Genomic DNA, 116,318 nt, shown 5'->3' with positions numbered 1-116,318 from the left:
GAGCCAGGAGGTTGTTAAGAGTGTGTTGGCGGGGTCTGGGGGGCGCATGGGAAAGAGTTTTGCAACAGCAGCTGCAGAGAAAGGCTTAACTTTCTTTGCTTGGTTTCAGTGCTAGTAGCTAGTAGTAGTAGTACCTGGAATGTGACCTCTTGGAGCTCCATAAAGTTTAAAAGCTGCTCTGTGACTTCGTTCTGGCATGCCCCGTTCTCCTTTCGGTCCCTCTTCTTGCTGTCCCACCACTCCTTCAATTCCTGTTTCTCAGTGGTGGAATGCATCATGACCTCATACAGAAAGTCCTCGTTAGTTCTTCACGGCCACTTTCTAATTCTGCGCAGCCATTCAGTCAGTGATGATAAAGAGGGAGGCTGGGCTCCCAAGGTCACATCTGTGAAGCCAAAATGCAACATTTTACAGAAGCAGTATTGTTTGCAACACACAGACCACTGATTCAGTGATTTAAAACACAGCCACTATTCACATACCTGTCACTAACTGGCTGACCCCAGGCAAGCACACGTGAGCCACAAGACTCCCAAAATGGTGAGTAGCCGCAGGAGATGGGGAAATCAGTGTTCCAGGACCGTACTGTACGCTGGGCACATGGCTCTTGGGGAGAGCCAGTACTGTAGGAGGGGGCCTTATAATCATTCCTGTCCCCACATTTTCCACAGGCTGTGTTCATTATGGAAGATATCTCACTGCTGAGGGTGAGCAGAGAATCAAGGGAGGGTCTTCTCCAAGACCTCAGCTTCCGCCTTGGCCCTTATGCGGCTCACCTGTGTGCAACAATGATTCCCCCCTCCCCCCGCAGTGATGGCAGAGTGGCATGGGAAAGTTACCCTTAATGAGGCAAGAATCTGCACCAGCGGATTGCCCAATATCTCCATGAGAGTTTCCTGGAGATCTCTGAGGCAGATTCCCATTAAATGAGGGAGTCAATCAACACCCTGTTCTGCTGCTCAGATAGGCATGTGGTGTAATGACCACATATCATACAGACACAAGCCTGCTTTCTGCAACCCTCCTGCCCTCAACAACTCGCTTCAGCGATTCCCAAAATCAAAGCCACTTACCAGGGGCCTCCTCTCCTGTTTGCGCTTTGCCAAGCTCTGACCGCTGTTATTTTATTAATAAAGCTTTAAAATTTAGTCACTTGGTGTGCTCCTTCGTCTCCTCCCCTAACGATCCTGCTGCCTCAGCCTGATCACCTGACACCTCAGGCAGATTGGTAACAGCAATCTGTCACACTCTCCGAGCTTTTGAAAATCCCTCTCTTGGGGCCCAATCCTGAGATGGGTCTAGTTCAGGGGTGGGCCAGCCCAGAAGTTCCCACCGGGGAGCAGGGTTGGGAGCTTTCCCTGCTCCAGTGCTTCAGCTGGGGAGCGGGGTCAGAGGCTTGCCTTGCTTTGCTCTGCTCTGTGCATGCAGCAGCTCTGCACGGCTCCTGGAAGCAGGGGCAGCCCAGGGGCTCCGCACACTGCCCCTGCCCCAAGCACTTGCTCTGCAGCTCCCATTGGCCAGGAACCACCAGGAGATGCTTCAGGTAAACGCCACCTGGATCCTGCACCCCTGAGCCCCCCTGCGCCCCTGAGCCCCCGAGCCCCCCTGCGCCCCTGAGCCCCCCTGCGCCAGCCCTGATTGCCCTCCACACCCTTTGATCCCAGCCTGGAGCACCCTCCTGTACCCCAAACCCCTCATCCCCAGCCCCACCCCAGAGTCTGCACCTCCAGCTGGAGCCCTCATCCCCCCCATGTGCCCCAATCCTCTGCCCCAGCTGGCCCTCCATACAATTTCCATACCGACATGTGGCCCTCAGGCCAAAAAGTTTGCCCACCCCGGTCTAGTCGTATTAATAATGGTTATTCAAAGGGGTAGATGGCTGTAGTCCTCAGCATTTTAAGTTCAAAATTCAGTTAACATTAATTTAGGTAAGTTCAGACTTTAGTTCATTCAGCTTTTCTTCCTCTCTGTTTTTCTGCCCCCTCACTCCTACCACATCAGCCCTATTCAGGTTTTGAGAGAGAGTTGCTAATACTTCACACATCTGGGGGCCTTCACATATAAAACTGTGGCTGAAAATGCAGTTCGGGAAATGAGGGGGGTCCTGTAAGATGTTGCCGCAAACATATGAGGACTGAAATTTGACTCTAGTTTTGCATTAAATCTTTGAGCTCAAATATTAAATATCCATGAATAATGCCAGTGTTGGCTTCACACATTTAGGACTGGTTTACACTAAAGCTGTAACTCGACCGAAGTTACTCTTCTTCAGTTATGTAAGTGAAGTCGACGAAACGTAGGTTGACTTACTGTGGTGTCTACACCGTGCTATGTCAATGGAAGATGCTCTCCTGCCAACTTACCTTATGCTTCTTGGGGAGCTGGAGTACAGACATTGATGGGAGAGCACTCTGCCATCGACTTAGCGGGTCTTCACCAGGCCCATTAAATTGACATTGCTGCATCGATCGCAGCAGTGCTGATTTAGCCATAAACGTAGACAAGCTGTTAGTTCCCTTTGAAGAAATACAGTGAGATTCTCCACAATGGGCAGGGGATATTAAATCCCAGTGAGCTGCCATCTAAGCACATCAATATTGCAACCATGCTGTTTTTTTGTTTGAGTTTCCCTTGTTTCTTGCTCTCCTGTCCTGTGCTGGGGAGATTGCTGCCCAGCCTTCCGCTTATAAAATGTGCAGATGACATCAAGCTGGGAGGAGCTGCAAGCACTTCAGAGGACAGGATTAAAATTCAAAAGGATTTTGAGAAAGCAGAGAATTAGTCTGAAATTGACAAGATGAAATTCAATAAAGACAAGTGCAAAGTACGTCACTTAAGAAGGAAAAAAAATCAATGCATAGCTACAAAATGGGGAATAACTGGCTAGGCAGTAATTCTGCAGAAAAGGATATGGGGGTTGTAGTGGATCATAAATTGAATATGAGGCCAACAATGTAATGCAGTTGTAATATCATTTTGGGACGTATTAACAGGACTGTCATTTGTAAGGCAAGGGAGGTAATTGTCCCACTCCACTCAGCACTTGTGAGAACTCAGCTGGAGTACTTGGCTCAGTTTTGGGTGCCACCCTTTAAGAAAAATGTGAACAAATTAGACAGTGTCCAAGGGAGAGAAACAAAAATGACAGAAAAAAGTGGGTATATTTTGGCTTGAGAAAAAGATGACTCAAAAAGGGGGCCCTAATAATAGTCTCCAAATACATTAAGGGCTGTTAAAAAGAGGATAGTGATCAATTGTTCTCCCTGACTGTTGAAGTTAGGACAAGAAGTTATTGGAGATTTAGATTAGATATCAGGAACAACTTTCTAGCTCTAAAGATAGGTAAGTACTGGAATAGGTCACCAAGGGATGTTATAGAATTCCCATCACTGGATATTTTTACGAGCAGATTAGACAAACACCTGTCAGGGATGGCATAGGTATGTTTGGTCCTGCCCCAGCACAGGGGGCCATAGGTACTGGAACTAGGGGTGCTGTGGGTGCGACAGCAACCCCTGGCTTGAAGTGGTTTCCATCGTATACAAGATTTACAGTTTGGCTCAATGGCTCCCAGCACCCCCCCTACACAAATTGTTCCAGTGGCCCTGCAGGCGGCTGGACTAAATGATCACTTGAGGTCCCTTCCAGCCCTATATTTTTATGATTCTGTGATTCATTATAACCCTGTCAGTTTTAAGATAGATACAAGAGAAAAAAAGACTTGGATATCCTCTTAATTTATTCTTGACAATACTTTCAAGCACTGAATAATAATGCTGTAATTCAGACTTTATATTCACAGGTATTACAGAGTTTTGGATCCTCTGGATAATCTGGCTTCTGCTGAAACATTTAGAAAACACTGTCTGTTTTTTCCCTCTTACGGTTAAGCTTGCATTTTAAATTTAGAGCAACAGAAAAATATCCTGTTTATTGTCAAATGCTGGTTTCCAGCCATGACTTGAGTAACAGCAGCTTGAAGGAAATGGTTTGCAACCTTTCAGCAAGAGGTTAAAAATTTACAGAGGGGTTTTAAACTTTATTATTACTACTATTGCTTACAGATAAAATAGCTGCATGAATGATAGCCTGACCTTGAGCAATTCAGAGGTTTAAAAAAAGAAAGCAGTAAGGCAAACACAAAAATCCTTTTGATCTGAGATGCTTTCTGGGATGACGGAGTACAGAAATTCCACATCTGCTTATTTCTGTCTGCATGTAATATGCCCTTCTCCAGGGAATCGGCACATAATCGCAGCCACAGACAATGACATTCCTACTGTTTGTTCATCCATTTCTGATGAGAACTGAAGAGAACTGGAGTTAAGTATGTAGCCTGTAGGTGGTGCTCCTATATCAATGTACTCTGGGAATAGCAGTGCTTCAGTTCCTGCTGGACACAGCTCACTTTCTTATCCTCTGCACACAGAGACATCTGGGAATATAGAACCACTCTCCTTATTTTCACACTTTGCGTTAACTGGAGCACTCCTCATAAACTGAAATATTGTCTCTGTGGAAGACAATGTTAATGAGACTTTTGTTCTGAGTTGTAGCATTGACTGTGTGGGGCTTGTGGCATAAATTTGCTTGTGAATTCATCCTGATTAGGCTTTACTGCCCCTAAAGCAGGGGTCAGCAACCTATGGCATGCGTGCCAAAGACGGCATGGGAGCCGATTTTTAATGGCATGCTGCTGCCTGCCGGGTCCCAGCTGCCAGCCCCGCTCAGCCCGCTGCCAAACCCAGGCCTCTGCCCTGATCCCTGCACCCCTCCCACACACCCCAGCCCCCTGCCCTGATCCCTGCACCCTCCTCACACGCCCCCAGCCCCCTGCCCTGACTCCTGCACCCTCCTCACACGCCCCCAGCCCCCCCACACCCCTGCACCCCCTAAACATACCCAGCCCCCCCATACCCCATGTCCTGACTTTTGCACCCCCCACATTCCCATCCCCACCCCTTGCACCAAATGGGAGCTGCCCAGATAAGCACTCCACCCCCAAACCTCCTGCCCCAACCCTGAGCCCCTTCCCTCATTCTAGCTCCTGGCCAGACCTTACACCCCAACCCCCAGCCTGCTCCTTCACCCCCAGCCCTGTGTTCAGTGCATTCCCACCCTCAGCTCAGTGCAGAGAGAGAGAGAGAGGAAGAGAATGGGCTAGAACCAGGCAGAAGGTAGGTACCCACTCTATGTGGGCAGGGCTGGGATCCCAGACCGGCAGCGGGCTGAGTGGGGCCAACAGCTGGGATCCTGGCTGGCAGGAGCCGGCGGATGGAATCCCAGACCGGCAGCGGGCTGAGCCGCTCAGCTCACTGTTGGTCTGGGGTTCTGGCTGCCAGACTCTTGCCAGCCGGGGTCCCAGCCGCAGGCCCTGCTCAGCCCGCTGCCGGCCTAGGTAACACTGGAATGCGTTACCTAGGAAGGTGGTAGAATCTCCTTCCTTAGAAGTTTTTAAGGTCAGGCTTGACAAAGCCCTGGCTGGGATGATTTAATTGGGGATTGGTCCTGCTTTGAGCAGGGGGTTGGACTAGATGACCTTCTGGGGTCCCTTCCAACCCTGATATTCTATGATTCTAACGGAACCCCAGGCTGGCAGCAGGCTGAATGGGCCGGCGACATAAGTTCAGCATTTTAATTTAATTTTAAATGAAGCTTCTTAAACATTTTGAAAACCTTGTTTACTTTACATATGACAATAGTTTAGTTATATAATATATAGACTTCTAGAGAGAGACCTTCTAAAACATGTTAAAATGTATTACTGGTACGCGAAACCTTAAATTAAAGTGAATAAATGGAGACTTGGCACACCACTTCTGAAAGGTTGCCGACCCCTGCCCTAGAGGGTGATACATACTTTGTAGCTTCTATAGGCAGAGCTCATAGGACATACCCAGAACTCCTTGTGTCCCTCCATTCCTCCCACACACTCCCTGCGTGCTACCCTCCCATCCCCCTCTATTTCAGGGACTCCCTGCAAGCCCCTCACCTTCTCCCTCCCTTGCCAAGGGCTCTGTGTGCTCCCTAGTTCCTCCTTCTACTTCATACCAGAGGTGCTCCATACCCACTACCACCCATAGCAGGCTGTCCCTTCTCCCTCTAGGCCAGGGGCTCTTTGTGCCCTCCCATTCTCACTTCACACACCCCACCAGAGTCTCCCACTCTTCCCCTCAGGGGCTATGTGTTTCCCCCTCTTTTTCCCTCTGTACCAGGGGTGCCTATTGCCTCCATGCCAGGGTCCCCCATTTTTCTCCTCATGCCAGGGGCTCTGTATGCCCCCCGTCCCACTTTACCCACCATTTTAAATTCTATTGGGAGGATAAACTCAACTGGGCAGGAAATGCTCTGCAGGGCACAGGGGTCAGAGGACAGGGGACTACAGTATACAAGTAGAAACTCACTGTTCAAACCCTGGCATGTTGTTATTACTAAATAAAACACCCAGTAAAAAAAATACCAGGCTAAGTCAGCACTGATCTCTTTGAGACTGGATTCCCAATAGGTTTGGACAAGAATGAAGAATGTTATTGGGCTTTTTTATTCCTAGATAGCACCTATAATGAGAAGTAGCCAAGAGTTGTACTACGGTATTCAAACCTATAGAATCCAACTGTCAATGAGCAAAATCAATAGTGTCCCACCCTCTTATGCCAACTGATTTAAAACAGCCAACAACAATTCAGCAGTGTCCAGGGAAAAGCTTGAGCATGGTCTGACACTTGTCATTCTCTGGCTCAGCTGAACAGTCAGGAGAGCAAGTTTCAAAAGCAGGAGCCTTACACTGAAAATATCATGCTGCCAGCCATGGACAGTTGAGACGCATGAAATGACAGCGGAGAAGCCTCAGCAGATGTCACACAGCATGGCAGGACGCATGTGAGGCTTTAGTGATTGTCACTAGCACCTTGACTTGTACCTGAACTGAGAAGCCAGTCACGCGAGACACCATAGCACCGAAGTTATTTTCTGGAATACCCCATGTAACGGAGGCACCAGGGCGATGCTCTGGAACTACTCCATATGAAGCCAGTCAGGACTCTGGGGGAGCCTCCTCTCTTTGAGCATACTGTCTCCAGGGTAAGAAGCTTACACAGCTTCAACCTTCCTGGGTCTGACCTCAGAGCATTCAGCATCTCCTTCCACACCATGCGTTCCTGGGGAAGCCAGAGGGCCCTGCACCCCAACTCTGCAGTCAGCAGTGACTCTCAGCCAGCCGGTAAAACAGAAGGTTTATTAGTTGACAGGAACACAGCATAGAACAGAACTTGTTAGCACAGAAATCAGTGACTTTCAGCCAAGTCCATCTTGGGAGGAGGGGAGCCCAGAGCCAGAGCTCTGGTCGTCCCCCTGCACCCCAAGCCAGAGGAGATTGACTCACTTCCAGCTGCCTGGCCCCTGCCCTACCCGTTGCTCCTCCTCCAGCCTTTGTCTCGCTTCCCAGGCCAAAAGTCACCTGGTCGTATCCCTCTCCTGGGTCTCAGGTTACGAGGGGGCAGCCATAGCATCCGTGCAGGCAGCTAGAGCAGCCCCCAAAAAGTCACACATCCTTATTCCCACCACCTAGACATTGGTGCAATACTCAGGGAAACTGAGGCACACACAGCATTCATGCAAAACCGTAAGACTCACATGCCACAAAACAAAGGAAAATACCCATTTTGTCACACTTCACTACAATCTGCTTCCATAGCGGTGAAACGTGTCAATGAAGTGATTGTCATAATGCTGTTGTTATAATATAATTTAATATAATGAATATATAAATTATCATGTCTTTAAGCTATTGCACTTACTGTAACCTGATATGAAATCTTGTTCTGGGCCAAATGACACTGTGATTGTGACAGCTGTCAGTCAAGGAGACTTCTATTCACAACAGCCTTATTTACATGACTGGACAACTCTAGTGGGGAGCAGAGTTCAAATAAGCAATTGGCAGCAAATATTTATAAAGAACAAATCTCGCCGGACAGATTTGATTGTTTTTTACGATAGAATTAGAAAATGAGTGACAGAAGGCAATGGAACAGATGTAATAGACCCAGTTTGTAGTCAAGTATTTGACAGAGTGTCTCATGAAGTCTGACTTGGGAAAATAACTCAAAATGGCTTGGAAATGAACGCTGCCTTCTGAACTGATAATGGGTGGAAAGACCAAAGATAAAGAGTTACAATATAGAGCAATGCATTGACTTTTTTGCAGGGGGTAGGAATTTGTTCAGCCTGCTCCTGTGTAATATCTCCATGACTGACCTGGAAAAGGACTAAATGTTCACAAATGACTGTAAACAAGGTGTGTACCCCACTGAGGACAGAGAAATAATAAAAAGACACCAAAGGAGAGCAGAATAATAGCAGGGATTCTGAACCACCAGCTGTTTCCATAAGGGGGAAGAAGGGGACTGGAAAAGGACTTTCACTTGAGCACTGTATTGATACTGTAAGTCTTCACTTACAGATGTGGTAGCCTAAAGAAGGAATTACAACAGCATTATGTAGTTCCTAGACACTGTTTAGCTGTGAATATCCATGCATAAAGTAAACAGTTGCTTCTGAGGGAGAGAGCTGCCATTTTACAAAATACTGTCCTAGCCCTTTAAAATTCCTTCTGACGTGATGGAAGTGTGTTTTTTTTTTCCAAACAGGAACTCAGCATTGTTCCATGAAGTTCATACAACAGCCCAGGGCAGGAAATGCTTTGCAGGGCAGGAGGAATTTTAAAGAGCTAAGACAGGACTACATTATATAACTAGAAACATGCTATTCAGACCCTACACATTTATTATTACTAATTAAAAAATAAAATAAAAAAAATTAGAAGTCTAATTCAACATTGACCACTTTGGGAATGGAGTGAGTTTCCTCTGTTGCGGAAACTCATATGAGCTTCCTGAAAATTAGCCAAGACTCACAGAATGTTGGAATGGTACACCACCCACACCTGTAAAGTAAGGGGCATGCATAGGAATTGACAATCCACAGCTTTTGGAGGGGCATGTTTTGTGGCCCTGGGACAGAGCTGACTCTCCCCATAGCAGCCCTAGGCTGGAGGAGTTCTGTGCCCCCGCCGATTATTTGGGGGGACGTGCCCCTGCTTGCCCCACCTTTCGCATGCCCCTGTGTAAAGTAAAAACTTTCTCTGCCACAAGACACCATAAGAATGGTTTGCTTATTCATATTATTCTTTCTTAGACAAACATCAGGGTTAATTGTGCTCATCTCAGTGCTGCATGGCTCCCAGACTATGAATTCTATTATTTTCATATGTAAAATGTATCCTCTTAGGTTACCCAGGATGGATTTTCTTTATGATGCATTTTGCCTGTTCCTTTCCAGAACAGTCAAGATGTAACACAGTTTCTACAACATATATATATATATATATATATGGTGAAAGCACACATATCTTTGTGCAATTTAGATGGGATGTTTTATTCACAGAACTATGCATATGGAGCCAAGGGTAGCATTTTCAAAGGTGCCTAAGGCATTGTCTACACTGGGTGTGGCGTGTAGGATAGATGTAGCTACACACCACAGGCTGCCTCAATGCTGTGGCGTGTAGCTAAAAGTGTTAGCGAAAGGCTCTGAGAGCTCCCCTCTGCCAGAGCCTTTTCCCACTGCTGTAGTCTTTCCCTGTGGCGGGGAAAGGCTACAGCAGTAGGGAGCTAAGATGTCCTAATATTCTGGAATGTCTTTCCTCAACTCACCTAAGCAATGCCTCACCACCTACACGGCTATTTATACCCATGCTAAGAAGGGCGTGTGCAGTGCATGTACTCACACCCCGCCATCAGTGAATGTGCGGTATAGACACCAAAAGGGGGATTTGGGAGATTGTCACTTTTGAAAATGACCTTAGGCTTCTAAATCTTAAGGGCTTGTCAACATGGTATCATAGTGTTCTCTACAGGGCTGTTAACTGTATGTGTTGCACTCTAACTGCCCTGTGGAGACCCTGCTGGCATGAACCTAAAGGTACCCAGTTTGCGCTGATGTCATCCCTTTTCAAGCAGGACTACATTAACATGCACCAGGTGCCTCTTGGTTTGTGCCAGCAGAGTCTAAACGGGGCAGTTAGAGTGCAACATGTTAGAGCACTCTACGCCCCTGTAGAGTAACCTGCAGTGCTGTGTAGACAAGCCCTAAGGTGCTTTGGAAATGGTACCAAAAGATTCTTTGCAAGTTTCTATATCAGACAGAACCCTCCTCCCAATGGCTTCTATTTTAAACCATCATGGTAGAACTTATTTCCTCAGAAAGTCTACATAGACCTCCGAAGGAAGGACCTGGGTTTGTCCCCTGGCTCCCTAGCCCACTTTATCCATAGCTACTTGGTCCCTCTGGGCCCCACACTTCCCCCGTACGTAAGAGAGATCCAAGCCTTTAACTCTACCCTGACACTGTTCTTATCATCCCACTATTTTCCATATGCCCCAACACAGCTCTAGTTTTGTTGCTCTTCTCCCCTATCTGAGAAAGCTCTGGGCCCCCCGCATCCCTTCCAACCCGCCTCCCCCAGCTCCACTTTTTTTAAATCTCCCAAACACAAGTGAATTTATCTATACAATAACTCTGAGAAATAAGGAACTAGAGTTATCACCATTTTATAGAGAGGAGACTGAGGCACAGAGGTGAAAGCCAAAGATAGCAGCCACATCAAAAGTTCTAGTTAAAGTGACATACCCAAGATCACACAGGAGAGCTGCAGCAAAGCCAAGGATAGAACCCAGTTCTCCTTGCTCCTAGTCCTTTATATTAGCCATGTGACTATTCTTTGTTTTCCCCTTATAGTGACCTCCTCATTCAACTATTTTCAGGGGGATCCTGGACCTTGCTTTTTCTCTGCCTGTAGGCAAAAAAGCATTGTAAGAATATTGATTTTTTAAAATTAGGACATACTTTGAAGAGTCATATCTCAAATAAACCTTGATCAAATAGAATAAAATATGCACCACAAATTCTACTCCAATCCCTGAACTGACACACTAATTTCCAAGCCTACCTGACCACACAGATTGATTTTAAAGAGGGTGCAAAATTCATATTTAAATAAAAACCATCCTGCAAACTAAACTGTGGTACATCTGTTGCTGGCCAATAATTAAAGAGCATGCTTTTTCATGCCATTTTTTCTTATTATTTTCCTTTCCACATTTTCCCCTTAATTTGAGTAAAACTCAGTAATTATACAAATAAGGAGCAATATTAAATAAAGATGTCACAGGAATGTTAGCAAAAAGCTAAACTTCATTTTCTGGTACCACTCACCATACATGGGTCAGGACTACAACAGTTAATACCCTTTCACATGAGAGGGGTCACTGACAGTATTTATCATTACAGTAAATAATGACAGATTCTGTTGTTACCATATTATTCCTATTTGCATTAAATCATATTTATTGCTTTCAGCTGCTCTCTCCCAATCTCTAAAAACATGTGTCAAGCATGAATAAAATAGTGAACACAGCACATTAACCTTGCCATTGGCTTGTGATCTGTTACTATACATTGAGTATAATGAGATATTACATTAGTAATTATTATTTGTATTGCAGTAGCACCTAGCACCCCCAGTCATGGACCAGGACCCCATTGTGCTAGGCGCTGTAGAGACACAGGCTGAAAAGGCAGTGTCCGCCTCAAAGAGCTTACAATCATAATATAACATATCCCAGATCTTCTGAGGTATGTAGGTGCTTAAGTCCCATGAGAGTTAGCAGCTTCAATTCTTTCAGGGCCTGGGGTCATATGCATAACACCACATCATGATGGTTTCTTAATCTGTATCACAAGTAGTGCAGGCTGAGCAGTGAAAGGGTCAGATAAACATTCAGACAGAAGCATGCTTTGTTATAGGGTGTATAGACCATGGCTCAGCTTTGACGAGGAGAGGGTCAGAGAAACCAGTCCTTGAGCACAAAGGAGTTACAGGTGTCTTGCTTCACTGCAGGGATTGCAGAAAAACTACTACTGAATGGGGATGAGCCCAGGTGATGATGATTCCTGTATCAGGAAGCAGGAATCTGTATAAGAAGGGAGATCCAGTAGTGAATCAGTTTCTGATTAAGCTGAGCTAAAAGGATGGTACAGACTTGCTTTGTAGATACCTTGCACCTTTTGCTTGTTTGCTTTGCTAGTAAATGGACACTGAGAAGCTGTCTATTTGGAATTATATTTTGGCCACAGGAGGCCTGATTTGAGCCTGCAGCTTCTGGGCAGTGAGCATGAGCCCTCCGTTTCCGCTGTAGATAGACAGCGGGTTGCCTAGCCTATAATATGCTTAATGCATACTCTTTCAGGATCTTTAATCATGTCTTCTTGCACCTGCTCTTACTTGATTTTCCTTCTATCTTCTGACAGATGCTTGATTCTGTTCCAACTGACCTACATTTCCTTCTTCAGGCCTTTGGCTGTGTCCTGCATATTTTTCAAAGGTCTACAACACTCCCATCACATGCTGAGCAGGCTTAGGAGTCTCTAAAGGCTTGACATAAGGGTTTCCAATTGCCCCAGAAATTCTTGCTGCAATCAGTCACAATGATAGCACGTTTTTACAACAGGTCCTAAGTATAACATAGGCCATCTGTTTACTACGGTAGCAATGCAGGAGGGAAAAAATAAGACTGGTAACTGTGTTCCTGAAGAAAGGTATCCATGCTAATAGCTGAAAATACTTTGAACCCTCAGAAACAGAACAAATAATGTTTTGAGGTTGTAAGGCACAGGCCAGGCCTGTGACTCGTAACTACACAATTCAAAGAAGAGGGAATGCTGGTTCAGTGGAGGATAGATAAATGGAATTACATGCAAAGTCAGGTTGCTTGTTTTCTGGGGGTCTAGTGAAAAAGAGTCTTGGATAAATAAAACAGTATTATGGAGCATTACCTCCTTCAAGACTGGGCCCTTAGTGGAATTTTGGTCTAAGTACATGTTTACAAAAATATTATAGCTATGAGATTGTGGTTGCATAATCCTCTGAGGAACACAAATACCATCCTAAGGGCTTGTCTACATGTACACAGGTGTAGCTGCACCGCTATAGTGCTTTAGTGAAGACGCTACTACACCGATGGGAGAGCTTCTCCTGTGAGCATAGTTAATCCACCTCTGCAAGAGGCGGCAGCTATGTCAATGGGAGAAGTGTTTTTACAATTATTAATACGATATTGGGATCTGAACAAATCATGACAAAGGGTTAGGATGAGATCACAAAGTCACTTTCACTTACAACCTAATTTAGGATTTGAACCTGCCAACTTTGCTTTTTTATGTAGTTTTTTTAAAAAAGATGCACCAGGCAATGAAATACATTTGCCTTATTTCTTTTAATTGCTATGTTGTACTTTTTAAATCCTATACTGAAGATTACTGTGTACTGAGACCTAACTGTTGGACACCTATATAAACACTGTAGCTTTGTGGGCCTGCAATTAAAATCTGAGCTTCAGTTTTGATTACAATCTTAGATCTTACAATCTTAAATCTTACAATCTCTGATTTCACTCAGGTGAAAATTATTGTTGAATAATGTTACCAGACAACACTACTACCACTAGAATTGTGCGGAAAAAATATCTCTCTTTGGGCAAAGCTGCTGAGATTTACCCTATTGTTTCTTTTTGAAGTACGGTGAACAATTCACTTAATCCAGCTGGTTGCATCAGTTTCATTATAAGTAATAATCAGTCTGTCAGCAATTATAACATGTGTGCATCTCACCAGGGGAATTTTACTTCAATGGAAGAAGGATTAGACATTGGCAGAGGAACAGAAGTCTTGATTACCTATAACTAAAGTCAAGAGAATATAATAGAAGACTGGCCCAGTCAGAATGAGGAAAAGGAGCAGGTGTTAATACAGATGAGATTAATCCACTTTTTACTATTCTGCCAGAAAACAAAATGAAAATACTATGTCTCACAATGAATGCAGATTAAAATAATTTGATAACACAATAAGATAACCAGATCAGGCAATCAAATAATAAAAGCTATCATAAAATATTTTGCAGTGTTTCTAAATCTTTTAACATTCTAGTTAATGTTAATTTTTCAACTGTTAGGTAATTCTAAATAGAAAAATCCATTTTATAGCCCTAATGCTATTAATTAAAGCATAACTAAATAATACCATTAATTAGTAATAAATACTGTTAGTAATATTACACAATTTTATATAGGTATATGCATAATTACATCTGTGACCCTTTGAAATAGACCAATTAACATGGTGTGAGGGCACGTGGGTAAAGATCTGTGGAAAGACAATGAAAGCAAGCTCCCATCCAGATGTGCTGATAAGATCTCATGGCAAGATATGCAAGCTAAGCTCCTCATTAAAATCAGTGGAAGCAGGGCCAGCTCTAGTTTTTTTGCCGCCCCAAGCAAAAAAAATTTTGGCTTCCCCCTCCCCCCCCCTTTTTTTTGGCTTTTACACACGTTTTCACTTTGCAATGGTTTTGGGTTTTTTTGACTGTTTAAAATTTTAAAAAAAATGAAAACAGAGAATTTGTAGTTAGTGAAATAAAACAAATTTCCTACTAGTGTACTCATTTAATTTTAACAAAATCACAATTACAAACAATTTGGGTTCAACTACACACTGTAATGAAAAACGTTAATGTCTTCCGGTGCACCCAGTTTCTCATAAATTAAAAGAACTATAATTGAGTAATATTTGACATGTTTCAAATCTGATAAAATTTCATTACGCATGCCATTAGAAATTAATTGTATTATCATGTTTTGAAAATGAGATTTTTACCCAAATAATGGGTGTAAATCTCTCCATCTTTCACTCTTTATACATGCTTAGCCATAACACTATCAAATTTTGCCAATAACTCAACCAATTTCAAGAAATTTCCATTGTTATTCTCATATAAAATATCCGAGGATCCACAGAATGCGAGGCACTGTTCGGCTAGGAAATTAATGATTGCCAGTAAACGTTCCAACACAGCTTGACAATGTAGAATTTCTGAATTTAGTAGACGTTGCTGTACCGCATTGATTGTTGTACTGGAACATAATCTGTATGACAGCTCAATCCAATTTGTCAACAAGCGTAAATGATTTTTTGATGTTTCATGTTCTTTCAAATGCTGATGCAAATTTCGCCAGTCATTAAAACCTGCAGTTGCCAGAAGAATGTCCGAGTTACAGAACAGTTTGCAGCAAAACCAAAAACTACATCTTTGGTCTGTGAATACACTAACCACGATCTATTAATTTGTTCCCCATTTTTCATTTTTTCTTCATACTGGATGGCATAAATCGACAATTCGACTCATTAAGTGGATATTCAAATGTAGGATCTAGTTTTGAAGGACCTTTTTTCACAATAATCATTAGCATTGCATCAGTAATGATTGTCGGCCATGTACTTGGATCCGATCCTATGTCAGTCTCTCCACCTTCCAATAATTGTTCTTCAGTTTTAGATTTGGATAACAGTTCTTCGTTTCTGGACTCTTCAGCTGAAGAAGTAAATCTTTGGATAGATTATGATTGTCCGTCTTTATCAGTTAGCGAAGATAATCTTTGGTCGGATTGTTGTTCATCTTTATCAGTTGATAAAGATAATCTTTGGTCTTCATTGATGGTCTTCATTGATGGTCTTCATCAGTTGATGAGAAAAGGAGTACTTGTGGCACCTTAGAGACTAACCAATTTATTTGAGCATGAGCTTTCGTGAGCTACAGCTCACTTCATCAGATGTTTCATTTTTGAGAGCTCATTCTTAATCTTTCCCTGTTTGCTGTAGAGGATCTTGATCAGGTGATTCCGCAGTTTCTTTGAGAGCGTGAGGCACAAGCTGTCAGCATAGTCTGTGTGGTATGTAGATTGTAATGGATTTTTTACCTTCAGTCCTTTTGGTACGATGTCCATCTGTTTGCATTTGGAAAGGAAGATGATGTCTGTCTGTATCTGTACAAGTTTTTTCATGCAGTTGATAGATTTCCACTCCATACGGCTAAATGCAGTGCCTTGCATAATGACAGGTTTCAGAGGAACAGCCGTGTTAGTCTGTATTCGCAAAAAGAAAAGGAGTACTTGTGGCACCTTAGAGACTAACCAATTTATTTGAGCATGAGCTTTCGTGAGCTACAGCTCACTTCATCAGATGTTGAAGTGAGCTGTAGCTCACGAAAGCTCATGCTCAAATAAATTGGTTAGTCTCTAAGGTGCCACAAGTACTCCTTTTCTTTTTGCGAATACAGACTAACACGGCTGTTCCTCTGAAACCTATCAGTTGATGAATAATCACTTTCAATGCATTGCTTAGAGCTTTCTCCTTGAGTGTCCACTTTTTAAAAATACTTATTTGAAGTACGAGATTCTGTTTCTAATTCTTTTTGCCGTTTCTCTCTTTGTTGCCGGTAGGCAGCACCGGAAAGTCGTTTTCATTTTTGTCCCGGCATTTTAGCCCTATAACCACTGGCACTGACGTGACACAGAAATTGGCATGAATGGTGCTGATAGGGTGGCACAAGTAATCGTGATTCCTGATTTAATTAATCAATAACTGTTAACGTTTACACATTTATGCACATTCACATTATGAGTGACCGTGTCACAACATGACATGATATTTTTCACGTCATGCTCCTATCGCACTACTGGAGATTGTTTTGATCTTCATGTATTATTTTTTTTTGTACATTGGTGGATTTTTCCGAAAAAAAAAGGATAGCCGGAATGCCGCCCCTGGAAATGGGCCACCCCAAGCATGTGCTTGCTTTGCTGGTGCCTAGAGCCAGTCCTGAGTGGGAGTGATGCACCTAAATAGGGTTAAGGGTCTGAGGCACAAACCTTGTGCTGTCTCTGTACTGAGATAAAACTGAAAAATGCTGAGATAAAACGTTCGTGGCCAGAAAATCCTCTCTCACCTGTAAACATGTCTGACCATATCACAGGGTGGCACTGGCCTGTTAAGAGGGCAGAGGCTAGTGAACTTGTGACTCATCAGCTCACTTAGTCCAAGTGGTCTTAAAAGAGGGCACCCGAGCCCTAGAAGGGAGGGAGCCCTGGTGCCCAATCAGGAAAAGAGCAGGTGAGAGCTGCCTGAGTGAGACAAGATTTTGGCAGGTGAGTGCTGCCAGAGATCAGAGGACTGTGGGAGGTCCTTGCTGGAAGCTGTAGGCGGTTCCTGGGAGAAGGCTAAAGGCAAGAGCGCACCAGGAGAAGTTTGCTGCTCCCCAAGCTTAACCTTCCCCAGCAGAGAGCCAGGGCTGGAGAGGGCTGAAGGCTCAGAGCAGTAAAGGAAGATGTCTGCTGGCTCTCTGAGCAGGAGGCAGAGGGCTGGAGAGGCTAACAGAGAGATGGCTGCTCCCCTGGTGGTGATGCCCTCCCAGCAGAGGAACTGTAGGGATTCCTGCTAGAAAGAGGGGGTTACACTCCAGCTGTCCTGGCAATAGGGCAGGAGAGGAATGAAGAACTACCCAGGTGTGGAAGAAGTTGCTGGAGTGTGGCATATGCTATGTCAATCGGCTAGATGAGGGAGGGTTTTAAGGACATTATATGTGAGAAATGGGCTCTGACTGGGACTCCTGTTATGGATTATTTGAACTATATTATGGTAATAAATTGGCCCCCAAGGAGGGTTTAGAGAGTCAAGAACACATGTGTGGAATTAGGGGGATACTGAAGGAGGACCTGATCCATTACGGCTGTCTTATGACAGCCCATAATCAAAACAATCAGCCTAATAAAGAATGTTACTCTGAGCCCTAAAAATTATGGCATCACATAGAAGGATAATTGTACCATCTACCATGATACATTACACAAACACAAATATTAATCCTTACTCTCCAAACCCTACAAAAGGACATAATATGATCCCATGTGTCCTTTGGCACTGCAAACATTTACAAGACACTCAGGGACATTTTTCTACTCAAAATGATGTTAATGGGTGTTTAATAAGTACCTACTTTGACCATTGTACAGGTGCTTGTTTAGGACGTACTTCATAATAGTGTCTCCCGACACAGCCAGGCAGATGGTGAAAGCGGCATGGCTGTACTGCAGTTGGGAGAGACCTCTCAGTCTGGTTAGATGTCAGAGTAGCAGTCGTGTTAGTCTGTATTCGCAAAAAGAAAAGGAGGACTTGTGACACCTTAGAGACTAACCAATTTATCTGAGCATGAGCTTTCGTGAGCTACAGCTCACTTCATCGGATGCATCGGATGCTTATGCTCAAATAAATTTGGCAGTCTGGTTAGAAAGACTCATCTGGCAGGGCTTGAGCTAGCACATGAAAAATAGTGGTGTAGACGTTGCAGCTCTGGCAGAGACTCGGGCTAGCTGCCCCAGCTCAGATGCAGAGAGTCAGGTGAGCTTGAGACTTGAGAGCCCGAGCTGCCACTCTAACTGCAACATCCACACTGCTATTTTTAGTGCGCTAGCTTGAGATGAGCAAGTGAGAGTCTGTTTGCCTGGACTGGGAGGCACCCTCACAGTTGCAGTGTAGACATTATTACGTTGCTTCCCATAGGGCTTTACCACCCAACTTTCATTTCTAGAGGCAGAGATGATTCCAATGAACTGTGCACGGAGTTGCACACTTTTCCTTGTCAGGATCTTCCCGAATAGTATGCGATACTGGCCAGCAAATGGGGTAGCGTAACATGATTTATAACCTGCTTCTATGGTTATAAGTCAACCCTAGTGTGTTTGCAGCTCAGGAGATCCCTATATGGGCCACTGACCATTGATACTTATTAGAAGTGGGTGTAGCCATGAACATGACTGAGAACACGTTCATCATACAACATACAGCTACCACGACACATTCTACATCCAGATCAATGTAATAGTCTTCCACTAGCTCTCCTCAGACATCACAGATCCTCATCTCCCATATGTCTAGGTCTTCTCTTCCACCTCACTGTGTGGGGTTTTATTGATATTATCTCTTGTAACAGTGAGCCAGTAGTTACTTTTAGACACAGCAAGCCACGGCATTATTAGAGATTACAACAATGACAGGAGACTGGAGTAGCAGGAGATGATACACCAGGACAGCAGGTCACTACATTGTATGATTTCGCCAATTTATCATATTAGATTTACTTTTCTTTACCTACAGTACATTACTTTTACTGGGCAATCAATCCCAGATATATTAGAGGCAAACAATAATTACTGTTCTAATGAGTTCAGGGTATTTGAAATCACTAGATAATATTCAAAAGGCCATTTCTTCCTGCCATGGTCTCTAATTTAAATAAGTTTACAGAGCTACTTTTGAGCACAAAACTTCACATACCATAAGGGAAAAATAAAAGCTTCCAAAACATGAAACTGCACAAACATAGTGTTTTTTTTAAATACTGTAAAAACTTAGATAAATGCTAAGGCTTGTATAGCTGTGAATTCAGAAGACTCGACTGCTCATGTGAAATGTATATAATGGAAATATAGCAAGAGTTACAACATTTCTTTGCTAGAAACCCAGATGGTTCAGATTAGTCACGCGCATGTTTATTCTACCTTGTAGTACTTAACTACCCATCGAGTTCTGGACTCCTGCAGTTTTTTGCCCAAAAGAAAATGAAAGTGTCTATTCCGGTAAATTCTTCCACTGCATTACACCTGTTGTGACCTAACAAATCAGCTTATCAAAACAGTGATTTCAAAACAACAGTTAAGAACACACAGTCTGAACCTGACAACCAAAATTACACTGCACAGTATGAGCAGAATTACTGGACTTACCAATGAGCGATGTGACAAAATCAGTCCACTGAATACCCCGCCTTCTAAGGGTAACTTCTGACATGTTGGTTGTATGACTCCCATTGAAGTCCATGAGAGATGTTTTATTCCAGAGAACCTCAGACATCTAGCTGAAATCTCACTGTAATGGGAGACTAAAGGGACAACAGCAAAACCACCACACTTAGACAGTGAGGGTCCATAGCGCCGAATGTCCTTGGCACATTGTACAGCTCTACTCACGGTATCATTGTAAGGAGAGTGATCACTTTACATAAGCTATTACCAGCAGGAGAGTGGGGTGGGGGGAGAAAAACCTTTTGTAGTGATAATCACCCATTTTTTCATGGTTTGTGTGTATAAAAACATCTTCTGTACTTTCCACAGTATGCATCCGATGAAGTGAGCTGTAGCTCACGAAAGCTTATGCTCAAATAAATTGGTTAGTCTCTAAGGTGCCACAAGTCCTCCTTTTCTTTTTGCAAATACAGACTAACATGGCTGTTACTCTGACACCTGTCACAGTATCAGAGGCTCCACAGGTTTATTACAGGTCAGGTGCAACTAGATTAATCATGCATGATTGTGTTGCTGTTGCCAGTCCGTAGCTGGGCAATGTCCCCTCCTGACAACAAGTCCGATCTTCAGGGCTCCACATGCAAGGACTTTGTCTCCAAGGTGGGCTATCTGACCAAAAAGTGCCAGCCCAAGGTGACCAGTGATTTGATTTCAATCTTCTCAAGGCCAGTTCTCAATAATACACAGAGGTGACAGTAAGCCGGACAAGAGCCCGTGAGCTGTACCTGGGTGGATCGGCTTCCCCAGGTGGCAATTTAAAGGGCCTGGGGCTCCCAGGAGCACCCCGAACCCTTTAAATTGCAGTCCGAACCCTGGGGAAGCGGTGGCGGGGCTCAGGTGGTGATTTAAAGGGCCTGGGGGTCCTGCCGCAGCTACCGACCCGGGCTCTTTCGATAGCCGCCAGAGCGGCAGGAGGGCTCCGGGGACAATTTAAAGAGTCTGGGGCTCTGGAAGCTGCTACCATCCTTTAAATAGTTCCCGAAGAGCTCCGGAGTACCGGTAAGTCCTTTAAGTAACTTTCACCCCTGATAATAAAATCAAACCAATTTATGCCCAGTAGTCACTATGACCAATGCATATGAAATGCCTCCAGTCTTCGGATGTCTTGTTCAAGCAACATTCATATTTCAGATCCATATAAGAGGATTCGAAGTACACAGGTTTGATAAATCCATACTTTTATATATCATTTCCTTTTTTTTTTCTCTCCGGACACTATGCAGATCCTTCATAGCTGATGTTGCAAAATGATTCTCCTTAGGATGTCTGTCTGGCTGTACCTATTGGATAGATGAAATCACCCACTACTCCCACCATTTGTCTGGCAGCATAGATGTCTTCTATCACAACTTTTGTGCCAACACTCTGGATCTTTGTTCTTGCCCAAGAAACCCTTAGCCCAAGGGCAGCTGCCATGTGCTTCTAGTGTGTCTTCAAGGTTGTTTGTCTCATCACTGAAGAGGACAACATCATCCACATAATGCAGGTCAAGTAAATGAAATTGAACTGATACTTACACCCGTATTTGTGGAAATATGTTCAAGAAGCCAATCCTTTCCAGGGCAGAATAAGACTGGGGGAAGGACGCAAACCTACTTTACTCTGGATCTAGTGTAAAACCTGCCAGACCTGTGTCCCCTCCCCACAATCGCACCCATGCCCCTGACATCTTGAATTAATCTTATGAGGGATGTCGGGAACAGAACATACTTTCACTTGAGTCGTATTGGTCAATGTCTGTATGCAATGGCAAGTGGTGCTTTAGCAATACCTAAGTTAAATATGTTGATTTTTATTGAAGATAGGGAGAAGATCTGATTTAAGATCTGATTTTAAATGTAAACTCTGCAACATAATTTTGCAGTAAGCAAGGAGACAGATGGCTGATCCTGCCTGCACTGTAGAAAAATGTTAAGAAAAAAACAACAAAAACACTTTGCAAGTTAGGGTTATATTGTTTCAAGAAAAGCAGGATTTAAAAATTAAGGACAGTAATGTGAAGGCAAAATTATATGTTTGGAAAGACCAGATCTCATTCTATTCGACATTGGTGAGGCCTCATCTGGAGTACTGTGTCCAGTTTGGGGCCCCACACTTCAAGAAGGATGTGGATAAATTGGAGAGAGTCCAGCGAAGGGCAACAAAAATGATTAGGGGGCTGGAACACATGACTTATGAGGAGAGGCTGAGGGAGCTGGGATTGTTTAGCCTGCAGAAGAGAAGAATGAGGGGGGATTTGATAGCTGCTTTCAACTACCTGAAAGGGGGTTCCAAAGAGGATGGCTCTAGACTGTTCTCAGTGGTAGCAGATGACAGAACGAGGAGTAATGGTCTCAAGTTGCAGTGGGGGAGGTTTAGATTGGATATTAGGAAAAACTTTTTCACTAAGAGGGTGGTGAAACACTGGAATGCGTTACCTAGGGAGGTGGTAGAATCTCCTTCCTTAGAGGTTTTTAAGGTCAGGCTTGACAAAGCCCTGGCTGGGATGATTTAACTGGGAATTGGTCCTGCTTCGAGCAGGGGGTTGGACTAGATGACCTTCTGGGGTCCCTTCCAACCCTGATATTCTATGATTCTATGATTCATCATAAAGGTAAGACAAAGAAAAGGCCCTAATGGACTTTGAAACCCGAGTCCTGAATTTTTAAGCTACAGTACAGCCAGTAAATAAAAACATGCTTATTTGGTTTCAGCTTTATTTTTTTCAGATGAGGGTTCTCTTTATTACAGCTCAGTTTAAGGGAGGGTACAAAGAAAAGTCAACAAGAAGACTAATTTGTGAGTGTAGAGCGTAGTTAAAGACTATAAAGAAAGACTAGCTCTTAAAAGGAAGGTAAACAGAGTATTCAATGGAAAGAAGTCGGCCCACCCCTCCCTTCCCCTCCCCGCTCTTTAGAGGTTGGAGCCCCGGCGGCGGCTCGCGGGTGAAGCAGTGCGGGGTCTGCGGGCGGGCGCGCGCTCACCTGCCCTTTGCAGCCTGACTCAGCTCCCCAGCCCCGTCGCGCCCCCGCGCTGCCATCGGCGGGCGGGGCCGGGAGCGCCGCTGTCAGACTCCGGCCGGCAGCGAGGCAGGCGCGAGCGGCAGCTGCTCCGGGAGCCGAGGCAGAGCCATGAGCGAGAAATGCGACGTGATCGTTGTTGGGGGCGGCATCTCAGGTCAGTGCGGCCCCCCGCTCCTGACACGCACCGCGGGGGGGTCCCAGCCTGCCCGCCCCCTTTGCGCGCCCGGGGTAGCTGGGGAGCAGGGCGGCTAAACCCGTCCCTGTCTGCCCTGGCCGCGGGGGAGGCAGGTGCCGTTTGCAGCAGCCTGTGGCTGGGAGTCTGCTCTCCCCGAGGCCAGCCCTGCAGGGAGAGCTGGGGCAGGGGGCAGGAAACTCTGCTTCCGTCGGTGTCACCGCGGGGCCGCCTCAGCGCGGTGCGGGGCTGGACACTGCCTCTTCCAGCCGCTCCTCTCGGACGAGCTGACATTTGTCAGCTGGAGGAGCCGCTGCCTTCATCCCCACGGCTCTGGCCTAGCGCCGCTCCACAAGTGCGGGGGTGGGGTGGGTTTTCAATGCTTGGTAGTAGGACCCCTTGTTTAATGGCCCAACACACACCTTAGTACACACAAACTCATTACCCAAACGAATGCTCTCGAACTTAGCTGGTTATATGCACATCATCTGAGCGCCCAAACCAGCGACAAGCCCTTTCTTCATAGCTCAGCTCTTTCCATGGACTAAATAGTGCCCTTTGCACAGAAACAAACCCCACTGTGTAGGAATTGCATTTCTGACACTGGAAAGGCTTATTATTCAGGTAGGCTAGGAAAAAAACAAGCAGGGAAATCTGTCACCAAATGTTTTCTTGTCACAGGTGCATGCTGCAGCAGTGCATTCTGTCAGCAAACCGAGAATACTTCTTACAGTTTATCACTGATTAGCTCACTAGAGCTGAGTTAATGGAAATAATACTTTTTGCAAGAACTAATACCGGTGTAACTAAGAGTATCATAGAATCATAGAATATCAGGGTTGGAAGGGACCCCTGAAGGTCATCTAGTCCAACCCCCTGCTCGAAGCAGGACCAATTCCCAGTTAAATCATCCCAGCCAGGGCTTTGTCAAGCCTGACCTTAAAAACCTCTAAGGAAGGAGATTCTACCACCTCCCTAGGTAACGCATTCCAGTGTTTCACCACCCTCTTAGTGAAAAAGTTTTTCCTAATATCCAATCTAAACCTCCCCCACTGCAACTTGAGACCATTACTCCTCGTTCTGTCATCTGCTACCATTGAGAACAGTCTAGAGCCATCCTCTTTGGAACCCCCTTTCAGGTAGTTGAAAGCAGCTATCAAATCCCCCCTCATTCTTCTCTTCTGCAGGCTAAACAATCCCAGCTCCCTCAGCCTCTCCTCATAAGTCATGTGTTCTAGACCCCTAATCATTTTTGTTGCCCTTCGCTGGACTCTCTCCAATTTATCCACATCCTTCTTGTAGTGTGGGGCCCAAAACTGGACACAGTACTCCAGATGAGGCCTCACCAATGTTGAATAGAGGGGAACGATCACGTCCCTCGATCTGCTCGCTATGCCCCTACTTATACATCCCAAAATGCCATTGGCCTTCTTGGCAACAAGGGCACACTGCTGACTCATATCCAGCTTCTCGTCCACTGTCACCCCTAGGTCCTTTTCCGCAGAACTGCTGCCTAGCCATTCGGTCCCTAGTCTGTAGCGGTGCATTGGGTTCTTCCGTCCTAAGTGCAGGACCCTGCACTTATCCTTATTGAACCTCATCAGATTTCTTTTGGCCCAATCCTCCAATTTGTCTAGGTCCTTCTGTATCCTATCCCTCCCCTCCAGCGTATCGACCACTCCTCCCAGTTTAGTATCATCCGCAAATTTGCTGAGAGTGCAATCCACACCATCCTCCAGATCATTTATGAAGATATTGAACAAAACCGGCCCCAGGACCGACCCTTGGGGCACTCCACTTGATACCGGCTGCCAACTAGACATGGAGCCATTGATCACTACCCGTTGAGCCCGACAATCTAGCCAGCTTTCTACCCACCTTATAGTGCATTCATCCAGCCCATACTTCCTTAACTTGCTGACAAGAATACTGTGGGAGACTGTGTCAAAAGCTTTGCTAAAGTCAAGAAACAATACATCCACTGCTTTCCCTTCATCCACAGAACCAGTAATCTCATCATAAAAGGCGATTAGATTAGTCAGGCATGACCTTCCCTTGGTGAATCCATGCTGGCTGTTCCTGATCACCTTCCTCTCAGGCAAGTGCTTCAGGATTGATTCTTTGAGGACCTGCTCCATGATTTTTCCAGGGACTGAGGTGAGGCTGACTGGCCTGTAGTTCCCAGGATCCTCCTTCTTCCCTTTTTTAAAGATTGGCACTACATTAGCCTTTTTCCAGTCATCCGGGACTTCCCCGGTTCGCCACGAGTTTTCAAAGATAATGGCCAATGGCTCTGCAATCACAGCCGCCAATTCCTTCAGCACTCTCGGATGCAACTCGTCTGGCCCCATGGACTTGTGCACATCCAGCTTTTCTAAATAGTCCCTAACCACCTCTATCTCCACAGAGGGCTGGCCATCTCTTCCCCATTTTGTGATGCCCAGCGCAGCAGTCTGGGAGCTGACCTTGTTCGTGAAGACAGAGGCAAAAAAAGCATTGAGTACATTAGCTTTTTCCACATGCTCTGTCACGAGGTTGCCTCCCTCATTCAGTAAGGGGCCCACACTTTCCTTGGCTTTCTTCTTGTTGCCAACATACCTGAAGAAACTCTTCTTGTTACTCTTGACATCTCTCGCTAGCTGCAGCTCCAGGTGAGATTTGGCCCTCCTGATTTCATTCCTACATGCCCGAGCAATATTTTTATACTCTTCCCTGGTCATATGTCCAACCTTACACTTCTTGTAAGCTTCTTTTTTATGTTTAAGATCCGCTAGGATTTCACTATTAAGCCAAGCTGGTCGCCTGCCATATTTACTATTCTTTCGACTCATCGGGATGGTTTGTCCCTGTAACCTCAACAGGGATTCCTTGAAATACAGCCAGCTCTCCTGGACTCCTTTCCCCTTCAAGTTAGTCCCCCAGGGGATCCTGGCCATCCGTTCCCTGAGGGAGTCGAAGTCTGCTTTCCTGAAGTCCAGGGTCCGTATCCTGCTGCTTACCTTTCTTCCCTGCGTCAGGATCCTGAACTCAACCAACTCATGGTCACTGCCTCCCAGATTCCCATCCACTTTTGCTTCCCCCACTAATTCTACCCGGTTTGTGAGCAGCAGGTCAAGAAAAGCGCCCCCCCTAGTTGGCTCCTCTAGCACTTGCACCAGGAAATTGTCCCCTACGCTTTCCAAAAACTTCCTGGATTGTCTATGCACCGCTGTATTGCTCTCCCAGCAGATATCAGGAAAATTAAAGTCACCCATGAGAATCAGGGCATGCGATCTAGTAGCTTCCGTGAGTTGCTGGAAGAAAGCCTCATCTACCTCATCCCCCTGGTCCGGTGGTCTATAGCAGACTCCCACCACTACATCACTCTTGTTGCACACACTTCTAAACTTAATCCAGAGACACTCAGGTTTTTCTACAGTTTCGTACCGGAGCTCTGAGCAGTCATACTGCTCCCTTACATACAGTGCTACTCCCCCACCTTTTCTGCCCTGCCTGTCCTTCCTGAACAGTTTATATCCATCCATGACAGTACTCCAGTCATGTGAGTTATCCCACCAAGTCTCTGTTATTTCAATCACGTCATAGTTCCTTGACATCACCAGGACCTCCAGTTCTCCCTGCTTGTTTCCAAGGCTTTGTGCATTCGTATATAAGCACTTGAGATAACCTGTTGATCGCCCCTCATTCCCAGTATGAGGCAGGAGCCCTCCCCTCACAGACATTCCTGCCTGTGCTTCCTCCCGGTATCCCGCTTTCCCACTTACCTCAGGGCTTTGGCCTCCTTCCCCCGGTGAACCTAGTTTAAAGCCCTCCTCACTAGGTTAGCCAGCCTGCTGGCAAAGATGCTCTTCCCTCTCTTCGTAAGATGGAGCCCGTCTCTGCCCAGCACTCCTCCTTCATGGAACACCATCCCATGGTCAAAGAATCCAAAGCCTTCTCTCCGACACCACCTGCGTAGCCATTCGTTGACTTCCACGATTCGACGGTCCCTACCCAGGCCTTTTCCTTCCACGGGGAGGATGGACGAGAACACCACTTGCGCCTCCAACTCCTTTATCCTTCTTCCCAGAGCCACGTAGTCCGCAGTGATCTGCTCAAGGTCATTCTTGGCAGTATCATTGGTGCCCACGTGGAGAAGCAGGAAGGGGTAGCGATCCGAGGGCTTGATGAGTCTTGGCAGTCTCTCCGTCACAACGCGAATCTTAGCCCCCGGCAAGCAGCAGACTTCTCGGTTTTCCCGGTCAGGGCGGCAGATGCTCACTTCCTTCATGAAAGAAGTAGAAGATTCACTGCTCACTTCCTTCATGAAAGAAGTAGAAGATTCACTGCCCCTGAAATGTGGCTTGGGTTGAGGGTGAAGCATGGGTGAAGGGAGGGGATTGCTTCTAGGTTTGCTCTGTTTCAGAGTAACAGCTGTGTTAGTCTGTATTCGCAAAAAGAAAAGGAGTACTTGTGGCACCTTAGAGACTAACCAATTTATTTGAGCATAAGGTTTGCTCTGTTACTGAATTTCAGTTAATACTGCATTAAAAAGGAAATGGAGCATCCATGAGTGAGATGATGATGATGTCTAATATAGGGGCTAATCTGGTATTTATGCAGCTTTTAGTCAAGCACACTCTCACTGCAGTTGATGTAAGAGTAAAGTCCTAGCAAGGCCAGAAGGATTGAGAGATCTGCTCTGCCACCGGTTTCATAATCAAATTGTTTCTTAACCCTATTATCAAGTTCTGGTTACATTTTGAATCAAAATAGCACTCTCCTGTGGTCACACTCTGTACAACTCAATAAATACTTGAGAGCCGCCCTGAAAACCACATAGCACTTATTTCTACAAGCTGTCTAGGGATGGTGACCATCAACTATTCTACCCTCTACCTTCCCACCCCTTCCAGGACTGCATGCTAGTGCTTCCTCATGGCTCTCTAATGTGCTACATACATTTTATTTCAGACATTACCTATGCATTTTTCTAAAAGCAGCTGATGGATGCCCCTATTATCAAGTTGATTGAAGAGGATTGGAGAGCTGTAGGCATGGATCTTATGGATTAATGAAAAATCCATGAAAAAAAACTGAAGTTGAAAGTAGAGATGGACAAACTAGCTCTTATGAAATACAGAGCTGGCTCAAAGCTTCTCTTGTTTTCTGAGTCAGACACTTCAGAAGTTAATATGTGGCTCGTTGTATAGGCACCAACTTCAGGGCTGGAGCTACAGGCGCCAACTTTCCAGTGTGCCGGGGGTTGCTCACTGCTCAACCCCTGGCTCTGCCACAGGCCCTGCCCCCAGTCCACCCCTTCCCGCCCCCTCCCCTGAGCCGGCCCTGCCCTCGCTCACCTTCCCCTGAGCCTCCTGCATGCCACGAAACAACTGATCAGGTGCGGGGAGGGAGGGGGAGGCACTGATCTGTGGGGCTGCTGGTGGGCGGGAGATGCCGGGGGGGGGAGCTGATGGGGGGCTGCTGACATATTACTGTGGCTCTTTGGCAATGTACATTGGTAAATTCTGGCTCCTTCTCAGGTTCAGGTTGGCCACCCCTGACATACACTATTGCTGCCTTCTTTGTTTGTTTTACTACCCAATCATGCTTTTGTTGCACATGCAAAACTCCCATGTTGTCCACGGAAGTTTTACCTACACAAGGAACGCAGGATTTGTCTCTCATCCACTGATTTCAGTATTGTTGTGAGGGAGCGCAAGTCAGACGGTGCTAATTTTGAAACTTCTGGGATTTTACCTGTTTGGAGGAGGAAGAGGGGTGGGAGGAGTGAAAGGGAAAGTGAAAATGTGAATTGAAAGCGCTGAAAATGGGCTAAATTATTTTAAGATATTCTAAGCATTTGTCCAGAAAAGCCACTCATAGTCCCATTAAAATCAATCGGCTTCCTCATGTGTTGAAAGTTAAGCCCATGCTTAAGTCCTCAAATCAACCAGAAACTTAATCCATAACTAGGAACAAATAAATAAATCCATGCACTTTTCACAAAGCAAATGACAAAATCTAACTTTTTGCATGACATTTTTATTTCTACTATTTGCTTTTTATATCTTACCCACTTAGGATTTTTTTAACCATCATATTTAAGGCGTGTAATTTACAAATTGGGCTTCTTCCATATGCAGTGTCAGTTTCAGAGGCCTTCCTAAGTAGTGTTCAATTAACTTAAAAGTATCTATTTGTGCAGACTAGTTTTTATGGCACTTGTTACTAGATTCACTGACAAAATTATCCAAAACCAGTTCTGTGGTGACTAAATTTTATTAATTATTAAAAGTTCCAAATACTTGATATGTCTGCAGTTTTCTGTTAGTTGATTTTTTTAAACTGTCAGCAAAAAAGAAACCACTAGTATTTTGGAAACTAAGAATGATTCTGAGAATTTGGCTAATTTTTTTAACTCATACATTATTTCACACTGAAAGGCTATTATAGTAAATGTTACTGTAGTTTCCGATCATGTCTTCTAAATGAAACAGATTTCAGTTGCATGTTTTTAGACAGCATCAGTACTATGGGTCCCTTCTGCTTAATGAGTGGAGTCAGAGAGTTCGGCACGACATAAATAGGTATTTTTTTATATAACCTTGTTTTTTCATTGTTGCCATGGGAACATTTGTGTGGAATTCCTGTACAGCTTCTGTAATAAATTCTGAAAAAATGGCCAAAACCCAGGCAGAGACGAGGTGGTTTATGCTGTTCAAGCAATGGCTTTATTCTTTGCTACCTGCAGATGGAAGTGAATAACGGGGGTTGCAAGGAATCACTTTGCTTTGTCATTGTAAGGATTAAGTCAGCACCTGTCCAAAACATTTTACCTTCCCTTGGCCTAATAATGCTAGTCCTGCGCTCCAAGAGATGTTAGCAAAATAACACATCCACAAAGAAAGTGGAACCAAGCAAGATATTAAACACCTCCACTCGCTCATTTATCTTCAGTTATTTCCTACCAGCCATCCTCCACCTGGGAGTTGTCTATCTAGTTTTTAAAATCCTTGGGGCAGTGACCTTGTATTTATACTTGTTTGGGAAGCACCGACCGTACGTTTGAATGATAAAATAATAGTTACGTCTCCATGCTCCTGGTGAGAACACCAAGTAGAGTGTAGGTGACAGTTGCTGTGTGGTTGTGTTGGTTCCACTGGGAAATGGAACAGATCAACTTTAATGCAAGTCATATTACTGAGTCCAGATTTGTCCCCAGTCCAGATTGGATGGGTCATTCCTCCACAAAGCGTCATGCCTTCACGCTACAGGAATATCAGTCAAGTCTCTTGTTCTTCAGTTTTTTCATGTCTTCTGGGTGACCAGATAGCAACTGTGAAAAATCGGGACGGGGGTGGGGAGTAATAGGAGCCTATATAAGAAAAAGACCCCAAAATTGGGACTATCCCTATAAAATCAGGACATCTGGTCACGCTATTCTGTGAGACAGGCATCGTTAGACCCCCTGAGGCAAAATGCTCAGGAAATGGTCAGTAAAAGTTTGAACTATCCTTGATTTAGCAGTTACAGAAACCAGCAAAAAAGAAGGCAAAATACAGGTGGAAATGCATCATTTGCAGTGCTAATCTAGCAATATGAGCAAACATACAAAACAGATTCCTTCCAACGATGTTTGTTATTTAGATGCATACAAATGCTTTAAAAGTATGCCTATCCATAGTGCTCTGGCCACCCTTGACAAGCAGCTCCATCCATTGTGGCCTCTTTACATCCAGATTTAGATAGGAGATTTTCAACCTTTAGGGATGGAAAGGATCTATTAGATCTTTGCCAGTTTCTTTGCCAGTTTCTTATCATTCAGAGCCATCACAGTCAGTGTCCTCTTAGTAAGGTGAGGAGACTCCAACCCAAGCTGCTACTCCCCCAGTTTAATCATTTTTAGGCTCTTTTAGTATAGAAGTTTGTTGAAAAACAAAGAATAAAATTTAACAGTTTGATGATTCAGCTCCTAACTCAGTAATGAAAATCTGCTCTTCTCCATATCCTTCAGGTATAAGTACAGTGCAGTGGGGAGCAACCCTCCCAGCCAGGGTTGACAGACTTGCACTAGCTCTGCCTGAGCTACTGCATTACAAAGAACAGCACAATGTGGTGGCACAGGTGGTGGCTTGGGCTAGCCACCCAAGTCCAAGCCTGCCTGACACCCTGGGTCTGAGTTCGGGTGGCTAGCCTGGGCCACCGCCTGGGCCACAATGTCCACGCTGCTATTTTTAGTGTGCTAGTTTGAGCGAAACTAGCTTGAGTCTGTCTTCCTGAGCTGGGAGGCTCGTTCCCAACTGTAGTGTGGACATACCCTTAGAGGCTAAAGAACCCATTGTTGTGGCTTGTTTGAAGATTTCAGGTCATCTCGTAATGCAATTATTAAGCCAACTAAGGAAGCAGAGGAACAGGAAGCATTAGCTCTCTTCCTGTGGGAAGAAGTAACAACCGAAATGCTATGGTTGTTCATCCTGTAGTTTTTAAGGGTCAGATTCTATTCTGAGGGTAGAACTTCTGCCGAAGTCACTGGAGTTTCTGTGCACGGAGTGACTGAAGAAATGGGCTCTAGTCAGGAAGAAACTCTCCTGATTTAAAAATGTCCTTGTGAAAGCACCAGGCCGTACATTATATAATGCCATTTGATGCTAAACAAAAATTTAGCACGGGATGTGTAAGAAAGCTTAAAATCTCTTGGCAATAGATTTGTCTTTTACTTTAGAATCAGCTGTTTGCTCCTGAAGAGATTCCTAGACAGAAAGATGGAGACAACTATGAAAAAAGAGGGGGAGGGATAGCTCAGTGGTTTAAGCATTGGCCTGCTAAATCCAGGCTTGTGAGTTCAATCCTTGAGGGGGCCATTTGGGATCTGGGGCAAAAATTGGGGATTGGTCCTGCTTTGAGCAGGGGGTTGGACTAGATGACCTCCTGAGGTCCCTTCCAACCCTGATATTCTATGAAAAGCAATGGGGCTCCCACCATACCAGCTGAGAGCCTTAATTTATGTGATACCAGTGGCAATAGCTACTTTACATGGATTTTTGGGAATCTCTTCAGAGTGTAACAGTTTCTCTAAATTTCCCAGTTGTGTTTTCAGAACAGCCTGCCTTTGCCATCTCTTGCTGTTCAGATTGGCTTTAAGAATGAAATGTAGGTGGTTTCTTGGCTTTAAAAGAGGCTGTGTTAAAAGAGACAATAAATCTTTAAGCTAACGTCATGGCAGAGGCATCTTTTCTTTCTCAGCATGAGAAACCTGACATGTCCACTTTGTTTAAACCAAAATCTACTGGAAGAAAAAAAAAATCCAACCGAAATTTTGGCTCTATAAAATAATTCTAGATATTTAGAGCATGATGATACCATGAGACTATCCTCCTCTTTCTCCTAAGATTTGTTTACTGTTTATATGATGCTTGAATGCATTGCATACTTGCTATAGCTCTCACTATATCTATGAGCCAATAAAAATATACTTTATGAAAGCAGGTCAGATGTAGTAGAGGTAATATATGATGATGATCATCCCATTTCTCAGAAGACCTCAGTAGAGGACAACCTGTCACTGTTCAAGGATAAACTGGTGTATGTTTCAGTGGGACTATAGGTGATCAAAGCTTATTTACCTCTTTTGTCCTGGAAGTAATTTAGACTTTCCTGATATCCCAGTTAGCGGGGGGCGGGACGATGACAATTTTTGTCATAATTAAATATCTTTGAGAGCAGTATTAACGTAAGTATCTCCAAAGTTTTTTAAATTATACGATATTTATGCCAGATATTTCACTGTTTAAAAATATTAGGGTGGATGAAACAACCTTAAATGGGTGAAGCAGTCCCTGTGAGTGTAGTCCTTCAGAATGTCAATTAGTCCCTCAGAATGCCAATTATGTCTGCTCTAATACCCATTGATCCAGGGAGTTTCTAGCATCATTAGATTTAATGGTCCTCTACATTCACATTCCCGCTGCTCTCTTTCATCAAAGGTTCTTTTTTTTGTCCCCAATTACCTTCATTTTCACTATAAAGTAAAATGAGACTAAATATCTGGAACCTGACATTTGGCCTCTCGATGGTTCCTTGTATATTCACAAATATGATGATAGTAACCAGCAATAAACCTTGTATGGCAAACAGGTCTATTATAGTTTCAGAGTAACAGCCGTGTTAGTCTGTCTTTGCAAAAAGAAAAGGAGTACTTGTGGCACCTTAGAGACTAACCAATTTATTTGAGCATGAGCTTTCGTGAGCTACAGCTCACTTCATCGGATGCATGAAGTGAACTGTATGTTGTATCAGGATGGTTTGGTAACCAATGCACATGTCAAACAGGCAAAATGTCTGGGCCTGTTTCAATCAATGGGCCTGACAGTGGATTTTGAAAAAGTCTTCCACTATAATTGCAAAAGATGTAATGTCTGGAGGCTCAGATAGATGCATCAGCAGGAAAAGCTTTTACATTATCATGATCATGAGAAAGCATTCAGAATATACAACATTATTAGCAAACAATGTTCATTGACTCTGCACATAGAAATAACTTCATTTATGATATATTTGGCATCTATGTACTATGGTGATTGTCACTTTAAAAAAAAAGATAGAAGACCTTCTCTTTGTATGAAGAATTCACTGGTGACTCTTTTGGATACACATACTGGAAGAATCCACATCTTTTGTCTATAGTGACTGATGCCAGTGTTATGGACTGCAAAAGTGCATAAAGGTAGAGAGATTACATATGTGAATTTTCCAAGAAGGCTTCACATCATCAGCCTGCTTAGGCTAAAAGCTATTAATCAGTCTCACTTCACTTTCAAGGATCAGATAATAGAACATTTTATTAAGAATGGACAGCTCATCAGTGGTGTCTAACATTTTATGAAATAGTGGATGAAGCACTATGTGGAATAATCATTCACTGACAGTGGGATAGATTAGATGACATAATAATTTTTAAATCTCTGTGGTTTTATGCTACTGTGTGGCAGAAAGACCTTCCATTTATCAGGTTTAAAGCACCTGTCTGCATTTTTACGTATGCTTGACTAGCCAAGTCAACATTACTAATCTGATCCAGATTTGCTAACAGAGCAGGATGGATGGATTTAAATCAATCACCAATTTTAATTGTGATTTAAATAAGCAAGCAGGAAACATTGATATCAACAGTTGCTTTTAATGTTGTTTTGCATCTGCACTTTTTACTAATGTTCCTAAAGAAAGGTTCATTCTCTTTGGTTGGTATAATCATTAAAACATGTTTAATTGCAACTCAATTTAGCCTTTACACTATATTTGGCACTTCTTTTTGCTTACCAAGAAGTTACATTATATCTATACACATTTATTTAAGGAATTATATTGTCTAATATACATTTTATTCAGAGTCAGAATTTTTACATTTCTTACTAAGTTAGAAAATGGTGACTGTTACATTTCTTATTCATTAGATTTTTTTAAATTACTTTGGATTTTTGTCAAGCTGCATTTGGATGGAAATTGGCATTCAACTAAAAATGGAGAAAAACAGCATTTTAAAATTGTTTTCTATTAGTTAAATAAAGCTAGCTTAAATGTGTTGGATCATTGAGAAAAATGTTTATCATAATAGATTTTGCATTTAAAATTAACTGATTTATTAAACAAAGGAAGTATTAATTGTAGTTGGTGAATCGATGGATTGTTTCTGGTCACCATGGGCCAGATTTTCAGAGGTTTTTGGGTGCCTAAAGATGTAGATGCCTAGTGGGATTTTTAAAAACACCTAGGCAGGGTAGGTGCCTAATTCTCATTGATTTCAGTGGGAGTAACTGATTTTTATCCACATTGAACAGAGGTCATGTGGGTTCAGTAAGATCTCTGGTGGGCCATGTGGTCTTTATATCCAATTTCTCCCTTTCCTTCATCCCAATATCTACTCACCACTACAAAGTTAGTATCTCAGTGTACCTATGGTTTTTATACCATATACTCAACTTGTTACCCTTTGGACAACAGTCTCATTCAAATCCAGTCAAGAACTAACCAGTAATATTTATTCACGAGGTTATAAGGACACTGATCACTAGACAGAGTTTAGTTTTAATATTTTCTGAAAGGACATTTTCCTTACGCAGCAAGATAGCTTGCAACATGGTACTCTAATATAATATTAAAGACACAGGGTGAAATCCTTGCCATATTGAAGTCAATGGGAGCTTTGCCATTAGCTTCAATGGAAGAGGATTTCACCCACGGTGTAGAACAGTGGTCTCCAAACTTTTGATCGCGCACCCCTATCAGTAAAAATTTTTTAAGCATGCACCCCCAATATATGTATTTATGTATAAATTATAAACATGTACTACTGTACTACTATCTTATGTACATTATAAAGCATACACAAAAAATAGAAATTAAAAAATGATGAGATAAAGATGAAATAAAATATTTTTTTAAAAATATTGTTTATTAACAGTACAAAAAACCTTTTTGCTCTCACTAAATATTATTGTTAATAATAATATTTTTAATGAGAGCAGTGTGGTTGACTATGGTTTATTATTTTTGAAAATCTTGGTTTAACACTTTGTGATACAGCCGGCGCTCAGGGTGGGGTGCGGGGTCTGGGAGGGTGCTCAGGGCTGGGGCAGGCAGGAGGTGCAGAGCACTTACCTGGGGCAGCTCCTATTTGGTGCAGGGGGTGTGCAGGGGGCTCTGCACAGCGCAGCACCACCCCGATGGCCACGATTCTGGGATCTGCCCCCGCCCCCCCGCAGGCAGGGACACCCGGAACGCAGGGGCTTGAGGGACTTCAGGGCCCCGGCCTGCAGCTCTAAAGCCCTGCGAGCCCGGGCCGGAGGACTCAGGGGGAGCCGCGCAGCCAGCGGCCGGAGGGAAGCGGCGCTTCTCTCCAGCCGGCTTTGAAGGGGAAAGCGCCGCTTCTTTCCGGCCGCTGGCTGCGCGGCTGCCCCTGCTCCTCCGCGGGCCGGAGGACTCAGGACCGCCCCCCTTTCTCGCCCCCCCCCCCCCGCCGGTCCCTCCGGCAGTGCTCCTCCTGCCGCGCCGCCCAATCCATCCTCTTGTGTGCCCCCCACTTTGGAGACCACTGGTGTAGAAGCATAAACGTCTGCATCTTTCTAATGACCTACACTGTTTTAAATAACACTTTTAACTGGGTCTCTGCTCTGCAGTAGGCAACTATGTATTAAAAATGTGTATGTATACATACACTGAGCATGTGCTGCAAAACTGGGGAAAGCTAAAACCCACATATTGGGAAAGTTATCAGTTAGCCTTCAGACTATAAAAGGGCAAAGGTAAGCAAGATGCTTTCCAAATTCTAGAGCTGAGTTTTCTTAGAAAGTCAGGTTGGGCAGAGGAAAGACTGTCTCAACTTTGTCTTAAAGTTCAGCTCGTTATTTATTTAAGACACAAATTGCAACCCTAATTTTATTTCAGTAGATTTTTCAGACTCTCTGATTCAGCTCTAATTCTGGGATTTGATATTGAAGGTCTCCATTTGATCAAATGGTCAGCAAGTTTGGATTCTCAGTAAAACTGCCTTTATTATGGCATGTCTGTGCACAAACATCTTGCATATTTGCAGCTAGTCATTCGAAATTCTAATTGTATCAGAGCTGAACTATTCTAAACGTTTTGGGGATTTTTTTGGGGGGGGGGGGGGGGTTTCAGAGATAGAGGTAAATAGTAACAAATCTGAATGCTATGTTTCCAGTGAGGTACATGTAAAGGCAATTTACTTTGCCATCTTGGGCACAATTGAGTTGCAACATGGTCCTGTTTCCCTTTCAACTTTCTTTCTCCTCTCTGTTTTCTCTTTTTCTCTTCTCTTAGTTATTATCAAAACTGCAAAAGTCAAGAGGTCACCAACAGATCCAATTCTGTGCCTCTGGGAACACTGATCTCTCTTTAATTTCTGGTTACAGCAAAAGCAACAATAATGCTAGGGACATACTTTTCCCTGTGCAGCTATCAACCCCACTCTTAGCTCCCAGCCACTTAAGCACTGTGGTTCTTTATGATGTCTTCTCGTTGCGTACAGTTTTAAGGGATTGCCTTGTTGTTATGACAGCTGCAGACACCAAGTGCCATATTTTATTATTATGATTATTATTTATATCTGGATTGTAGTAAAGTCTAGAGTTCCTAGTCGAGGTAAGGGCTCCATTTTGCTAGGCACTGTACAAACACATAGTAAAAGGTTCTATTCTACCCTTGCTAGGATTGCCAAAACAGATCTTGTTAGTTTGATAGTCCCCAAGATACAGTTGGTAAGTGGATAGGATGCAGTCCAAAGAGTGGAATTGTGGCCAGAAGCTGAAGTGGCTTGTTTGTTGTGCACATATAGAAAAGAAAACCTGAGCACTGCAGGTTCATACTGCAATGATGTCTCAGCAGAAATAAGCTGACAATACTTTTGGTACAATAAACCATTCAGGAGTTAGCTAAGGATGTGTTTGCATAATTTCAAGCATGAGGTAATGATGGACTTGTCACATCTTCAGGGTAACTGCACCTCTCCCTTGCTCCATGATACCCCCTTAGGTCTCAAGCCTCCAGCCATCATCACCTCTCTATAGGCAGAGTCCTGTGACTCTCCTTCCAGGTGGGAGGTTTGCAGCCTCCCTTTTATTCACTCTGATTATCCCAACAGATCTGAACTAGCTCAGCACTTGCAGTATCATTCTCTCTCTCAAAGGTTAAGACAGTGGTTTACCAGAGACCAAATATCCTTACACAGGGCACAGTAGATTTATTTTGGGACAAAAGCATTATGCAGAAAAACATACGATAAAACAATAAAACGTCTAACTGCATGCTAAGCTTACCAAAGGTCCTCCCCTCTTCCGCATGGAAACACTAGCAAATTCAGTCCTTCACACCCTTCAGCAGGGTTTGCTTCCTCTCCCCTTTGGTCAAAGGGGAATGTCAGTTGGATGAAAATGAGGGCCTCTTGGTGAGTTTAAGCTGATACTTTATACCAAAAATCTTTCTGTGGTCCCTGTGTCTCTTGAACCAGTCTGAAGTAGCATATGCAGTTCATCCCAGGGGCTAGTATTTCTTTGGAGTTGGCTACCTGTCCTATGGTCTGCAGTAATTACCCCTCTCCTCCACTGATTTTAGTTCCTGGAAGGAGCTTGATAACCTTTCCCAAGCAGACAGCATACAACACCTGGCAAACAGAGATACAGATAATATTTACAAAATTTTTACATTAGTCCCAAAGCTAAGCCTGTGTTCATCATATCTGGCTTAGGATTTGCGAGTGGTTTCATCATAAGGTCAAAGTTTCTTCTTATAAAACTATCAGAGTTTAGTTAAGCTGGGTGGTATTAGTCAAATTCCCATTGTCTGTTGTAGTAAAGCTGATAGCTGTAATTTAATATCTCTATTACTTAAAGACAAGGTAGTGGTATTGTCCTTGTTGCCGGTTCCCTGTGTTATAAGAATACATTTGTCCTAGTATTTCATCATAGTTTTATAGTAGTTACTGTACTGAACTTTGATTTTAATGGCAAAATTCCATGTTGTGTACAAAACCATTACTCAGTAACGTTACAGAACTTAAAAGTGGGCTTGACAGATGTGAGACATTGGAAGCATGGAAATTTCAAAGACTATTATTTTGAGATGTGCCAGACACTAGGGGCACATGCAATATTCATGGACTCTTGTATCAGTAAGTATTATACATGTCTTTGTTTTCCCGGCTCATCAGGTGGGTTTCCTGTGGAATCTGGAATAAATAGGGGGTGACTAATGAAAAGTCCCATTGCTGATTATGCAGCTACCCAGCCTTTGAAGTTTTATCCCTGGGGAAAGGGGCATTGACTGGTTTTACCTGTTTTAAGAGCCTGGGGATCAAAGGCCCAAAAGTTTATAAAGTGTCAGCCCCAGCTGACTCCAAGATGGGTCTTCATTTGATCCACAAATTGACACGAAACTTTAACAAAGAGGGTAAAACCCTGTTGGAGGGGGTTAAAGGATTTCAGAAACTTGCCAGGGTCTCCCTGTGGAAGATGGGTGACACCTGATAGGCTTAGCATTTGTGTAGACTGTTTATTTTATTATTGTAATGTTTTTGTCCAAAATATATGTTTTGTGCTTTGTAAAAGCTAGCTGGTCACTGGTAACCCTGTCATAGCCCCTGGGTGTTGGAGGTGGGGGCAGAACTGCAGGCACTGGACTCAGGTCCGATCTCAGTGGGATACGCACAGTGAATCGCACAGGGACTGCAACCCTAAAATTCTGGTATGGAGCGGGAGGGAGAGGAATGCAGGTACCTGCCCACAGAAAGGTGAAGTCTGGAGGCCTGAGGCCTAAAGGGGCACCTTTGAGCAGACCATGGAAGGGGCAGAGGTGTAGTTAACTCCAGAACTGTTGACAGTATGTGAAAAGTTTCCTTCAAATTTACGTTGCACAGAATGTATCCTGGTGCACTCACAAGCACACAGTTAAGTTATTTGTATTGTCAGTGAGGATGTGCAGTGTGTGCTGATAATGATCTAGCTGTGCTGCTAAACTGATCATACAGTGTATTGTGCTTCCTTTGGAGTAAAGTGGATTTTCATGTGGTGTAGACTTTTGTGCAAAACCAATAAAAAGCCAAATAGCCCTGAGGCCAGTGGGATTGTTGAGTAAGGACTGAAGGATTTAGACCTTTGTGATTTAAACTGTGAACATAAAGGATTATTTTAAATAAATTGTCCAAATTTTTGTACTTCAGTGGTCACAGACCATGTTGCCCCAGATCTGAAGCATTTGTGTGGGAATTCTGCATGTGGCTCAGTGGAATGTAGCAGATTTAGCTGGGCCACTTGTAAAGACATCCTAATGTCTAGAAGTTATGGTTGAGATTTTAAAAGAGCCTAAGGGAGTTAGGGCCCAAATCTTATTCACTGGAATTTTGGTGCCTTAATCTCTTAGCCCATGTCTCGATTAGGAGTGCTTTACTGGTATAAGAATGCTATTATACGATACCAGCAGAGCGCTCCTAGTGTGCATGCAGGTACACTGGCAAAGCTGTGCTTTGTAATGCTTTAGTAAAACTACCCCCCACAAGAGAGACAAAGTACACTGGTAAAAGAACAGCATTGCTAATTTAACTGTGTGTGCCCTAGGGGCCTCTGCTGGCACAGCTATATCAGTTGGGGATCACATCTCTTCCCATCCCTGACTAACGTAGCTATGCTTGCAGGTGGCTGCAGTGTAGACATAGGATGTGGTTCTTTTGACAAATTGAAAACATTTGGCAAGACAGCTCAGGTAGTCCCATATATCTTCACAAAGGCAGTACAAGCCTTTTTTGTGATGTCAGTTCAGACAGCTTGCTTGATAATAACGTTAGTGTGTAGTCCCTGCAAAAATTGTGTTTGCTCAACAAAATTGTATCATGACTGTTTGACACAGAATGCACTGAAGGGCAGGAAAAAAAAGACATGGCCTCAATAGTACTTGGTTGTCCAGAACCTGAAATCTAGCTGAGTAACCAGAAAAGGAACTTCTGAAGCCATGAAGGACCATTGTAAAGAAACAGACATGTTATCACTGGTGAAATAGAGGCAAAGAATGACAAACCACTTCATCATTATCTAGTTACTATTTGTAACTGTTACATGTGGCTACCCACACCTTTGATGTTCTGACCTTCAACTTTGGCATGTATAAGGATGTTGCTTCTCAGGGTATGTCTACGCTGCAAGTAAAGGTGTGACTGTAGCATGGTGTTAGCTTTGATCTAGAAAGCACAGGTAACTGTAGCAGTGATGACATGGTGGTGCGAGTCAGCAACTTGAGTACATTCCCAAGGTACCCAATGGGCTTGTATTCAGGCAGCTAGCCTGTGTTGAAACCCATGCCGCCATGTCTTCACTATTGTTGTTACCCATGCTTGTAAGATTAAAGCTAGCATAAGTATGTCTACCCATGCGAGAATTGCATCTCCACTTGGACTGTAGATCATAGAAATCATAGAATCATAGAGTTGGAAGGGACCTCGAGAGTCCAGTCCCCTGCACTCAAGGCAGGACTAAGTATTATCTGGACCATCCCTGACAAATGTTTGTCCAACCTGCTCTTCAAAATTCCCAATGATGGAGATTCCACAACCTCCCTAGACAATTTGATCCAGTGCTTAACCACCCTGACAGTTAAGACGTTTTTCCTAATGTCCAACCTAAACTGCCGTTGCTGCAATTTAAGCCCATTGCTTCTTGTCCTATCCTCAGAGGTTAAGAAGAACAATTTTTCTCCCTCCTCCTTGTAACAACCTTTTATGTACTTGACATGTACCCATAGAGGCTGCAGTAGAGGCCAGCAGCAAAGGGCTTAAGAAACCTGCAGTGCATTTGACCCCCAGCTCTCTTCTTGAGAGAAGGGGTGTGATCTAGTAGTTTGAGCTCAGAAATGGGGGACAGCAATTCCTGATTTTCTAATCATAGCTGGACACTGCTTGCCTCTGTGGCTTTGGGCAACTTATTGATACTGTCTACCTCAGCCACCTGATTTGAAAAACAGACATGTGATGGAGGGCTGAGAGATGGAGCTTGAGCCAGCACTCTGGTCACTTTTAGCACCAATTAGGTCCTGTCCAGTTCATTCCCCTCCCACCCCCCGCACCTCACAGAAAAGGCCTAAGCAATCAGGGGTGTGCCTGATTACTAGGACAGCCTTGGGTTAGGAAGTTAATGTGCTAATTATCCCATTAACTGGCAAGTGATTTTAAAAGAGCACTGGAAGGAAGGGCTCAGGGAGGGAAAGAAGGAGTGAGAAAGGCTAGGGTAAAGGAAGATCTTTGTACGGAGGGCTCTCTTTCCACTCTTCTTTCTGGCAAAAGGGGATGATGATTGTATGAGACTGTAATAGAATTGCTGCATGGGAGTGTAAGAGAGTCGTGGTTGGTTATAACACTAATACACACCAGTGGTTACAAACCGGAGGCATCAGAGCCATTTGTTCAGGATGTCAGGAGTGGAGGGCCAACACCCTGTCACAAGGTATAACTTTGGTGAATATTTTTGATGTCTGATTCTCCCCTGCCTTTTGCCACGTGTGATATTTAATACTTGGGCAAAGTGGCTGGAAAAAGCAAACATTCTGATGAGGGAATACTTTGCACCCACTTTGCACAGTATAACAATGATTATGAATGATTGATTGCTATTTGATGATTCATGTTCTTATAATTGGGCAAAAAGTTCTGATAAGTTTTAACCAACTCGAACCCTTCTGCTCATAATACAAATAATGTATTTCTTCCTCTGCTAGACAAACTTCTTCCGTTATGTTGTTTAGCTCCTACCTTGTAATTCAGTTGGGAGAGAGGAAAAAAGATGTCTTTGTAACCTCCTTGTCAGCCGGATGCTCTTTATATGCTGTTTAGACCATTGAGATCAAACATTGAATGCAGTCTGTTTAGTCCACCACACACTGTGACAGCTGATCAAACAGGTAGTTCATGCTGTACATTCTGACTACATAGCTTGCATATAAACCATATGTTATGTTTGGTTTGGGGTAGGTAGCTGGTTGGAACACATTAAATATTGAAGCAAGATACCTCTTTTGTACATTGGACTCATTTTGTAAAGCAGAATAAACTAACAATTTAACTGGTGACTTAATCAGTGGGGTATGGTACATATTGGATGTAAATGAAGCGGGAAAGGTGTATAAATAGTGTTGGTTTACACGTTTCTGTTAGTTGCTTCTCCTGCTACATCCTATCTACTCCCTTGCTTTTGCACACCAATACCAAATTGATGCAAACTATGCTGTAACAGGTTTGATTCCATCTTTTATCCAGGGGGCTCCACCTGAGCTTTGCTGGCTGACAGGTCTGTTTTTGGAATGATCAGTTTTAAGACACAAAGCCCTATCTCAGCTAGGGAGCAACTCATCCCCACTTCTACATCAAAAACCTCTCCTCTTCTGAAGTAAACACTGTTTAATTGTGTAAATGCATTCCCCACCCAAAACACCTCTATGTTTTTCCCCATGATCCTGTGTGAGAGTGGGAAAAACTCACCAACAAAATTAATCAAACCGTAACTTTATCTACCTTTAAATCCCTCTTTAAAATTAATCTCATAGGTGATGCTTTCAGAAAACTACTCTCTGACAATGACATGGCAGGTGGCAAGCTACGACTAATGCTAGCACATGCCTGTGGAACTCCTTGGCAGAGGATGTTGTGAAGGCGAAGACCATAACAGGGTTCAAAAAAGAACTAGATAAATTAATGGAGGACAGGTGCATCAATGGCTATTAGCCAGGATGGGCAGGGATGGTGTCCATAGCCTCTGTTTGCCAGAAGCTGGGAATGGGCGACAGGGAATGGATCACTTGATAATTACCTGTTCTGTTCATTCCCTTTAGGGCACCTGGCATTGGCCGGTGTCGGAAGACAGGATACTGGGCTAGATGGACCTTTGGTCTGACCCAGTATGGCTGTTCTTATGTAATGCTCATTGTGCTAAAATATGCTTGTTTTACTGACACCTCATCTGCCACTTCTCTTCCCTCCACCCTCTCATTTGTTTGTTTCATCCACCTGTTCTGTTCTGATGCAGCCTAGATTGTGAGCTATTAGGAGGAGGGATTGTCTCTCTTTTTTAAATAGGTGCTTGTAGGGTTCCTAGCAAAACAGGGTCCTGGTTGGAGCCCTCAGGCAGTACTACTGCTAGTACAAATGCATCTTGTTTCCCCAATAGATCCTTGGGGCTCTGTTCATGAGATCTAAATAGAGAGCATTCAAACCCCATTGGTGTTGGTTTTTTTTTTTTTTTTTTTTTTACCCCAGTAGAACCTACAACCGATTGTGTTTGAAAAAACTGAAAATAAAAATATTCTCCTGACGCCTTGAAGGCCCAGTTTTAGCCATTGAAAATTTGCACCTGAAAATAGAAAACACAGTGGAACCAATAGGAAGCCTTTACTTCACTATGGGGCACTCCCAGAGTAACTAGATGGTCCAGTTCTGCCCTCAGCTACCACCGCCTTGATTTTGAAGGGAATTGTACCCATGTAACTGGAATGAAACTGTACCCTAAGCCCTGATCTGGACATGTGTGCATGGTTGCATCATGTAGAGACTCACTGAAGTTAATGGAGCTCCTCACAGGTGTAGTGAACTGCTTGCACACCACAATTTGCAGGATTAGGGCCTAAGATACTATAGCTGTACTTAAAACTGTCCAGGTTCCATATAACCTAGCAGATACCGTGCTTGGAACAAATTCAACTGGAATAAGTTCAATGACAGCTCTTATCTTTTCTTTTCAATACTGCAGTCTGTGCAGTATATGAATTGCATAAAAAGTATTGTACTAGGAGAAAGGTCATTGATAACTATGGGCCAGATTCTATAACCCTGTCTCATGTTAAGCAATATTAACTCACAGAAGTACTCCCATTGAGGTCAATGGAAGGGTTATAGGATCAGGTCTGCTCTGGAGCAGACTCAGTATATGCACTAGTCTGAAATGTCAGGAAAAAACAAATTGCGCTTGCATATCCCAAGAAGAAATTCTTTATCCCTGTACAAATATTTTAAACAAACAAGCATATTGACAGTCTACGCACCTTAGAGTTTCTGAAATTGTCACTTCTTGGAAGCGCTCATGTTGTTACACAGTGATATTCATCTTAATGGCATTCAAAACTGCATCCAGTGCATGCACCATAGCGATCAAAAGTATTGCTCTACTTCTACAAAGCTATTTCCTGCAGAGAAGTTTGTCTGCCCTAACATTTTCTCGGGTGACTTTGACTGTAGTAACTGCCTGCTAAAGCCATTGCACTGCGCCTGCGGGAGGTTGCCGTGAACTGCGCCATCCCCAGTACTGACAGCCAGTTGCGACCTGATGTGGTAGTCACCAACGAGGCCCAGAAAAAGATCACCTTGTCGATGTCACGGTCTCCTTTGAGAACAGGACCCTGGCCTTCCGTGAAGCCCAAGCTTGTAAGCTGGAAAAATATGCCCCCCCTGGCCGACACCCTGAGAGTGAAGGGCTACGAGGTGCAGATGGATGCCCTGATCGTCGGAGCCCTGGGCGCCTGGGACCCCTGCAACGAGTGTGTGCTGTGGACCTGTGGGATCGGTCGATGCTATGCACGGCTCATACGGCACCTCATGGTCTCAGACACCATCTGATGGTCCAGGGACATCTACATCGAACATATCACCGGCCACCGACAGTACCAGGAGGTGTCAGCGGAATGACATTGTGCATCAACTATGAGAAAGGGACCGAGAGACTTTTTCCATTGGACCATATGAACTGGAACCATAAACTCAGTGAACATTAAATCTCCCCAAATGAGCGTGTAACCCTTCTGCCCGTCAGAGTTGGCAGCAACAAGGGCCGGGTTCAATATCTAGGGGTTCCATTCCAATAACACAATGCAAACCGGCTCGAGCCCCCACCCAGTGACCTGGGACAAATATATACCACCCCCGCTGGGCGCCTCCAAGAGGCAATACTTCCCCTCTCGCAAGCACATAGTCTGAGTGTAGCAAAAGCCTTTTAATAACAGAGAGAAACAATGTGGCATTATGTTGGGGAAACACCACCAACAGGATTCATAACACAACCCGTGAGCAAAAAAAAAAAACCCACCCCAGGCAAATTGGGGCATGCCCTTTTCCCTTTGGTTCTTGAGTCCAGCAACCCCAAATCACCCAAAGTCCCAAAAGTCCAATGCCCCAAAAGTCTCTGTCCCTGGTCAGGGCAGCCCCAGAGTTCGAAAGTTTATCTGCGGAGCTTTACCTCCCAACCTGGGTGGAAATGGGACGGGGGTAAGAGGCACCTTACATGATCTGAAGCTGACCGCCCCATAGCTCCATAGCGGTGCTCCGCTCCGCCAGCCGCCCCACAAACTCCTTCGCTCAGCTGCACTCCGCTCCGCCAGCCGCCCCACGAACTCCTTCGCTCAGCTGCGCTCCGCTCCGCCAGCCGCCCCACGAACTCCTTCGCTCAGCTCCACGGCCCACAAGCAGCTCCTGCCATCCACACACTGCTCCGCGTCGAACTGCTTCACCAGCCATCCCGCAAACTGCTCCACAATATATGTTCAGGCTCCCCCACTACTTAACACAACACTCAGTGATTTCAGCTTGTAGTAGGGGAGCCCCAGTGCTGGTGCACTGTCAGCCCAAAGTGAGCTCAGCAGCCTATAACTAGACTTCTAATGAAATCAAAATTAGCTCTGATATTCCACAGTGGAGAGAGGAGGAAGTGCAATTAGCATGTAAGGCCCTCACCAAGGGGCCTATGCCACCAAGTATTAATACTTGTCCCCAGCCTCTCTCCATTCACACAGTTTCGGAACCCATGACCCTTGCCTAGCGAGTGCTACTTAGTTGATGGTGAATCCCTCCATCATAACAAAAGGCCACGTACAGTTCCAAGCACAGTTCCCATAATCAGGGTAATAACAATTTATTCTTCCTGCCCCAATAACAGAGACACTGGGGATCCCACAGCAGCCAAAGTGACCATTTGGGCAGCTATGGTCTCATTCTAGGCGTGGTGGGTGTGCCTATGCAAATGAGATCGGCCCCTTTGAAGTTCTTTTCCACAACTTGCCACACCTCACCACCAGATGTCAGGGTGGAGCTCATCCTGACACTGCTTACAAGCGTAAATTCATCCTCATCATCGTATCCACTCATTATACTCCACACCTGAACATAGCCATTATATGAACAACATACCCTCATATCTCAATGTCTGTTCTTTGATCCGTTAACCTTTTACCCCCAATCGGGGATATTGCAGATTATGTATTCCTTACACCACCTGATCCTAAACTGAACTTTGCACCCCTTGATAATCTATATGTTATTCCCTGATAACCAGAAACTTCTATGCTTAAACTCTGTACTGTTTTCTTTTTATTTTATCATCTTAATAAAATTATTAAATCTAACCGCTAACCTCTAAGGTATTTAATATAATGCAGATTTCCTGAAGAATTAAGGCTAACAAGCTAGCTAACATGGACCTCTTCTATTTAATTGAACCATCATATAAAATGCCATGGTGAAAGGACTGTCCTCTTCCTGAAAGCTTATGTATTATGTATGTGTTAGTTCAATAAATGGCATCAGATAGTTCATGGCTTCTCAGCCTCATAAGTATCCAGGCCATGCTGTAGCACATCATAGAAGTTCTCAATAGCATCCTGGCTGAGAGCGTACCTCCATGATTGCACTTTTGAGCAATACTGTCACCTAGAAATGCAGGAGCAACTTGGATGTTGAAATGTCACCAAGATGCAAGCCTCTCTCTTCAGGGGTAAAAGGTGGGACTATCTATTATGTCCTCATTTGCCTTAGCCACATCACTGTCGTGTGAACCGATTTTCAGCCAGTTAACTCTCCTCCATCACTGTTGCTTGTGTACAGATCACAGTGTGTCTACTGAAAACATAATGCACACTTGTCATCTTCTTTGAAAGAGCAAAAAACCTCAACCTTTCAGTAAAGTCTATAAAAATTAAAAAATGCTTGCATAACCCACCTCTCCCATCAAATTGAAACTGGGCCAAGGTTAGGGCTTTAAAAACGAATATATGATCTTGCCAGTGATGGTGTCACAAGCCATTATTTCCAAGAAAACATTTCTGTTGACTAACAGTGAGCAAGCACAGAGGTAAAGGTGGTCAGTGCCAGGTTCAATCTCTCAGTTGCTGAGTGGTAATCAGGTTGTGTTCATTAGAGCAGTCAGCAACATAAAAACAATATTATTAAATACCAGTTTCTAGCACAGTAATGCAATAAAGACGATCTGGGGCATTGCAAAGAAAAACAAAACATGGGAAATTGCTGCTTAGCTGTGAACAAAAGATGAGTGTCCTCTCCACTTCTCTGCCCTAAGGTCTGTTGCTTTCAGTCTTGTAGTCAGCTGCACCATATATCATGCTTCTGAGATTAAACTTGGAGGGTGTTTTAAAAAAAATGCTAAAAAGTAGGTCAGGGAGCCAAAAGTGTAACCAGACAGGCTTTGTATTTTAATTTTAGAGTAATGAGGTCTGAACAAAAGCTAACATATTGTCCATTAACAGAGCTAGTTTTTGTAGCCTGTGAAATTGGCATAGGGGGTTGGTTCCCCTGATTCATGGAGCCGTGACTGTTTTTCCCACCACCCCCACTTCGCCTCTTTGGGGTATGTTCTTCTTTCTTTCCCTCTGTGCTTTCCATAGAACCTTGTAATTGTCTCAACCAAAAATACATGGATTCTCCTTGGAAGTTCTTCTGAAGTGTTAAGATAGCTGTATTGCATTATGCTCTGCAACTTCAATTTTAATCAAATTAATGTATTCATATTGCATTTATTGACTCTGTTGTCTGCTGTTAGCTCCAGACTGAGAAGTAGAGCATCAGAGATTATAGATAGTGACTATTGTGGTGAAGAAGTGTAGTCCTCATTGCAGTTTATTTCCCCGCGTGCTCTCCTCCCTCTCCCCAGCAGTGTTGACAACCCCAAATATGAGATTTACCATAAAATTAGGATTTTTTTCTGAAAGCTTCAGCTCTTGAAGTCGGTTGATTTTGTGGGAATGTCAGCTTTCATTTGAAAAAAGAAAGTAAATTTCTAGCCCTCTTGACTATAGAAAATAACATGAAAATGTGACTGCTACAGCTCAGAAACCACAAGGCGAACAAAAAGAGCCCCAAATGTATTATTTTAAAATCTCATGCTTTTAAGTGAGTCTCGTGGTTTAGTGGGGCTTGACTTGTGATTTTTTTTAATACTTGGGGTAGGCAATGCCTCTCTACTTTCCTTAGCCATCTCAGTTAATCTCCCTGGATTTAACCAGTAATTGTATGAAGGAGATGCATTCATTATGCCATTTCTCCGCTCTTCCTCCCCCAAGTTTTGTGAAGCTTTCAGTTACATTACTCAAATTCTCTCCTACTCTTGAAAGGATGTACAGGTCCAATAGACTGAGTTTGTCATGCCACTTTCTAAGTGTGTTTTGTGCTAAAGGCTCATACTGAGTTTGTTTCATGGCATGGAGCGCACCTGAAATTCTGAGCCTCAAAGTATTTGTTTTTTTCAGTACTGATTTAATTCTGGCTACTCTGTCAGCAGCCTCCAAAGTAAGTGAGAATCTGTTATCTCACATCCTAGCATATAGTAGATTAGAAATAGTTTGAGAATGAAGTAGGAATCCACAGGTAACATGGTAGATGTTTCTTGGTTTCAAGTAGACTGATGTTATTCCTCTCTCCTTCTCCAACAAGTGGTAATGGTTCTAACATAATCAAACCTGTTTTTCCTTGTGTAGTTGCCTGGCAAATGCATTGCATAACAAAATAAAGAGAAGTGAAATGATGCGGGTAAAGTTGAACATAATAAAGCAGGCATTACCTGTAGTTTTCCATTTTAAAGTTTAAGAGAATTATGAAACAGAATTCTCACAGGTGTGTTGCCTGAGATTGTAGCGATAATCCTCTGATTATTGTAGTTCTTTATAATGACTGGATTAAGCAGCAGATATTCAATTCTTGTAATTATATTTGTTTTACTTAAAAATACTTCAGTGAAAGGCTTCTCTAGTCTTGGACCCTAAGATATGTCCAGATCAACTATTTTCCTCTCACAACAGAGAGAGGGGAGAGGGAAAGAGAAAGCCAGACCTCCTCACTTTTTATTGTACGATACGTTGAACTGTTTTTTACTTGTTTTAAGGTATACTGAGGTAGATCATGGAGATTAGTTATAGGCTCCTTGGGGTAGCTCAGGGAAGACATGTCATGTAGGGAGCTGTAATTTTCTTTAGCCAGCTTTGTTGTATTCTTGGGGGCAGCAGCTTTAGGAAGAAATCACTTGAGACACAGAGAGCTGTGAGCCATGAAAGCAGCCATTTATTTTCCACACACTGAACTAACCAAACCAGCCAAAACTGGCTGGGCTATCCCCTAATAATCGAACTCAGTTGCCATAGCAACAAGGTGCTATTACCATGACAACCAAATACACAACATATTCCTCCCCCTTTAATAAGAACATCCCCTAAATAAAACAAACACTAAACTAGAGAAGGATGGTAGACTGCCTCCATTTCTGGATAACCCCTGGGGACTATGTTGCCCCATAATCATGGGTTTGCCTTAGCTAAAGATCCAGCCATTGAGGAGGTCTTCTGTCTCTAGGTGGATTATGGCGAACTTCTGGTGTTGCTGCACCCGAAAGTACCTTGGGCGCAGGCCTGACAACGGGCTCAGGGTTCATAGCGCAAACAGGTGAGGAGGTGGTATCAGCTTGTTCCAGGCAAGGGCGTATCTCAGCTGCCGGCAGTAATGGAGGAGAACAGTCAGGAACAGGCGATTCTTGATTCGATGTCTCACCAGAAGAGGTGAAGTCAGACAACTCAACTGAAGACGTGTCCTGAGGACTGGCGTGACCTGGCAACAGCTGATCTACATGTCGCTGCCAGATGAGATTCTCTGCAGTCTTGACTGTGTAGGAAACAGGTCTTGTTTGAGCGATGATCATGGCAGAGACCCATTTAGTTCCAGAAGTATAATTCCGAGCCAAAACTGGCTGTCCCGAGCTAAAGGTTCGGTCTTTTGCTCTGGGTGCACGTCTGATGACTTGCTATTGCTGCTGACGTTGCACAGTTTGTCTGCATTCAGAAGGTTTCAGCAGATCAAAGCAAGTGCGCAGCTGTCATCCCATCATTAGAAAGGCCAGGGATGCCTTGGTTGTTGCATGAGGTGTGTTTCTGTAGGAAAATAAGAAGGTGTCCAGACGCTTTTGAATGAATTGGTGTTCCCTTGCTGATTTCAAAGCTTGTTTCATTGTCTGTACAAATCTTTCAGCTAATCCATTGGTGGATGGATGATATGGTGCTGAAGTGATGTGGTGTATCCCATTTGCCTTCATAAAATTTTGAAACTCCTGAGAGATGAACTGCAGTCCGTTGTCGCTCACAAGTTGTTCTGGCAGACCGAAACGACTAAAGAGTCCCCGTAGTTGTTGGATAGTACTCTCTGCAGTAGTGGACTGCATTATAGAGACTTCTGGCCATTTAGAATGGGCATCCACCACCACCAAGAACATGCTTCCTTCAAGGGGGCCAGCAAGGTCAACATGAATACGTTGCCACGGGTTTTCAGGCCAGTGCCATGGGTGTAGGGGCACGCACGGGGGTGCATTCCTGACACCCTGACATGACATACAAGCTCTTGCTTTCTCTTCAATAGCACTGTTCAATCCAGGCCACCAAAAATAGCTTCATGCAATTTCCTTCATGCGCACTATTCCACAGTGACCAGAATGTAGCTGTTCTAACATCTGTGATCTCAGTGGTGGTGGGATAATGACATATCTTCCCCACAACAAACAACCAGATCGGATCAATAACTCCGTCCTCCTGGACATGTAGGTAACAAGGTCGGGTGAGACTGGAGAAGTTCATCGAGATTTTCCATGCATCACCAGGTCCATGACTTGGGACAATACTGGGTCAACGTGAGTTGCCTTCTTTATCTGAGTAGCAGTGATGGGTGTATTCTCTGTGTTCAAAGTAGAAGATTTCCTTTTGGGCAGTATCTTGATGTTTGACTGGCAAAGGCAACCTTGAGAGACCATCTGCATTGCCGTGCAGAGTGGATTTCCGATATTTGATTTCATATGTGTGCACTGAAAGTAACAATGCCCAACATTGCATTCAACTAGCAGCTAATGGGGGAATGCCTGCGTAGGGTCCAAAAATTGACGTCAGAGGTCGATGGTCTGTAAGAAGAGTAAACTTCCGCCCAAACAGGTACTGATGAAACTTCCGAATTCCAAAAATGATTCCCAATGCCTCACGTTTGATTTGGACATAGTTAGTTTCTGCTTTGCTTAGAGTGTGTGAAGCAAAAGCAATAGGTCTCTCTTCTCCCGAAGGCATAATGTGTGATACGACTGCACCCACTCCATAAGGGGAGGCATCACAGGCCAATTGTAAGGGTAAGGATGGATCAAAGTGCATTAGAACTTCAGAATTTAGCAATGCATCTTTAGCTTTGTTAAATGCAACATTACAGGCTTCAGTCCACTTCCAGGTCTTGTTCTACTCAAGGAGTTCGTGAAGTGGTTTTAGCAGTGCGGCTAACTGTGAGATGAACTTTCCATGGAGACTGTAATATCAACAGCCTTCTGTAAGGTAAGCTGAGCCTCTGTCAATAGGCGCTTCCGTATAGCTTCACTGTACAGGCCACACACTAACCTGTCACACAGGGCATCATTTAACATCTCCTTAAATTCACAGTGTTCTGCTAGCCTTTATAAAGTTGCTACAAATTGTACAACTGTTTCATCTTCTTTTCGGTCTCTTTTGTGGAACCTATATCTTTCAGCAATTACCAGTGGTCTTGGGGGAAAATGGGACCCCAGGATTTCCACAATGTCACTGTAAGATTTGGTCTCTGGCTTAACAGGGTGTAGTAAGCTGCGTAGCAAGGAGTAGGTTTTAGCCCCCACAACAGTTAGGAATATTGGCACCTTCTTCTCTGCTGTAATGTCATTTGCAATAACAAAAAGCTCAAAATGCTCAGTATACACATGCCATTGCACTATTTTCTCTTCAAAAGGTCCCAGTGGCCCTGTAAGTGTAGCCATGGTTTTAGTTTCAGGTTTCACAGTCAGTGCCAACAAGCCAGTTCTCACCCCCCCTTCCAACAGCTAAAAGATTTTGGTAGGGTTTTTTTTTTTTTTCTACCTTGACTTCTACTTCCTTCTGTTGCTGGGGCAGCACAGGGATCCCACCCTCGTCGCCACTTTGTTGTATCCTTGGGGGCAGCAGTTTTAGGAAGAAATCACTTGAGACACAGAGAGCTGTGAGCCATGAAAGCAGTCATTTATTTTCCACACACTGAACTGACCAAACCAGCCAAAACTGGCTGGGCTATCCCCTAATAATCGAACTCAGTTGCCATAGCAACAACAAGGTGCTATTACTATGACAACCAAATACACAACCAGCTTGTTCCCCTGCCCAGAGATCAGCGGTAAATAGAGTAGCTCTGCTGCACGGGTTTTACCATCTTCACCAGTAGAACCCTAGCCTGTGCATCAGTGGGAGTGATATCTGGGGTGAGGTCTTTGAAAGCACTAGCTCCTTTGAGAGGATTTCCTCAATTTACCTTTACAAACATTATGATAGGTTTTTGGTTTTACTGTTATCAATACCTGTTGTGTGTACAGTACCGGGACTAGCCCTTGGAAGCAGTGTGAAAACTGTCAGGGTTTTCTTTGCTGGATTCCTAGATTTTTTTTCTTTTTCCCAATTGTAATCTTTGCTGTTTATTCATAAAATCCATACTTCTTTTTTATTTAGGGGAGGAAAAGATCTAGGGAGATCCAACTGCAGAGATCTATGCATCTATGTATGATGAGCTTCCGGTGATTTAAGGGAATAGTACAGGACAAGTATGACCAGTGCATTTTCCTCACCCTCAACATGCCATTTTAGATTGGCCTGGGAAGTTGTTAAAGATGCATTTGATGTTTATTACCTTTGGCTGGTATTTATGAGGCAATAAGAACATCTGATTGACTGGCATTTATTCTTTCTCCTGTTATTGTGGTTCTTATTTATTAATCATAAAGAAGTACGGGCTGGATGAATGCACTATAAGGTGGGTAGAAAGTTGGCTAGATTGTCGGGCTCAACGGCTAGTGATCAATGGCTCCATGTCTAGTTGGCAGCCGGTGTCAAGTGGAGTGCCCCAGGGGTTGGTCCTGGGGCCGGTTTTGTTCAATATCTTCATAAATGATCTGGAGGATGGTTTGGATTGCACTCTCAGCAAATTTGCGGATGATACTAAACTGGGAGGAGTGGTAGATACGCTGGAGGGCAGGGATAGAATACAGAGGGACCTAGACAAATTGGAGGATTGGGCCAAAAGAAATCTGATGAGGTTCAATAAGGATAAGTGCAGGGTCCTGCACTTAGGACGGAAGAACCCAATGCACAGCTACAGACTAGGGACCGAATGGCTAGGCAGCAGTTCTGCGGAAAAGGACCTAGGGGTGACAGTGGACGAGAAGCTGGATATGGGTCAGCAGTGTGCCCTTGTTGCCAAGAAGGCCAATGGCATTTTGGGATGTATAAGTAGGGGCATAGTGAGCAGATCGAGGGACGTGATCGTCCCCCTCTATTGGACATTGGTGGGGCCTCATCTGGAGTACTGTGTCCAGTTTTGGTCCCCACACTACAAGAAGGATGTGGATAAATTGGAGAGAGTCCAGCGAGGGGCAACAAAAATGATTAGGGGTCTGGAACACATGACTTATGAGGAGAGGCTGAGGGAACTGGGATTGTTTAGTCTGCAGAAGAGAAGAATGAGGGGGGATTTGATAGCTGCTTTCAACTACCTGAGAGGTGGTTCCAGAGAGGATGGTTCTAGACTATTCTCAGTGGTAGAAGAGGACAGGACAAGGAGTAATGGTCTCAAGTTGCAGTGGGGGAGGTTTAGGTTGGATATTAGGAAAAACTTTTTCACTAGGAGGGTGGTGAAACACTGGAATATGTTACCTAGGGAGGTGGTGGAATCTCCTTCCTTAGAAGTTTTTAAGGTCAGGCTTGACAAAGACCTGGCTGGGATGATTTAATTGGGGATTGGTCCTGCTTTTGAGCAGGGGGTTGGACTAGATGACCTCCTGAGGTCCCTTCCAACCCTGATATTCTATGATTCATGTTTATTACAGTTGTGCTTGAGGGTCAACCAAGAACAGGATCTCATTGTGCGAGGCACTGTACAAACTCAGAGTAGCAGACAGTTCCTGCCCCAAAGAGCTTCAAATCTAAATAGACAAGACAGAACACAAGGTGGGGGAAGGGGTAGAACATACAAGCAGAGTAAACTCTGTGGTGGCAGCAAATAACATGCTAGTTCCTCTTTTGGGCGGCGGGGTTACTTAAGGCTGGGTCAGCTAAAGGGAAGGAAGAGGGGACATTAAAGGGAAAGGAGTGAGGGGACAAGAAGGAAGAGGGGCATGTGTGGAGTGAAGCTGAATTGAAGAGACTTTGGGGGAGGGTTGAAGTAAGGACAGAGAAAGTCCAATCATAACTGTAGAAAGTTCTCCAAATGTCCAGAGTTCCAGAGAGTCCTCCTTTGGCTGCTTCTGCTCCTACTGGCTGGAATCTCTGGCTGGCTTCTTGCTGCAGATTTCCCCCCAGCACCCATGGCAGGAAGCAGGGGCAGCACTACTTAGGTCCCAGAAGAAGTAAAACTGAGGAATTTGTTGATAATTTTCAAGTTACAGACATTAGAGATTGTTTACCTTAGAAAGGAGACTGATGATAGGACATGATAAAATAAAGAAAGGTATAAAGAAGATAGATCAGGAACGCTAAATATTAGAGATCAGGGTGAGACCTAATGTGGGAGCCAGATTATCCTACATTCTCTGAAGCATCTTGTACTGGCCACAGCCAGAGACAGAACAGTGGATTAGATGGACCACTGGTATGATCCAGTCTTGCAGTTCCTATGTTCCTATTAATTAACGACCATGAAAATGCTAAATCTTTAGAAGACTGTGTGAGAGACAGAAGGGAAAGATGATCTTGTGGCTAAGGTATTGGACTGGAATTTGAGAAATGTGGCTTCTGTTGCCACCTCTAATAGGCACACTTTGCATGGTGAACGGCAAATCACTTAATCTTTCTTTGCCTTACTTCCCCATCTATGACATGGGGATGATAATCCGTCATCATTTTGTCTGTTTAGATTGTAAAATCTTCAAGGGAGGGCCTGTCTCTGTGTAGTGCCTAGCACAACGGGGCCCTGATCTTGGGTGTGGCCTCTAGGTGTTACTGTTGTGTGTGTGTGTGTGTGTGTGTGTGGCCTTCACGCCATGAAAAGATTACTGATTCCAGAAAACACACTTACCTGGAAGAATTGACTGTTGAAAAAACAACTCTCACATTAAAAACTTGTGGTATGGATATTACTGGAAGGAATGGAAGGAGATTATCATATTCCTGAAATCCTTGTGCTGTTGGAAGAAGAGGAGAGCCAAGGGAAGGACTGTGGGGTTGATGTCCCAAACCTCAAAGGTCTGTCGAGTATCAGAGAAGAAGGATGGGCAAGTGGTTAAGGCAGTAGTCTGGGACTCTGGAGACAGGGGTTCAAGTTTCTGCTCTGTGACTGTGGGCTAGTCACTTAGGCTCTGTGTGCTTTAGTTCCCCATCTTACAGATAGAGATACTAACACTTCCTTACCTCGCAAGGGATTTGTGAGGATAAATACCTTACAGCTTGTGCCATGCTCAGGTAATATGACAATGGGAGCCATCAAAGAGCTTAAAATAGAATCCATGGTCCTCCTCCATGTTTCAGAACTCCCCCATCTTGTGGGCTGCTATGGCAAATGAAATCTTGGTAGCCGAAGAGCTGATGTTGATGGACACAAGGGCTTCATGCAGGTGGCCTTGTTTTCCTGTGGATTCCCTGATAATCCTCAGGATCTGAAGAGATAATCCACTGTTTGGTCTGTGGGGGAAGAATGTGTGCATGTTGACCCCTCTTCAAATTATTTATCAAAGTGTCCCTGTAGGAAGATATTTTTGCTTCCCCCAGGAACCCATTTCCATGTGATTTTCTGCAGAAAGAGATAAATGAACCTGAAGAGAGATTTTAAAAAATGATCCATTTACTCCTTCATAGACAATGGTAGTATGCTGCAGAGTTGTTGAGCTTAGTTTGAGGGAGAAGGAAAGTCATGACTGACCTGTTGTATGCAGCTTTAACAATCCAAGGAACAACAATAGGCTTTCCTCAATACACAGAAACTATACGGAAATGCCGTAAATATCATTTAGAAAGTACTGGAGGTTCAACTTATCCTGTGTTTTGCAATACAATTCTCATAGGAATACTAAGGTTTAAAATTGAAAGAGTTTTACAATCCTAATGAAATGTATACTGGCTCTGGATAAAGTTGGATCTGAGCTCTAAAATTTGGATCCACTTTAGAACACCCCAAAGTTCAGGTGTGCTTGTCTCTGGGGCTTCTTTTTATCTCAGACAGAGTGGGGGGCAGTGGAAAAATTTGAATCAGATCTGAGTTTGGATTCTGCATTGGACAAAGTTTGAACCTATCTCTATGCTTTGAACAACTGACAAAAGATCACCACTTTTGTTGTCTCACTTGTCAGTCTTATTTGTCTTATTTTAAGGAAGCTGGTAGGAGGAGTCTGAGGCTTCAGATAAGACCTGTCCTCTTTGCTTCTTTATTGTGTGTATTAATTTTCTAGGTATTGATCCTCATGGAGGAATCAGAGTTAAGGCTACTGCATTACCATGGCAGCACTCAGTATGTCTTTTTCATTATGTGAATTGGATGTAGAAAAACTCTTTTCTTTTGAACTAAGCAAGTCTGTAATGGAAGCTGCACTAAATTATTGTCCTCTGAATTGGTGAAAAAAGATAGCTGGTGCTTTTTTTCTTAGGTGAAATCTGCACTGTTCCTTACATAACAATGAGTGTGTAGAAATCTCTCTGGAAAAAATACCATTTTAATATAAAATATCCTGCAGAAGAAATCTGAACAATAAGGGCATTAGTCATATTTTTAGACACGTTCCTTTATGTTGATCTGTTTGTCTAAACTCTAAAATCTTAGGCAAAGTTAAAGGGATGGCGTTTTGTTTGCAATCCAAGAAAAAATGACAGGTAAACCAGCAGCTGTGCTGAAATGTGTACAGTTCTGAACAGCTAACAAGATTTCACATCACATAAGAGATTTTTTCCTGGACTTTGCTTTATGGAGTCAATACTTGCTCACTCTGTTCATAGGAGTTTAAAAAATAACCCCTGAGTCCACACAAAAGGTAAAATTCTGAATTTGGTCCAGAAACAGGGTTACCGTTTGTATGTTTTCCCCATTGCAACTCTTATTGCATTTTAAAACAGCTTTCTCACATCCCCCCCCCCCCCCAAAATGTAGCTAACAAAATGATGCCATGTTAATTTATTTCGAAGTTATATCATTGTCCCCAACCCTTTGGCTGTATGTGTATCGTTTAGGTTCTAAGTTCTCTGGGCAAAAGATTGTCTCTTCATTCAGCATTATCATTATTAATAAAATCTGGGTAATTATATTTACCTTCTTTTGTAAAGTGCTTTGAAATCTATTAATGAAAAGTGATATATAAGAGCTAGGTATAATTATTATTTATTACAGTGGCATCTAGCGGCTCCCATCATGGATTTGGGTCGTGTTGTGCTAGATGCTGTACAGACACATGACAAAAAGATGATTCCTGCCCCAAAGAACTTAGAATCTATGTATGAGATGAGAGACAACAGGGTGGATGCAACAAGTAGCTGGGGAGAGAGCAGAAGACAACAACAGACAATACTGACAATACATCAGCATGATAAGCAGATTAAGCCCCATTCCTAATTGGAGCCTTTGGATGCTATTGTAATATAAATGATTAATAATATCATTGATTCTTGTTTTGGCAGATTTAATAATGGTCTGTTATGATGGACACTGCATTTTTCAGAGCTCCAATCTGTTTGTTTCCAGAAGGATCTTTAGACCGTAAAAACAACGAGGTGTCTGGTGGCACCAGACCCACCGTGTTGTTTTTGTGGATACAGACTAACCCGTCTGCCCCTCTGATACTAGGCCTGTATAAACTTGACTCCATCCATTTTACCTGGCGGGTTTAAAAAAAAAGACAACACTTTCAGAAATTAAAGAACAGAATTAGAGAATAAAATGCTTTCCCCCCCTGCAGAGAACTGCACATGTATGTGTGTTCCGTGTACAACAAAATGACTGTTTCTCTCATTTTTACCCAGCTAGAGCTGCCTTTCAGAGGGGCTAAGCTCACTCTGCCCAGTTGAAGCCACTGGGAGCTGAAGGTGCTTGGAACATGTGAAAATGTGACCACTATCTTATTTTATATACACCTTTAGTTGCCTTTTGGGATTTTTTCCCCCCCTTACAAGCTCTTTATAGTCAAAATTCATGACACCTCTTACTAAATGGCTGGGGGTGTTGACTACTGACTGTCTAGAAGCCATGCAGGCTACAGAATCCACTGTGCGGAGTTGTTCAGTGTTGTTTCTCATTTGTCCTTTAGGTCTGTCAGCAGCCAAGTTGCTGACTGAGTCAGGGCTGAGTGTTGTGGTGTTGGAAGCCCGTGACAGAGTTGGAGGAAGAACTTTCACTGCAAGGGTAATTATCCCCACACATATTATCTAAATTATTGCACTGATTATTTGAGCAGAGCCTCCTGCATACTGAAGAACCCCTCATGAGGGTAGAATTCCAGGGCAGTGGCAGGTAGGGAAGTCCTTGACAGTGCAGAACCAGGGGTGAGAAAAAGTATGGGGTTTCTGTGGCGACAGAATTTTCCAGGATATTTGCAGGTTCTGGGGTTATCACACCTCCCCTCCCACCTGTTCCGCATGGAAGGAAAAGATGACTATGTATGTAGCAAAATATCCCCTTGGAGAGATGCTCTGGAGAAATGTCTCTGAAGAGAACCAATGCAGAGTTTTCACCTCTGTGGCTTCCTCTTGCAGGTTTTTTCCTGGTCAGGGGCAGAGGGCAGGGAATCTGGCCTCAAATACTCAATTAACATAAATAGTTCCTCTGGATTACATTGTTTATCTCATGATTGATTGCAAAGGGCTTATCTTCCTTCTTTTGTTTTTTTTGGGAAACCAGAATGAGCAAGTCCAGTATGTGGACCTTGGAGGAGCATACGTGGGGCCAACACAAAATCGCATCCTGCGGTTGTCTAAGGAGCTAGGAATAGAGACATATAAAGTGAATGAAGCAGAACATCTTATTCACCATGTCAAGGTAAGATAGAATGCATCTCTAAACCACACCAACGTTGATCGGTGTAGATTGTTGTTAGTTGCTTTTTTTTTATTTCTGTGGGGATGTCACCAGTTTAGAAGTAGGTTTCAGAGTAACAGCCGTGTTAGTCTGTATTCGCAAAAAGAAAAGGAATACTTGTGGCATCTTAGAGACTAACCAATTTATTTGAGCATAAGCTTTCGTGAGCTACAGCTCACTTCATCGGATGCATACTGTGGAAACTGCAGAAGACATTATATACACAGAGACCATGAAACAATACCTCCTCCCACCCCACTCTCCTGCTGGTAATAACTTATCTAAAGTGATCACTCTCCTTACAATGTGTATGATAATCAAGTTGGGCCATTTCCAGTACAAATCCAGGTTTTCTCACCCTCCGCGCCCCCCCCACCCCCCACACAAACTCACTCTCCTGCTGGTAATAGCCCATCCAAAGTGACCACTCTCCCTACAATGTGCATGATAATCAAGATGGGCCATTTCCAGCACAAATCCAGGTTTTCTCACCCCCCCCCAACTCATTCTCCTGCTGGTAATAGCCCATCCAAAGTGACCACTCTCCCTACAATGTGCATGATAATCAAGGTGGGCCATTTCCAGCATAAATCCAAGTTTAACCAGAACGTCTGGGGGGGGGTAGGAAAAAACAAGGGGAAATAGGCTACCTTGCATAATGACTTAGCCACTCCCAGTCTCTATTTAAGCCTAAATTAATAGTATCCAATTTGCAAATGAATTCCAATTCAGCAGTTTCTCGCTGGAGTCTGGATTTGAAGTTTTTTTTGTTGTAAGATAGTGACCTTCATGTCTGTAATTGCGTGACCAGAGAGATTGAAGCGTTCTCCAACTGGTTTATGAATGTTATAATTCTTGACATCTGATTTGTGTCCATTTATTCTTTTACGTAGAGACTGTCCAGTTTGACCAATGTACATGGCAGAGGGGCATTGCTGGCACAGGATGGCATATATCACATTGGTGGATGTGCAGGTGAACGAGCCTCTGATAGTGTGGCTGATGTTATTAGGCCCTGTGATGGTGTCCCCTGAATAGATATGTGGGCACAGTTGGCAACGGGCTTTGTTGCAAGGATAGGTTCCTGAGTTAGTGGTTCTGTTGTGTGGTATGTGGTTGTTGGTGAGTATTTGCTTCAGGTTGGGGGGCTGTCTGTAGACAAGGACTGGCCTGCCTCCCAAGATTTGTGAGAGTGTTGGGTCATCCTTCAGAATAGGTTGTAGATCCTTAATAATGCGTTGGAGGGGTTTTAGTTGGGGGCTGAAGGTGACGGCTAGTGGCGTTCTGTTATTTTCTTTGTTAGGCCTGTCCTGTAGTAGGTGACTTCTGGGAACTCTTCTGGCTCTATCAATCTGTTTCTTCACTTCCGCAGGTGGGTATTGTAGTTGTAAGAATGCTTGATAGAGATCTTGTAGGTGTTTGTCTCTGTCTGAGGGGTTGGAGCAAATGCGGTTGTATTGCAGAGCTTGGCTGTAGATGATGGATCGTGTGGTGTGGTCAGGGTGAAAGCTGGAGGCATGTAGGTAGGGATAGCGGTCAGTAGGTTTCCGGTATAGGGTGGTGGTTATGTGACCATTGTTTATTAGCACTGTAGTGTCCAGGAAGTGGATCTCTTGTGTGGACTGGACCAGGCTGAGGTTGACGGTGGGATGGAAATTGTTGAAATCATGGTGGAATTCCTCAAGGGCTTCTTTTCCATGGGTCCAGATGATGAAGATGTCATCAATATAGCGCAAGTAGAGTAGGGGCGTTAGGGGACGGGAGCTGAGGAAGCGTTGTTCTAAATCAGCCATAAAAATGTTGGCATACTATGGGGCCATGCGGGTGCCGCTGATTTGAAGGTATACATTGTCCCCAAATGTAAAATAGTTATGGGTAAGGACAAACTCACAAAGTTCAGCCACCAGGTTAGCTGTGACATTATCGGAGATAGTGTTCTTGACGGCTTGTAGTCCATCTTTGTGTGGAATGTTGGTGTAGAGGGCTTCTACATCCATAGTGGCCAGTATGGTGTTATCAGGAAGATCACCGATGGATTGTAGTTTCCTCAGGAAGTCAGTGGTGTCTCGAAGGTAGCTGGGAGTGCTGGTAGCGTAGGGCCTGAGGAGGGAGTCTACATAGCCAGACAATCCTGCTGTCAGGGTGCCAATGCCTGAGATGATGGGGCGCCCAGGATTTCCAGGTTTATGGATCTTGGGTAGTAGATAGGATATCCCAGGTCAGGGTTCCAGGGGTGTGTCTGTGCGGATTTGATCTTGTGCTTTTTCAGGAAGTTTCTTGAGCAAATGCTGTAGTTGCTTTTGGTAACTCTCAGTGGGATCATAGGGTAATGGCTTGTAGAAAGTGGTGTTGGAGAGCTGCCGAGCAGCCTTTTGTTCATATTCCGACCTATTCATGATGACAACAGCACCTCCTTTGTCAGCCTTTTTGATTATGATGTCAGAGTTGTTTCTGAGGCTGTGGATGGCATTGTGTTCTGCACGTCTGAGCTTATGGGGCAAGTGATGCTGTTTTTCCACAATTTCAGCCCGTGCACATTGGCGGATGCACTCTATGTAGAAGTCCAGTCTGCTGTTTTGACCTTCAGGAGGAGTCCACCTAGAATCCTTCTTTTTGTAATGTTGGTAGGGAGGCCTCTGTGGATTAGTATGTTGTTCAGAGGTATTTTGGAAATATTCTTTGAGTCGGAGACGTCGAAAATAGGATTCTAGGTCACCACAGAACTGTATCATGTTCGTGGGGGTGGAGGGGCAGAAGGAGAGGCCCCGAGATAGGACAGCTGCTTCTGCTGGGCTGAGAGTATAGTTGGACAGGTAAACAATATTGCTGGGTGGGTTGAGGGAACCATTGCTGTGGCCCCTTGTAGCATGTAGTAGTTTAGAAGTACTATCTCCTGTATTGCCTCTTAAAAAAAAAAAAAATTGGTAGCAAAGTACTATAAACATGTCCTGCTAATTAACCCACTTACGAAGTTTTAAGTAACGATTTGTGCTTACATATCGTGCCTTCAATTAAAAGATCTCAAAATGGGTCAAACTCTAAAGTCAACTTTTTTGACAGTGATCACTGACTCCAGGTGACTTTTTTTTTTTTTTTTTTTTGGTGCACTGCTTGAGCTGCCTGGGGCCTGACTTTCAGAAGTGCTGAACACTCACAACTGCCGCTGAAGTTAGGAGAAGCTGTGGATGCTCAGCACTCATGAAAATCAGGCCCAAGGTGTCTCAAGTTGGGCACAACTAAGACAGTGGCCACTTCAGAAAATTTTGGACTAAGAATTAAACATTACGAGTCAAATATTAGGCCAGTTTTACCAATGGGGGAACTATAATACAGAGTAGGTAATGCTCTGATCTCACGAGGTGCTGAGTGCCCTGGGACTTGAGGGTGCTCAAAAGCTTGTGCAACCAGGTTCCAAATGACTTGTCCAAGATCTGAAACAAGACATCTGTGTGGCAGATCTGGTAAAAGCACAGCTTTTCTGAGTCCTTGTCCTATGCTCTGACCCAAAAGAGCATCCTTCCACCTGTTAAACATGGAACCATGGTGCATCTTCCCAGAGGAGAGACTTTCCAAGTTTTGCAGCTGCTCCTGTGGAAATGAGCTTCAAATTTAATGTTACGCACATGAGTAAAACACTGTGAAAAGCTATTGTTATATGCTCTTGTGAACAGGTGAAATGTGTCAGCCAGTCAAGTTTCAGGATTTCTGATGCTAATCAAACTTTAAACAAAAATTCAAGGGACTTAAGCAGTAACTGCAACAAAAGATCTGCACTCATAGATTTTTCTCAACTGTTTTTCCTCCTTGATTCTTATGAAAAATAAGCCTGTTCTCAAAGCCAGTGATGCAGCTTTTTATGCTGACGCTGAACAGTTGTTACTGCTGAATTAGCATCCATGAGACCATAGGACAGAATGTACATAATGAATCTTTTATATTATAAGAAGAATAAAATTGATGAGATATCAAATGCTGTATTGGGCTAAATAATTTTTTCTTTAAAAGTAAATGTTTTTATTTCACCATGATTATTTTTTTCCATTCACCTCTACATTTATCCAGCAATGGGAGAATATTGTTATAATATTATTGTCACAGAGCCACAGGGCTGCACCTGCCACTGGTCTTTAAACAGTTTTTCTGGAAGTGTCTCTCTCTTGGTGATAGGCCCCGGGCTTCCACTTTTCTCAAGGAAGGGCCCTGTGATTCTGCTACTTTGAGATTGGGTCTGTGGCTTCAGCACCTCTGTGTCTCACTGTGGCTTTTTCAGCAGATCTAAAGTAGCTTGGAACCCTGTGGGAGACTTTCCCTCCCTTGGAGGTATGCAACCAGCAGATATTTTCGGTGACACAGGACGACCTTTTCAAAACAAGCCATTATTAATTAGAAAACAGGAGTATGATATTTAGGCGCGTTGGATCAAGAAAGTAAATCAAAGCCAAAATGACAGGTTTCAGAGTAACAGCCGTGTTAGTCTGTATTCGCAAAAAGAAAAGGAGTACTTGTGGCACCTTAGAGACTAACCAATTTATTTGACACAAGTACTCCTTTTCTTTTTGCAAAGCCAAAATGTATAAGTCTTGCCTGACTTGGTGGTTGATCGTTGTTTAGTTTGGAGGTCCCTCTTTGCCCTTGCAGCTAACCTCCCTCTGTCTCTGTGATTGCCAACCTGTCATCTTTTCACTGACACCCTGGGAAGTCCCTTGCAGCTCACCCAGACCCCCTCCTTTTTCTAAGGTCTTTGAGGTTTTCTAGTGTTATAGTGTTCCTTTTGATTTTTCTGTTCTCAGCTTTGGCATAACAGCTATGTTTCCAGGATTCAGCAGAGGAGTTGCCTCTTCAAAGCTTTGAACCTGGCTGTTGTGTTTGAATTTTTGCTGGGATGTTACTTATTTAGACCATTGTTGTACATCTTCTGCTCAGTTTCTGTAACAACTCCTCTTGATCTGACTCCATAGCAAGTAACCCAGCATAAACACACACAGAGGCATGCATCATACTCATAAAAATAAAACCGTTTGTCACAGTGTATTATAAATAAACACCTTATTACAATTAAATAGGTTGGATCTTGTACGTGAGACAGAAAGCACATGCACTGGCCAGTAGCTTCTCTGGTGCAGCTAAATCTATTTCATAATCTTGGCTTCCTGCAATTGGATTTCTTGGTTCTTATTTATACAGTGCCTAAGTATACTTCTCACAGATCTCTTGTCTTTTACCATACAACCTCCCAAAGCTTTTTCCCGCATTATTCCAGAAGCAATGCAAGCATTGGAGGCCAGTCTAGATGGTGACAAATGGAAAATATACTCGTCTGCACCCTGGAATCTAGGTGATATTGAAACTTTTTTGATTGAAGTTCTGTCCTGTAAGCTGAACTCCAAAAGTTCAAAATGTCCAAAAGTCTGTCAGCTCTAAGTGGGTTCAGATCCAAATACTAACCCAAACTTTGTAGTGCAGGCCAAACCTACTCAAATTCTGGAAGATGTGTTCCTTGAGAAATGGAAGAAATCTAATTTTTTCCATTCCCTTTCCAGTATTCTAGCAAGGATCCCTGTGCATGTTTTAAAATCAGCTACTGCCTTTACATGTGCCCAAGAGCAAAATCAAGCCTTTTAAAGTCAATTTAATTCATTTCAGAGGCTTTTTAAATTCGAATAATGTATGGGTCTTCCTTTGTACTTCAAAACTAAAAGACTAGGTTTTGTTTATCTCTGAGTGAGTCCCTCCTCATTAGGCTTTGCCATCTAGATTGGGTTCTGTGTTTATTTCTCTTTAATCTTTTTTAAGTGCCCAGTTCTACCGCAGGATTTTTTTTTCCACCTTACTTTTGCATTGCTTATGATACCTTCATAGAAGTTTGAAAATAATAATTCTTGCCCTGCATGTTTTGTTTTGGTGACAAGTGACCTCTCTCTTCGCTAGTCTTCTAAAGGACATTATATCAACATACTGAGAAAAATAATTACAGCTCTGGGACTAGTTTTTGTTAGTTTAACTGCTGCAAAAAGCCAGCAAAGGCAATGTGTACTTGTAGGCCAAAATTTTCAAACATGCATGCCTAATATTAGGCTCCTAAATACATGCTTTTTATTTAGTTGTTTAAATAACTGAATTTTCAAAGGTTCTAAGTGCATGCAGATCCCATTGACTTGAGTTGTGGGTGTTAAGCACTTCTTAAAATCAAACCATTTTTATTTAGGAGCCTAAATATGAATTCAAGAAAATTTTGTCCAAAGGTTTTACTTGCCTTACCAAAATGTTGGCTGTTGTGTTCTACTGGTGGTCAGTTGTTGGGTTTTTTTTAAACAAACAGAAAAGATATTTAAAATCCAGGTAATATTTGCCACCTGATTACATCACTGTTAATTTATATCAAATATGGGACCTAAACCATTTAAGTGTCCCTTTAAACAAATGTATTGAAATATGGGTGTGGGTTTACCATTTGTCAGGATCAAATTATCAACAGATCTGCCTATTTATTTAACTAATATTGTATCTCAAACTTGGTCTAATCCCATTATCGATGCCCATATGATCAGGAAGATTTGATGTTTAAAACACAGATCTGCAATTTTTTATCATGTACAAAATAGAAATTGTTTTGCCAAGTGTAATGACTGGAATTAGGAGGCTGGGCTACATAAAATCTGTGTATAGAAAAGTTTTGTGTGTTTGAAAGTAATGATCCTCCAACTTTGAATTTAAAAATGTGCTTCTTTCCTGTAGGAAGAGAACAGTCTACCCTTGCACCAACACATCTCACACCAGCTGCACTTGGTCATGTCTGTGGCCTTGTCTTTCCCATTCTCACCTGCAGTGAATTTCCAGATGTACTCACCAACATCACAACATTCCATTTACACCCGGGTTTCAGCAGCCTGACAGAGCTCACTTCTCTAAGTCCATCCATGAGACTGGGGTGGACTCACTAGTGCTATTTTTATGGTACATTTCTTCATTATATCTCAAACTCCTACTCCTTGCCACCATCAGAACTTTTCATAATATCGTGTTTCTCATGTTGCCCCAGACCAGGACATCATCAATATAAGTGGAACAACACATCTATTCCTTTTAAACTCCCTACTGTCTTATTTTGGTGCACTGAAAACAGCAAGCGGTAACCACTGAAAATGATATCTGTCTCTCTGTTCTGAAATATACTGTACCTGGAACTTTCCTCATGGAGTGACAATTGCCAAAATCCCACTAGATGTTTGCAAAACACTAAAGGCCAGACTGGCCAGGTCCTACACAGGTTCATGGAAGGCCATCAATGGAACAAGGAGCATCCCCATCACAGGGTTGGGACAGATTCTTGACAGCAAGTACAGTTCCTGTTCCCCCCTTAGTACCCTCACAGGAGCTATGTGCCTGACAGAGAGGAAGGTGGAGCTCTGTCCGCACCTATGTATTAGCCAACAGTGCTGTCCGGTTGTGGGTGAGGTTGTGTGTTGCACCCTATTCAAGACTGAGCCAGCAATAACACTAGTGTGCACAGCCTGGGAACTCCTAGGAGGAATTCTAGGTGAGCCAAATTATCTGGCATGTCACTGAAATTACTTTCTGTTGATAGATGTTGATAGAATCTTTACTCTTGTCTACATAAAATCTTTCACTGAAACTACCAATCTGCATTAATGAGAATGCTCTCTGTATCTGTGTAGAAAATCTTTGCAGTCCTCCTGGCTGTCCTTCATTTTTGATATTACCGTGGAACTGACAGTGTTATTAAAATGCAGTTTGCTATGGTCTTGTTTATGAATTATAGACATGATACCACTGTTGTATTGGGATTTAATTGGCAATGGGATAAGTGATTACTGTATCTCTAGCACATAGGTCAGTGGTGTTTGTGTATTTCTGTGGTATCCGTGAAATGTACGTACGTTAGAGTTGAGCAATATGATTTATTTAAGTCTGTGACCTGCTTTACAACAATTAATGGCAGGTTCTGGTAGCATAGCTTAGCATGTAATGGCTTAAATGGGTTTTAAATGACTAGATGAAATTGAAGCACTTTTCCTCAGTGCATATCTTCTTCCTCTGAATGCCACTGTCATCAACGTGTGTGAGACTCTTAGTTGCCGTCCGTGATAGGTGACTCAAAATGTCGTCATCCCTCCTTTCCCCTTGCCTTAGTTACTGGGGATTATTTAATTGAAAACCTGATAGCTGTGTGCAAGTAGGAATTAGGCCACTGTGTAGCATCTTTTCAGAAGTTGAGCCTCTCGTGGTGCGAAAATGAAACCAAATAAATTTAAAGTCACTTTTCTAATTACATGATCACAGGGGGACGTGGAGGTTGAATGTGTTGGTAATGGGGTATGGAACTTTTTGACTTCTAGGTCATCAGCTCACATTTTCCCCAGCTATAAAATAACCTCAAGAGTGGGGAGAGGTAGCAGTCCACATCACGAAAAACATCCTTGTACAGTCCGCCTCATTGACACTCTCAAAAGAGAGGCCAAAGACTGCATGGGGAGAGAGATGAAAATACCCCCAAGCTTGATTCTCTCCATGTTGTAGTTGAGGTAGCAATCATTGATGGGAATCAGAGTAGCAGCCGTGTTAGTCTGTATCCGCAAAAAGAAAAGGAGTACTTGTGGCACCTTAGAGACTAACCAATTTATTTGAGCATAAGCTTTCGTGAGCTACAGCTCACTTCATCGGATGCACTTGCATCCGATGAAGTGAGCTGTAGCTCACGAAAGCTTATGCTCAAATAAATTGGTTAGTCTCTAAGGTGCCACAAGTACTCCTTTTCTTATTGATGGAAATGTGTAGGAAGCTTGCTCTTGTGCTGTCTGCTTTGGCCCTGCCCTGTGGATAAATGGACATCTTCACTTTCGAGTGCCGGCCATCTGGCAACGATTGCAAAGAGTGAATTTACAGTTAGATTTTTTTTTAACAAATAAAAGTATTATAGCAGGGGTAAAAGATGCTATGTGATGTACAGACAAAATTGCAAAAGCAAAGTTGTAGCGTACGTGGTGGTCGCTTCTCTCAGCGCTGTCTGTAGAGCAGGTCTGGTCAGAGATGCTAAATATCAGTGAAGTTCACTTGAACTCTGGCAACTGTGCCCTTATGGTTTGTGTGTGGATGGAAGGAATAAGAAAAAATTACATGATCAAACAAGGCTTTTTGATTAATTAGAATTGGCAGATGAATGGAAGGAACCTTTCTGAGTCCTTTCCTTCTGTTTCCTAGGAGATAAGGATAAGCAGCCATAGTACCCACTCAGCTTGTTTAATCTAGGCTGCTTGGAGCAAAGCCTAAATTGCACTTTATTGTAATAACTGGTTTTTTCCTTATATTGCTGATTGAGCATCATCATAAAAACGGAGACGAGACAAATGCTTATTTCAAACAGGAGCTGCTGCTTGATTCTTGGGGGTTTCACACATGCCTGTTGGAGCCGATCTGGTGTCATGCATCGCTTTTAACCAACAAATTTCAGAGCCTGGAGCATCATAAAAATTTGAGTGATCCCAACATTCTCTTCTGTTTTTAATAAACTGTATTATCTGGTTTTGCACAGGGGCCCTGTCTCTTTACCAGCAAGTCAACCGAGGGTGATATTTTTCCCAAACTGAAACTCCTCTCCCCCACATTTTTTTCTTTAAAAGAAAAGGAAAGAGAAAAAAAATCCAGAAACACCCACAAAAGGGTTTTATGGAATGAAATAGGAAACATTTTCAGTGGATTTAATTTTGTAAGCATTTTTATTCAAGCATAGAAAGGTTTGCGATTCCAGATGCAATGATTTCTAGTAACACTTCTTCCACTGATTGGTATTAATTCTGTGCACTTCAAAAAGCTTATTATAAAGCAAGGCCCCATAATCCTACTGTAGGAGGCAGGCAAGTATCCTTTCCCCTACTCTACCTTTTGCAGATGAGATAACCAAGGATCTGAGAGCTTGTACAAGGTCACTTGTTGGCAGAACAGGGAATGGAACTCAGGTCTATAATATGACAGACCCCAGTTTTAGCCACTTAGCTCCACTGCCTTTCAGAATGATTGTTCCAAGTGTATGTGCTTGGTTATGTTGCATGTAAAATGGAGATACTCCTGCATATCACCATTTACAAAACACTGACAATCATAGTGGACTAGAATTAATATCATTTGATCAAGTAATTAAAAGCTGTTCTAATGCATATGTGCAAGAGGGCCAAGTTAAGGTTGCATAGACAACCATATTTCCTAACTGAATTCTTGACTTTGCAACTTCAGTGGTCTTTTTGGTTCATATTTTTATATGGAATTAATATATATATAATATATATTTTTTTCAAATTAGATTGATTACTCCAGCTGTATATTTATAGCATACAGATGACTATGGTAACTAATTATCTCAACATATGGAGTCCTGAACAACAAGAAGAGATAGAGAATGGAGCTTGTAGGTCAAACTGGCCTTTTTCTAATTAGAAATAAAATTCTTTGACAACTCTAATACAATTTCATGTGTAGGTCTAGTTGTTCATCACAGCGGCAGGAGTGTTGCTTGGCTTGGTTTGCTAGCCAGCATGCTTTAATAAGAGTTATGTTTGCACAGGAATTAAGTGACAAATTCTGCACAATTTTAGGTGTCTTACTCACTGTGTAAGTGAGTGCAAATTTCCAGATATATTCTGTAGAGCTGCAGCTGAGAAACAGTGTGGTTTCTACATAGATTGAATTTCATACTGACCTGGCTCTTTACCATGTCTCTGTAGTATCTTGTTCCTTGCTGTATCAGACATCACTCATGGTATCACTCATTTTTAAGCAGGGAAGAAAACTGGTATGATTATGCACATGCTGTAAATCAGTACAGGGCACTACATACTTACAAACATACATAGCAATGAATCAATTTATAGGGTGACATTTGTGGTGGGATTAGCACCTATGTCTCCAGGGTTGAGACAGTTTAGCTAAAGGAATAACTATGGTAGCATGATGCAGAGAATGCTTTGCGCATTACATGCAATTTCTTAGAGCAGTGGTTTTCAACCTTTTTTCATTTGTGAACCCCTAAAAAATTCCAAATGGAGGAACAGACCCCTTTGGAAATCTTAGAGATAGTCTGTGGACCCCCCAGGGTCCTCAGACCACAGGTTGAAAGCCACTGTCTTGAAATAAGAACAGATTATTTTTATTTAGGATAAATGGGTATGGTGTTTTACAGACAAATGGGACACAGTGCTTCCACGTCTAATATTTTACAGACAAAGGGCTGCTTCATCATTCTTCAACACTCTATTAATGGTAGGGGGTGGTGCATAAGCATCAGGAGGCATTGTGCCTCAGAGATGCATAGTTTCATTTGGGCTCCCCTAGGTGCTGGAAGGGAACAGTAATAGGCAACACCGCTTTGTGGAGTGCAGCAGAGAACCCTCCCATTACTCTCCCTTGTAACCAGCAAGCTCTACTGTGGGGGAAAGGGCAGAATTATGGCTTCCTTCTTCCTACTCCATGCTCACTCTCTGTCTGTTTGCTCCCCAAAGAAAGTACCTGGAGCACAACCTCCAGCCCCAGTTCAGGCAATCCCTATTGTGGCTGTGCTACATTTCTATGATTCTATCATGACTACACTTTTTTCTCTTTTTGTGCCACAGCACTTGCTTAATATAATCTAAGAATGGGTGTGCACAGGAGACTGGCACCCATAGCCCTTATATTAGCCTAGCAAGGCATTATTTGTAATGCTGTTTTCCAAAGCAGATGAATGGAATAATTTCCTTTTAGAGCCCCGGTTGGGGGTGTAATAGCCGGTGAGACTTTACCTTAAGTTCTTTGGTTCTCTTTTTGTTTGTGTCTAAGTTTGATGGTTTGCCTGGTTTTGTTACATTTGTCCTTTGTACTGTCAGCCTCTTCAACATCCTCTGTTACTGTATAACATGGCATCAACCTTTCAGAGCAGCTGAGAGTCCTATACTGAAGCAGGTCCAGCTTCCGCTGTTCTCACCGAGGCTCTATTTTTGGCAAAATCACAAGTTTATGAATAAAATGCCTTTGAAAATCCATGCCTTTGGGCATTGGGTACTGATGTTGAGAAGTGAAATTAAATATGCAGTTGGAGTAACATTTATAGTTATATTTCCGAGGCCAGTCTGACTTGATCACATGGTTATATATAAAGAAATGAAAAGAGGTAAAAAGTTTGCACATCCTGGCACATTATTTTCATCTGTGGGCCTGGCCTTTCTTTGGAAAGCTTTTGGCATCAGTAGTCATGGCCCTACATAGTAAGCTAAAACTAGAATGACTATAGCAGTGCATATGTAATGCTGACACCCCTGGGTGAGTTGTTGGCAGCAGGAGTCAAACCTAGGACCTCTTGATATTAATGCATAAGCCTCTACTGCCAGAGTAAAAGATGCATTTCTCTTAGCCAGGGCTGTAACAGGCTCATCAGTTTCTCTAGCTGGCCTCGCCACTACTAGATGGGGACAGAGTGCCACACTGAGCAGGCATGGCTTACACATACTTTTACATAGCTTGCATCCAAGGCATCTTTAGTTCTAGAATTGTTGTTCTTTATCCAGACTGAAATACCCTTGTGCTATATGAGAAATCAGGCATCACAGTTTTCTGCACAGGAGACATGTCTGAGTTCTCCCTTTCTGCAGTTCAAATGCCATAAAAGAGTAAGAAGAATACCAAAACAAGAATATTTTAAGTGTAGTGTTAGTCAGCAGAAGCATAGGGAACTCATGAGACTTGAGTTAATTCAGAGGGGATAACTCAGACAGAAGTGCCTCAGGTGGAGAAGGAAGCGCAGAACAAAATCAATAATTAGAATAAAGAGAATGCTGTCTGCTTCTGTCTTGGTTTTTCTTGAGCACAGCATGCATGTGTGTTTCATGCTTGTAGGCCTGGAAAATGTAAGGTACTTGAAACAGAACAGTTTTACACTTTCTTAGGGAAGACTGGTACAAGATTTACACTTCTGAAATGTAGTTCCACCATTCCAAAATCGTTTAGGCTCACAGTCAAGTTTGTCTTCACTGCTGTAAAAATTATTTATTAATAGCCATAATGCTTGGCATTAGCCTTTCCTGAGAGGCTAAAAGAAATTGCCAACATGTTTCAAATGCAGCTTCTTTGGATGAAAAGTGTTATTTAGTGTCACTGGGCACCCCTCCTGGAACGCCCTCCTGCTGCAGGCTGCGGCATAAATGCACCTGCCTCAGTTTCTCTCCTTCAGATTCCCCAGAAATAATACAAAGCATCTTCCCAAGTATAAATATAGTCCTTGTTGCAAGTTTATTTGTTACAAGAGTCCTGTGCACACAAGTCGTAACAAAAGTCCCACAGTCCAGAATTCCCCCCCAGCATAAGCCAAACAATACATGCAACATATCGCCTTGGCATCTCTCACCATGCCCTGGCTCTTCAGTACACTCCTCTCCTGTCCTTGTCCCATAACAACTACCCCAGCCATCCAGCTGGAGTGCAGCCCTGCTCTTTCCAGCACGAACTTGCCAGGGGAGCATCCCTTACTCCCCCAGATCCTCTTACGGTTCCTATGGGTCCCGCTCTCCAAACCTGGCGATATCAGCGGGTGAGCGCCTCTGCTGCTCCCCTGCCTTCAGAACTCTCTGGCCCTTGGCTCTGGGTTAGAGCCAGCGGGCAGTTCCCGTCCCTCTTCCTGCCTTCATTCCTCTGGCCCTGGCTCGGGGATGCCAGCCAGCAAACCCCTCTTGCTGCCTTCAGCCTTCTCCCAGCAACCGCCTTCTGCTTCTTTCTGGGACTCCTCCAGTCCCCTACTCTCTGGCAACTCTCACCTGCCCCTGACTGAACCAGTCTGCTCTGAGTCACTGGGATGTCCTCTTGTTGCATCTCTTCCTCATCCTTCATAGCCCACAGCGGCTGCCCCACCCTCTCAATTGGCCAAACAGGGAATACTTGTTCTGGCACAAGGGAGCTGGACCTACTTCATTTACAGGGGCCAGCCACCCTGTGACACCTAGTCTATGTAATAGTGCAACTTTCTTGTAGTTATACTAATTTTCCGGCAAAACTTGGAGATATATCCCACCTCAGAGGAACAGTTAACAATTGTAGCAATTTAGACTAAAGGTCCATCTAATCCAGGATCTTGTGTCTGGCCAATGTTGGATTTTTTAAAGAAATGCAGAAACTTACTGTGATGCTCTGTACAAGGGGGGGGGGGAACACCCTACACCCCCATGTTCATCTTTATAAAATGATTGTGTGGTATCCAATGCAAAGTTTGTCATGTTGGGTGTCTTCAGAAGGCTCATAATGCACTGAGCATGGTTGTTTTAGTAATGTTATAGTAATTGTTACGGTAATGTTATAGTAAGGTTATAGATTATAATTTCAGGTATATAGTTAGGAGGCTGAAAATGTATCCCCGTGGCTTAAAGCAAGCCCATGCAAAAAAACCCAAAACAACACTTTCTGGAGAACATACTTCTCAGCAGTCTCCTCTGTTAAATTTGCAGGAGGACTGATTGCAACTGCAACATTTTACAATGGGATAGGAGCCTCCCTAAATCATGGAAAGATTTGATAATCTAAGGGCAGACTCCTTCAATGAAGGGCAAGGTGATAGTGGGAGTTAGATCTTCCAAGTGTTTCCCTCTTGAGCATCATCTCACTCTTGCCCAGGTTCATCTTCAGCCAATTACAGTGCAGAAAGAAAACAAATGTTGAAACCTCAAAGGTTTCCACACAATGGAATTGTTGTTCTCAAGTCACCATCAAAAATTTGTATTTTGTTCCCCTTTGGAATAAAATCAAAACCTTTCAAATGTTTTCATGAAACAAAACGGTGTTGAAACAGCAGTTTTCAGGTTGAAAAGATCAAGTTTTCCATCAGAGTCTCTCTCTTTCTCTCTGGAAGTGACTGGACAGTCCACCCTGGAGCTCAGAAAACTTTCTAACAAAAAATTCATCAAAATTGACATGTCTTTGCAAAAGGCTTTGGCTTTGATGAAACACCATATTTTGACGACAAATTCCCCACATGGCAAGTTACTGTGAAAGGACATGTTGTTCTCAGGCATCCCTAGTAATAACTGTTATGTCCGTATGTAAAATAAAATAAAAAAACCCCAAACTCCTTCCACTGTTTTCCTCCTATTTGTACTGCTTTGGTTTTACTTACAGGCCTTCCCAGCTGCCTTCCACTAGGCTCCCTGTGTCCTTACAAACAGTGTACCGAAAACAGTCTTTCTTTCATTTTGTCCAAAATGGCATTGTGTGTTTTGTTGGTCTATCTCATTACAAATTGATTTGCAATTTGCTATTACTATCATCCTTCAGTTTGTTTTTGACATTACTGCTTTTTAAGTAGTTCCCTCCCTTTGAATTAGATTTCCTCAAATGTTGTTAGCTTGGGTTTTTCAAGGTTGTATTTCACTTTATTTCCGTCCCACTTTTCTAATCTCTCAGGGTCCCGTTGTGTAGTGTTGCTGCACTCTCTGGTGTCTGCAACACCTGCAGATTTAACTAATGTTCACCTTATCCCCTCTTCTGGATTGCTGATAAAGAGGTTAAATAAAACCAGGCCTAACATTGCTGCATACAACAGTCCAATAGACACTTCTCAACATGATATATTGTTGTTTATTGTTATCCATTTCTTAACATTTTAATTGTGTTATAATGCTTATATACAAGTCCATTTGAATTTGTTTCCAGTCATCATTTTGTGGGACATTGTATGAAATGTTTATTAAAATTTAATATTATATCCATTGTATTCCTATTGCTGCAATACCATCTTAAATGCATGTGTGATTTTTTTTTCACCAAGGCTGTGTATTCCTTGCAACATTAAATAACCTATAGTGTTCTTACCAGAGAATATTCTCAGTAGGCCCTGGAATGTGTTTTTTGGGAAAGGGATAACTAAGGTCAGTGACTTTTAGTAGCGTCACAAAACTATCCAGTCAGCCATCCACAAAAACAACTAGGTAAATCCCCTACAAACAAAATAGTATCTACAAATTAGCCATCTTCCCACTCCTTCCATGAAGCCAGACTTCCTTAATTCATAGTAATAACTATATGTAAAATCTAATTAAATATTTATGCAGCCAATGTAATAATGACTTCCATACTTGTTACCGTATCTCAATGAAACTTATATACCAACTGTGGCAAATAATGAATGGCTAATAAAGATTAATGATTCACAAACGCTAACTTTTTATTTAGTCTTTTTGAAACTATAAATTTTCAAATAAATAGATGTTTGTTTCAGGAAAACCCCTGGGCTATGGCCAAGATAGTCTTCGTATCACAGTCACTTTGCTTTGATTTTGAAGGAAACTAATATTGTACCTTTAAAATGAATAACATAATATTTTTCAATCTCATTTAGGAAAGAAAATGTAATCAAACATAAATATACAGTACAAAACTGATCACCCCAAATAAATGCCAACACTCCAAAGCTGCCTGCTTTTTGTGCTGGGCTTAACAACCTTACTTTTTGTCTTGGTTGGAGGTGTCAGTCTAAAACCTACTGACTCAGCCTTTAAAGATACAAGGTTAGAGCATTCTTATCGTTTGTTCTTCCTGTTAATTCTACTCTGATGTGCAGCAGATTAACTAACCTGTCAAATGATTACTACTATGTATACTGGTTGGAGCTGTTTGGTGACTGTTTAAGTCTTCGGTACTAACTTATGTACATTGAGGTTGTGGTCATTCAAGTGAATTAAAAATTGTATTCTGATTATGCTTTTTTTTTCTTTTAGGGTAAAAGTTATCCCTTTAAGGGTGCATTTCCTACTATGTGGAACCCTTTTGTCATCTTAGATTTCAACAATCTGTGGAGGACGATGGATGAAATGGGAAAGGAGGTGTGTAGAGGCTCAGCTATCCAATGCAGTTAGCCCTTGTATGGGATTCAAAGATGTGATGTTAGCACATGTTAAATGACACATACTAACTAGCATGTCCTGATAGCCTAGTGTAGGCAAGGCACACTGCCTTTAACATATGCTAAACTCCTTCCTCAGAGTCTTTAACCTAACTTGATCAGCTAAGTACATATTAAAGGTGATGTACACTGGTTCTCACTATACTGTTGAGCTAGGAGTGTTTAAAAAGGAAAGCGCAGGTACTTCGAAACATAAACAGGGGAGCTATAGAATTGCATACTTCTCTCCAGCACAGCATTTTACCTCACTAGGCAACATTTTAGTCTATTTTTTTTTAAATCTTCTGCTAAGTCCACTTTATTTCTGTTTAGAACTTGTGCAAATTTCCAGCAAGAACATTTAACAGAATTCTGTAGTGCAGGTGAGCTTGTGACTGTGGTCTTGCATTGTTATGATTGAAACTGAATTAGTGCCCCCAAAATAATACATTTTCTATTACTCAGCTTCTGATACTGACTCTCTTCTCAGATATTTTTCTATCCATAAGAGTTGCTCTCTTGCCTTTGAAAACCGCCTCAATTTTTATAGAATAAATAATACTAAAAATAATAGCAAAAATATATACTGATCAGAGAAAACTATTCAACTATGTCTTTTCTTTAAAGAGTTTGTTTGAAAAAAAAAGTCTTAAATCACAGTCTGTATCTTCTAATTTAAATGTGAAATCAATTGACTCAGTTAAAAATTAGTCTGTGTTAAGAGACAAGTTTACTATTGTAAAAGGGAGAAAGGCTGGTGTTTTTCAGAAAAGCAGAATTTTGTGCTAAGTGTTTTCACTGAAAATGTACCTAAGAATTCTGCCTATAAAGTAAAAATAGAAAGAGTCTTATTTGGAATAGAAAGCTAAGGTAAATGCTGAGAAAAAACCTTTTGTCCCCAAAAAAATGATTGGTATAAATCTGGGAAAGCATAATTTCTGGATCACTTTTCTAGTCCCATCCTTTATACCATTAAGCCAATTCCTGAAAACAAATCAGAGTGTGTTGATGGAAGAATGCTTCCGTTGACCTAGCTAACTAGGTTCAGGAAGGTGGTGTTCCTGCACAAACAGAAAAATCCTTTCTGTCTGTGTATGCTGTGTCTACCCTATCGGGTTGTGCCAGCATAGCTGCACAATGTAGCTGTGCCAGTCCACTGTATGTAGTGAAGACAGATCCACAGTGTGCAATGTTGTTACTGAACATTCGCTGTTCTTCTGTTGTCCTAGATTCCTAATGAAGCCCCATGGAAGGCACCACATGCAGAAGAATGGGACAAAATGTCTATGCAAGATTTCATAGACAAAGTTTGTTGGACAAAGTAAGAATCACTTTAATATTAAAATGTATAACAGGTTATAGTTGGATAGTGCTGCAGGCCAACTGTGAAGAGCAACATCTAAGCACAGGAAGTGAGGAGTACAATGTCCCATTGAAAGTGCCTGGAGTAATTGGAGTGGGCAGATTCTAATTATCCTCACTGAAATTTGATCACAGCTAACACTACTTTTGCTGAAATACGCTAAGAGGTTTAATGACCACAAATGAACAGGATATTGGTTTTACATCTTAATCTGAAAGACAAAACTTCCAGACATACAGTGTTCACTGACATTATGATGGGGCATTGAATCACCTACCAAATCACCAACAGCACTTCTTGCAGCACTTGATTTTTTTCTCTGGAGGCGTCCCATCCAAATACTGCCTTGGCTTGACGCTGATGCTTGAACATCCATGGCTCATCCTCATTAATATGACCTTAACTTCAGAAGGTCATATTAATGACCTTCTGAAGAGCAGAGGGTTCTAAATGGAGATCAGGTTTGATAACTATAATAACTGAGCAAATACACAGGGCATCCCATTATTTTTCATGTTATTTTAACTCAAATAAAGATCAGATGAAAATGTCATGTTTGCGAGCATTGAAACCATGGGTAACATCTCTGCTTGTTATACACTCTTTTATTTCATTTGCTGATGATCTGCTTATAACTGGATTCAGCTGGCTCTGTATCAGGCCTGTGTGGATGAACTGAAAAATATCTGCTTGCCTCATGCACTAAACTTGGAAATTTATGTTGTATGTATCTTGGGCATTCCAGAAATCAGAGAGAGTTAAGTTTTCAGATACGTAGTTTTTAGACATCTGTTGATAGCTAGCAGCACCCTTAAATCCTGGAATTTAATCTGACAGCATAGCATTAAGGGATACTGTAGTTTTAAGAGCAAACAAACAGCACAAAGCAATTACAGACTTGAATCTTCATAGTGGTATTGCTTCATGGTGGCAAATTTTCAGCTTTTCTGTTGTTTTTGTAAATATTTTTTATGCACAAAAAGATTATTTTCTTTTGCTTTTTGGTTAGTCTAGTGTAATGCTTCCAGGTCAGATGACAGGAGATTTAACAAGACTCCGATTTTGTAATTAGTTTAATCAGAAGTTCTGAATGTTTGGCAATAAAAGAGAGTTGCTCTGGTGTAGCCAGGTTCCTGTATAGAACTTTGGATGAGATATTGCTTTCAATTATTTAGTGTTAGGAGAGCTGATTTTCTACAATCGCTGTAAGAATTCAGTATACAGTCCTGAGACTGAATTACCTTAACACCCAAGTGTCCCCTTTTGTTACCACTGTACAGCACTGTATAGCACGGAGATACTGACAGTACTGCTTGTTGTTATGCAAACATCACATTAATTTTTATTTCACCTGTAACTCAAGAACAGTTTGACTAGACTTTGTCATACATAAGAAAATTATAGCATGGTGTTGCTCTAAAGCAGACCCATTTCTAGAAGTACACTATCAGAATTACTAAATAAACTACACCCAGGAGCTAGAACCAGGATGAGCCTACAGCTCTAGAAACACAGACCTGTGCCTGCTTAAGCTAAAGGAAGTTATTTGCTATCTTTCAGCTAGAAAATGCACACTTACTATTATTTCTAAGCTTCAACCAGCCACTAGTGGCCACATGCTCACTGTGAATGGGTGTCCGCCACACAATACAGTTGCAACAGGCATTTGTCCAAAACCTTCCTATGGTTTTTGCCTTTATTTGTGCCTTTGGAAATGTAACATAAATAACAAAATCCTAAGGCATCTAATTGTACTGCAATCGGTTATCCATAGACCTTGCCGAAGGAAGTCCCAAAGGGGAAGATCCCTGGGAATAAACCATTTTAGACAAATTCTAAGGAGAACAAGTTTGAGCAACAATAGTAAATGCTATTGACTTAAGTAAGTGTATGTACTGTCTGTAAGAAAGATGGTTGTCAGCCATCTTTCATATACATAGTTACAGGTGATCCAGCCTCTTAAATTGGAAAAGAGGCCCTGTACAATCTTGCACAATATCGTACAGCACCAGACAAGGAGAGTCACATCTTTCTAATCTGTGATGGACTATGACTTGACATTTTACCTGAATTTTGACGTAATTGTCCGCCTGTTTTAATTCCAAGATGCTTTTCAGATTTTATATGTACATCTAAACTTGATCTGCCATGTGCAATCAAAAGTTAGGTTACATGCCATAGCAGTTTTTCTATCCCTAGAATGCAATCGTCCAGAAGGGTAATCCTCCATTCTTTCCTTTTGTCTGACAGATTATGCAGATTTGCTTCAGTTTGACATTTCATGCTGAAATAGCATTGTGTGCTAATGATTGAAACCAAACAGCCACTTCCATGTGAAATAATAGATGAAATTGTGGAGCTAAAATACCAAAAATAATGGGAAAGTGGCAAAATATTATGGAAAAATTAGATCATTGTCTAAAAGTATTATATGTCTGTAAAATATTAATACATGTATTTATTCCTCCACTAAATATAATAAAACATCTTTCAGAGCTGATCATATTTACAATATATGTAAATAAGAACTAAATAAATGCCTGTTTAATCATAACCTTTTTATGGTGCTAAAGGAAGAGAGGTAGAATCTTTATAGACACAGATTGCATGCAATTTCTCAGTGACTAACAGAGAGGAAATAGCATGAAGCCACTAAACATGCACACATGTGGAAGTATCACATTAGCATTGGTGATCAATCACTACTTCAAAGAGCTTCAGAGCCCAGCACTCCCAGTTTACACCTAATCTTCTCAAAGGTATATAGTAACTGATTATAATAAAGGATTATAAGAAAACTGGCACAAGGAATCTTTCTACTAAACTGAAATGCTGGGTTTCATCTTTGTTGAATTGCTGCCTCCAGAAATGCTTTTCTTCTCAATGACATGGATATATCATGGACAAGTATCTAATCACTACCTTAAAATATCACCTAGCACTAAAAAAAATCCCCCACTAGTCCCTACAGGATTACTTCTTTTATTGCTTATTTTATTGGTGAGCGCTGGGCATCTAGTTAAGATGCTGATGAATAGCTGAAATATGGTGGTCAAAACATGCAAACGATCCTGCTTATCAAATTGTAGTGTTGCTATTGCGGTTGCCCATAGACAAATATTCCCGGGCTGTCAAGGACATTCATAAAAGCAGATCAAAGGTCAAGCCTACTTGGAGGGTAACTTGGCTCTTGGCCTTTTGCTTCAGTGGAAATGTCTGTTCATTAAGCAGACAAAGAAGATGCTGTTACTGTGAAGAATTGAATTTAAACTTGCTTAAATGCATTCATTTTTTTTAAAAGCCTTTTTGCTTTAAAAAATGTTTGACTAAACAAAAGACAAAATAGTTTAAAACCAGGATTTTTGACTGGCTTTGGAGGTTATTTGCTGGGTTGCAGTTGACAAAGGCAGTAACTGCAGAGCCCCATGTGGTGTTACACGGCTGAAATGAGCATCTTCTGCTCAGAAGACATAGGACTTCCTTCACATGGCTTTAATACACCTATACAAATGTGCAATGTGAGGAGAGAGCAGGTAACTGAAGTTCAGTGAAAGAATGTTTACTCCTGCCTGTATTCACACATCTTTTAACCCATCCTGAAAACTTGTACAGATCTTTCATCTGTAATAATTCTCAGTAGATTTGTCATCTCTTAAATCAAAGCACAAACAGTAAGAGAGAAAACAAAGATCAAATTTCACAGCCCACTTTTTTCTACATGTATGGTCATCGGCAGAGGCCATTGCACATGCCCAGGGTCCAATGCACAACATAGTTACATGGCTGTGCAAATAGCATCACGATTTCTCCTTTATTGTCAGTCTGCCTCATAAATCTGTAACGATTCCACTCAAGGCCTACTCGCCATTCTGCTTTTTTCCTGACTCCCCCAAGGCTGTTTCTTTGTTCTGTGTGTCCCCACAAAGGGGAATTCTGACTGATTACCTGCACGCTACTACTCTTAAAAGGACAGAGAAGGAGGCAGCTGGATGGCAATCCATCCAAAATGTGGACAGAACAAGGATGAGAATGATCACTACCCACCTGGAGCTTCTCTCACAGTCTCTGCTGAGCTTTACTGTCCTCGTAGACTCCCATATTCCTGAAGGGTTCAGGAGGTTATACAGCGGAGGAGACTGTGGCTGGCTGAAGGAGTGGGGAGACAGGTACAATCAGCAGCAGAAAGGACTGCAGGTCTCATGGGTGACATGGGGGGATTGGAGGGGTACGTAGCTGACGTGCAGAGCTTCAAAGCCCATTAGAGCTGTCTGGCCTTGCTTCATTGTTCCCTGAATCTTGAATGACTGACAATTGTCTCCAGATGTTAGCAGAAGAAAATATAATCTCCCACGGAGTGTGTCACCCAGTAAAGGTCACTTAGCCACTTTAAAACAGGGATAATACTTACTAACCTCACTGGAATGTTGTAGGGCTTAATTAATTTTTGGCAAGCTCTTTTGAAATTCTCCTGTGTAAAGCACTATATAAGAACAATTATTTTAATTACCACGGGCCATTGCTGGTCCCATTGACGTTGAGGGCAAAATACCTGTTAACATCACTGGCAGAGGAGGGTTGCGAGGCTCCTTTCTTTCATTGTTGCTAGAGAATAGGACTAGGCGATGGATATCATCTTACTGCTTTTATAGTAACATACCAACTTTACTTTGATCCCATGTGCAGTGCTAGCAAGAGGTTTGCAACGCTGTTTGTGAATGTGGATGTCACCTCTGAGCCTCATGAGGTCTCTGCTCTCTGGTTCCTGTGGTACGTGAAGCAGTGCGGGGGGACAGGCAGGATATTCTCAACCACCAATGGTGGGCAGGTACAGTAAACCGTCCGCTCTTATCTTTGGAAGAACACCGCATGCCTCTTGGCAGAAGCCCTTTAAACTTGTTTGTTTTGTTTGTTTTTAAAAGGAAGGACAAGAATGACGAAGACTGTTCACTGCTGCATTAGCAGGGCAGCCAAACTCCCATAGTTTTTACTTTTCATAGAGACAATAGCTGCCATTGATTTCAGTATTAATAGGGTTCAGGTTGTATCAATGTGGAAGGCCATTCTTGTGGTTCAGGCACTGGACTGGGGATCAGGAGATTTGGGTTTAATTCCTGATTCCAACTTTGGGCAGATCACCCACTTTCTCTTAGCTCATCCTCTTTGAAAAATGAGAATATTAGTAATACTTCCTGTCCTCACAGGCTAAATATATGAGAGGTACTTAAGTAGTGTAAGGTGATGGGAACTGCAAAAGTGCCTAGATAGATACAGACTAATATTTGAATCACAACCACCAATAGCTAGGTAACTAAAATCAAATCTTTCCAATGTTCATAGTTCATAAGACTGTCAGACCAATCTGATGAAGATAAATGCCTGTATTTATGTATTATATAACCCTAAAATGTGTGCGAAGCGGTGTATTTAATGCAAGTAACACACATGAAGAAAGGGAAGAATCGGCTAACGTTCTTGCACGAAATGAATGTATGTTTAATTGCACTCTACTATATTGAAATGAACCTATTTGGCTCACCTCTGATATATGTGAGAGAAGGTTTTTAAAAAAATTCTAGTTATAATTAATACTGGACAGATTTTGGGAGCATGCTACTTGCTTTTTGTAGCCTGTTTATGTATAATTATGGCAATCATTGTTACTATTACTGATGGGCAGACCTCCAACAAGGATGACTGACTTCAGCTGAGCATTCACAAGTTTGAATGCTTATCCAAACCTTAGCTGGACCTCTGGGATCTCCAGAATTGGTTTGGAAGTCACATGAGAACAGCTTTGTCATGAGATTTCTGGCACTTTCAGTCCCATTGGTGAGCAGACCCAGCAAGCTCAGAGGTGTACACAAAAGGGTAAAATAATAGCCATAAGCTTTCCAAACTAAGTCACCTGACTTTCCAAAAGGTCAAAAAGGAGTTGGGTTTATTTTGAGGGTTGAGAACAAATGTTCTGTATGATTCTTATTTTATCCAAATCGGTTTGTCCATCTCACATTATTGTTGAACTGTCTCTTTTTCTCTTCCAGGAGAGGAAGTTTGTTGGTGGCTCTGGTCAGATTAGTGAGAAGCTAATGGAACGCCTGGGAGGCCGAGTGAAGCTAGAGAAACCTGTAGTCCGCATTGATCAGTCAGGTGAAAATGTCATTGTGGAGACCTTAGACCATAAATTATACGAGGTAATTCATTACCTTACATTAGAGCAAATATTTGTAGGGATTTAAAATCTTTCATTGCTCCACTTGTCTTCTCAATAAGCCTGTAACACAGGGGCACAGTGTAGCAAAGAAGAAAGTCACCATAACCAGGAGTCACATTTTCTGGTATTCCCTAAGAAATACCAATAACACAGCTTGGGATGGGCACCGGAGAAGCAGAGAATTCTAGAATGTGTATTTGTGCCATTCCTTTACTATTTCTACTCCTTTGCATTCAGTTAGCTTCAGAATAAAAGAATATCTCCAGGATGATAATAGCAATGCAGTGCAAGAGAAACATTCTCCAGAAACATTTCAGAGTTAGCTTCCAAGCCAGAAAATGAAAGGTCAATTGAAAAGGAGCCCAGTGAACCTTTTGTAAGAGGAATAGTCTTCCAACCAGTTAGAAAGGAATAGCTGCCCAATTGGATAGTCATTTGTACAGTACTTGTTATCATTTTAGAGTTTCTATAACCAAGACATCCTGAGTGGTCTATTTTATAACTTGCATGCTGTGGGGCAAACTTTCTTTTGCTTTGGAAGATATTACCGTCAACAAACATACTGTAAAGCTTCCCCAGCTGTAATAGAGAGAGGCTCAAATATTGGATAATGTGTTTCGTTTACTTACTATTTCTTTTCCAGGCCAAGTATGTTATTAGTGCCATTCCCCCAATTCTTGATTTGAAGATTCATTTCAACCCACCATTACCACCAATGAGAAACCAGCTGATCAGCCGGGTTCCCATGGGCTCAGTCATCAAGTGCATGATATACTACAAAGAACCTTTCTGGAGGAAACAGGGTATTACATTTTAATCAGGGGGTTTCTTTTGTATTATATTATGCTAATATAAGAGTCCACATTAGAAGGGGATTTCATCTCTCTTCAGCTACTTCTCTGAGTCCTAAAAAGAGACGGGGGGAGAGAGTATAAAGGACATGAGGGAAGAAGTTGGGATAACTAACTCTTGTTCCTTGTTGTTCTCCTTACCCCCATCCCACATTTTTCTTCAGTGACATCTTGGAGTGAGACATATCTCTGCCATTAGTTACCTAAACATAATCGTGCAGTTGGGGCATAATGGAGAGCGATTTCATGCCATATACTGCATGACTGCGACAATTTTGTCTTGAGAATAGTTTGTAGCTAAAAACGTATAGCCATATGTCTTGGCCAGCTAGAGATCCTAAGAGTGTGGAAGTTGAAATATTGCCCAAACCATTTAAAGTGACAGCGCTGAGCACAGTGCCTCTTTAATTCTTGCAGGAATACACCATACAGTCTTTGTTTGCCTTTAAGCTTTTGGGTAGATTTACAATAGGTGTCTGTAAAGATGTCCATAGTGCTCTGGAAAACTGGTGCTTTGAGAGCCATGTTTTTAATAACAATTATATTCTGTATTTCCAGAACATTTAGTACAAGCATCCTGAAATCTCTTGTATCTGGCATATGCCAGTCAGAAAAACCTAGTGTGCTAGCCAAATTGTTGGACACAAACACCGGCAATGCTCGAGAACAGTGTGTTTCTGTGCAATTAATTGGTACCCCAGTCATGTCGGTTATAACACCATCTTTTTGGTCATAAATTCAGTTATATGAATATCCTTATGTTGTCCCTGCTTTTTAAAGATGTCCGGAACTGGTTGCTAAGAGTCTCAGGATCCCATATCTAAAATATCTCACCTAGGTAGAAAATAGTACTTCTCAGAGCCCCAGGAACAGCACACAATCTCTGGCAGAACAATCCCGTGGAGCCAGACATATTCTTGGTCACACCACACTGGTGGTTTCACCTCCTTCTCTGTCATAGTTCTCCAGATTACCTGGATTAATAAAATCCATTTTTTTCTCCTCTCTGGTTTCTAGACTACTGTGGCACCATGCTCATTGAAGATGAGGAAGCTGTGATTGGAATGACACTTGATGATACCAAACCCAATTGCAGTGTTCCTGCCATAATGGGGTAAAAGAGAAGAGGGCCATTACCCGTTAATTTTTGTGGGCCTGGGGTTTGAGGAGACGTGGAAACCTACCATTGGAGGAAAATATCTGAAAATATTAACAAAAAAGTAGAGCTGGTTGAAAAGTGGTGAATTATTTTATTTCACAAAATATATTCAGTATTTTGCTCCCAAAATTTTGTCTTTAAAAATTTTTCACTTTTTTTTTTTAATTTTCAATTTTTTTGGTGGGGAAAAACCTGGAAAAAGATGTTTGTTTTATTTCTGTTTCCCTCCCTGCCCCTGTTCCTTTTGCCTCTGGCCTCCCCACTATCAAAATGGAAAAAGGATAAGGAGAGAGAAAGGAGGCAAAAAAGTAAAGCGAGTTGGTGGTGGCAGGGGGAAAACCTCCAAAATCAAACATTAAAAAAAAAAACAACCCTAAAATTTTCTACAATCCTCCCCCCCCCCCCCGTTTTTTTTATGAAAATTTTCAGCCAACCCTATTAAAAGGGATTTCTTTCCAATAAATGTGGTTTTCCTCCCTGACCCCAATAATCAAAAATGAAATGGAACATTTCCTTATATAAGGCTATTGAACTATACCACCTAATTCTACTCTAGCCTTCGTAATTTGCCATTACCATATCAAATCCTACAGCTGTCATGAGTGAGTTTACTATGCCATGAAACCGCTCCTATGGATCGTCTGACCCTGACCAGAGTGTGGTTCCCTGCAGGCAGGGGCCAAAGCAAGAGGTCTGTACATCGCCAATGCCGTGGCACACACCTGTGGAGGAGGTGTTTGGGGCTGAGCCTGGAGTTGTGCTTAATTTATAATGAAAGAGGTGCTGGGGCTCAACCAAATAGGTGCTGGGGGCTAAAGCAATTTTTTTACATTCATAACTGATATAGAAAGCCCAGAGGTGCTGGGGCCATGAACTGCCAAGCTAGAGGTGCCAGGGCTCAGCCCTGGCAAGCCCCAGCACAAATTAAGCCTTGGCCTGGAGAAATATGACTTCATAGATCCACCAGCCAGTCTGTCCCCCATGCCCTCCCCACAGGAGGAAGAGTGCACCAGATGCACTGGCTACTGTTGCCCTGTGGTTACTTTCCCCTCTGCTGCCTGGGGAAGGACGTTTCCTCTCTTCCCATTACTGTAGCCCTAGTAAATTTCTCCAGCAGACAGCCTGAGATAAAGATTTGACCTTTAGAAACTTTCTGAAAGCTGAGCTTAAATCCTGCAGAACTGAAGAAAAGTTTATAGCCACATTTCTCAGTAAGAATTGAAAGGGTTGGGAAGTGGCCACCAGGTAAAGACTAAAGACCTAAAGATAAAAGACAAATGTTGGAAGCCTGCATCATCAAGCCACCAGCTGATAGCATTTTAAAGGGCACTGTGTAGATAATGGATGCCATCATTCCTTTTTTGTGTGTGTGGTTTTCTTTTTTAGTTTTATTCTCGCTCGAAAGTGTAGAAGATTGACACATCTCACAAAGGAAGAAAGGTAAGAACAAAGTGCCATAGTTTTACACAGGATCTGATTTAAGTTTTTGTTTTAAATTTTCAGAGTCTCTCTCCTCCCCGCACCCACACCCCTATAGCAGACAAAACATTTTCTGCATGCAATAATTACAGGGATGTTGGCTATTAACTAAGCACAGTTCGCAGTGCTGTCACTTCAAAAGTGCAACACTTAAATTTTGTTCCCTTAGGAGCCATGTGAAGCCTTTATCCAAAATGGCAGTAAGCATGGCAGCGTCTACCTGTCCTTTGTTAAAGCCAAGTCTTCAGGCTTCCATTTGACTGCTTTGAGCTGTTTGGGCAGTGGAAAGCGGCCAGAAAGCTTCACTTAGTGGCCAACTGGGGATTCCTCTTGTATTCGGGAGTGCCTGCGTAGCATAAAGCCAGAATAGCCAGCTCCATGCCCCCACTGCTGCTCTTCTGTCCCCACACAGAGGAGTGGGTGTGCCAGGAGTGGGAGGGGCTGAGCCAGAGTGCTCAGCGCTCTAGTGATCTTGGATCAGACTCTAGAGGGCCATTTCAGCCTTTGTAAGTTAGCGCAGCCTTGAGGCTGCTCCAGTTTGTCATGGGATGAACCAGCTCTAAGGATTAGGGGGTAGAAAGGTGACAGAAAGCTACCGTTGACCCTCTGTCTTCAGGTGTGCCAGGCAGAGCTCAACACACTTGAAGATCTAGTCCACTATCTTGTTACAGCAGTCTCCTCCCTGCTATTGTTTAAAAATAAATAAAAATAGGTTTTAAAGGGTAGCAGTTTTTTGCCCTCAAAAATATCCCTAGCATTTCACTGGACTAATCAACAAAGCTAAAGTTATATGGCAGGGTTGCGGGGGAGACCTTTATTTAAGCGTGGACAGGGTATGTTCAAACTTAAAAACGTGGGATGTTCTGTGTCCAAGTACGCATTTTAACAGTAAAGGTCAGCCCAATTAGAGACAATATTGGTGTCCTCAAATCAGCAATATGTGAACTCTCGCAGCTTTTGTAAAGTGGGATCATGTGGAGCATTATTCCACCAGCTCTTAGAGCAATAGCACTGTTCCACTGAGCCTCGTTCATTTTTTCAGGAACAGACCAGATATTCTCCATCTGCATTTCAGCTTTGGGCTGGAACTACAATAGGTGATTGTCAGAACAAAAGCTGGGCAAGCACCTTGAAATCCGTTGTGTTCAGCATTTCAGGCTATCATTAACACCAAATGCCTGTTTCACCATGTGTCAGTATATTAAGTGCAATTGAACATATGCAGTACTTGATAACAGTTTACATTTCTATGCAATAAAAGGACACTTTTGTGATTTATAAGAGTGCCATGAAAGACAGACCAATTTATCAATTGGCGTCAAAAGCGTTCACATGTTTATCTGACTCTGAGATTAATTTTTAAACAATGGGACTTTGAATATTTACTGAGTGAACATTAAACTATTGATGACTCTCAGTGGTAAAGAATGGTTCTAACGTACACTGTGCTTAATGTAGTATATTACTTACAATGAGAAATCCATCCCATCCACACAATTTAAGCCTCACTTTAGTTCTACACAGGGAAAAGAGGCAGACTGAGTGGCTGGCCAGGAGGCATCTCCACACCCACCTGTAAGCTATGTAGTGGGGCTCCCCCAAATGGAGTCACTGAAGTTGGGACTGGGTTTCCAAGATCCAGAAACCATGTGTTCCAGGGGTTGCATGTAGGCTATGGCCACTACACTAGCCCATTGGCTGGAACAGGAGTCAGTGCAACAGTGCTGCAGCCTGCCCACCTGTTGTGGGAGTGAAACCCCTCTCCACATACTACCCCGAGACTCCCCTAGACAAAGACCAATCACTAATGACAGTGGGCTAGATTGTGGCCCAGCTTGCAGAGCCACTCAAGAGGGCATCTGGTGCTCCCTTGTGCCAGCTGCCCAGACTGTGAATATTAGTGCAGGGAGGAGAATAGCCGCCATTGGCTGCAACAGTGCCACCCCCATCTCCTGCGCAGTGCAACAGGGACAATACAATATCTGCTGGCTAGCAGAGCTACACAGGGCACTGGGGAAGTACCCTGCCCCAGGTACTTCCTCCACAGAGCAGAGGGAATCCAGGAGGTAGATTTCGATGCTTAGAGTCACCATATGCTTCCTCGGCTGCTTCTGGAGCAACGCAGTGACATGTTCCCTTTGCTCAAGGCTTGTGGGAAGCCGTGACTGAGCCCAGGGCCTGGAGATGAGGATTTTGCCCACAGCGCATGTAGATGTATGGTACGCTCTGGACAGAGTGTTAGCAATAGGCCATTTAAATAAAATACTAAACCATTCCAGGGGGAAAGGCACAGCTGTGTGAGCAGCAAGCACATCTGCAAAGATTCGCCCTCGCTGTGGGGACCACTCAGATAAGTCTCTTCGATAAAATGTTGTCACCGACCCCATTCAACCCTTTTGAAACAGCTATTTGTTATTGAGAATTAAAGCTATATAATGCCCTCCTATGCATTTGTTTGCTTGGCTGTCTGAAAATGCCGTTTTCAGGTTAATATTTACTTTTGCTTTTGCAAAGTCATTTTGTCTTTGCAATTTAGTTGGCAAATAGCAGTGGAGCTTACAGCTTCTTGGAGCCTAGTTGCTCTCTTCCCACAAGGACCTCCATCTGCCCGCAGGAAAGTTGGTTACCTCTGCTATGCAGTTCACCTTCCTAGGACCCTGCAATGGGATCTTCTGGAGGTTCTGTGATCCACATCGGGGAAGAGGGCAGACCAGGGCTGGGTTTGGAGGGAGGCTAATTATTCCTGCCACAGCTCTGTGAGGAGTCAGGACAGTTAATACAGCCTGAGATTGTATTAACTTTTCGGTGGCACTCCTGTGTGTGATGGAGCCACCCAGGATGACTCCAGGAACATCTGTAGGATGGGCTGTCAATGGCCATATGGCTCCAATGGACTGTGGTGTTAGAGAGCTGGGTGGGTGGCGGTGGGGGGAGAAGCAGAGTGTCCTAGGCGTGGTCCAGTGGCTGTGGCTTTGGGGGATTCCTGAGAACCCCGGGCTTTCAGGGCTGAACCCCTGCTGTTTTTGCAAGGTTGGAAACCCGGCCTCCAGTGGAAGAATGCAGAGTCCCCTGGCACTTTTCTGTTAATTGCCTTGCTAGAGCACCCAAGCTGGGCCTTTGTCTGAGATGGATAGAAGGGACTTCCTTTAGGGAGGATAAAGAAAGAGCTAGCGAAGAGGTCTTCTTCTAATCATTATCACTGGCTCCCTTTCCTTGCTGACTGCAGTGTGACTCCCTCATTGAGGTATTGCAGCTCTCTGAGCTCCCCCTCGTGTTACTTAGGGCTGCTCGGTATGTCTGTGGAATTGAATTGACAAGGGTTTGGAAGAGCTTGTGTTTTGGCTCATGGCAGGTGACAGCACACTATTAAACTGTATCAGCACAGTCAGTGTGTCTGTGTCTCTCTCTCTCTCTCTCTCTCTCTCACACACACACACACACACACACACACACACACACACACACACACACACACACACACACACACACTGTAATGGGCACAGATCCAGCAAGTCTCCAGAAGCCCCATGCACTTACCTGAACCCATTGGCTCTGAAAATCCTGTGAGAACAGTGAATCTCGCAGTCTGTCACATTAAGCATTTCTGCTTCCAGAACAGGTGATTCCTCAAAGGGCAGAAAGGAGAGGAAATATAACAAAGGACCAAATCTTTCCTCCCTGTCAGAAGCCCTGGTAGCTGGGCTTGGCATGGGTCCTGCGAAGGTGGAGCGGGAAAGAAGTCCTCCTCTGGGCACAGACCAATGGCCCAGTCACTCCATGGCTGCTACTGTAACTCTGAATGTGTAGTAGCCTCCACTCTTACTGTTTCCACATTATGCAGCATGGAATAGGCTTTGGAGCTGCATAGTGGGGCATCCTCTATCTCCACTTTTCCCCAGCCCATTGCTGCACCACCCCTGAAACCTGCTGCACAGAGAAGTAGCTGAACCGCCACAAAGCTGGGCTCCCTAATACATGGGGGATGCGGATCCCACTTGTGTAGATTCCCTATATACTCTGCCCTCCTGTATTTGTGCTGTGTCTGGGGGCCTACATTTCTTCTATGAATGGGACAGGATTTGCATCAAAAATGGATTGAGCATGGGTCTGTTTTTCTTTTTTGGTTCTTAACTGGTGCACTTGTCTCATTTTGATCTTTTTCCTTTTGGGAAACGGTGGGCTATGTCTAGTACCAGACAACAAGGGCCAGAAAATGACTGGGAAGTGGGAACAGACTCCATTGCTATTGCTTTGTTACAGAAGGAAGTACAGCCCCATACAAATAAAGAAGTGAAAAAGGAAGAGGGATTTTTAAATTTCAAACTGGTTCCCTGAGATCACAAGCCAGCAGTGTCTTGTTTCCCTTATCAAAATTCAGCACAGGCTGTCAGCCAGGAGACAAAAGTACAAACCCTCACTTCTCTCTTTCTCTGGCAGATTAAATGACTTTTGGATAATATATAAATTTGAGATGATTGGGATCAGGGTCTTAGGGAGTGATTTGCAAAACTGCTTGTTAAGTTGACTCATATAAAACAGAGTATGTCAGTACATCAGTCAACTTTATTGACTCATTTCTGAAGTACAACTCCCAGCCTCCAAACTCTCAGTAATCAGAATAAAACCAAAAGAACTGAAACCTCCAATTTAGACGCAGAATAATCTTTGTTCTCTCAAAGTAAGAACGTGTCAGCAGTGGATTATTTTCTTCCTTGTGTTTAAATCTTTGTTGCATTTCTCCCATAGGAAGAGGAGGATCTGCGAGCTCTATGCAAAGGTTTTGGGATCAGAGGAAGCCTTACATGTAAGAACATAACACATCCTGTCGATCTCATTATTGTAGTTGGAAGGCACAGGGTGAAGTTGGAAAGTAGCAATAAAATCAATATTCTTGGCACTGTATCCTACGTTTAATCAGGATTAGTGTTCTTCACCATGCTTATTAGTTTGTACAGAAGAGATGGAAAATACTGACAAACTTTACATCCCATTTGAGAGTGATTAACGTGTTCATGTGAAGCAGTTAAAAATACAGGAGCTCATTTTAAAATGAGCCACTAACGCCTCAGTGCGGAGTGTTACCTTCATTATTATTATTATATGCTAAATCTCAGCCGTTTTCAGCTGCTGCACCACGGCTTGCCTCCTCATCCAGCCCGTGCCCTGCATAGTGTTCCTTTTTGTCTCATGATTGCTCCCTCCCATAGCAACATCTGCTTTTGTTTCTTTCTGTTTTTCCCTTCCTTGTAAGGGAAACTAACTGTTAGGGTTTGTATGCTCTCCCAGTTTCTGAAAACTCATTTGCTTTATATTATAAACATCCTTTATTTTATTGAAGGCAATTTTAGGTGGTTGAAATGTTTAGATATGAATCACAATAGCATGCCATTTTACACATAACTCCCATATACTGTATTGCTACAAAAGTGGCACACTTTGCATAATCACTGTATAAGCACATAAGAACGGCCATACTGGGTCAGACCAAAGCTCCATCTAGCCCAGTATCCTGTCTTCTGACAGTGGCCAATGCCAGGTGCCCCAGAGGGAATGAACAGAACAGAGCAATTATTGAGTAATGTATATAAGTAAGGATAGCTTACGGGGATCCTTTCCAGTCCTAAGAAATCTGTGATTTTGGGGCCTTAGGCATCCTGAGAGTAAGCAGGTGCAATTATACTGAATACAATGGGAATTACACCTGCTTACACCCAGGCTGAATTTGACTCCATGTTGCCTCTGCTGCTTGAAGCACAAGTCTACATAAACAAGAGAATTAGGAGGATCCAGTTCTACAATGTCCAATTTAACCAGTAAAAAAGGCCTGCAGTGTCTGAAGTTAAGGCGTATGTCTCATCCACATTGCATTAAGAGACTTGTTAAATGGGCTCATCTCTAGTCAGGCATTGTAAGGTGATACAACAAATCATAAGCTATTCTTCACTGCTGCCTTCTCAGTTCTTGTAACAGCTTTGTCCTTAGGGGTTTTTCCCCCTTCTGAGGTTTCATTAACTCTGTTTTACAGCCAGTGCATTATGAAGAGAAGAACTGGTGTGAGGAGCAGTATTCTGGCGGGTGCTACACCGCTTACTTCCCACCAGGGATAATGACACAGTTTGGAAGGTACAATGTCTCACTAAGGGACTCAAGAACAGAAAGATAAAAATGAACAGCTAAATATCCTCTGTAAGGCCCTTAAGTCCTCTGTGAACAAATTTTCTTTATACCTGGAGTATTGCTTAGGGAATACTTCAAACAGCCTTGTAAAATTTTACTTCCCCACTTGCCTGGATTAGGTTTTTTTGATGGACGAGTCTCATTATTAGTATTTTCATGTTCATCATTGACTACAGGGAAGAGTAGATGAGTAGATTGTTGGAGGTGGGGGGGATTGGTTTTTGTGTGTGTGTGCACGTGCCCAAATTGGTAAATTTTCATGACAGTTTTGCTTTTCAGATTTGGGATTGGCTTTACCATTTCCTTTGTGTTTTTTAATATATTTTATTGGTATTTTAAAAATAAAGTAAAAAGGCCTGGATCCTGTAAATATTTATGAACATGAGTGACTTCAGTGGACTGTTCCTATTAGCAGACAGAGTCTATTGCAGTAACTACTGTGCCACCATGTATTTTGTCCTCCCCGATTCAGGTTTTTGAATAAAAACAGGAGTGACCCCAAAAAGCAGCAGTGGCCAACCTGGCCGTTGCCATTCAGTTGTGCAGTTATGTTCAGTTAAGTGCTCTGGATCCTTTTTGAAATGTAAATTTCTGCAATTCTAAAGTAACTAAGAGCACTAAAGAAATCCTGATTTATGACCATATAGTGCCTTCAGTTTTTAAAGTAGACTGAACTTAAAGTGCCTTAAAGTAGATGATTGCAGATCCCAGCAAAGCTATGTGATCCAGGAAAAACAAACCTCTGTCTCTTTCTTCTTAAGTGTTATGGGGGCTACAGTATGCTATTCAGAGTGCTAGCAACTCCATCTTTCATCTCTAGAGTCTTGGCTATGATAACAAGCGACAACAAGCCTTGTCTCAGTCTAGTTCTCTTTTGGACTTCCATGAGCCCCAGAATCACACTCAAAAATAGCGTTAGGAGGATTGCAGTAATACTTTCTGAGCCTTTAGAAAACATAAGGAGCACCAGGAAGCGTCTAATGTAAGAAATGAAATGAAAGGCTGACTATCCAAATAGCGTGCTGCATTGCTAACTCTTAAGTGTTGATTGATATTTAAAGCACCCTTCTCCTGTTTTTTACCCAAGGAATTTTGTCATGCTTTCCTGATCTGGCTGATACAACCTATTTTTGTCCATTTTAAAGGATCATTCGCCAGCCAGTTGGTAGGATCTACTTTGCTGGCACAGAGACGGCTACAGAATGGAGTGGGTACATGGAGGGGGCTGTGCAGGCTGGAGAGAGAGCAGCTAGAGAGGTACAGCTCCATACTTATGGCATGCTGCATGGGGAGAACTTTTAAGTGTGTTTTGCAAAATCAAGGCTGAGATTTTCAAAGCCATGTAAGGGATTGAGATGCCCAGTGGGAATTAATTTTAAGGAAAATTCAGCATTACCAGTCTCAAGCATTTAAAAATCATGAGATTGGATTAAAAATGAGATTTGAAAAAAAATTAAAATTGGGTTCTTTTTGTTTGCAAGTCCATTTCTGAGCCTTTCGGGGGCACCCACGTCATACTTTCCTCTGCAACCATGAGGGCTAGACATTTAATTTTTTAAAGCTGAGATTCTTACCTAATCATGTGTCTCTAGGAACTGAAGCTGTAAGCTAGACATCAGATACTGTCAGACTTGCAATAAAAGGACAGGAATGGGCAACGATGGTGTCCAAATCCCATAGGCAGCTTTGAAAAGCTCAGCCCCAAAGTTTATTTTCAAGAACGATAGTTGTGATGCTGTCCTGTAGAAGAAGTTTGGCCCTGTGCTTGGTTGATCCTGAATGATGATGATTTATAGGAACATACACACTTCATTGTATGTAAAAATGACATCTTCCCAGCTATTTTTGTAAACGTTGTGGTTTATGGGCAGATCCACTTCAACAAAAGGAATCGCCTATTTGTTTCATAAGAGGTTAAGGGGTCAGCTTTGGGACCTCATATGAGGGAGGTAATCAATAAAGTATCGTCATGTGTCGTGATGAAAGCATTAAAGCAGAACCTCTAAAGGCTCCTGCTCAGGATAAAGCTGAAGAGCTTAGATGTTGGGCAACAGGAAAGAACTGTATCCTGGGAGTGATGTATACTTAAGAACTAATCCCCATAACACTGTTAATTGTGCAAACTGATAGACCTGCCAATCATCTGATGTGTGTCTGAAATGGGACCACATCTCAGGAGACGTCGGATGTTGTTAACTCTGCAAAGGACTGGGATAGAATATCAAGAAATTAAGATATCCACATTATATTTTGGAAATGTGCGCATTAAAAAAATAATGTTCACCTTCCTGTCATACTCTCCTCCTTGTTTCATGTAATCCTAGCACTTTTTCATGCCCACCAATAGATACCAACTATTTTTTTTTTTTTTTTTGGAATAAATTTTGCTTTTCTGGCACTGAACCCTAGGCTCTCCCTCCCTCACATGACCTCAATCCTATTCCTGTGTTGGGTCAACTTTTTTCAAAATTAGCTTCCGATACATTTTGCATGTACCTGTTTTACATCTACATGTCTTGCGTGCACTACTTCGATGTCAGTTTGATAGGATATGGGCCACAGATTTGTGGTTAATATGAGGCCCTAGTTCAACAAGATTTTTAAGCATGTGCTTAATTTTCAGCCTGGCTGACTTCAGCGGGACTACTCACATACTAAATTAGAAATGTGCTGCTGAAGTACCTTGCTGAATTAGGATCTGGATGAGTTAAGGAGGCTTCTTCTACTCCTTCATCCTGAACCAATATCTTTCTTTCCTAGAAAAACCACCACCACTCACACTGGAGTGATTACACAGCTAGGAAAGAGGTGCTTCTCTGGGAGTATGTCAGTAAATAACAGCCCCTCCCAGCAATCTGATGTGCAAATATCAGATTTTCTGTTAAATCTGAATACATACAATCTTATTTGCTAAACCCTTATCTTGATTATAGCAGCATCAGCTTAGAGCAAAAACTGAAAGCCAAATGTTTTGCCCTTTAAAAGAATGAATGGAACTGATCAGTTCTTTATTTTCAGATACTGTGTTCGATGGGGAAAATCTCAGAAGGTGAAATTTGGAAGTCAGAACCAGAATCAGTTGTAAGTTTTCCTTCAGTTCCTGTGAACTTTCCTTTGATATTAATGATGAGATAAAATATGTTTCAGAGTAGCAGCCATGTTACTCTTTATTCGCAAAAAGAAAAGGAGTACTAGTGGCACCTTAGAGACTAACCAATACCTTCATAAGCTATAGCTACAATTACTATTCTGCTGGCTGCCAAAACTGTCCCTGGATAACTGGGAACATGACAGGTACCCAGCAAGGGGTGGAGGTGTCTAAATACTCTGTAAACATGGTACAGGAAAGAGTATTCAACTTTTAATAAGGCAAAAAATCCATACAGGTATTTTTTACAATGCTTACCTTAAATTGACGAGAATGCTTTGGGCCTCATATTTCTTCACAACCTATTGTTGTCGTTTCGGAAGCTTTTCAAGCTCAGACATATTCATTGCTCACAGCCACCTTTAATACCGCTGGTTGAATTTTTTTTTAAATTTGGATAAAACATTTTGCTAAGAAAAGCAAGGAACAATTTGAGTAAATTTTGGCAAAAAATGTTTCCTGCCTTTTAAACAGCTCTTCTTTTTATTGAAGTGAGTACAAGGGAATGCAAATGGCCAGTCTTGGGCTCTTTCTTTAAAATATGTTAATTTCAGATTTTAGGGGCCCTCAACAAACATGTTGTGTTTAATTCCTTTTCTCAAGTAGATGCTATCTACCCTGTTCTGGTTGTTTCCTGATTCATCAGCAGGGCATGGGATAAGCATTAATAGCAACAGAGTGCCAGATCTTGCCTGAATATAATATACTTCTGTTTAAAAGAGAAAGTACACCTAAACAGATTCAACCTATCTCTGTTTCTGCTGTGATATACTTGATATTTATACTCTCCCTTTCATAGCAGAGGTGATCCTGCACTAATACTGAATGTTCTCCCATGCAGGATGTCCCAGCCCGGCCAATCACTACTACTTTTTGGGAGAGAAACTTGCCGTCTGTACCAGGACTGCTGAGGCTGGTTGGATTTTCCACTTTCTTCACTTCAGTGGCTGCTGTTGGGCTATTTGCCTACAAAAAGGGGCTGCTAGTTCGAAACTGAGAAAGGTGCCAGCACAAAGCTGCATACTTGCTGTGTTCTTTGTCCAAAGGTTTTTTTGACGTGCACTTATCTGTCTTCAAAAGCAGATCAGGACTGGTAAGGGGAGTGGGGGGAAGTAGAGATGCAACTTTAGAGTGAGGATGAGTGAAGGAGTTCAGATAAAGTAAGGACCCCTTGAACAGTGACCTATTTTTTAGCACCATCATTTGAGGTTCTGAGACAGTGGTGGGCAACCTGTGACACGCGGCCCATCAGGGTAATCCGCTGGTGGGCCGCCAGACAGTTTGTTTACATTTGCACAGCTGCCCACAGCTCCTAGTGGCTGCAGTTCACCATTCCCGGCCAATGGGAGCTGTGGGAAGCAGTGGCCAGTACGTCCCTGCAGCCCGCGCCACTTCCTGCAGCTCCCATTGGCCGGGAACGGCGAACCGCGGCCACTGGAGCTGCAGGTGGCTGTGCAAATGTAAACAAACTGTCTGGCGGCCCACCAGCGGATTACCCTGATGGGCCCACGTGTGGCCCACAGTCTGCAGGTTGTCCACCACTATTCTGAGATGTTCCACTATGTGGAACTTTGAATTTCTATTCAGGTCTGCAAATGAAAATGCCAAGATACCGTGAGAAGGCTGTTCTTATATTTTCAGCCTTTTGCACACTTGTATCTGACCCAACCTGAACTCTGAACATTTAAAGGCCACGCCCATCCCTAGTTATAGGGGGAGTATTGCCACACTCATGTTCCGGAGATCTAGAAGACTTCAGTTGTAGCTTAAAATAACTTTTGAATACATGCAAATTGCAGGTGAGGGTCTTTTAATGTATTTTTTCCCAAAACACCTTGAGCCCAAACAGCACTTACAAAAAAATGTAAGGCTAAATTTTGAAATTGTTGTTCCAAACTATGCAAGTGCTCATGAGTTTGTCAAGGGTATAATTCCTCACTTTACGTTTTCAATCGCATGTTATGGACTATGGACCCAGTGGCACAAAAGAGGCTATAAAGCTGGCTTAAGTGGCCTCCTGAGGATTCCCCCAGTCTAGTGGCTCTACAGCACTCCTATCCTATCTGGGTTCCATGGGGCTGCTAGAGGTAGTGCCAGGGGTCAGATTAACCCCCCCTGTTCACCCCACGGAGCCATGAAGTAACTTTTACAGTACTTACTTTTCTGCACCCTTGTCTAAGCTTTTTGGGGTAGGGACTCTCTCTCACCTTGTGTTTTTAGAGTACAGTGGGCCCTAGATCTCAGCTGGAGCCTACAGGCACTGCCGTAATAAGTAATAACTTTGTCTAGTGTTGAACACAGCTTATCTGGGCCAGAGAATCTGAGCTAACGTCTACACATTTTTCCAACAATTAGTCCTTGAAATGTAAATGGAAATCTCTAAACAACATTTCCATTTGTATTTCTTAGAATTTATGTTGTGTTGAGGGGTGCACCTGGAATTGCGAGGGTGATTTCTCTTATGTTCTTCTGCCCTACAAAAATAAAAAAAATTCCCTGCTCAGCTTTGCTTCTTGATTCATATCACTCTAAATTGGACTCTTTTATATACACAGTTAATAGTTTTCTCCATCACACATATAGTCATCCAAGATGTGACCTGCTTTCCAGTCCTCTGTATTTCACTTAGGAGGAAAGGTTATTGCGGTTCTGCTCTTTCTAATATAATTTCCAGAAGAAAGGAATCTTACTACTTTACCTTAGTATCCTCAGACTTCATTATTTTTTGTAAAAAAGCAAGACCAGGCAAGAGAAGAGCTTGAAAATCCTTCCAAAACACTATAAAGCTCTGTGTTAGTGAAAAGTACCCAATCTTTGTATGTACCAAAGGCCCAGGACAATGGAATTCAGTGTGAGTGACAGCAGCATGGTTTGCAGGGCTGAGATCATCATCTTCTCCCTCAGTTCATTTCTGGACTGTAATTGCTTCCAAGGAGAAGTAGTTTCTACTTCCTGAGAGTGAGAGCAGCCAAACTGTGCTTGTTAGTCACCATTCTTTGACGAGATCTTGTCTTAAGCTTTCGGGTCTGTGATTCCCTGAGTTTCAGCCTGCTAGCAAAATGGAGTGCAATTGTTTTTGCAGCACATCTCTAGTCAGATCTAGTTTTCACCTTCTGTGTACTTTTGCAAACTATATTATTAAGAAACGTACAGTCCTGTAGTGGGAGTTTTGGAAATCCTATGAGCAAATTCTCTGCTGGTGTAAACGGACACAGCACTACTGACATAAGTGAAACACTGAGCTACCAACATTGCAATATTTTCAATTGTCCTTTTCTATTCAACCTTCAGTTAAAGGCTTTCTGGCATTACATTAATTAATATGAAGCTATTATTCCATGCTACATTGAATGCCATTCTAACTACGCTCCATAAAATCTTCTCTTGATGACATTTCACACTGCTTGGCTCGCAGTTTTATGAGAAGATGTGAATGATTAAGCACAAGATCATTGCTTGCCCTACATGCTTGCACAAGGGAATGAGGGGGCATAAAATGTCTTGCACAGCTACCTGCATCGCAGCTCTCAGTGCAGAAAGGAGAGCAGCCTCTGAGGAGTCACTCCTCCTCCTCCCGCTCAGATGTGCAGCATGGGGTTGCAAAAGGTGGAGCCTTGACTAAGCCCCACAGCAAACCAGTCAGCATAGCTGAGGCAACATGAAGAGAGGGAAGAAATCTGTGTGTGGTAAAGGACTGGGGACCTTCCCACTGGAGTAAGGGAGAGCAGGGGCCTGAATTGTGACTTTCAACGTCTGCTCCTGGGGCAGTGCAGCTATGCACTGCCCCTTGCGCAGGGTAGACTGCTAAGCAACTACCTAGTCCTGTGGTATCGGCTCCAAATCCATATGTCTGGTGGGAGACTTCATGATCTAGATAGTCAAGATTTTGTAGGATCTTTAAAACAACCCCCCTGAAATCAAGATTAGGAGGACAGTTCATCAGCAGGGTGTTAACTGTAAAAGGATCAATTGCTAAACTATGCAAAATGCAATAAGCACTTCCACATCAGTAGTTAGAAATGCAGTACAAGTCCGACTGACGTTCCCAAGCTCTTAGTAACTATTCAGGGGGTTGAATCCTGAAGAGATCAAATGGAGCCCTGGAAAGCTTAAGCATGTACCGGTGTTTCTGTCCTCCCTGCATTGGGGCCTTTGAAACAACGTACACAAGAATAAAAAAATTAGCTGTCCGCTATATGCGGAGTGTCACAGTTTGGGTCCGCTGCACCTCTGTTTCCTCTTATTGGTTCAGTAAGTCAACCCACTCTTAGCAATGGCTAGGGGGAAGGAAGCTATGTCTCTCTCCCTCCTGACTGGGGTATTTCCAGGTTGAACTGTTCCCTGCCTTCACTGATATTCCCAGCAAAAGGCAGTCTGCCCAAATAGGCCTGCTTGCTTTCTCTTCAGAGACTAATAATGGAGTGATTGCCAACAGCTATAAGTAACTACACAGAACGTCCTATGCAAGCCTCTTTTACTCTTAAGGTAAAAGCACTTCAGAAAAAACACATTAAAACAATACTAATCTCCATGCATGCTACATGATCTTACCAGAGATCCCCTCCTCCAGTTGTCTCCAGCATGTTTTCTGGCAAGTGAGTCCTTCAAACCCCTCAAAGGAGTCTCTTCTGTGGGCACAAATTCACAACAGCCTCAGCTCAGAACTAGCACACTCATGAAAAGTTTAGTCCCTCCTTTATGCAGGTTGGAGGTCTTTGAACTGGAGTTTTCAGAAGCAGGTAATCAGTATACAATTGGTTTCTCTCCCCAGGGCATAGTTTCAAAAGGATGGATTTGAGGTGGGTCATTTGCATTCCCCTCGCCCCCCAAGTATTTCCTAGGAAATCCACTTCACATGTATTGTCCCCAAAATCATTTGAAGTTCCTCCTGATATCTCCAAGAGATTACATTAATCACGTTTTCCTGCTAAAGAAGTTCCATACAACTCACAATAGTACACAAACATTTTCATTTTTAATAGAATGAACTCCAGAAGTGTTGAATTTAATTCAGTAGGGTTTAGCTTAATTCAGTTAAGTTTGTCCAGGACATCGCCATAAGTGTCCCACAGAGTACACTGCACCAAATTCTTCTCTCCTTCTACACTGGGGCAACCTCAATAGAAAGTTGTAGGTGTAATTGAGAGCACAATTTAGTCCAGCGCACATAGAATTCGAAGAGATCTAAACTGGTCAGCCAGCTGGAACTATTTTGAGCCTATTTGCACTTTTTGCTCCAGTTGATGATGTTTTAAACTAACTGCAATTGCACTGCAGTAAAACATGGAGTGAGGCAAGAAAACAATGACTCCAATCAGCAGCTGGGGCATACATAAGGCAGAGAAATTGTATAGTCCGCTTCATATAGATCTTCAAGGCCAGAGTCTGATGCTCCGGGCTCACGCTTAGTAGTACTTTATTCTGCTCATGGAGAATTGTCATCCATTACTCATGGAGTTGTTGTCATTGTGAATAAGGGTATCAGAATCTGGCTCTTAGATTTCATTCTGTGTCTTTGAATTGGATGCACCAGATAGTAAGCCTCTTGTGATAAAATCCAAGCAGCTGCTACAAGTGTGTGTTCTCACATCAGCCTTTAAACTAAATAGAAGAATTCTTCAGATGTCAAGATCTTGAAGTCAGAGGAACAGGGTACAGTGTAGTAGATTTCAGAGTAACAGCCGTGTTAGTCTGTATTCGCAAAAAGAAAAGGAGTACTTGTGGCACCTTAGAGACTAACCAATTTATTTGAGCATGAGCTTTCGTGAGCTACAGCTCACTTCATCGGATGCAGATGTGACCTTTCTCACCTTGTCACACAGAGAAGCAGTTGGACAGGGTACTTCTAAGACCTATTCTTGTTGATTGATTTGTAATCTATCCCATGACTCCCATTCTTTGACCACTTCGTGTCTCTGGGAATTGATGGGGGTGTCATCTACCAAAATGAAATGATGTTGATTGGCCTTTGGCTTGATAGCTTTTTCTGGCTCCTCCTGCTTTAGTTTCTAATCTGCTTTACCTGGGCACCCTGGCCTGGTTTTTCATTCTTGACAGTCAGACTCCCTGGAAAGCACAGCAGAGAGCAAGATTGTTTGTTTGTTTTTTTCCTCTTGGCTTTTAACAGCTATCTAGTCACAAGTCTGTCCTGGCAACCAGTGACCTTTCAATACCTCTTACTCATATCACAGTCTCTCTCTTTCTCCCCACCCTAAAGTTGGCAGTCCTCTCAGGCTCACAGGCAGCTCACTGGAAGATTTTTTTCCCTAAAAAGGACAGGACTGTAAGAGGAGCTGAGCAATGTGAGCCTTGCAGACACAGCAAGCAGAAGAGAAAATTACATCAATGAGAGCAGTTTGCTGTAAATAGCTTCTCTTTAGTGTTATACAATGTGAATGAGGCTCAACCCAGTTGTACTTTGTTTACTAAACTTTTTAGTAACTGGTGGCTTAGATTTGTTTTTCCACAGGGAGTAGTGGGATGCTCAGCACTTGTGAAAATCAGACTTCTTATGCAGGAGCCTAAATACAGACAGACAAGCTTTACTTTAGGCACCCAGTTTTAAAAATCTTGGCCTGATACTTATAAGTTTGACAGTGAAAACATATTTAACACACAGTGTACTGCTACATTTGTGGAATAATAACAACAGTGCCCCATTCTTTCCATCAGTAGATCTCAAAGTGCTTTACAAAGGTCAGTAGTCAGTAGGTCTGAATGATTTTGTTGACAAAGGTGTTTGGGTTATGAGTGTTGGTGCTGTCCTAGAAACATTTGGAAGGCCTGGATAGGGGAACTGCTAGTGAGGCTCATAAAGGCAAATAGCTTTTCTTCATGTCCAAAAGTTATCCAGCTTTTTCTCATGTGCCCGCTAGAAATTTTCCAGTCAAACCAGCATGTGTTGTGTGTCTCATGGAACCATAGAAGTCAAGTGAGGGAGAACTGACTTGGATAAAATTAGAACTGGTCTGAACCATCACCAACACTTCAACCCAGTTCTGACTTTTCATGAGCGTGATTAACTTTTTATAAAGAATTCTTTTTCACTGCTCTTAAATTCTGGGTTTCAATGGTGAGTAGAAAGTGAAATACTAGAAGAAAGGCAACTCTCCTGATCCTTCTGGCCCAATCAGAAATGGGAAGCGCTTGATATCTCATGATAAAACTGGATCCCATGAGATTTCCTCCCCCGTTTTGCAGACCTATGGTGTTTAAAAAGAAATGTTTGTATAAACACTTGAAGTTTTTGAGTGTTTTTTTTTTCATACTCAAACCTCTCAGGCTTTTGAAATATACTAATTGCTGCTCCAAATTATTCTTGTTGCAAATAAGTTGTGAATCCTAAGAACACAATGTGATTAAAGATAAGTGCAGTCAGTTGTTCTTTTGTTTATTAAATATTTTATGAAAAAACTTAGAAGTGACATTGTGTATGTATGGTTTCAGAGGAACAGCCGTGTTAGTCTGTATTCGCAAAAAGAAAAGGAGTACTTGTGGCACCTTAGAGACTAACCAATTTATTTGAGCATGAGCTTTCGTGATGAAGTGAGCTGTAGCTCACGAAAGCTCATGCTCAAATAAATTGGTTAGTCTCTAAGGTGCCACAAGTACTCCTTTTCTTATTGTGTATGTATGTACATCATGATGTCGTCAATAAATTGATCAGATGTGGTTACAGAATCCATTCCCCTTTGCACACATGGAAGGAACTTAGCACTAATTTACCTCTTTACACTCATTCTAACTGATTGGTAAAGGAAAGAAGTTTGAAAATCAGGTTTCAAATGTGATTATCAGTATAGTATTCTTAACTGATTGATTGAAGTCTAATGGGAAATATGCCCCCATGAGAAATCCTTCACTGTACTGATCTAGTCAAATGTATTGTGTAAACTGTGATGGTCATAATTTGTATTCTCACATATATTTTTGATGATCTGAGGGTCTGTCTTTAAAGACAGTGTACTTTTTGTATACTGTATCTATAACTATGTATTAATGTGACTGGTGTCAAAACATGATATGTAAATTTGTTCATGGCAACAATAGTATTTGGTAGTGATACAATTAAAAGCCAATCATACATGTTGTTCAACAGTACAGTAAAGTGAACAGTGAGAGAAAGCACAAGATGTCAGTTCTTTAACTGATTCATTACTTCTCAACACAGACCCCGATTCAAGAAAGCACCCTATTCAGGATAGCACTTAAGGTTAAGGAAGTGTTTTCCTGATTTACAGCCTAAAAGCTGGAGGACAAGCTAATGACTTTTATTACACTAATCATGGTATTTCCTAAATGGGACAGTGATGTTAATTAAGGCAGAAATTATAAAGGTCCAAAATTCTTACCATTTTGTTTTCTCAGATGAAAGCAAATATTTACATCTGATTTATGCTCAAAAGGGAATTGGAAAGAAATCACAGCAGAAGTGCCAGTACCTCTAGGCAACAACCAACAGTGCAGTTAAAATGTAGAGTACAATGCCCACAAAATAGACTGGGCCTGTGGCTAAACAGAATAGCATTCCCTCTAGCATCTCCACCTCAAGATCATCTTGATTCTGCAACCCTCTCTCCAATGAAGCTAAAAGTGAAATAGCCAAAGTAATTTTGTTTTGAGAGTATCCTCACAGTCAAATAGTTTGTCTCCTGTGGTCACATGCAGGACAGCATTGGTCGTGTCTGTCTCTGGTTTGAAAATAAAAATGACTTCCTTTTATAGGAATATGGATTCAGTGCGCGTGATTCATTTGTGCCTTAACTAATGGTAGCATTTTCTAAAGTGACTCTGTGTTGGCTGGCTCACTTGGTTCCCTTCTTAAGTTCCCTTTTCAGTAGGCTCTTCAGATATTTTTATCTAACCTTTTTTTAAACATAATCTAGAATCAATAAAGATTGTTCATGTCAAACTTGTGTGTGTGCGTTTCTTTTGTGAATCCAGAAACCTGCTTTTGATCTCTGTGTTATCTTGATTATTATTTTGTGATAACACAATATTTCATACTAATTTCATCGATGAGAACTTTGACATTTGAGAACTTTGTAACGCTTGGCAAAAAAAGCAAACATCTGTCTGGGATGTATTAGCAGGAGTGCTGTAAGCAAGACACGAGAAGTAATTCTTCTGCTCTACTCAATGCTGATTAGGCCTCCACTGGAGTATTGTGTCCAATTCTGGGTGCCACATTTCAGGAGCAAAAAATGATTAAAGGTCTCGAAAACATGACCTGTGAGGGACGATTGAAAAAAATTGGGTTTGTTTAGTTTGGAGAAGAGAAGACTGAGGGGACATGATAACCGTTTTCAAGTACATAAACGGTTCTTACAAGGAGGAGGGAGAAAAATTGTTCTTAACCTCCGATGATAGGACAAGAAGCAATGGGCTTAAATTGCAGCAAGGGCAGTTTAGGATGGACATTAGGAAAAACTTCCCAACTGTCAGGGTGGTTAAGCTCTGGAATAAATTGCCTAGGGAGGTTGTAGAATCTCCGTCATTGGGGATTTTTAAGAGCAGGTTGGACAAACACCTGTCAAGGATGGTCTAGATCAGTGCAAAATAGAGTCCTGATATCAGTAGGACCCTCTAAACACAGCCATAATAAAAATAAATATTAATAATAATACTAAAATAATGAATACAAATATTTGAAATATTCCTAGGAATTTTGACCATTTCTTAATTTTTTAAAAATAGGTCACCTCCTTTTTCAGAGCAAGTCTTCCCACATGCTATTTTCTGCCCTACACTGCTGCATTTTGTTAGAAATCATAGAATCATAGAATGGGAAGGGATCTCGAGAGGTCATCTAGTCCAGTCCCCTGCACTCAAGGCAGGACTAAGTTTTATGTAGACCAGGGATTGGCAACCTTTGGCACGCGGCCTGTCAAGGAAATCTGCTGGAGGGCCAGGATGGTTTGTTTACCTGCAGCGTCCGCAAGTTCAGCCAATCGCAGCTCCCACTGGCCGCGGTTCACCATTCCAGGTCAATGGGGGCTGCAGGAAGTGGCGCAGGCTGAGGGATGTGTTGGCTGCCACTTCCTGCGGCTCCCATTGGCCTGAAACAGCGAACCGCGGCCAGTGGGAGTTGCGATTGGCAGTCAGTAAATATATAATGAATTCAGACACAATTTTTACCAAATAATAAAACAAATCTTGCTTTAACCATGTAAAAATACTTCAACTTGTCATAATAGACATCGATTCTCTTTCTATCCCCTGCTTTAATTTAAGTATTAAAAACTTTATTTATAAAAAAAGAAACATTTGCTTTATCTTGCTGAAATTCCATTTATGACAAACTGACGAGAGCTTTAGTGTTTTCTCTCAAATTACTGCACTCTGGTTTTTTTGCCCTATCCCATCTGTAACAAAATACATTTTACCGGCTCTTGCTATCATGGCAGAGGGTCCTGTGGGTTCCCTGGGATCCCAGTCCTGCTGCAGGGCTTTACAGTAGAACTCTATTTTGTATAGTGTCAGTAGAAGGATAACTAATTAATAACAATACATTTCCTGAGAAACCAATTAACGAGCCTTTGCAAGGTTGAGGGGGGGCTGGAACATCTGCATGTTTTGTAAAATATGCTAGTAAAGACCCCTATAAACCTATCCGGAGAGTGAGAATGAAGGTCATTCTCCACCTTGTTGGTCATACTTATCCCAAGTTTCCAAAGTTACACCTTTTAAGCAAATTCCTAAAATGTGTAGGGGGCTGATTCTGTTCTTAGGATTGATTCCCCTGAAGCAAGTGGAGTTAGACCAGTATAAAAGCTGGGTAAATGAGAAGGGAAATTGGCCCATAGTTTTAGAGAAAGCAGCGTAAACCAAAACATTGGACAGAGACAGAACAAAGGCATAAGCAAAAGTCAATTGAAGTCAATGGGTGACTTTCCATGCATTTCAATTGCCTTTGAATCAACCACTTAGAGAGAGAGCCTAGTAAGAACCTGGCGCCCAATCCTACAAACCCTTATTTGTCTGCTTAATGTTAATTATATGAGAAGTCCAGTTTTGAACTGGGACAAGAAGGAGAACTAGGCTCCTTTGGACCCCTAACAATTACTCAGTAGACCACGGTTTGAGAACAGTTGATTTAAGGAGGCATGGTCTTATTTGGGGGCCCTTTAAAAAAATACCCCCAAATGCTTCTATAAGTGCCACAAAATTAATAGTAGAATAATTTCAGTAATTGACCTTCAAGTTGTCTTATGTAGTGTGCCTTCCATGAGGATATGCTAGTGTTGTACAGTGCATCTTCTCTGATGGAAGACATTTCTGTGCTATACATCGGGCCCTACCAAATTCACAGTCCATTTTGGTCAATTTCATGGTCATAGGATTTTTAAAATCATAAATTTCATGATTTCAGCTATTTAAATCTGAAATGTCACAGTGTTGTAATTGTAGGAGTTGTTGGGGCGGGGTGTCGCAAGTTTATTGTAGGCAGGTCGCAGTGCTGCTACCCTCATTTCTGCGCTGCTGCTGGCGGCGGTGCTGCCTTCAGAGCTGGGCAGCCGGAGGGCGACGGCTGCTGGCCAGGAGCCCAGCTCTAAAGGCAGAGCCCTGCCAGCAGCAACACAGAAGCAAGGATGGCATGGTATGGTATTGCCCCCCTTACTTCTGTGCTGCTGCCTGCAGAGCCAGGCCATCAGGCAGCAGCCGCCACTCTTCAGCCACCCAGCTCTGAAGGCAGCACAGAAGTAAGGGGGACAATACCACAACCCCCCTAAAATAAATTTGCAACATCCCCACAACTCCCTTTTCGGTCAGGACCCCCAACTTGAGAAACACTGGTCTCCCCCGGTGAAATCTGGGTAAAAGCACACAAAAGACCAGATTTCATGGGGGAAGGCCAGATTTTATGGTCCATGAAGTGTTTTTTTATGGCTGGGAATTTGGTAGGGCCTTAGCTATATAGTGTATCTGCTCTGTGGGAGGATATCTCTGGACTATATACCATACCTGCTCTGAGGGAGGGCACGTCAGTGCTATATAAAATACTTGTTCTGATGGAGGATATGTCTGTGCTGCATAGCGTAACCGTGGGAGGCGGTGTCGGTGCTATTTAGTACACTTGCTGTGAGGATAAGTAGCTGTCTGTGAGCCCTTCAGTCTCCAGAGCTGTCGTGCTGGAAGTTTTAGCCACTCTTAAAAGCTTTCATTCTTTCTTTCGTTATTTTGTAAAGACCATGGGAAGATTTTCACACACTGTGTTTTATTAACTTCTTGTCCTCAAATATTTTAATAACAACAACTGGGATTTTCAAAGGGACCTGAGGAAGATAGCTACCCAATTCCCATTGAATTTCACTGAGATTTAGCCTCTAAATCCCTTTGGTCATCAATGTCATTTCATTTTAGACGAGTAGACCCTTGTTTTTACAAAGAGTGACGCATTTGTCTGACCTATGCCAAGAAACAGTTTGAGTGAATAAATGTCAACTTCATTTGCTTAGAAACTTTATTTCATTGAACTTTAATATTAACTCTGTGTGTGGGCTGGTAAACACAATTTCCACACAGCAAATGAAAAGCTGTTAAAGAAATAATGGAGCCAGGGAATGGCTATGCAGCAGGATACACAACTTCCAGGTGATTAGGTGTGTCAAGTGGATCTGCAAGTCCCGTGTTCTGATACCATTAGGTGCTGCACCTTGGATGTAGTTTAATGGTAAGGGGAAAAAATCTAAGCATATTAATAATGCACGAAGACAATCCTGTCAGCTGTCATGCTGTTGGCTTTCAATTTGCATGGCTCTAATTTGTAAAGAAAACACTTTTCACAGCAGTGGTGCACTTAGCAGAAATGACATTATAATTTTAGATGTGGAAGCTAACATTGCAGAGCTGAAGCATTCAAATGTCCCAATGGATTGTACAGTCATTATTCTAAACACTTGAAATGCATGCTCATGCTTAAACAAAATCAAGTGTGACAGCTATTCTAGCTTATGCTTCCCAGTTCAGTCCAGAAGATAATGAAAATATTAAACCAAAATAGAAAGCAGGTTATTTCCTACACATTTCTTTAATAAGTAGCACAGAGCGGAAGCTGGGAGAATCCCAGTTTTGTAAGAGGTGGTGTATTCAAGCAGAAACGTCTTTCTGTTCCTGTAACTCAAACATGACAGCAGAAGATTTTCCCCCTCTCCCCCCAAGGGTGCACTTAATACATATGAAGGGCCTGATGCTCACTTCCATTCTGGTTGTTTTACATTGCTCCAGTGGCCTAAAGCAGTTAGAGAACTAGCTTAATGTCTACAGGTGGATTCCTCTGATGTAAGGGGAATCCTTGAGTGGCATAGAGATGGCACAGCAGCCTTTGAGCTGCTCTAACTTGCACCAGAGACCAGCTGGTCCCAGAACTCAAAGGTTGCAAAAGTGGTGTACAGCTACCCTTTTCCTCCTCGATTTACCCAGGCTGTACTGAGTGCACCTTGGACACAGCTCTGATTTAGGGCCTGAGATGCCAGTCCAGCTCTCCTGCTTCCACCAATTTGCTGCTTTGCACTTACAGTTTCTGTTTGTTCTAATTTTATAGGTAGATATTTTAGGCACGCAGGAAGGCTGTGAGAACGAGCTCCCAAGAAGTCAGTAGGGGGGTCACTGTTCTGGTCATCTGAGCTCTCAGCCTTGCCGGGTTTTTGTGTGTGAGCTGGTGAGATGATATTGTCAATTAGCCAGGACATGGTACTTTTATTTCTGTGTTAGACTCAGCTGTGCTGTGTTTTTATAAAGAAGTGGGTCTGCAAGAACTGTTTAGTCACAGCTGCTGTAACTGTGACTAGCATATAAAGAACAGGCTCTTTTGAAGTCTAGGCGCTGCCTTTTATTATTCAGCTGGACAGCACAGGTTTAATCAATATTTGTGACCAGGCTGACTATGCCTGAGCTATAATCCAAGGAAATAGGCCCCAAGGTGAGGGTCTGACTGTCCAGGTCCAAGCCCTAGCAACAGCAATAATTAAATCCATTGCTCCACTTTCAATACTATTCTGAATGGAAGCCACAGTAACACATTATGAGTGAATCAGCTGGGGTCACCGTCTGTATTTTAAGAAAATAAAGGACAGCGGTGTGAAAACTACAGGCCAAAGCTTATATTTATGGGAGAGCATCCCACATGCTTTATGCTTGATAAAAATAATATAAAATGCAAAATTATACATCTGCATGCCAGTGTAGTCTCATTTGCACGCTTACTGCTGGAATACTAGACAGAGTGCATCCCATAGCACCAAATAAGGGAATCCCATTAAATCAGAGGATGGGTGGTCATTTTAAGACATGGATGACCTTGTCAATGACTCAGTAAGTTGGAGGTTGACCCTGCTTGAAGCTACCTGCCAGTATCATCATGTTCTCTTACTCATTAATAAAAACTCCAGCTTTTGATGACCTTTCTCTCTTACTCTGCCTGTGTTAGATGTGGGTAGGAAAACATGAAGTAGAACAGAAACTAGAAGAGAGAAGTGCTATGAATAACAGAGCAGAATGGCGGATACAACCAAAGGCAGGAAAGCCAAGATAAATTGTGTAAAGTTGAGGAGCTGTGTGCAAAAAAACCCACCCACCCACCCACACACCAACCAACCAACCAACCAAAAAATCACAGGGGATCACATTCACGCGCCCTTCTTATTTTCCACTAAATTGAAACTTGGCTTTTGCAGGCAGAAGACAATCATTTTTGCATCAAGTATTTACAAAGTCAAAGCTCGTAATTCTATACAGCTGAACAGAGGAGAAACAGGGGGGAAAAATGCCACCACAAAACCAAAGTTGATTCCTGTTGCCCTCACTTGTATATTTTTGCTGCTGTTATATAGCTTTATTTATTTTGTCCTCTCCTCCAGGATCCAGGTAATGGAAAATGACAGCAGCAATAGAAATACTCCAGACCACACACACTTTATTCTTGGCATGGTTTCCTGGCTGCTACTATTTACATGGTAGTGGCTCGAGCATAGGAATCAGGAGCCTTGAGTTCTAGCCTTTGGTCTGTCACTGACCTGCTGGGTGACTTAGGTCAAGTCCCTCCATCCTTGTTTCTTCTTTCTAAACGTGGGAACATCTCCACTGTGGCCAGAGGTATGATTGCAGCTTGTGTGGCCCTGTGTGAGCTAGCGGTGATCTAGCTAGCGCAAGTACCAATAGCAGTGAAGCTGGAGTAGCATGGACTTCAGTGTGGGATAGCCACCCACGTAAGTATCCAGGGTCATGGGTGGGTTTGTCTGAAGTGGAACAGAAACTAGAAGAGAGAAGTGCTATGAATAACAGAGCAGAATGGCAGATACAACCAAAGGCAGGAAAGCCAAGAAGCCCATGCTGAAGCAGCTTCTCTGCTGTTGGTACTCATGCTACCTAGATTAAATTTAGTTCACATCTGGGCAACCCACACATCTGCATGTGTTGCAATCATGCCTCTGACGTACAGATATGCTCACTGGCATTTTTGAAAGCTCTCCAGGGCAGGGACTGTTTCTCTCAATGTATTCACACAGTGCCTAGCTCATTGGGGCTCTGAAGTAAATGGGTTTATGATAAGGATGAATTTGACCCTTTGGGAAGTGTCACCCACCCATCCCAGTTGTTATTATTAAAATATATCAAATAGTAAAGTGAAATTAAAAATTAGAGAGCATAACCTGGAAAACATTAATAAAGTTTGGAAAAAATAATAGATAAAAATACTTAAACACAAATAGTTAACAAGATGCTAATAAACAATTCAATATGTTTGTGTTAATCAGCCTATAGTATTTGGGGTGAACTTGGCCATATGTCTATATTGCGCAATGGAAATTAAACAATATAAGATGGATGTGATGATTTGGGGAATCTATGTACAGTTTATGACGTCTGTTTGAGATTATGAACGCTCTGTATATGTCTTTATGAAGCTGCAAACTCCAATTTGATTGTAAGGCTGGTCTTTGCTTTCCTACATCCTTTATCTCCATCTTGGACTAAAAATGCCAAGGTTTGGTGGCACAGGGCTAACAATGGAATGTCATTCAACTTTGATGATCATCCATTTAAATGGAGTACCTTGGACAAAAAGAGCTGGCTGCCATGCAGGGAAAAGCAATTTTTCAAGTCTCAAGTTGTCCAGGGGTGGTGACTAAGCAACAGGTCCCCTATTAGGGGATTTTGATCACCTGTCAAGGCTGATCAGGGAGTCAGCTGACAAGGGGGATGGTGGTTATAAAATTATGGGGCTCTCACCAGCCATTTTACTTTTTACAAAAAGCTTGAACAGGCAAGAGATGGAGAAAAGACCAGAGCGATGCCGTGTGCTGAAGGAGAAGCCATGTGCAGGAGAGCCAGAAGGATCCTGAACTCGTTAGAGGACTCAAACTGAAGTCCAAAGAATACGTCAGAATGGTGAGGAAACTGAGGCAGGGAAATGCATGTAGGTGTTTTTATGATGTTTTTCTGGCTACTTGTAGCTACTGTGCTATCTGAGAAAAGAGTAATGTGTTTAGAAACCTTTGTAAAGCCTACAGGTGTGTCTGCTTGCGTCACATATTATGTGTCCCTGAAGAGCTAAACTGTAAACCTAGATTATCCATAAAGTTGGAGCTGTGGAAAAGGGTGTGCTTAAGCCACTGGGGAATCTGAGGGGTCAGCACAGGTCCAGGGGATTGTGGGGCTCTGCTTCTGTGAAGGGGTTACAGACAGTCCCTGCTTAGGAAATGTGGCAGAGAGATCAAGGAGAGAGAGACAATACTGCAGCCTACTCAGACCCAGGGAAGCTTATGAGCACATGGGGCTAGTGAATTGGTACCCAAACACAACAGCCTGGTGCGTGTCAAGGAGAGGGCTGTGTGTGACAGGTGGCTATCCCTTGTACAGGGGTGCTGTTTGCCCCTCCAGGCTTTAATTAGGGCTGAATTTTAATTAATGTCTGGGCTCTGTCAGGTGCAACCCAACAGCCAGAGGTTCAAACCTCTGAGCAGAGGCTAATCTCTGAACCCTTTATGCCAAATAAAAGTGAAGGTTACAGCAATAGCTTGGAACTTGGAAGCCATAGGCCCCATGGTGTGCCACAGACTGCCTGTGAGACTTCAGGAAAGTCACTTCGCCTCTTGGGCCCTCAATGCCCCACCTATAAAATGGGGCTAATAGCCCTTTCCTACCCCGCAGGGGTGTTGTGAGGATAAAACCATTAAAGGTTGTGAGGGTCTCAGGTCCTGTGGGTATGGTCTCTGAGACAGACAATAAAATAGATGTTAGAGGGCTGCAGCACATATTCTTCTCTTTGTATTGTCTGGATATTTTGACAACTTTTCTTTGTTGTTTGTTTTATGTCATTGACAATATGTAGCTTTTTCTTCTCGCATTTGTTCCCTCAATCCGTGCTTCCTCTGATCTCTGTTTTACTTCAACACATCAGATATCAGTCTTTCCCCTTGAGTTCCCTCCCCCATACTTTTAAATGGGATTTTAACCCTAACTGTTCCCTCTTCGGAGATTTTATTTCCCCTTTTTCTCTCCTTCACTAGCCCTTATTTTCCTGTGGCGAGCCCATAGCATTCCCCACCTTTACAAGAGTCCGGGGGCTTGTTCCATCATCTGCCACAGGTGGCTGGACCGGGTGGTATGTGGTCCGAGCTAAGCCATGATGCAGAGGGACACTTGGTCTTTGCAACTGAGCCAGCTCAGTCTTCTACAAAGACAAACCTCACGCCAGCCATTCTGAGGGGCCTAGTGTAGGGCGTAGTGCAGTCACTCCATGCTGGTAACTTGATACTGTACATCTCCTTAGCGACAGCACACCAGGGGACCATCTGTGAGGATAACTGTTCAGTGTGTCCTTGGGCTTTCCCAGTGGGCTAGAACATCGTCTCCTTTCTTTTAATCAGGAGATGATGTCCCTGGAGAACTGCAGGTCACTCCTGTTACCCGTGCATCCCCCGAGTCAGGACAATAACAACCGCTTTCCACCCCCTCCTTGTTGCAGTGCTTCCTGGGCCAGGGAGTGTTCTGGGGTGGCCTGAGGGAAAGGCATTGGAGGGAGTGTGGCTGTTCTGAGGCCCTGCATTAGCCATGGGATGCAAAGTAGGGCAGCTCTAAGGCTGCTGTAGTCTGTGCTGTGGGACCAGCTAGCACCTGGCAGTCCCTGACTAGAGGAGTCACAATCCATTTCCCTCCTGTTGTAGTACTGATGCTTGCGTTAGAGCAGGGATGAATCTGGCTCAGTCTGTCCAGGGGTTTGGGCCTGCAAGATGCTGAGCACTCCAGCTAAATCCAGTGCAGACCTTAAGCACATGCTTAACTTTAAGCATCCATTGACTTCCTAGCCTTAAAGTCAAGCACGTGCTTAAGTACATTACTGAAATGGGCCAGGATGCTCAGCAAGAGCCTCCGGTGAGCAGAGAGTTGCACAGGTGGGGCAGTGCAAGGACGCCGGCGTTGCTACTGCTTGCCCGTGCTTATCTACTCCTCTTGGCAAACTGACAGCCCTGAAGAGTGAGGGCCTCTTTTGACACATCTTTCATGAGTGCTAAAGTCATGTGTCAAAATAGCAACAAGACATAACTTAATAGGCCCGGCCAACTTCTGCTAAAAGGCTCTCAGTGGAAGGAAGTGCTTCTACTTTTGTTTTAACAGCAGCACTTTGACGATGGGAATGGCTCCATTTGAGCCCAGGCAGAGATGATGATAAACTCCACCCTGTTTTATCTTCAAATTGGTTTCAGAAAGAACTTGGCTGTTTAATAGTAAAACCAAATGTTTAAACAGTAAAGTTGTTCTGATTGTCAAAAGGGTATTTTACCAGTTTCCCTTCTGCTTTATAATCTCTGCCAGAATCACAACTGCTGTCCTTTTTCTGCAGCAGCATGGTGCCTTCAAGGCAGCAAGAGATTCTAAAATGCCAATTTTAATCAAACACTTTTATTTCAAATACCATTTACAGTCTCCACAGTAGTGAGGAGCTCTTGTCACTGTGCTGTTTAGGAGCACTCGCTGGGCGATGTTAAATTATTCAGGACAGGTTCAGCTGAATTATTCCATCACTGTAGCACTGAAGTACGTTGCAAGCATTGCTTGTGTTTAACCGGAAAAACTAGAAAAGAAAAATGTCCACCACTAATAATACTGGTGTCTCTTTGCTTTAGTCCCACTTTAGCTATGGATATTGTTGGGTTATTTCCTTTCACTTCCAATACGTGCA

The 116,318-nt window shown here is 42.8% G+C and overlaps 1 protein-coding gene across 1 annotated transcript; it reads left to right on the top strand.

Annotated features, from left to right (window-relative positions):
- The first annotated feature begins 22,755 nt into the window (after positions 1-22,755).
- Positions 22,756-106,046, top strand: LOC125642900 (amine oxidase [flavin-containing] B-like). The gene is made up of 15 exons (XM_048864829.2): positions 22,756-22,967; positions 59,075-59,169; positions 59,665-59,802; positions 76,584-76,688; positions 77,977-78,068; positions 82,794-82,935; positions 84,152-84,301; positions 84,965-85,124; positions 86,190-86,286; positions 87,718-87,771; positions 92,557-92,614; positions 93,836-93,933; positions 95,133-95,244; positions 97,006-97,068; positions 97,977-106,046. Exons 1-15 carry the CDS (start codon positions 22,922-22,924, stop codon positions 98,130-98,132), a joined length of 1,566 nt encoding a protein of 521 aa, XP_048720786.1. The 5' UTR covers positions 22,756-22,921; the 3' UTR covers positions 98,133-106,046.
- Positions 106,047-116,318: the final 10,272 nt, after the last annotated feature.

The sequence above is a fragment of the Caretta caretta genome, chromosome 1 (assembly GCF_965140235.1).
Source record: "Caretta caretta isolate rCarCar2 chromosome 1, rCarCar1.hap1, whole genome shotgun sequence".
NCBI lineage: Eukaryota > Metazoa > Chordata > Testudines > Cheloniidae > Caretta > Caretta caretta.
This window is presented reverse-complemented; position numbering and strand designations above follow the sequence as displayed.

What these genes read in the sequence shown, in the direction of transcription:
- LOC125642900 (XM_048864829.2), top strand. Translation starts at nt 22,922, where the DNA reads ATGAGCGAGAAATGCGACGTGATCGTTGTTGGGGGCGGCATCTCAG. An exon ending in GAAGAACTTTCACTGCAAGG is followed by an intron (nt 59,170 to 59,664) that starts GTAATTATCCCC and finishes TTGGGAAACCAG; the next exon opens with AATGAGCAAGTCCAGTATGT. An exon ending in TGGATGAAATGGGAAAGGAG is followed by an intron (nt 76,689 to 77,976) that starts GTGTGTAGAGGC and finishes CTGTTGTCCTAG; the next exon opens with ATTCCTAATGAAGCCCCATG.